A 144,179-nucleotide genomic window follows, 5' to 3' on the forward strand; every position below is an offset into this window, starting at 1 on the left:
TTTTGGCTACATGTTTCCCCCTCATCCTTTGTTGGTCTGAGAGTATGAATTAATGAGAACCACTCCCTAACCTACAATCTCTTCTTCTCTCTAATTTCTCCCTTATGCTGCCTCCAAGACAGTAGTTCTTCCCAGAATGCTTTTCAATGCTACCTACCATCAGAGGGAACCAGACAGTGAGACAGATTGACAGACAGACAGGTAAGTCTGCAGGTCTGGGTTTTTACTTTTACTCTCTCCCTACATATTCACACAAACTCCACACATTCTGTCAGCAAGGACATGAATCCTATGATCTACTAACCTGAAGGACTGCTTAGCTCAGAGCTCTCTCTAACCTATGGGGACCACTCGGAGCTTCGGAAGAGCTACACATAAAGGAGGGAAAAGCCAGGTGACGTCATGCTGTGCTCCATGATACCCGCAGAGGCAGTACAAACCTCTAAGGACTCACTCCACATATAAGGAAGGTTTCAGTGAGCATGGTTATCCTATTTCAGAGTTACATGGATTCTTTATAAGGAAGAACAAGACGTGCTCTTATTTATTATTATTAAGGCAGGAGACAATATATTAGGATAGGAACAAATATTGCAGGATTTATCAGCACATCTGGAGAATGCTTCGTGCAGCTCGCTGGAGCCCAGGCCTTGCTGCTGCTGCTGCTGCTGCTGGGAAGAAGCTGGTGGCTTACAAGATGCCTTTCCCTACATTTCATTTGCTTTGCAATAAAAGCCCCAAAGCTCTGGCTTTAGGCTGCTGTTCCCATCACTAAGCTACTTAATCCACTTGCCTTTGAGGTTGGAGTTCAAATGAGGGTCACCCCAGAGTCAGCCTAGCAGCTTCCCAGGAAATCCATGAGGCCACCGGCCTTGGGGGCTTTCGACCTCAGAGGGACCCTGTCCAGTGCCTAGGAACATTTACTCGCTTTTATCTGAACCGTGAAAGCCTCAGTGAACAGGAGGATGGGACTTTAGTCAGCTTCTTCTAGCGTTTAGTTATGCAGGATTGCTGTACGGGCTTATGGTTGAACAGAACTGGGCTGAAATCATTTGAGCAAATGACCCAGATACATTCTCCAACATGACCTACATTGCTTCCTCAGACCCAGGTTTTCCATCTCAGCCTTAGGCACAAGAATGCTGTAACACAATTAAAAGAGAAGAAATATACTGGAGCTTTCACCAAAGATTCCTATTTTGGAGTTGACAGGCTTCTGGTCCAATAGATAGCTAACACGAAGTACTCAGCATATGCCATATACTTTAGAGTACCTGCATACGGTACCACATTAGCTAGTGATACATCTCATCCCACGGGCTCTTCTTACACGGGGATGTGGACACTTCCCTTACTGAATGGTAGGATTTGCGATTTGTTTTCCCTGCAGTGATAATAAATCTTTGTGCCTGCTTGAATCAATCTCATGTGACAGAAGTGATGCCTCAGGCTAGTTCATAAAAAGGAAACACCTCCTACATCATTATATTAGAATAGTTATCAGAACCCAGTCGAATGTCGTGAAGAAGGCCAGGTCATACCCAGTGGTCAAACTGAGGGTCTAGACACCATTCTTTTAAGAACATGGCATCCAACAACACAAAAATCAGCTTACACTCTCCTCCAGTCCCTTCCTTATATGTGAGACTGGGCAAGTACATATATCTCTAGAAACAAGCACCAGTTCCTTCCCACGCCTGCAATGCTAGAAGCTGGGGTTGGAGACAGCCCAACCTTTATTCATTTTGTGTCCGTTGTGACTCCCCTTATCCCATCACTCATCCGGGCTGAGCACTGACCACATCTCTAGAGAACACAGATTTCTCTTGACTGCTGGCACAAACGATGCTGTAAAATCAGAAGCCAGAAGGCAAAAACTGTGTGATTATGTAGCATCAGTGTCAGAGCAGCCATCTGGGGAAAGCTGGAGAGAGCTGAAGTGAACATCCACACTTGAGGTGGGAGGCGGGAAAGGGTGATGGGCTATGATCTCCAGAGTGGCATCAAATCACGCGGTGACACCGTGCAACGTGGAAAGTGCAGGGTTTTAGGAATCTAACAGAAAACATCATACCTGATGGCCTTCGCCCGGGTGTGCGAAGACTGCTAATGTTACAACCTTGTAATGCAGAAAGACTGCCACTTTTGCAACAAGCCTCTTGGGGGTAGGAAAGACCAGGAACACCAACAAGTTCCATAAGAACCAAGTATAAGTATTTGTGAGGAAAACCTGCAGCCTGCCTTTGTGCGTTGCAGGGAGAGCTAGCTGAGAGGACAAATGGGGGCGGGGCGGGGGGGGGGGGGGGAGACAAGCAGTCCAGCTTTCCAAAGAACAATAAATTATTTCTGACCTCGAAAGTTAAAGAAATGACTCTCCGATGTGTGTTTAGTGCCTGTCTGATCCCCCTCGGCTTCACAATGAGTTTCACAGCACTGGACGGAAAATCTATCAGGACTCAAATAAATAAAAGACAGAATTACCGCGTCTCAGGCGGTCGGCCACAGCCTCAGATGACTGCTGTGAAAATTGAAATTCAGACGAGTGTCCCTGTTCCTTCTGGTTCTGTCTAGTCTCTTCTAGTGGTTGAGAGTCTTTTTTTCCTACTTCACCTTAAGAGTTTCATGTAAACCCTCACCCCAAATCAAGCCTCCCTATCTTCTGGCCCCCAAGCATTCTGCAGTTGATGCTATAGGAATGCCACTTCAAGGCAAGGAGTATGCCTCAAAGGCTGCCCGTCAGGCTATGTGGTGTATCCTTATACCTCCTTTAATTAGGTTTATTTTTTCATCTTCCTAACTAATAGCCTTTTATATAAGTTGCTTTACCCCCTCCCCACCATCTGCTAAGCTATTTTTTTCTTTCTCCTCTACACAGTCTTCAAATAGTCTTCAGAGTTAGAACACACAAGTACACTGGGGGAGCAGGCCTCGGAGTATCCCATCATCTAACTGACAGTTGTGAATACCTGCCAGTCTTATAGCACTAAGTAGGCACACAGGTGGCCACAGAGCACTGACCTGTGCCAAACTGTGATAGGAACCAAAACTGAACTCAAAAATTCAAGCACGTCTCTTGTGAGACTAGGCCGGGGCCTAGCAAACACAGAAGTGGATGCTCACAGTCAGCTATTGGATGGATCACAGGGCCCCCAATGGAGGAGCTAGAGAAAGTACCCAAGGAGCTAAAGGGATCTGCAACCCTATCGGTGGAACAACATTATGAACTAATCAGGACCCGGAGCTCTTGTCTCTAGCTGCATATGTATCAAAAGATGGCCTAGTCGGCCATCACTGCAAAGAGAGGCCCACTGGACACGCAAACTTTATATGCCCCAGTACAGGGGAACGCCAGAGCCAAAAGTGGGAGTGGGTGGGTAGGGGAGTGGGGGGCGGGGAGGGTATGGGGGACTTTTGGGATAGCATGGGAAATGTAAACGAGGAAAATATCTAATAAAAATATTTTTAAAAATTCAAGCACATGCTTTATCTATTATCAGTCTGCCTTCTTTTTTGTCTTGTTGTTGTTGTTGTTGTTGTTGGTGGTGGTGGTGGTGGTGGTGGTTTTGTTTGTTTTGAAACAGGGTTTCTCTGTGTAGCATTTGGCTATCCTAGAACTTGCTCTGTAGACCAGGTTAGCTTCAAACTCACAGAAATCCACCTGCCTCTGCCTCCTGAGGGCTGAGATTAAAAGCAGTCTGCCTTCTTAATGAGTAAATATTTAGGGTTTAATATAAGGGCCAAATCTCTACTACCCCAGGCCATCCAAAACCTGAGGCACATTGGTAGTGGACAGGTGTTAACTTGCATCTCGCTGCCACATTGCTTCAGTAAAGACAATCAGCAGCTGTGAATCCCCTTTGTGACACAGGGACGAGGTCTGCAGTTGTCTTGTCCTGCCCAACAGCCAGCAAATCAGCTCCCTGGAGAGCTTCCCTCACAGATTCAAGGGCCTGATGCTCCTCCGCTTACAATAAAACTTTTGGAAAAACTGAAATATCACAGAGTAAAAAAAAAAATGCATAAAATATGCCTAGCCTACAGAGCATCATAGCTTAGCACTCTTCAGGTAATAACACTGGTCTGAGAGTATGACAGAAGATAGTACTACTGTCATGACCAGGTGAAAAATAACAAAATACACATTTGGAGCCTGATGTCTACTGAATGTGTACTGCTTTTACACTGGTATAAAAATGTCATGAATGCCACCATGGTAAAACCAGAACTTTCTATGTCTGTCAGAATGCTCTAATCATTATACCCCGCAGGAAACACTCAACCACATGTAGAGGAACTTCCTCCCTGAAGTCCACCTCTCTCTTCTCATAAACAAAACAGAAACAGCCCTGCCAAGCCGTTTGTCATACTCTCTGGATCTCTAAGTCTATTCAAATATAAAATGGAGATTGCCAAAGTCAAAATTTCTCTTCATAACCGTGCTCCTTAACTCAAAATGTGGAAATAATGAATATTTACCAGATTAGCGTGGAAACGCTCCGTGAAGGAAAGCCTTGATGTGATGTCGTCGACTACTCAGAGACAGAAAGGGATAATGTGGTGGCATGCATGACAAGCTAGAGAAATCCAGATAAACCTTTACAGCAGAGGTGTCCTCAACCTTCCTAACACTGGGTCCCTTTAATAAAGTTCCTCATGTTGTGGTGACCACAACCATAAAATTGTTTTCATTGCTACTTCATAACTGTAATTTTACTACTGTTGTGCATTGTAATATAAATATATGTGTTTTCTGGTGGCCTCAGGTGTCCCTGTGAAAGGATCGCTTGACCCCCCCCAAAGGGGTCACTACCCACAGGTTGAGAACCACTGCTTTAGAGCCTCGCACTGAGGGAGAAAGCCATCACCAAGGTTATATGCACCGTTATTACACCTATTTAACATGAACCAACACAACTGAAGAGATAGACAGTAAATAATGTGGTTAGCAATAGTTAGAGTGGCATGTGTGAGAGGGACTTGGCGCTTGCTGTCAATGAGCACGGTAAGATGTTTAGTTGATGAAAATGTGTGGTTCATGGCACCAAAATCAATACCTTAGTGAAGATGTTGCCATTTGTGGAAAACAGTAAAGGCCACAAGTCGAATTCTTCATGAGTTCTTCCAACTGGTTAGAACACAATCTCAAAATCAGAAATGCAGTTGAAAACAATAAAACCCAAAGCAAAAGCGCTGTCTTAAAACTAACAAGGGTAGGCCCTGTTTGGGCTTGCTACCTGAGTCACTCGACCTCTTTCATTCTCACCTTCTTCCACTGGGAAGAAGTTGAGCAAGATCACCCACCAGGTCCCAACAAGTGGTATAGCTGGGTGATCTGAGAACCGCTCTCCATCCACAGCAGCCTTGGGAATGGAAGGGAGCTGTTAGAAATGAGTAATTTATGTAAGTATGACTGCCAAGAGCACTTTAAACCTGGCTTCCAGTAAACACAATATGCAATGGCAAGAGCAAAAACAACAAAACTGAAAGAACAAAAACGTGGTCACAACAGAGTCATGACCAATAAAGCCAGAAACTCTCTGTACAATAAAGAGATTAAACATAGATTTTGTTTACTGCAAGCAACAAAGCCATCACTCACCTTCTTGGCCCAGTACACAATATGGGCCCACCCCATATTCTTCTTACATTATTAACCTCTTCTTGTCCTCGACGCTCTATCCCCTGGGGAATCACAACACAAACAGGAAGTCCTTGAATATCACCTACATTTTTAGCAGGGAAAAACCCGAGCAACTGAGTAAGACACGGAAAGCTCAAATTACCATGTGCTTTTCATGTCACCAAACACCAGCGTGCTTTCACCCAGCAGATAAACTGAGTTTAGTATTTGACATCAAATATAAAAGCAATGTCAAAATATCAACAGACTGAGTCGTCTGTCACATCAAATTAGGAGCCTTCACTCCTTTCTGAAAAGGACTTATGTCTCATATACATTTAAAGCAATGAAGACTTTTCTTAAAGCCACATAGAATGAACAATAACAAGATAGCACTAGGTCACTATTACCTGCAGTATTTGAGATATGGGAGAGGGTATGAATTATGACAAATCACCCTACCATGTCTACAATGCTGTTATGAAGTTATCCATATATATTACCTCCACTAAAACTGTACACAATATCACTCATCCTTTTTAATTACTTAGTAGCACCATAAAACATGACCATGTCTCAGAGGATGGGCAAGACCTCATCAGGTACTGTAAAGAACTGTAATGCAGGGCTTTGATAAATCCAAAGAGCCTTAGGAAAAGCAAGGTGCCAATTCAAAATGATTTTTCTTTTCTATGTATCTATTAGCTTTCTAGTTATATTTAATTCTTCCATATAAACACCCAGGCCAAGAAATGCCCATCTTTATTATTTTTCCATCTATGGATGGGTCAATGTTTTCTATACTAAAATCCCCCCTTCTCTGCCTTTGTTAATTTCTCAAGATTCCTAAGCTCTCCTATTATTGTGTTTAGAAGCTTCACACGCCAGCCGCATAAAAGCATGCCCATGGGCCTATCCAACTTTTTAAAAAATCATATTTAAGGCTTCCGTCATTTGTACTGTAAAAGTCACAAAGCATGTCAACAAGCATATGTATTGTCCCCACAGTGGGTAAGGCACATTATCTCTGATGCCTTTGTTATATAAATACGATGGCCTAGACTTAAGTATTTCAAGAATTGATGTTTATCTACTACTTTAAGATTGATTCTGAAAAAGCATTCCAACGCTTTCTTGTCATGAGAAATTTTACAAACTGGTGCTTGATAAATGATTTTTTTCTAAGATGTCTTTGAAGTGTCATTCTTGACATAATTTCAAGTGCAAACAATAACAGAACTCCAAGCCCAGCATTTTAATGGCATCCATGCTTCCCACGAGATAAATCTAGCTCCTAGACATCATTCTTACAGAGAGCAAAGTCATTTTTCTTATAAAGCATATGACTCACTTGATGGTGTTTGCTGGCAAAAAGACCATGAGTTCAGAAAGATCGCTGGATCAAAGATGGAGGCTTTTAGCAATGGTTTGATGGGAAATGTTCACAAAAAGCTCAGTTTAACCAGGGGCCTTTAGGCATACACTGAGGATCACAGAAATGTACTTTTTTTTAATTATAGAAAAAGATTTTATAAAATCTCTTTTTAAATTGATTGCATCAAGATTATAAAAGACTTACTCCTTTTCATCTTTTAAGAATATCCAGATTCTCCTTAGGTCCTTGAAATCTTCCCAATTGTCCATCAGCTTTGCACCTGAGCAGGAAAGGAGAAGAACACTCGTGTGTCTCTAATCACCATTGTCTAGGGTGTGTCTTGCAATCCAAAGTCCTGATCCAAAGCAACCTGATTATGCAGTTTCCATGGGGGCTTGGGAAAAGTCAGACATCCCTGTCAGTTGGTTGTAGGTCATTTCATAGCTGCTCTGACAACGAATCTCAGACTGAATCTTGATATGTACTTTCTTTCTTCTTCTTCTTCTTCTTCTTCTTCTTCTTCTTCTTCTTCTTCTTCTTCTTCTTCTTCTTCTTCTTCTTCTTCTTCTTCTTCTTCTCCTTCTCCTTCTCCTTCTCCTTCTCCTTCTCCTTCTCCTTCTCCTTCTCCTTCTCCTTCTCCTTCTCCTTCTCCTTCTCCTTCTCCTTCTCCTCCTCCTCCTCCTCCTCCTCCTCCTCCTCCTCCTCCTCTTTCTCCTTCTTTCTCCTTCTCCTTCTCCTTCTTCTTCTTCTCTCCTTTCTCTCCTCTCTCCCTCTGTTTTTCTCTCCCTCCCTTTCTCTCCCTCTCCTCTCTCCCTCCCTCCACCCATCTCTCTCTCTTCTCCCTTGCTCCCCCTCTCCCTCTCCTCCTCCCCATCTCCATCTCCATCTCCTCTCTCCCTCCCTCTATCTCTCTCTCCCTCCTTCCCCATCCCTCCTTCTCCCTTTCTTCCTCTCTCCCTCCCCCTTTTCCCTCACCTTGCCTCTCTCCCCCTCTCCCTCCCTCCCTGTTTTATGTTCACAATGAAATGGAGAAATGTCTTCCATATGCTCCCACAGCCATGATACTGCCCAAGTCCATGGAGCTAAAAAACTATAGGCCAACTTCAAAATGATAGCTGTGAAGAAAGCCTGGTCCTCCCTTAAGTTTTTGCTGCTAAGCATGTGGTCGCAGCATTAAGAAACTGACATATATAGCTGTTAATGTCACAAAGAAATGTCTTATCTAGCATCCATTACTCAAATTATAGAAACTTCTGGTGTTGTTGTGGTAAGTATAATTGAATGTCTCTGATTTCAGCATATTGAATATAAGTTAACTAGCTTGGATTGTATTGCTTGCTAAGACAGTTAGTCACAGTAGAGACATAGAATAAATCTAACATAAACATTCACACTCATAATAACACCTTATATGAGAGATGTTCTTAAGAAATTTTCCTATGACTTTCGGTCTCTGACCATCTGGACCTAAAAAAAAAAATCTACTTTTTAAAATATGTTTGTAAATTAGAATTTTACAAACCACTTTCATAGGTATTAAGAGTAAGGGCTTTATTGCTAGCCACTGGCTTTACAGTTTGGTGGATGTGGTGGTTTGAATATGCTTGGCCCAGGGAGTGGAACTATTTAGAGGTGTGGCCTTGCTGGAGGAAGTGTGTCACTGTTGGTGTGGGCTTTAAGACAATTGTCCTAGCTTCCTGGGAGCCAGTCTTTTCCTGTTGGTCTTCAGAACAAGATGGAGAACTCTTAGCACCCTGACTACCTGGATGCAACCACGTTTGCCACCTTGATGATAGTGGATGCTGCCATTCTCCCCATGATGATGATAAAGGACTGAACCTCTGAACCTGTAAGTCAGCCTCAGTTAAATGTTGTCCCTTATAAGAGTTGCCTTCGTCATGGTGTCTCCTCACAATGGTAAACTCTAAGACAGTGGTGGTGTTGACAACCTTCATCCCTCAGCAGCTTGCACAGCACCTTCTAATACTGTGCATGAGAGAGCTGGTCCTCAGGGCATGGGCTTTCATAGCAGTTCCTGCTGGATCCCTCCAAGTCCTGTGTCCAAATGATGTGCTGTTTTAAACAATGGGGTCTTACTATCAATTTTGGGGCGCAACCAAGGGTAATGGCAAGAACACATATTGTTTTGGAGGTCTCTTAAACCCCCTGACCAACAATTCAAAGGAAGCTGTCTCTTGTATGACACTGGGTTTTTTATTAGATAGACTATGGCTCCTAGGTAAGAATTCATTCACCCTGTGTGAGTTAAATTCAACTAAATTACATATATAACTTATAAAAGTGTAACCTAAAATGCAATTTGCTTATACAGAACATGTTGTGTGTTTTAGTAAATGTCAGATACTTCTATCAACTGGTTGTATGTCAAGAATATAGGTTGTCACTTTATACCTTCTCTAAATACAAAGACTGAGTCTTTTTACAAACTTTGTATCATATATCTCTCAAGATATCCCCAATGGTGCAATAATGACACTTATATATTGGAGGTAATCAGTAGTTGTCTAAATGAACTTAAGGACCACTTAGTAAGAGATAATTCATGGTTGATACTGTAAACCTAGCCAACAACCCATGGCTGGAGAGGCCATAGACTCTAGAAGAAAATGATTACTGCCATTTTCATAAGTTAATACAGTTTCCAACTGTATTCAAATGGCTATCCTATAGATAAGCATAGTTTCCATCCCTTCATCAAAGAAGCTTGCTTTACAGCAAACAAAGGCTATGGCAGAGATCTACCACTGATCAAAATGCAGAAAGTGACTTGGGGTACCCAGCCCCAACTGAGACATTCACAGCATTACGCCTCCATGTAAGGCTCCAGGAACATTGCAGAAGAGGAGGCAACAAGGTAAGCGTTAGACAACCAAGACAAGCTCTGTGAGATAGCAGCATCTTCTGAATGGGACAAGGAAACTGTGCTGCCTATGAATGCTCAATAATATGGTTTCATGAGCAAGACTATATCAGTAAACATGAAAACATAGATGGGGAAAATGTCACAATAAGCCACCCCTAGGAAAAGAGCTACAGCCATCACTGGCTTCCAATGAAGAGAGAAATCATTTTGTTCCACGGGGGAGCACTCTAATAGGTTTTCCAATTCTGGGTGATCCCCCCTAAACACATATAGGCAATACTAACTGGACATAGTAGATTCTGTGTGTGTGTGTGTGTGTGTGTGTAACAACGATAAAGAGAATTGCATAGATGAACACAGGAGAAGTTGGAGAGAGAAGATGGAGAGATGAAGATTATGGAAATATAGTATACTCATCTTTGTAATTCTTTAAAAAAAAACTAAATTAAAATGAGAACAAGAGCTTTAGTGGAGGGAGAGAGGGCTCAATTGGTAAAGTTTCTGCCATGCAAGCACAAGAATCTGAGGTTGTTTGAGTCCCAAAACCCACATAAAAATTGGATGTAGCGGATCATGCTTATAATCTCAACACTGGGAAAGAAGGCAAGAGCAGATATCTGGGCCTCACTGGCCATCCAGCTTAGTCTACTCTACATGCCTCAAGCCCATGAAAGACCTTGTCTCAAAAAAATGAGGTAGACAACTCTTAAGGAACTACACCTGAAACTGGCCACTGGACTCCAATATGCACATGCATACATGCAGACATGCACTCCCGCACACACACACACACATACATACACTCGCATCCCCCAACACACACACACACACACACACACACGCATGCACATACACACGCACACACATACACATGAGTAAGGGCTTTGCACCACATGCAAACATGGAGGTAGGAGAGGGAAAGTAAACTCTGAGACAAATTGAATTATGTTAAAATCCTGGCTCTTCTACATATTCTACATATTCTGGATATATTTACAGCAATATATCCTTGTAAAAAAAGAAAAAGTAAAGAAAACAAACAAAAAAAACCCTCTACTATGTGATTCAGTATCCTCACATATAAATGGTCATAAAAACACATAACTTACAGTGTTAGTGTAGGAATTAATTTGTTATGCAAGTTAAGTTCTTAACATAATGCTTTGTACAAATTATGACTTATGACATATTCTTATGAAGTACTGCTTTCCCTTCCCAAGGGAATGCAAATCTTGGACAATGCTCTAATTTTTTATTATTCTCTTAAACTATAGTGCTTACCACTGCATGAAGTATCTCACTTGTGGTCTGAGCAAAAAATATAGTGGAATAGAACTAACATCCTCTTTATTCTAAAAAGAATAATGCATTTACAACTTCCTCTTTCTTTCTTTTTGTAGATCACATCAAGTGGTTGGTGCAATCTTAATATTCATTAAAATTCAGGAATCTTATTTACATATACTGTTGCAAAGTCAGGTCCATATGTTCTGTGCTACTTTTCTGAAAGAAGAACTACAGTACTGAATTCCATCTTGCTGAATATAATATATGACGATATTTTTGGATGGCTTGTCATGGCAACCTGTCTGCTCTCTTCTGATTCCATGTCATGTGTAGATATGATTGGTACCCTTGGTATTTTCAGAGTTTGATCATATGAAATGTTTAAAATACCAGGATGTCTCAACCAAGTTGAAGTCATTAGGGGTTGTCACAGCAGAGGCTGATCTCTTCCCCTGTTATTCGACCATTCATCTCACACCTTTCCGAAGCTCAGAATCAACAATGTGACAAATTCCTTAGTTACATGCCAAATTTTATTTATACATGCATAACAGAGTATCTTGCTATGTCAACTTTTACAGAAATAATGATAAGCTTACTGTGACACCGTTTGGTTATTATATAAATTATTCTGAGGCTAGGAAAGTTTATTTTTGTTATAAATAAGGAACAGGTCTTGCTCATGTCAACAATAAGGAAATAATTGGTGGTAAATTTTTAAAGCCCAGCTTTAACAAGGATTCCAAGTAGTGGCCAGACACAGCTACTCAAACTGCCAAAGCCTGATTACTTAGTATGTTCTGCCACAGATACACAAGAAAAGGAGGTGGCAGGCGCAATTGCAACACAGTAATGTACCATTTTTAGCTTCAGTTTTTAAAATCAAGGCCTTCCTTAATTTACTGGACTTTGGAATCTTATTTGGCTTTCCTCTTATAAAGGAAATCTTTTATACTAATTGTTTAAGTTATAATATCTTTATAGCATTTCCTCTTCACTGTACTCCCTCAACTCCCTCATGTTGTCAACCCTCTATTCTGTCAAATTTATGGCCATTTTTTCAATGGTATATACATTGAATATGTGTATACATTCATATACACATGTATATATTCCTAAATATGTAAACACAGCCTACTCAATCTGCAATGTTATCTGAATGTATATTGACTATTTTAGGGCTGGCCATTTGGCATTAGATAACCAACCTTGGGTGCTCTTACCTGGGGAAGACTATTTCTTACCACTCCTTAGTTTCCTGTAGTTCCTTGTCTAAGACTGAGGCCTCCTGACCTCTCTCTCTTCCATGTTAGCGAGTTTATTGGTATTGTGCTCATTCCATCTTTTAGACTTTTAGACAGGCCTGATGATGAAACTTCACAGCTGCACCTTCTCTGTGTATAGGAGACACAGCCTCACAACAAACTTCCTGTTCCTCTGGCTCCTACAGTCTTTCTGCTTCCTTGTCCACAGGTCCACAGTGATTCTTCAGCCATAGGTACGTTTTGATGTATCAGTTGAGACTGGACCATATGATCTTGTCTTAGTTAGGGTTTTACTGCTGTAAACAGGCACCATGACCAAAGCAACACTTAAAAGAATTTAATTGGGCTGGCTTACAGGTTCAGAGATTCAGTCCATTATCAAGGCAGGAGCATGACAGCATCCAGGTAGGCATGGTACAGGAGGAGCTGAGAATTCTACATCTTCATCTAATGGCTGCTAGCAGAATACTGTTTTCCAGGCAGCTAGGGTGAGGGTCTTAAAGCCCACACACACAGTGACACACCTACTTTAACAGGGCCACACCTTCTAATAGTGCCACTCCCTGGGCCAAGCATATACAAACCATCACAGATCCCTTATTCTCTGCAGTTTAACCAATTGTGGTTTTCTGTAATACTCTCTATCTATTGCAAAATTTCTTTGAAGAGGGATGAGGACCACACTTATCTGTGGTTATAAAGGTGAATATTGAGAATATTGTTGGGAATGACTATGGTTTAGTAAGGTGGCAGCTGCAGATTTTCCTCTGTCTTAGTTAGGGTTTTACTGGTATGAAGAGTCACCATGACCAAGGCAACTCTTATAAAGGAAAACATTTATCTGGGGTTGGCCTACAGTTTTAGAGGCTTAGTCCATTATCGTCATGCTGAGAAGAATGGCAGCATACAAGTAGACATGGTGCTGGAGAAGAAGCTGACAGCTCTACATCTGGATCTGCAAGAGACTGTTTCTCATACACTGGGCATAATTTGAGTGTATATGAGACCTGAAAGCTCACCTCCATAGTGACACACTTCCTGCAACAGGGCCACACCTACTCCAACAAGGACGCACCTATTCCAGCAAGCCCACACCTTCTAACAGTGCCAGTCCATATTGCTAAGCAATTAAACATGAGAAACCACCACATCCTCTAAGATCCATGACTTCTCTAACCCTGGGTGGTTGGCTATGTTTCTGGTAACAGGCTTGATTTCCCTCTTGTTAAGCAGGTTTGCCTCCCAAGGGAGGGAATCTATATAAACTATGGTAACCAGCATGGCACAATAAGCCTAAGGGCACAATTATGGCATGCATACCTTTATGATAATCTAAAGCACTCTAATTTATCTTTTTTTTTGTCCTTTAGACACAATGATACGACAATCTCTCAGTTGTCATTGTCACCTATTGTCATATCCAAGATGGATGAGGCACCTCAGGGATGGGATTTGTGAGTTTTATTAGTGCCATGAGGCATAATTCATCTGGGTATAGAAAGTTAAGCATTTTGTTTTAGTGAGAAAAAAAATGCACTGCTGCTAGACTTTTAAGCATTTACGACTTTTAATTAAGTCTTTAATTTTTTCTTAGCAGTATTCAATTAAGTTATTGGTTTCTGTGGTGGTTTGAATGAGAAATGTCACCCGTAGGCTCATGTATTTGAACAATTGGTCCCCAGTTGATGGTGTGGCTTGGGAAGGTTAAGAAACTTCTAGGATGTGGAGTCTTTCTAGAAGCTGTCACTGGGGCAGGCTTTAATAGTTTGTAGCCTCACCCCACTTCAGTTTGCTCCTTATTTATGCAATTGGAATGTGATCTCTCGGCTTCCTGCTCTGGCCACCTGCTGCCGTGCCTCTACTCTACAACATGATTTTCTTAAATACCCTTGACTGTCCATAACCTTTATAATGACCTTGACTGATGCAGTATGCAAAGGTGATGTCATGTAGCCTCCATGCTATGTAACAGAAAGGGCACACACTTCCACTTTGACTTCATGGACTCAATCTTAGAATTCAGCTTCTGTGCTTGTAGAAAGTCCAAGCTACCCCATAGGAAGAGGCATATGAAGAGATCACTTCACACAGACATAATAGTCTAATGCCCAGTTGAAGACCTAGCCATAGCCTTTAACAACTACCAGGCACATGAATGAAGAAATTCAGATGATTCTATCCCAAAGCAGCTTCAGCTTTTGACATCATGGAGAGAAAAATTGTCTCTGCTGCGCTCTGCTTGAATTAATGACTCAAAATCCACCAGCATAATAAAGTAGCTATTTTATACTGCTACCTATTCTGTCACACAGCAATCAAGAATAAAACAATCTCCATTTTAAAATAAGCAAATGTCAAATAGGGGGCTTAAGATGTGACTCTTAATGTGCTTGCTACACAAGACTGGAGACCTGAGTTCAGACTCGTAGCACCAACAACAACCAAAAAAAAACCTATTTGGAGATGTATGTATGTACTTAAAATCTCAATGCCAGGGAGACAAAAGGATTTGAGACTTGTTACCTAGTTAATCTGGTTGAACTGGTGAGCTTCAGGGGTAAGGGGTCGAGGGGACTTAGAGATGATGCTTGAAGATGCTTAGAGGGGGCTTGGTACTGGCTGTGTGAGTATGGGGATCTGAGTTTGAAAACCAAGCACCTAGAGAAAGATCTAGATGTTAGAGAACCAGTAATACTAGAACTGGGAGTCAGGGACAGGAAGATTCCTTGAGTTTGCTGACCAGTCAGTCCAACTAAATCAGTGAGCACTGGGTTCAATGAAACATCCTACCTAGAAATGTTAGGTACAGAACGATTGGGAACAATGCTCAACATTGATCTCCGGCCCCCATATACATGCATACACATGTATGAACATACCTACAGTGTGCATGTATACACGTACACATACACACACACACCACACCACACCAGCAACTATACCTTGTACCAAGATGAATCCTAAGAAAAACCTGTGTGTCTTGTGATGAGTGTGTTAAATTCTATGTTAGTATGACCCGAGCATAGATTTAGGAAGTTTGTTTCCAGTTTACTCCAGAAATTGTTGATATTGTTTCAAAAGTTCCTAATTCAAATGTTTTATAATCGAACCACATTTCCAAAACATACCAGGATTGGCTGAACATTTTCAAAATACCATTTTCAATCTGAAATGGATGAAGAATGAAAGAAGAAATTTGACCAAGATCACAGTGCCATGATCCTTACTATTCTGCTGACCCTGGACATCTTGGGCATGTTCTTGATTCCTCAGTACTCTTGGCGGGAAGGGGGGGAGGGGGAGGGAACTGTCCAGCACTTCTGCTTTCTGAATGGAAGGTACTCCTAGTTCATCCTACAGCATGTGTTAAGGGCTGCACTTCTCCCTTGTATAGAAATCAAGGCCCTCCATAATGAAAATGGTCTCACCCATCAACCATACATGAATGCCTACAAAGAGTACAATTAAACCATGAGGTGGAATGCAGTCAACCGAGTCAATGGATCCATCACTGATTAAAATTTCTATAATCCTTGAAGCCTACAGAACTTCTCATTTATCCTTTTAGCATCTCTTCCTGTTGTTGAGATTTTTTTAGAAAAGAAAAGAAAAGAAAACTGGACCTTAAGATATGCGACACTGTGCAGATTCATCATGAAAGCAGAGTGTACTCCCTAACAAGAAATGGTCTACATGAAAGACAAAAAAATGTCTTCCACATCCAGAGTCCCTCCATTATGGGATTGATTTGAACGCTTCTTTGCAAATAATTCACAGTTGAATTTTTATGCTAAAATATTTTCCTGAAATTTAGTTACTAAGCATATTAAGGAAATGGGATGCCAATGTAGATAACTACTCAGTAACAAAGGAATGCTGGGTGCTAGAGAGCACATTTTGAGTGCAGTGAAGGTACAGGTATAATGTGTTCTGCACGGTCTGCTTCTTGATTGACACCTTGGGAGTGCTGCAGTTTTCATCGTATTTTTATCTCTACTGAGCAGTTCTTCAGACTACATTCCTACAATAACAAACTTTAAAGACCAGAGTAAGTTTCTATTTTCTGCCAAAATACATCTTTGTCCTATAAGCATTTTTGCCCTCTAGTCCATACATGGTTCATATAAAAAAAACACCACAGTTTGATGTTGATGCCTGCCCAGTAGAGATGCTATGCCGATTCCCCTCATCCCTTTGGATTCCAAGTATGCACTTTGGGATGGATGATCAAGTAGTTACCATGGTGATATAAAGTAGGGTTCACATCTTACTAAGGTCATGTCATTCTTTCCCACAGTGCAGGCCTCACATTCTAAGACTAATCCAGTAACTAAAAATACACCCGAGACAGCTCATGTTGCCATTTATGGCAAAATATGACTGAGTCGGTTAACTAATTTCCCTATGGCATAAAAAGAGTCCCTGGTTGGCAAACCAGGAGATCTCAGCTTTAGGGGAACAAAAATGAGAAAGAGAAACACTTCCTGTTTAGTAGATTGATTTCTGAATCTCAGAAAATAACGCGTGGAGAACAAGGTCCAACAAAATGACGTCCTATAAAACTCAAAAGAGAAGCTGGTGACATGACTGGACCTGTTCCTGCACTGCATACACACATGCGCTCACAAGCAGGCACAGAAGCAGTCCTCCACCTGGAACTTCCCTGAAACAGGTTAGCTCCTGCTTAACTGTAGCTTTGCAACTGCATGAGACATAGGACTGCCAGTGACCTCAAACAGAATGTGTCTGGCTTATCTGTTGCTTGTGCTCACGGCTCTCTCTACACCTGGTCACCCTCGTTCAATGGGAGAGACCAGTATTTCTCCCTCAGGCCCACTTTGAAGTTTACAACAAGAGTCTTTGATTTGATCTTCAGACTTTAGGCAAATTCAGACAAATTCTAAATACCAAAAACGCAACTAGAGAGACAGAATGTTAAAATCAAAAAACAAACAAACAAAAAAAAAAAACTTAACTTCCTTTGCTTGGAGTGGGCTTGCTACTGTGTATGTGGTCTGGTTACATAAACTAGCTTGGCAGAGAGAAACTTTACAGTAGGGCCTCACTACTTTACCACGGTATGTCTCAACCTTGACTACAACATTTACTGCATTTTTTAGCTAAACCCCTTAAACATCCCACCACCAGGTATTCTAACATTCGCATTCTGGGAGTGAACAAAACTTACTTGTCTCTCAGCTTCACTGCACATGGGGAGGATGTCTATTTAGTTCTACAGCCTTCCTTTCAAGCTTTGGTCATTCATTTCCAGGCAATGACATTTACCCAGATTCTCACTACCTAAGATCTCTCTCCTCCTCTTCTGATATATAACTTTATTCTAATCTCTCTGACTCCTTAAAATGTTTAAAAAAATTTTTTTTCAAGAGGTTCTGTAGACATGGGCTAAGACTGACTCAAAAGAAATCCTGGATAATAGGTTAACATATTGTGCACGCACACACACACACACACACACACACACACACACACACACACGGGCATAGGGGACAGGATTTGTATATGGACACATTTGACAAGTCAGAGCTTTTCTCCTGTGCATAAGCCTGACTTGATGCTCTAGGAATAAATAAGAAGATTCCTTTAGCCAATTCTAGAAGAAGGGATGGGGGAGGGTGGCTATTATGAAGCAACTAAAAATGATGATTTAACAGCCTTGAAATAAAGATAGCAAGCTCATTTAAGTACATAGCAATGCACATATAATCTATCTTCCTTAAAATAGTATGTACCCTGAGATGTTTCACAGAACGGAAAGTTGAGTTGGGATCTATCCAGCTTACCAAATGAGAACAATCCTAAGAAACATGGATGACAAGGAAATGTATTCTCAAAATCACCATCTCCAGGAGAGAAGCTTTTGGATGCAAGAACTGAGGCAGGAAAGCTAGATGTCAGGAGACTGGGGACCTCTGTGTGGGAGACCAGGACAGAGCCCAAGGTTGTACTGTAAATCTCTTGGAAGAACACCAGTATTTAAAGTTGCTGAGCTTGGCCTCAAAGCTGTGTGTACACCCATGGACAAAGCTGGGAGGTATAGCTGTCTTCATTTAGCATAGCCTCCTCCTACCAAGGCACAGGTCAAACAGAGAGCAGGGGATGCCACAGAGAGCCAGGGCAGCACTCTCAGGAACCTGATCCTGAAAGCAGTCCTGTGTAAGCACAGCTGCTCTCTTTCCCAAGCTACTATCCACAAAGGCTGAGCAGATATGCCTGGGAATTTCTACTACCCTTCATTTTTCCAGGAATGATAGTCAACTTCTTTATCTTTGTCTGGACCTGACTCAAGGCGGTTGATAAGAGGGTTAAAACTGGAGGAGATAAATTATTTAGAGCACCATTTTATACCACCAATTTATAAGTACTTAATTCACTATGCAAAACAATACTAAATAATAATTTAATGTTACTAGTTCTAGCTTTTTGCACTAGAGTGATGGAATTTCTTTCCTCAAATTATTTCTAAAGGCTGAATCATGAAAACCCACTCCATCATAACAGAAATGTTAGATTAGGAAAGATTCCTCCTTCAGCAAGCTCTGTGGGTTTAACCAGATTCCTTCTGTCTTCCAGGTCAGAGTACTACATATAAGTGGAAACAATCACAGTCTTAATCACAACTGTTGTTCCCTTGTGTAGACCCCTGAGAGGGAGGAGGTAGACATTGTGTTCTCTGTTGTTTAGAAAGAGTAAGTAGTAGCAAGTGGTATGCTATGAAGCAAGATATCGAGTGTGAAGATGAACCAGGCATGGTGGAACTTGCCTTTAATCCCTGAACTGGGGAGACAGAGTAAGGCAGAACTCTGTGAGTTCGAGGCCAGCCAGGGCTACACAGTGAGAATCTGCTTTTAATAAAGGAAAGGGGTGTGACTATGTCATGGCTTCTTGTCTCTTCCTGTATTGTTAATGATCTAAATTACCATGCAAGAGTGCAGAAGCCTAAACTTTAGTGTACCAGGCTGACCTACAGGAGTTTATTAATTCCATACAGTTTCAGGCAGAAGGATCTCTAAGAACCAGTAAGAGATTTAGATTTTTTGGGGTGAGAATGCTGGGCTCCTAGCTTTCAATTATGGATGTAGTAATGAATGAGTGAACTAATTCACTCAAGTGCTCTGGGTTTTCTCCAGCTATAACACAGAGATTGGCAGCGTTACCAAGTCCAGCACGGGCTTCCTTCCCTCCCCCACCCAGCCACCTCAGGAGAGCTTGGGAGCTTTGATCAAACAGTCTGCACCAACTTCATATGTGAGAGAAACCAAGTTCATAATGAATCTATTTCTGATTTGACTTCAGCTAATTCACAGGGAAAAAGTTTAGGATTATAGTTATTATACAAGATGATATTTTTGAATGTTTGTATATGACAAATTCACTTAAACTTCAAATGGAAGTATTTCCAACTGATTCTTATGAATCTGACTGAGTCAGAATGTGTCCTCTGGATGACTTTGGATAGGTAACTTAATCTTACACCTTCAATTTCTAGATAGGTAAAGTGTAGTTAAAATATAGATTTTATAAAGTTGTTGGGAGATAAAATGAATTCATGTATATCTAAATTTTATATATTTATATGTATGTACATAATATAAGATATATAGGTGTATATGTACATAATAATTTAATAAATATTACTTTAATTTTGTCATGAAATTTTGGTCATAGCACTCTGGAAAATAAGCACGTGAGGACATTAGGGTGGTAAAAGGGCAAGGGTGACACCTTGTTATTGATTAATTACCCTGAAGTGGAGATCTGGTGATGATGCTGATGACTGTGGTGGCGATGGTGGTCCAACGTGGATCTATGCAGAAGTCAGTCATAGAATGAGACCTGGCAGTGTAATCTCACCAAAACCTGATTCTTAGTGTGAGGCCAGTTGCATCTTGTTTCAGTTTCCTGCTTCCATTTGAGTGGCAGGTGTTCTCTGAAGGACCAGAAGAAGCATCCCTTAACACAGTCAGCAAAGCTTTCATCCTGCAAAACAAGATGGGCCATGCCGGTTTCACAGCTGTTGAGATGCAACGTTATGTTTTAAATTTTAATTACCGTGCCTAAGGGATCTATAAAACAAAAATGCCTGTAGCCAGTAAACCCCCTTACCCAAGAACAGATGCTCCCTGAAATGGGGGAGTCTACTGTTTACGGAAGATAACAAGGCGCGTGATTCTACTCCCCTAAACAAGTTTGTTTGACCCAACTGCACCAAATGCGCTTCATCACATAAAGGCAGGCGGTATGTGAAGAGGAAAACATCACGATGTATTCTTGCTCCTGATTGGACGTACTCAGGCAGGAAGTACATCAAGATACATATTTGCCCCTGATTGGACCTGGTAGGAAGTACATGCCTTATGGGTTTGTCTTATAAGCCTCCGCAATATGCGGCCATTTTCTAGGAATCCCGAGATGGTCTTGTTCAGTGTCCATCATCCTGGTGAGTATTTCATTAAAGCTTGCTTCATTTTTGACTTAACAGTTGTGCTAGTGGTCTTCTCAACTAGCAACATTAACACTGTGAACAGCATCAGTCCATGGCAGAAAATGCAGCCCAGGTCATCCCTCCCTGAAGCCCCAGACTGGGATATATAAAATGGGGAAATCCAAAAAAGCAGCCCAGCCTTTGCCTAACAAACACTGGGCCATTATCTCCTGTGGTGATCCACATTGACTAAAGGAACCTGCTGGCCTCTGTTGTCCTTTCAAAGCAGATTTCCACTGAGAGAGTAACAAAGGTTCTTGGGACTTAAAAACAAGGCAGTCACACTCTCCCTGAACAAACTATTAGTGCTAGGACAAATCGATACCATCTACTAGTATTTTTTTTAAACCTTATTAGAAAATTTTAAAGGCCACGTGTGCCGGAAACATGCTGTATGTGGGAGGAAGGAAGGTAAAGATTGCTTATGGAAAGGCGCCTCAAACCTTAAAGAAGACACCATCTGGAAACTCCTTGTGAGTGGGGCAGACAAGGGAGCTGGAAACGAGAATGGAGACTCGGATTGAACCAGGAAGGACTGAGTAAAGATTTGTCCGACAAAAAAATCAGAACGAGTGGAGCAGCAGAGGGCTCCATCTTAGATTTGAGGCTAGCCCTGGGACACGCTGAAGCTGTCTGTCATGACCATGGCGGGAATTCTAGGAATGTAAAAGATCCAGCTGTTCTCTAGTACCTGTGAAAGCTCCCATCTAAAAAGTACACTGTGACCTTCGCCCTTCAAAGCCCTCCTCCTCTTTAAGCTGGGCCTCAGTCCCAGATCAGAACTTGGGAACCGAAGACAGCTGCAGCCTAAATAAAAGATTGGTTAATTGCAAATGGCTAGAGTCCAGCGGTCTCTAGGTGTTTTCAAATTCCATGACACGAGGACATTCCTCTCTCCTTTAAGAAACAAATTGTGGATTACAATTTCTGCTTGTCTGGCCCTCTCAGCTTTTCAATATCAACAGCAAACAGTGCAAGCGTGGGAATCACACTTTCTAATGCAGGTGATTTGAAAGCCCACAAGGTGAGCAGTACAAACAGTCACACTGGCCGCTGTGTGTTCCAGATGTCCCTTGTTTAGAGAAGACTGGAAATTGTTATGAAGGGGAATTTTAAAAGCTTGCCCCTTGTTCGTTAAAGATCATAGAGTCATTTGATAATTCGATGAAGACAGTGTAGGGAGTTGACTGTGGTCTCATTTTACAAAGGAGGAAAAGACGGTCCCTGGAGCATAAGCAATCACAGGGTTTTGCTGACAGAGTCTGGACTGAATTCCTGCTTTCCTCACTTGTATTAATTGCTCGTTTTTGTCTTGGGGCATAGCAGAGAGTAAACAATTTACTTTTGTCACCTCTGACTGCATATGCATATGAAATTCATATTTCTAAATCTAAATGTAAGCATCCCAGTTTTTGTTGGTGAATGCAGCTGTAACATCAGCTTGCAAAAGACAAGTGGGCGTGAATGATGCACACACGCAAAAGGTGCACTTACACAAATGTCAGTGTCTGTGTTAGCATGGCAATGCCTGGATCCATTCCCTGTGCTTGGTTTAGTCAGCAGGCATTTACTGAACTCTTATTACATTCTAGATGCTACTGTGCTGGAAACTTGGAAAGAGTTCATAAACACACACACATAAGAAAAAAGAAATGCTCCAAGCTTTACCCCCATAAGATGACTCCCTTCCTGCAAGAGAGACAGATCCTAAAAGGAGACATGAGAGAGAGGAAGAAGCAGCAGGGCAGAAGAGAGACAGCAACTTGGGACAAAGCAGGGGGAAGGAAAGAGAAATTCCCAACTCATATGAGAACTGGCCTGTGCACAATTCCCAAACCAATAAAGATACTGCAAATGGTAGAAGGGCCACATGACATTGTCTTGCATCCAAGACTAGCTGAGACTCAAGACTGCAAACTAGACAGTCACCATTTACATAGTCTGAGGAGGACTAGCTGGAAGCGATAGCATTGCTCTGGCCAAAGAAGAATAATTTCATCATCATCATCTTATATATGATGTCTCCTTATCAGGCTTGTAAAGCACCAAGTAAGCAAATCCTAAATGTTGTATCACCCATCATCTATTAATGATCCTAAAAAAACAACCATGGGGCCAGGGTATGGCTCAGCAGTAGACGGTTTGCCCGTTTGCCTACGAGATCAGCCCTAAGGTGTGGAGAGCCGTGCCGTGAGCAATCGCCATTATAAGATGGCGCTGGCTTCCACTGCGCCTAACTAGTAAACAAGCTTTATGCGAAAATGCAAGAGTAAATTCACGCCCAGTCACTGCCCATCTTCGGGCGTAGTAATGGGGTGATGGGCGAGCAACTAATCAGTTGCTGTCATGCCACATCAGGTGCTGAAACGTCACGCTGCAGGCTATATAAGCAGCGCCATTTTCCGGGTTCGGGGTCTTCCTTATGTTGAAGCAATAAAAGCTTTGCCATAGAAGGATCCTGTTGTCCAAGTGAATTCTTGCCGGCGAGATACTAGCTCGGGCAAGACTAAGGGAATCTTCATCCTCCTCAGCTGGGATGCTCTGCATCCGAAAGAGCAGTTGGGTAAGTTACCATCCTTTCCTCCTTGTGGTCTCATCTCTGTAATGACAAAAGAAATGGATTTGAAAGGCAGTGGGCGAACGCCTGTCTTAGATGAGTGTCTAATCAGATTTCTATAATTACAGTTGGCAGGAAACAGTGATGGGGAAAAGCAAATTACATGGTTCTGGAAGAAGGCAGCCCCGGCTCCCTGTGGAGAACACCAGAACCATCAGGCCACAGACAAGATTGCCCAAGACACCTGGAATCACCTCTGTCCCTGGGCTTCATCGATCCTAACTCTCAGTTTCAACCTGATGCAGGAGTCAGGATGGAATCACATAGACAAGAAGAGAGATTCCACCACAGCCCTGGAGTCAAGGTGAGATGAATGACCAGCTATGGAGGTTGCAGTCAGGAATAAAAAATTAATACTTGAAGCTCTTGGTTCAAAAATAAAAAATGTCTCAGAAAGAACTGCAAGAAGAATCCTGAACTGTAGAAATAAAACTCCACTATTATACAAAATGCTACTGGGATCAATTCTCAGAAAAGGCTATTAGGATGTTCTTTGTGCTACAGTGTCAGTTTGATAAGTAGCTCCCTTGTAAGTAAACATATCTCTGGTGTCATACTAAGAGTAGGTACTGTGGAGGGGAGCCTGGGATATCCTCAGGATGACAAAGTATGTAAGAAGCAAACTCATCGCAAAACAGAGCTGACTATCAGTCAGGGCCTCAGAGCTAAGTACACGAGGCACACGGGGCTTGCTTACTTAGATAAACCACACATGCAGCAAGAAAGTAGGACCCAGACAAAGTGTATTATTAAGCAGGCCACCAATGTAAGGAATGGAGACATAATCTTACTGGGCACCCTCTGAGAAACACTACAGATATGCATGAAGACTGTTCTAATCCAAAGTGACTGGGCAGTGCCATCTCATTGCATACCAATAATACAAATGAGATCAGCGGCCTATTGTCAGTGAGAGAGGCAGTGATGGGCTTTTTTTGTTGTTTTGTTTTAATTATAACTTTACCTCAAGCAGCTAAATTCGGCTGTTTTCAAAGGAAACAGTAAGATGATAAAGGAGAGCAAACTGCTGCCCAGTGGACAAGAGGGGAATCACAAAACGTCCCTTGATTTCCTGGGAGGGTTAAAACTCAGCAATTATCCACCGGTCATGAGCAGTGTTAAAAGATGCTTTCCAGGAGAAAGGGATGGAGGAGGCTCCTTCAGATTTCTTTCTGATTTCACTGTGACTGAGTAAGCTGTTTCAGACCTTACAGATATCTTGTGATTTATAATCAAGTGCGTACAGTTGTACAGGTTTTGTGAAAAAGAGACCCATTGAGAGAGTAAATGGAAGAGATGTGCCCTTTTTCCTTTGCCTACCAGCTGAAGCACCTTTTTCCAATTCCAGAAAAGAAAATAAATGTGTTGAGTGAAGCCCTGTTTGGAATTAATGCAGAAAGGAAAACTATATACCCAAGAAGAAGAGTGTGGCTAAGGAGATAGTGGTGAGATAGGGAGAGTCTGCACCAAGACTCTGTTCAGAGACATACTGTTCTCTGAACAACAACAGAGAACAATATGTGTGTGCAAGGAGACACACATATTGGCATTACCAACACCTAGCCCATGGTGATATGGGGAAAAAGTAAGTTTGAATGTAAAAAAAATGGATTGGCATGGCTATTATACATGTATTAATGAGTCCCACTTCATTTTTTTTAAGTACTATAATGGATTCATATGTTTTACAATGGTCTTATTATATATATATATATATATATATATAATATATAATATATATATTATAACTTTGTATGTAAGAGCTTGTTTGTGGCTATAAGAAAAACACAAATGACCAAAAAGCCAAGTAGAGAAAGACTCAATCCCCCCTTGGCTAATTGGTAGACCTGTCACAGAACAACTGGACAGTATTAGGGGAAAGTTCTCTGTTGTCCTTGTTCTCATCTTTTCATTTACCATTTCTCTTACACTTGAAGAAATATGCACATACACACACATATGCACACACATGAGCACACGCACATGTACACACACATGTACAAGCACACCTGCAGATACTCCCCCTTAGCACTCTTCCTGATCCTGTTTTCAGTTGTGACCTTTTCCAAACAGCTTACTCAGCCACAATGAAATCAGAAAGAAATCTGAAGGAGCCTCCTCCACCCCTTTCTCCTTTAAATTGGCCAGCAGCTAACTCTTCAATATTTATGACCGCTCTCTGAAAATGCATGATTGTTCTGCTGGAAAATAAGATTGCCTTGAGCAGAGTTGCAGGAAATGTGATTTGAAAATCCAAGTCAATGATGTCCACAACTCGAATAGGTAATGTTGTAAATGAAACCTGAGTTAGTAAGACCAGCAAAGGAATGATAGAGCGAGACTAAGGAGCCAAGGAGAGGAGCCAGGGGCTCTGGCGAGAGTTACGGCTGCAGCCTGTGCCATGACCAAGAAACAAATTCAAAGCTAAATAAGAACAAAGACTTCATTTCTGGATTGTTTCTTAAGATCTGAAATATTCAGTATCCCTGAATAATTACTAAAGAAATACAACGTGTTGACAGTGGCTAGAAAGTCAGCTTAAATATCTATGGCCCCAGTTGTCAGCTTTGTCAATGAACAGAGCATGTGGCTGGTGTTTCTGCGACACTAAACCTCTGTCCTAAAAACTGGCTCTGATGCGATCTAGCTGGCATGATCTCAGAGTACCTAGCACAGACCCACTTAAACAGTGCAGTTAACCCTTCATGTTCTCCAACTCCTTCTCTTTATCCCTAGGCATATGATGACTGATGCAGAGAGAAGAGTCGGTGCTGATCGATGGGCTGCTTCATTCAGGAAAGGTGCAAATACAAAATTACCCTTCAGAATGAAGCTTTATCAGGAGACAGGGGATCTTGACCATGGGAGGCCTTAGTTCTTAGTAGGCCTCAAAGTGGAAGAACATTGGAAAGGAGTAGCATGCTTGGAGCCTTAATGAAAGAGCTTCCCCTTTAACACCTGGATGCCCAGATGTGGTGGTGCATGCCTTTAAGTTCAGCAAGTGGGAGGCAGGGGCAGGCCAACCTCTGTGAGTTCCCAGCCAGCCTGGGCTACTGGGCTGTCACAGACAGGATGATGGGCAGGAAATCCTTCAAAAGAAAAACCAAAACAAAAGGGAATATCTGACTTCTATATTCTTTTGGGGTTATTGTATTAGAAAGGATCATGTCATAATTTAGTCTAGGATAGCCTATAGGAAAAGAGCATGGAGAAGCCAGATATTGGTTATAGGTTATAAAACTCCAGCACAGATGGATTCTTAACCCTCCATCAGAGTGTGTGTGTGTGTGTGTGTGTGTGTGTGTGTGTGTGTGTGTGAGAGAGAGAGAGAGAGAGAGAGAGAGAGAGAGAGAGAGAGAGATCTTAAAGTGAGAATCCCAAGAGGTAACAACAGTCTTCGTACCTTACAGGGCACCTGAAATGTAAACACACTGAACATTCCTAGGAAGGAATGTGTGCTGGTATTTATCTGCTCCTGAGACAAAACACCAAGATAAAAACCACTTACAGAAGAAAGGATTTACTTGGGTTTAAGGTTCCAGAGGGATAAGAGCTCTTGATGCAGAGTAGAGGCAGCAGGCAGCAGACATGGTGGCTGGGGCAGGAAGCTGAGAGCCATAAAGCCCACCCCCAATGATGTACTTCCTCCAACAAGGCCATACCTCATAAACTTAAACCAAAGACGGACCAAGTATTCAGACACCTGAGTCAGTGGGAGATGTTCTCATTGAAGTCACCACATAACTGATAGGTTTTGGCAGTACTGTTGTAACACCCGCTCGCTCTGCTCACAGCTGATTTGTGTTAGCACACAGGGTCCCATGTGTCAGTCTTGCACACACAGTTTTGCAGTGTTGTGTACACAGATTCTAAGGCTGGGCTTGAGTCTGCCATTTCACTTGGCAAGCTCTGTTTGACTGCTCTGTTTCAGCTTTCCTAGATACAAAACGACAAACAATAAAAACATACATGTTTGCAGTTACAGGAGCTAAATAATTCAATCTGTGGAAGGAAATAGTGTTCTATCCATGACTTTCACTGACAGTCAGTCGGAACATTACATCAACATTTCAACCCTGGCCTGAGTATAGAGACACACACACCTGGGAGGCAGGTATATCTCTGTGAGTTCAGGGCCAGCTTAGACTACACGATGAGTTTCAGGACAGTCTGGGCTATAGTAAGGAGACCTTGTCTCAAAGAAACAGAAAAATAAAAAAAAATAAAATAAAATAAAATCAACCATGAGGGAAAGAGGAGAATGTTGCCATTGTCAAGTAATCTTGTTCAAATTGGCCCAGCAGTGGTGGCGGTGCATTTCTGGCTACCTGCCCCAATGTTCTGAGTTCCTGAATGAAAGACACACACACACACACACACACACACACACACACCCTTATATTTTAATACGTCTTAAATAGCTCAATGGTTGGGCCTCTCCCAAACCTCCACATAGCTAACACCTCCCCTCCGATAATCCCTGAGTTATTATTTACTAAAGTCTATATTCTATCATTATTGTCCTAGACCCAGTTTGGGGGGGGGGGGGTCTGGAGCTGTTCTTCACCATCTCTTACATGTGGACTATCTCTCTGTCCTGTCTTCTCAGCATGGTTGTTACTCCTTTCCCAGCATATCAGTTCTCTCTCTCTCTCTCTCTCTCTCTCTCTCTCTCTCTCTCTCTCTCTTTCTCTCTCTCTCTCTCCCTGTCGCTTGTCTGGGCATCCTAAAAGTCCCACCTCTGTCTCCCTAGGCATTGGCCACCTGCCAACTTTACTTACCAATCAGAACCAACTGGGGACAGGGTCTCTCAGTGTTTTACCTGTAGATGCGCAGATTCCTGTATAATTTGGGGGACCGAATTAACATAAGTTGCATTAGACCAATTCCACAGCAGGAGAAAGTCAGGCTGAATTTTCACAGTAGAAAATGGGCACTACATAGGCCTTCATTGTAATTTCTCCAAGAAGAGAACTAGCCTACAGCTTGAGGATGCAGAGGGTGCCTGGAGGTCGGCACTGTGTTCTGTGTAAATGGAATCATCTGTGAGCATAAGAGTCCATTAATATCTGTCTACTCACTGTGAGTTACCACCCAGAAACACCCAATATGCTCAATCTCACTTAAATATTCACAAAATGTGCATTTTGAGGGTTGAGATTTTTATTTTATTGTCAACTTATGTTAACAGAGAATGAGTTCCTTCTGGGGTCTATATGAAGTAGATGAGTCAGTAGAAAGAAACAATCACATACATCCATGAGTGGCTTTCCCTGCTGGATTCAGCCATTAGGGGTGTCAACAGGGCCTTAGTTTTAGGGAAGGAGAGCATTTGATTTAACCACTCACAGCGCTTTCAAGTTATCATAACATTCAAGATGGTTTGCCTTTGCACCTACATCTACAAACATTGGAAACCAGAGAACAAGGACCATGTGCACGATACAACTGATGGAAGCCCCATCGATCAACTATGGGATTCTACCTTCAGAACATAAAAAGGTCTAAGGCTTTTGCCCAGGCTGGACCTCAGCAAAACTCATGTAACTTCCGCCTTCTGAGTTCTGGCCAACACTAAGGAGCTATGTGTCCCCTACCTGTGTCTCTTTGGATTTGTTTCCATCATCATCACCCTCCTTCCCTGTCATGAAGTAGGAAGGCAATATTCCCTATTGCGGTCCGCCCAAATCCACTTTGCTTTGCTTTACTTTGTCAGGATAGGCGGTTCCCAATTATACCCTTCCCCCGTGAGGGCTACAAGACGCTGGAAGGCTTGCCCTCTCAGTGTTACCTGAAGTTTTAGGATAAAGGCCTGAGCTCTGGGATTCCCAGCAACGTCGACTCAGCCACACACTTTCAATATACCAGTGAGAGGTATGAGTGAAAAGTAGGAAAGGAAATTGGCCATGTTAAAGGAGAGACCACCAAAGGGGCCTACTGACCCCTAGTCTATCTGGGGCTCTAAGATAAGGCTTAGGTTTGAAAGAGGATCATGAAGTCAAACAGAACCAGCCACGGGAGACTGCTCATTGTTGAATCATCTTTCGTCTAGTCTTTCTTGCTAAGTGGTCAGATATGCTGTGAAATTCCTTTGGGGGGGGGGGACAAATGCAATTCTTTGACAAGCACAAAGGCTCCCTCCTTTCCTGTCTCCCAACATGGTGTTCCTAGGAAAGTGTCAATTTGGGGGTGTCCATTGTTTCCATGGTCCAGTGGCATAAAGGACAGGAACAAGTGTCTCTTTGGAATGTCTCCAGCCCTGACTGCGCAGATACCACACCAGCACCCATAATACCAGCACTGCCTTTCCCTGGACATCTACGTGCAGCTCCACATGCCTTCTTCTCCACATTTACATTTTCATTGACCCGCCTCCCTCAGTTCATCTGGTGGCAGAGGTGTGGCTACTTTCTGCAGTTTCTATCTCTGTGGTAGAGGTGTGGCTACTTTCTGCAGTTTCTATCTCTGTGGTAGAGGTGTGGCTACTTTCTGCAGTTTCTATCTCTGTGGTAGAGGTGTGGCTACTTTCTGCAGTTTCTATCTCTGTGGCAGAGGTGTGGCTACTTCCTGCAGTTTCTATCTCTGTGGCAGAGGTGTGGCTACTTCCTGCAGTTACTATCTCTGTGATACTTGCCCACTCTCCTGCTGCTTTCTCCTCTTCCAATTCCAAATGGCAGACTCTCTCCTTTGAAATATCTCATGATTTTCTGCCTTTTTCTCCGCTACCTTATATCTCATCTAAAGGACTTCGTGAATGGAACCAACCACGTGAAATGAAATTCATTCGCTATCATTCTCCCTAACCTTATCTATGCCATCCTTTTCTACACGAATGCACAAGCAAGCCTGCAAAAGTGTTGATTTCTTAATCATGTTGTTCACTGAGAATGGCTTACATACAGACTGGCCGTTTTGAAAGGCTTTGGCAGTGTCTTGTTTTCTTTTGTTTTGTTTTATGAAAGAAGTGTTTACTGTCTGTAGATGTTTGGGACCAGATTAAATGCTGGCAAGAGAAATGGCTGTAAGGATGACATGAGATGATGTCCTTGCCCTCATAGATCTGTAGAGGAATGAGGGCAAACCAGTGTGTACAAATTAATAAGGAAAATACATGAAAGCATAGTATGAATGGAGTTAGTGATACAATCGTAAATACATTTAGAGATGAGAAACAGAAAAGGCTCCAAGGGTCAAAGTATCTAGGGAGGATTTCACATGAAAACGTAAGCAGCTTTTAGAATACTTGAATGTGGGAAAAAGGAAGAGACTGAGAGCTTCTAGACTCAAGAAAAACCACTCAAGAAAACAGCCTGAGCAAACCGACAAAAATGGCATATTAGACTTCGGTATGCACACCCACTGATTCCAGCTAATGTGAGCTCACCACTGTGCAGATGCCCCTGGGTCTGCTACTACTGAGAATCCATATCACAGTGAATTTATCAACAGACAAAGCAACTGGAATCCCATATGCCACTTACAGAGACGCTCTGACTATCAAGTTAAGGGTCCCTGAACTGTGGTAAGTTAGAAGCACAGCAGATAACGCTCTTGCTAACAGCTGGGGATTTGATATTTGAGATCAATATCAGGGAAATTCTTTTGATTGGCTTAGAGGTTTACCCATCTCTCTGAAATGACCCACATGTCAATTCCAATCCAAACACAATTGCTCGGTAGAGAAACCTCCTAGAATTAACCATAGAGTCAAAGCTGTGTAAAGCATGGCAGACACTCATAAGGACGAAAACAGACACTAAGCAGTTTTCTGCCTCTGGAAGCCTGTTACAGCTCAGTACTGTTCATGGATTGGACTTTTGGAAAATTACCCAAGGAACCAAGTAGATTATGGGACAGCTTTCACTAAGAACTTCTGTAAATCAGTAAATTCAAGTGGGGACAGAACTCCTTCCAATTACAAATGAGACAATAATCAATCATAGAATTAAGTCCTGGCCTTCTCATAAAAGCAACTACCCTCTTCCCTACCCCCAATTTACAATAATGTAGTCCACATGGAACAAGTCAGCGTGTGTCTGAGAACCAAATCCTATACTGTCTTTCCCAGCACAGAAAGCCAATTGTTCCCCTCCAGGGTCTGTCAGGATCGCATTACTGCTGTGAAGTATTAAAAAGGGCCCTGAGCTCAGGCCTCCTGCTGAAAAGTTAAGTTGTCAGTTGTTAGGCAGAAAATCAATCAGAAACGCATTTGAAACAAACGTGTGCCTGGACTGACACCAGGCTTGGGGAAAAAAAAAATCGACCAAGAGACAGAAAAATACTAATGAGTGCAGATACCCACACCAATTTAGACAAGGTGGATCAATTTATTTAGACACATCTACTAAATGAAAATATGCTGGTGTCACATCTCAGATTTACATCCAATTACAGACAAAGCACTTATAAATGTTTTCCAAAGTGTTCTGGTGCCCTGTCCTGTGATACAATCCAGGATCTCCAAAACTGTTCAGGATTAGTTTATGTGTCTCACATTCCTACCCCGAGGCCTTGCCATAGGTACACAGACACACAGGCCCCACAGTCTGGATTGTTCATCATGCATTTATAACAGGTACTTAGGGACAGGGTTTTTTTTATGTTTTTGTTTGTTTGTTTGTTTGTTTGTTTGTTTAGCTAAATGGCACTCACTCCTCACTTGAGACCAGAAGGAAATAGAAGCCAGAGTAACAGCCTGGCATCTCTTCCTGCATTTTGTACCTGCCTTAGGTCAGATTCTCCTTGTAGGCATGTTGATCGCTCAGTTTCATGCCATTTAAGGCTACATTTAAACCTGCAGTTACCTTGGATTTGAGGAACATCTAGTCCCCTTCCCCCTTATAGGAAATTATCCCTGAGAGTGAGGCTGTAGCACTGGATAGGAGAACTTCTCAAGCATAAAGGATTTCACTGAACCTCCTCGTAGAACAGGAGCTGAGCCAATGATAGAACAGCGGATACCCTGACCAGGACAGCTTAGTCCTATGTACTTCTTGTTCTCCTGCCCCAGGTCTTCCTCTACTGAAACCTAAAATGTTGTGTCAGTACCCCAAAATGGACTTGGGTCACTAGAGCCACAGTCTCTTCTTTCTTATGTAACCACTTTGATTAATCTCTTTTTTCTGCTTTTAACCGTTGCCTGCTCTTTCACTGGCTTTTGCCCTAAAGCTGCAGTTGCAAATTCAACAAGAGAACCCAGGATGAAGGCTTCATTGGAGACCTCTGTCACCCCAGCGAGTTGGCCCTAGGAGGACAGGGAAAATGGAAGAGTCTCAAGCATCTTTTGTAATCACCCAAGGGAATTTTTTTTTTTACTTAAAAAATATTTATGTATCTAATGTATAGAAGAGATCTGTCTACATGTATGTCTTAGCACTAAAGCATACAGTGCTCATGGAGGAACTGGGGTTACAGATGGTCTGTGAGCTGCCGTGTGGGGGCTGGGAATCAAACTCAGGGCATCTCACGAACAGCCAATGCTCTTAGCAGCTGAACCATCTCTCCAGTCTCTGAGTTTACTTTTTTTTTTTTTAATTGAAATTAGCTTTTTTTTAATACAAATTGTTCTGATCATGGTATCCCCTCCCCTAACTCTTCCAGTATCCTCCCCATTTCCCTACTCTTTCAAATCCACACTTTCTTTCTCTTTTGTTGTGAACGTTTGTGAACCCCAAAAGACCACCAAGGAACCGATTCTTATGCAATCGCATTAGGGTCTCTTTATTAGAAGCCCAAACTTGGGCCCCCCTGTCAACCGTGACACAGCAGGATGGGAAGGTGGAGCCCCCAGCCCAGCTTCAGACAAGCATTAATAGAGACAAGAAGTGGTATCTAGCCTGATACACACCTGATTGGGGGGCCATTATGACCTTTAACATTATTGGCTGGTGCTGGGGCCCAAAACATAAACTTAACTTCTGCTTTCCTCCTGATTGGTGATTGCTAGGAAGTGAAGTGTCAGGGGCGGGCTTGTAACCTGGGGGTTCAGACTTATAGGGGAACAACCTGCAAACTGGTGCTAGGTTCTGGCCTGTTAGTTAATGTGAGTTTAACCTAAGGTCAGGTTCTCTAAGATGGAGTCTGAACCCAAAAGATCTGGTCTCTGACTTACTCATTAGAAAACACTCAAGAATATAAAATTAAATTAAGTTAATAAAATAAAAAAACCAGACTCAGACAAAACAAGCAGAAAAGAGTCAAAGAAAAAGCACAAGAAATGCAAACAGAGGTACGTAAACACACAGACTTGCACACAGAAATTCCATTGAAGACATATAATCAGAAGTCATAACATGAAAACAAAAGACTGGAAAAGAATAAAAGGTCCAGAAAAAGCATTATGAGACCTGAGCCTGTACCCCCCCACCCCAGAAAAAAAAAATCCTCCAAAATTGTCATTGAGTTTGCTTTGTGTTAGCCATCTATTGCTGGGCATAGGGCCTGCCCTAAAGTGGGGTTTATATACAGTGAGACTCCACTGGAAAAAAACCTAATTTTCACTTTGTGGGTGGTTATCAGTTAGAGATAGCTTCTGGGTTAGGGATGGGGCTCACTCTTGTTCCAAGGATTTTTTTTTCTTACGCTTTCATGTTGGCCTGTTAGCTGCTTTCTACCACTATTTAGTAGAGTAGAGAAACAAATGTTCAGACAAAGTGGGCCCTGAGTTCTGACCTTCGTTAAGTTTTCTGTGACCGGTACAATCTGAACCTCACCGTCTATTTCCAGGTCAGTTTGGAGTCTATTTGAGCTGTTCAGGTTCTTTTTGCACTAATTTGAGTTTCTGGTATTTGCCTGACAGGAAGTCTGAGTTCCTTGTCTTTGGGGCCCTTCTGAGTCACTAACCATTCTGTAGAACTATTTGTTTATCTGCTGGTGTGCAGGGAAGTCTGAGTTCTGTAAATTTGTGTTAGTGATTAGCAGGGAATGGGTGTAAAGTACCTAGAGGAGAAAGAGTGTTGGTGGGAAAAAGCCCATTGTACTTTCTGTAATCACTGGAAATTGTAAACATTCTCTCTGGGTGCACATTGCAGAGATTCTGTCTGACTGTTGCGTCGATAATTAGAAGCCTGTGACTAAAGCGAGACGAAGGGCTGACTGCTCTAACAGCACACTTTGGATTCATATGTTAACCATTGCCGTATCTGTCATTCCATGCATTATCCATTGGCCTGTGTCTGTGATGATCCGCAGGATGGCAACTGAATGTCTATTGGCTGTGGTTAACAGTCCTGTTAGAGGGTTGAACTCTGGACTCTGAAGAGACAAATCTTTCCCCTGACTTATTCTGGGTGACTTTATGTGACTAAGGTCTTAGCAGGGATATCATGGGGAATCTGCCTTCCAATGTAAAGTGGTCTCATAGGGAAACACTAGGAAAATGTACCCCCTTCAATTGGAAGGAACTCTCGTAATTCGTTGTGTTAATGACCTGTATCATCGTGAACCTTCATCTACCTCACACTCTTCAGTGTTGGGTCATCCTGAGACATGTAAGGGGATATCTGGACCGCTGGTGACACTCCAGGAAGAAATTTCTGTTAAGTAACACCCATTAATAGCTCAAACGGCTTTCCTGGCACTGACTCTGGCTTCAGCAACCAAGATGAACCTCATGTAGAATGTGTTTGTAAATGCTCGTGTAAGATACATAGGTGGTAGCAATTTTACCCATACACTGTGGCTCGCTAGCTCAGTGGTTCTCAACCTGTGGGTCTCGACCCCTTCTCAAGAGGGTGTGGATCAGCCTTCACCAGGGTCACCTACGACCATCAGAAAACACCAGCCTCAGCATAACAATTCACACCACTAGCCAAATTATGATCATGAAGTAGCAAATGAAAATAATGTTATGGTTGGGAGTCAGTCACCACAACATGAGGAACTACAATTAAGGGTTAGCAGCATTAGGAAGGTTGAGAACCGTTTTTCTAGCTGATGGGGTGGGAAGCGGGCAAGATTCCCTAAGCCACACTCTTCAGGCTTCAATCCTTATATCCTGTGCTATTTTCTCCAAGTTGTTTCTGAAGGGATGACACAGTCAGTTAGACTCTAGTGTCAACGAAACCCACCCTTGATCACCTAGAAGTGATAATCTTGAAGACAATGCCTAGTGTTTTGAGCACTTTTATGTGTTCATTGCTTTATATGTCCCTGTAGCCCTCTGAGCAAGAGGGAGAGGCTCTTATTCTCATTTTATAGACAGGGAAACTGGGGCCTAAGGAGTATGCCATTATTCAAGGTCACATGGCTGTTAGGAGTATGAACTGAAGTCCTCTGATGAAGCCAAATTTACATCACAGATCTTACAACCTTAGTAGCTAAATACTCTTGGCCTATTTTAGGCCCAGTAATAGAGATTTACCTTAACTTTTGTATCCAATCTTATAGTCTCATGACTACTATGTAAATGAATTGCTAAGCTTAGTAGACTCTGAGCCTCCACAAACCCAAAGCTAAGACATAATATTTGAAGCCATTCACAATGTTTCCCCAATTTGCTGTAGCGCACCTACCACACACCTGCTCCTATGTTTAGTCTTGATTTATGACTTCCTTTGTCTGTGACTATGTTAGGCATTTAGATGGTTGAAGGATCAAAGGGCATTGGTGCTGAACTCCTTCCTCGTGCTCCACAGCCTGTAAAACAAAGGACTAAAACAGCAAAGCTGTTTACTGGTCAGAAGAAAGGGACCTCAGTCATATCTCTCTGGTCTAGAAGGTGTGAAATCCTGAAGTGCCTGCACAATCTCTAGTGGATAACTATCTAAATGTGGTTCCGGAAGCCTTGGGAGACAACTGTGTAACCAGGGACTTTCTAATGAAGAACAAGGACATAGCATTCTTTCCTCCTAGAGTGCCAATCCAATCAGGCCTGCCGATAACCTAGACAGCACAGAGTTCCTCAGGAAAAGCTACGTGTTTTAGAGAAAACTCACAACATAGTATAAAACCTACCCAGAATGTAGATCTGGACAGTGGTCTCCGGGGCCACCGTCCACTCTCGTGTCCCAAGCTTATGTTCTATTTTATTCTGCAAATAACTTGTCTTATCTTCTATATCAAACGTTTGTCTGAAATTTTTTAGATCTGAACTTTTTCAGGTTGTTTTATTTTATTTTGTATGTATGGGTGTTTTACCTGCATGCACATATGTGCCCCACCTAAACACCATGCCTGCAGAGGCCAGTAAAAGGCTTCAGATCCACTGGAAGTGTGTTATATATAGATGGTTGTGAGCTACCATGTAGATGCTGGGAATAGAATATAGGTTCTCAAAAGAGCAACAAGTGCTCTTAACTGCTGAGCCACCTCTCCAGCCCCTCAAAATTATTTTGACGGAGTTCACAAGCACCAGCAAGAGATGTGTCACAAGCACCATGTGACAATACAAGTTAGTATTACTTCCTCCATGATGGAATGTGTCATTCATGGTAACATGAATCTATGTTTTGCAGGTCACAATCTCTCACAGTTAGCTCAAAAGAAACTATTTTCTTATTTACTTTAAAGCAGAGTGTGTTAGTCAGGGTTTCTATTCCTGCACAAACATCATGACCAAGAAGCAGTTGGGGAGGAAAGGGTTTATTCAGCTTACACTTCCATACTGCTGTTCATCACCAAAGGAAGTCAGGACTGGAACTCAAGCAGGTCAGGGAGCAGGAGCTGATGCAGAGGCCATGGAGGGATGTTCCTTACTGGTTTGCTTCCCCTGGCTTGCTCAGCCTGCTCTCTTATAGAACCCAAGACTGCCAGCCCAGAGATGGTCCCACCCACAAGGGGCCTTTCCCCCTTGATCACTAATTGAGAAAATGCCTTACAGTTGGATCTCATGGAGGCATTTCCTCACCTGAAGCTCCTTTCTCTGTGATAACTCCAGCTGTGTCAGGTTGACACAAAACTAGCCAATACACAGAGTCATTGCATATGTCAATGAAGTGAATAAGAAGTCAAAATCAAACTGAACAAAGTATGAGCCCCCATCTTTACTGATTCTCCTATGTAACTATATCTCTAAACACAGGTCCCCAGGCAGACCATTCTAACCATGAACTTCTGCCCTAAACCCAGTTCTCAGAATGTCTATGCCGGTGGTCTCAAGGAAATCAAAGAGTCACACACAGGAACTCGGTGAGTGGGAACGATGACATCTCACATGTATTGTTTAAGTGTCTGGATCAGCTGGTTGGCTCAACAGTCTCAGAAAGTCTGAACCCAAGGCTGGACCTCATGAGACAGTCACTGAACCAATACCAACTTGCTCTCCGGAGCGAGTCTGTCATTTCCTCACTGCCTTCCTATCATGGTGCCGCGCTTTGGTCTGGTCCTCTGGGGCTTATGAAACACCAGAGTGTTTCTTTGAGCAATTATTTCCTTCCCACTAAGCTAATATAACTGCCTGGACTAATGGTTTAAATGCTACAATTAGATTTTTCCAAAGACTGTAGTCATATTCATATTCAATTATAGCCATGGAGCCAATCACAGATCAAGGGATCCACATGGGGTCCTAATCCTCCCAGCAGAACGCTTGCTTACAAATGGATTCTGGGGGAGGGGATAATCACTGCCTTTCCTCCAGTACCTGACAGCGAGCCTACTGGAGAGTTCCAAACTTGTCACCACACAGAAACTCCTGGCTAAGATCAGTGGGTTGTAAACCAAAATAAAAAGAAATGAATGTGGGACAGAGATGGGGATAACAGGATAGGAGGGAGATGGGGGGGAGGGGGGAGGGGGAGAGGGGGAGGGGGAGGGAGAAAGGAGAATGTGCTATTTACATGTGTGAAATTGCTAAAGAACAAATTTAATCAGGAAAAAACCCTTAAAGGATATGTACCTGGCTGCGGAGAGAAGAGGATAGCAGTTTAACAGATACAACAAGAAGGCATAGAAGATTGCATAAGTAAAGGTTCCTAGCACCTTGCCAAGAGCCCACACAGACTGAGCATGTAGGGAAAGGGGAAGCATCTGGTTAGACCGGTTAGTCCCAACCCTGTGGACTCTGGTGTGATGTACTTTGTTGCAGGTCACTCAGTTCATGAAGCTGTTATTTCTTCCCCTGTCCCCTTCCCCCTCCCACCTCCCCACTCTTTTTTTTTTTTAATTTTTTTATTAGGTATTTTTCCTCGTTTACATTTTCAATGCTATCCCAAAGGTCCCCCATACCCACCCCCCCCAATCCCCTACCCACCCACTCCCCCTTTTTGGCCCTGGCGTTCCCCTGTACTGGGGCATATAAAGTTTGCAAGTCCAATGGGTCTCTCTTTGCAGTGATGGCCGACTAGGCCATCTTTTGATACATATGCAGCTAAAGACAAGAGCTCCGGGGTACTGCTTAGTTCATATTGTTGTTCCACCTATAGGGTTGCAGTTCCCTTTAGCTCCTTGGGTAATTTCTCTAGCTCCTCCATTGGGGGCCGTGTGACCCATCCAATAGCTGACTGTGATCATCCACTTCTGTGTTTGCTAGGCCCTGGCATAGTCTCACAAGAGACAGCTATATCAGGGTCCTTTCAGCAAAATCTTGCTAGTGTATGCAATGGTGTCAGCATTTGGAAGCTGATTATGGGATGGATCCCTGCATATGGCAATCACTAGATGGTCCATCCTTTCGTCACAGCTCCAAATTTTGTCTCTGTAACTCCTTCCATGGGTGTTTTGTTCCCATTTCTAAGAAAGGGTAACACTCTCAGCTAACTCATGTTTCAGTTCTTATTGTAGCCTGGGCTTTGCATGTGACAAGCATGTAGCCTACCTTTGAACTCCTATGCGCATGTGCGAGTGCACACGCGCATACACAGAGAGAGAGAGAGAGCCATACATATACACATAATTAGATGTAAGACATCTTTATGGGATTAATACAAGGCAGTGTCCCTTCTTTATACAATGTCATGAAGATAACACAGCAAACACACCCAAAAGCATCTGCCCAAATGCCTAGCTTCAAATCCCAGATTAACTGTGTACTGTGTGTGTGACCCTGAGCAAATTAATAACCCTCTGCCTTGCTGCCTGTCTAGTGGAAATACTACATTTAATTCATAGTTGGAAAGAGAATTGAGCTCATGGAAAGCTACAACACAATTTCTAAAGTATGTTAAATCTTTGTTGTTTATACTATTCCAAGGTGGTTGTCCTTAATTTCACAGACTGTCTCACCTGTGCTAGGACAGCCTTATATTCTGCAGTCAAACTAAACTTGCCATCTGCTATTCCCATCCCCAACTGCTCCTCTGAACCACGCCCAGCACTTACACCACGCCTCACCGCAGCCTCACAAGTACCCTGCCTAGCAATTTCTCTCAGAAACTGCAGCTTTCCTCGAGACAGGGATGCTTGCGAATTTCTAGAAATTGCTTTCACAATGGATACCACTTCTCAGATAAACCTCAAGTCAATTCTGTCTCTAAGAGCTTTTGACATATGTGGCCTGTACAATTATCATGGGACCCTCTTCTCTCTCCCATCTCAATAGCACAGGCCTCACTGACCACGTGGAGCAGCGTTCAGCAGTCTTGAGAAGTCACGAGGACCTGCTCTGGTGTGTTTCATCTTTTTCTGTGACATTTCAAATCCGGATTCTCCCAGCATCCCTCAGTCTCTATCTGTTACGGGGTATGGTTGTCATATGCCACCCTCTACCCTTAACTCTCCAGCCTAGGACTTGGCTGCCCTTCCCCCACCCCCAGAGGCTCTTCCCTATATACCCCAGACATTTTGGCTACCTGCTTTTTTATCCTTTTGTACCTCCTGGCTGCAGTACTTGGTTGCCCTCTCTCCCTCCCCAACCCCTCATGGTTTGGGGTCAGGACCACTCTGGACTCCCCCAGATGTGTCTACCTCTGCCTATGCTTTCCCACATATTTATAATAAACTTTCTCCTCCACCCTACCTAGGAGCGGTCATGTCCTTTCCTTTCGTTTTTATTTATTTGTTTTTCATTCATTTTCCATCTCTGAGTCCTCATAGTAACAGACGTTGCCTGTTTCTTGGGACCATTCTTCCTTTCTTCCATTGAACTGGAATTTTACAGGGGCACATTCCCACTAAACAAAGATTCTACTTCCCAGTCTGTCTGCCAGTAGCCACGTGACTAAGTTCTAGCCAATGAGATGTGAGCACAGGATCTGTGTCCTACTTTATCTAGGATGTGTCCCTAAAGCAAGGACCTGATCTCTTCTGAACTGTTGTTTAAATGTGGAGGTGAGACAGTTTGGGCCATGAGGTTGGGAGCAGTACGCAAAGACAGATGTAGCAAAAGAGCCTGGGTCTTTGGAAAGCCACAGTGCCAACCCAGGCTCCTCCCGCGCTATTGCAGTACTGTCTCGTTAACTCTCCACTGAAACTACCTTCTCTTTGATATGTTTAAGCAGTTTCAGGGTATTTTTAAAGAAATTGAGTTCTGTCCTCAACATTGTTTTAGTTTCATGTAAGTGTTCTTGCAAATCCTTTATTCTAATCTCCTGTTTCTTTCCGTTTTAAAAAGGCATGTAAGTTTTACCTAAAGGCTAGGTTTTTGTTACTTCTAGACATTGTGTGTGTGTGCAAGTGCTTGCACACCATGCATACCTGTGCATGTGTACCAGTGTGTAATTGCATGCATGTGTGTGAATATGTGTATGTGCCAGTATATGTGTGTGCAAGTGCCTGCATGTGTGTATGTGTGTCTGTCTGTCCATCATTATGACAAAATGCCTGGCAGAAGTGTTCCTAGTTCCCATCAAGGGCTCATCAGTCATCGTGGTGAAGAATGCATGGCAGGGCAGGGTCATTTGCAGAAGAGGCATCATGCAAATGGAAAGCAGAGAGAGGCAGATGGGAGCCAGAAGTGGGGGTGTGTAACCCTCGAGGTCTACTTCTACCGACCTACTTCTACTATATAGTCCCTAACCTCCAAAGATTTCTCAACCCTGCAAAACAGCTCCATCAGCCAGAGGCCAAGTGCTCGGATACATGAGCCTGCAAAGGACATTTTACATTCAAGCCACAACATTGTAAAAAATTAATTTTTCTTCAGATACTGTATATTAATTTTTGTACTTACCTGGTATCCATTTTATTGATTTCCATATGGCTTATCTGTTCTGGAATTCCATATTTCCATGTGATAATGATCTATCCTATTTCTATTTTATACTCTCATTTTTCTTTATTCTAAATGGTATGAATACTTGCAGACAAAACCTAAACTCAGAAAAGCAAAGATATATTCACATAGATTTGCTAGGTATTAATAACTTGTTCTAGCAAAAGCAATTTTTATTTTAGCATTTAGTATGCAATATATGCCATTAAATACATATTATCTGATATGTAGTTTATTATTAGTAGTTCATTATTATTGTTTTTTGTCTATAATTTTACTTTCCTTTTCAAAAATGAAGTTCTTTAAACACAGCTGATATTTGTTGTTAGATGCTAATATGTTTTTTCTTATTACTGTGTTTTGAATTGCTGCTTTGTTTCAGGGGCTTGCTCTTAATTAATTCTCAATTCATTGAAAGTTGCTGAGTCAATTTTTCCTTAGCTTTTAATTTCAATTTGTAACTATTATTGCATGTATAAACACTATCAAATTTTAACAATTACATTCAAGAACTCAGACCAAGTATTTCATGACTCTTTTCATTTGTTTATTTTGGTTGGGTTTTGGTTTTTGAGACAGAGTCTCATGAAACTCAAGCTAGCCTCAAACTTGCTAAGTAGCTAAGGCTCATCTTAGACTCCCCATTCCCCTGCTTCTCAAGTGCTGGGATCACAGACTTTATGCCTACACACACAGACTGATTAATGTTTTAAATATAATATTTTCTTAATCCCTTGAGAATTTCATACATACATATAATGTACTTTGATGATAGCCCTCCACTCCACCCCAACTCCTGCAAGATTCCATACTCATGCACTCCTAACTTCAGATCCCCTCCTTTTAAATAGAAGCCACTGAGTCCAGTTTGCTGCCCAAGTACCCATGAGCATAGGGCCATCCAGTGGAGTTTGGCTTACCTGCCAGAAACCACACCCCTAGTGAAGATTGACCCCTCACTCCCAGAAACCATCACCTGTCAATGTCACCTCAGCTAGAGGTGAAAACTCATGAGCCTACCCTTCCATGTTAGACTGTTACCTGACTGGATCTTGTGCGTGTCCTGTGCAGGCAACCACAGCAGCTATTGAGTTCATGAGCGAGTAGCCCTGTCACATCTAAAAGATACTCTTTCATCTCTGTCCTCCCCACCTGCTGGTTCTTGCAACCTTTCTCCACCCTCTTCTGAGATGTTCCCTGAAGCTTGAGGTGAAAAGGTATGACACAAATGTCCCATTTGTAGCTGTGCATTCCACAAACATTTACTTTCAACATCTTGACTAGTTATAAGCTTCGGTATTAACTATCATCCACTGCACAGAGACACTTCTCTGATGGAGTCTGGGAACTACACTAACCTCGAGATAAAAAGGTGTGAATTTAGAAGGCAGTCTGATGCTATCTCCAGTTAGCAAAATAGCAGTAGGAAGTTCATACCTGGAGCATATAAGATCCCAGCCATGTGTTCTTGGCTAGATTTACAATACCAGACATAGGCTTCTTGTTGTAGAGCAAGCCTTAAATCTAATCAGAATATGATTCATTTCTCAACCCCCAAATATCCATGTACCCATGAGCCTATCTTATCACACTGGACATTATTGTAGCAGAATTCACAGTTGGGTAAGCAGCCTGCATGGTATCTTCCAAAGCTAGTCAACAAGGAAGAAGATTTCTGGACAGTATCACCTTGATTTCTCTGTCTTTATACAACAGTCTATCCTGTCTTCAATAATCGGGTCAGACCATCAAGTTCTGGTGGGAAACCAGGAGCAATGAAGACAGCTTCTGTTGTTGTGGGGAGCTTCAGGACACTCTGAAGCAATTAATTACTCAAGGAACGGTAGCCCACTCCTGGCACTGGACCTTTATTTAGCAACCGATTGCTTCTGGGAGAAGCATCATCCCCTGTGTAGGGTGACTTTAATTAAACTCCTTTATATGGTGTGTGGGAGTAGAGGTGGGAGTGTGGGTATGGGTGTTAGGGTGTGGGTGTGAGGGGGGTGTAGCTTATAAAATAGTAAGTTTCCATAAAACACATATTTATTCATTTTTGATCTGTTCAATTTATTAGGTTTCCTTCAGAAATTTAAGATCCTTTAATTTTTTTACTATGTATACATAGTTGATGTAATTGCTTTTTAAGGGCACTCTTTGCTACTATAAGGAAATTTTCTAAGTTAACTAAGTTCAACATATTTAAATATAACACATACTAGGGCTGGAGAGGTTGCTCAGGGGTTAAGAATGCATTACTGCTCTTACAGAAGACCTGAGTTCAGTTCCCGGCACCCACGTTAGGCAGCTCACAACCATCTGTAATTCCAGCTCCGGGGGATCCAATACTTCCAGCCTTTAAGGCAGTTACACTCACTTGTGTCCACTTACCAACACCTCCATACACATAATTTAATTTTTTAATGTAAATAACTTTTAAAAATAAAGTAAATGCTAGGCCCTCTTTAAAATCAATGATATTTATAAATATAGTAAAATATGCATTTCAGCTTAAAATCATAATTCAGACTGTTGCTGATTTACGTTTCAAATTCAGACCCCAAGGCGAGTGGGTCTTTAAATCCAAATGTGTACCTGTTACATTAAACAGAAAAATGTTACTATTTTAGATTAAGTCATTATCACTAAGATGTATCGGTGTTTCCCCTTTGTGGAAGATGTTTTGTGCTCCTCAATAAAGAAGCTGGAGCTTGTCATCCCTAGTTAGTTCCGCAGTGACAAGCTTGGAATAGTAAGGCAGCTTATTAAGCAGTGACTGTGGCTAGGCCTGGTCTCAGATCTCAGCAGACAAGATGAACCACACGGAGGCACTCTGCATTGGGACCTCCAAGTCCATGGTACCAGATAAGTTGGTATTAAGACTCCCTGAATTTTAGACTCGTGTTTTCTGCTTCTTCAATGTGATTTGGGTCTCCAGTATCCACAGCAAGCCTGAGGCAGCACTTGATTGGATTTAACTAATGCAGTTACTGCCTGGTCCTATTCTGAACACTCTTTATGCTCTTGCTGTAGGCTCCCACTACAAATGTTATAGATATTTTAATGACATCTGATTGAATTTTCCATATTTCTCATCTTTGGCTCTCCAGGCCCCAGACAGCATCTTAGTAATAACAACAAAGATTCACACACATCTGCTCATTATTATTGGACTCTCTTGGAATACATATTTGCCTTCCAACTCTCTTCATCCTTCAAAATAATTTTCACCCCCATTCATATTGCTAAACCTAATATTGTTGTTGGTAAACTTTATCCTATTCCTAAAACACTTGATTTTTTTTTCATTATAAAGACAGTATGAGCTTTCCTAGGTTCGAAAATTTGACCTCTATCCCCAAACTTTCCTGCAAACCTCAGTCAATTGTGACATTACCAGAGAGCTGACACACTATTAAAATTGTCTTCCTTGAGTCTTTATAGGATAACTTTTAAAATTTAGAATTTCAGATTTCAAGACAGTCAGAAAATGTGCCAATAATTCCCAAGCCCAGCACCAAGGTTCCTTAAGCCTTATCATTTATCATATTGCCTTTATCATACACAGATGTGTAAACTGCTTCTGCAACCTTTGACAGCAGGTTTCAGACTATGCCTTTAGCTTTGCATTCTTCAGTTATCATGTCTAAAATCCAAAACATATCATAAGCAGGAATTTAACAAGATCAATGAGATTTCATTACAACCACCAGTGCCCGTGTGACCTTTTTTGTCTCGACCCAGAGTGAAAACTAACCAAATATTTCTCTAGCCAAGAAGCAAAGACCTAGACAAGTTATTGGAACATTTATAAGGGAATTGATTAATGGTCTCGAAACCATAATCTCTGAGCTGTGTGATAACAGCTAGATCTCCTCACTCCAGGCTGCTCACTTAGACACTCACTCCATGGCTGTGCTCAGTTTCCTGAGACTAGACTTACTGGGAATGTCATGATCTCCATCCCAGTGTCAAGGCACACAGGAGTGGCTTCCCATCTTCTCATCTGTCACCTTCCCCAGTGTAAAACATACAGCTAGCTCCCTCAATGCCTTGGAAATTTCAATCCCTCCTCTTGGCCATCTCTTCCCTTGTGAAGATTCCCTTTGCTTTCTAGCCTAGCAGTCTTCAAAGTGAGTTATTTTCACAGCATTTTCTTCTTGAACTCTTTTAAAGACTCGCCAGTTTGAGGAAACAAAGAAAAAGAATGAACCTAATATCAACGCTCCCATTTCTCCTCATCTCTGAACCTAAAACTCAATCACATCTATTCCAGACAACCAGGAAAGTAGAAGCCTATCAGACAGTGAAGACTTTATTATTATTATTATTATTATTATTATTTTGGTTTTGAACCTTTAATGAGAAAAAAATACTATGGAGCTCAAGTACACGGTGGTCGGCGAGTCACTGGGGGGACTTTGGGGGTCACACATGACACGTCTATTTAACAGACCGTACAACAGAAACACACAGTCAACAAAATACCAAAGTGGCGGCTAGCAAGGTTACGTCTCAGTCTCCTCATCATTCAACAGCATATTGGGGATCCCGCGGCTGATGGGGAAAAGACGACCAGATTCTGGGCATTGCAGGGTGCCCTCCAGTACATCAACCTCAAGCAACACGTGGTGCATCTTCCTCAAAAATGTCTCGTCGTGCTCATAGCCTTCAGTCGGCTCTTTGGGTACCTCAGCCAAGTTTAAGGTGTCCGCTGCCTGCACAAGCGCCGCCCACTCCACTTTGGGGATCATCCGCGCCATGAACTCCGGGTTGAACTCCACGGGGTTGATGCGGACCTCAGTGGCCTGCAGGCGTAGCGGGAAGCCACGCGTGCCCACGCCCCGCACATGGGAGCTTAGGAGATTGTGGATGAGCAGTTTCATGTTGTCACAGCAGAGCGCGTGAGGCCGGAACCGGCTATTATTATTATTATTATTATTATTACTATTGTTTTATGTATATGAGTACACTATAGCTGTCTTCAGACACACCAGAAGAGGGCATCGTATCCTGTTACAGATGGTTGTGAGCCACCATGTGGTTACTGGGAATTGAACTCAGGACCTCTGGAAGAGCAGTCAATTCACTTAACCTCTGAGCCATCTCTCCTTAAAATGTATGCCTTGACACCATTTGAATTAGATCATTCAAGACAATGAGTAATTGCCAAAAGGGGGGGAGGGCACATTCATTTAAAGTAAAATAAAATTATAGAAAAGAGACTATTAGAGATGTAGTAGAGTAAGAAGAAATGCAACTGAGTTGCCACACAGAATATTTAGGGGCTATGACTATCTACCACATGGGGATCATATCAAGGAAATCAGCTTTCAGCTCGGTGCTCAGTGCTCAGTACTCAGTGCTCAGGCTTCATACAAACATGGGGAAGTCCTAGATGATCCTGCTGGGGGTAGGAAGGCAGGACCCATGCACAAAAGGATTTCTGTGTCACTGTGATGTGTCACACGCATCTGGACATAGCAAAGGTTATAGAAAACAGGACGTGGAGGTCTTTGTGCTCATGGATAAGCACTAGGGGAACCAGGAAGGTTAAACACACGGGGTTGTCCATTCAAAGAATAGGATGCATAAACTGTAATGTGCCAGAAGATGCATGTGGACATGGCAATGTCCTTTGTGCTATCTGTGTGGCTGAGACCACACCACATCCTCCCCCAGCCTCTTACCATGAGCTTGTCAATGCATAAAACCCATCTTTATGGAAGGTGTCATAGTTACTTTACCAAGAGTTTTGATGCAGTCATGTCTTAGGCTTTATTGTGCACATGGAATTGAGTTAATTATTACCAGGAATATTTTTACCAAATTGTGCTGTGCTTAAATATGCCTAAAATAAACTATTCAAAGTCAGTCTCCTGAGGTTTGAACTAACACTAGCTACTTAGACATATTGAACAAAAATGTTTCCTCTTCTCTTGAGGATCATTAATCTGCTTCCATAGCAGTTGCAGACACACATAGTTAATCTGAACATTATTTACCATCTAATTCATGAAACATTTCTCTTTGATAAATATCAATGTATCTCCTCTACTGAAAAACAATCTACTTTAAGAAAATAATAGAGCTCAATAGAAAGATAATTAAAGAGATGCTAGAAACATATATATATACACACACACGTGTGTGTGTAGATATACTACCAGTTAAAAACAATTTTTACTTATCTCATTTTTACATGGACTAATTTAAGAAATCACTTTATTTCCTCCATGAGATTTGTGACTCTTAGTATATACCTAAGCTCAGCTCAGCTCAGTGTTCTGTGTGAATATCATCACAGAAGAGTGCTGTGCGGCTGGCTCAGTGCCCGGGCTGAAACGTCTACCATCCAGTCAAGATGGAAGGGAAGTGAGAATTAGAAAGTATTCCCTCCTCTTCCCTTGAACCATCCATCTTTCTAGTCCAAGGAGGCGCACGCCTACATCCTCTGTTCAAAGACAAGAAACCCCCTTGCCCTAGCCTTGCATCGCTGAGAGCTGAGAGCAGAATCCCTCCCTCCCACACCACATCTGCCTCCTAACAGCACTGCCCTTGCAGGAATCAGTACAACAGGCCTGCTAATTCCAAAGTGCAAATGTCTCCCCAACGTTAGAACAGTCAGAGCCTTGTATCTATGCCCATCGGATTTTCTTTTCAGTTTTATATTGTTGTTGAGCGCATGTTGCTTGTTTAACTTTGCATGCACGACTGCACCTAGTCACACACCTGATTCTGACCTTGATTTAGTGTCCCTCTGTACAGACACGGCAGGTCTAAGAGTAAACCTCACCCAAATGGGAATCTCGCCAAGGCCTGAGGAATCTCACTGTTTGCATTCCACCGGTGTGTTGAAAGGAGGACGTTAAAAAGTTGAAACTTTGCAGAAGAAATATACTGGCGTAAGTATTGACTGGTTGTTTCTGTTTGATGGTATCATAGCTCCCACCCCTGATCCGAAAGGCAAAGCCCCTACTCTTCAAGATAAGGCAACACTCATTTCACGAGTCTAAGGAGGAAGGGTTTGGGCTAGGCTACTATGAATTTGATTTTCTTGTTCACTGTTCTTGTACATACATCAGCCCTCTCCCTCTTCTATAAGCAAAGTCTATTCAAAGTCCATTCCTCCTGCCAAGGGTCAGGGTCAGGTTACGACACAGATGGCATTTACCCAGAGAACAGAAGCTCTTGTCAGTCATTGATTCTCTCTCCCTTGTCATGACGTCCCTGAGGGAGGATTCTCTTCCAGGGCTTAAAAATAATAATAATTAATTAAAAGGCTCAAGCCAAGCTCCTTACCCTGGATATCTGGAAATGAGGTAAACGGAATAAGGAAAGTGACCTTAGACTTTTTATTATAGAGTACTTGAAATAAGTTTTGTCCAGTGAAAGGCGGGGGGAATGCACCCATCTTCGCTTCTTCACAGCCTTAGCCTGCAGAACCATCAAGGAGGAAGGACACAGAGTTAGAGCTTTATGTCAAAGGTAGCCCAGTTTCTTTCCTTTTAGGAGCTGCCATCAGCAGCACAGAGTAGCGTTCCCTCTTAACCCTTTCTTCCCCAGCTACCCTCAAAACCAGGAAGAGAAGATTTATGCCGTAAACTGTGAAATCCAGAATGTGAACATGGCCCATGAGCACGCCACTTCTTCAGGCCCCTTCTCAGCCCAGGTAGCAAACAAGGAGATGGGACCCTCCTAGGCAGAGACAGGGAATTTACCTTCCGGTGTTACCATGAACTGTGTTCACCAAAATGTAACCCCAATTTCCCATCATACATTCTTCAGGATCTCAACCACCTGGCCTCCAGGAAGGGTCGCTTCAAGGACAGAGACCTGAAGGTGGAAAGTCCCTCCTTTTGCTGACATGGAGTTCTACCAACCACAGAATACGCTGTAACAGGCCCTACTGTGTAGCAGGTGGAGGTCCTCAGGTATACATCATGGCACACACGACATGCCTCATCTCCAAGTACGAAGCTTTTCCATGGAATGCCAAGCACCTTTACAATGTAAACAGATGCAAGGGAACGTATATTAGTCTCGATCAACACTAGGAAGAGTAGAAAGTGTGCGTAAAACTATGATTGTCTTTAAATGGAGACGTACATCTCAAAAATAAACATTTTAGTCTGCCTTTGAAAGGCCCTGCCAGGTCGTGGTGGCACGCGCCTTTAATCCCAGCACTTGGGAGGCAGAGGCAGGTGGATTTCTGAGTTCGAGGCCAGTCTGGTCTACAAAGTGAGTTCTGGGACAGCCAGGGCTATACAGAGAAACCGTGTCTCAGAAAAAAAAAGAAAGAAAGAAAGAAAGAAAGAAAGAAAGAAAGAAAGAAAGAAAGAAAGGAGGGAGGGAGGGAGGGAGGGAGGGAGGGAGGGAGGGAGGGAGGGAGGGAGGGAGGGAGGGAGGGAGGGAAGGAAGGAAGGAAGGAAGGAAGGAAGGAAGGAAGGAAGGAAGGCAGGCAGGCAGGCAGGCAGGCAGGCAGGCAGGCAGGCAGGCAGGCCCTATTATTCTGTTCCTTGTCACAATTATTGGAAGATTTACTCTATGCTGTGCCCCAGTGCAGGTGAAGGAGATGAGATAGTGTGTGAACCCTCAGAGCTGGAGTTCACAGGCATTTACGGGACATCTTGCTTATTATACGAGTGCTAGGATCCAAGTTCTGGTCCTTATGATTGTTTTGGGTACAGAAACACTTCTCTGATCCTGACTTTTTTTAATATACATTGGTCATTGATTATTTTCCCAATGCAGGGCCTATTACAACATATTCGGTGGTTGGTAGAACTCCATGTCAGCAAAAGGAGGGACTTTCCACCTTCAGGTCTCTGTCCTTGAAGCGTCCCCTCCTGGAGGCCAGGTGGTTAAGATCCTGCAGGTTCGTTAGTGTTTCTAACCCTTTACCTAAGTCTGACCCCTGCTAAAAAGAGAGAATGCATGCAGTCTTCTGGTTCCACAAGTCTGCTCTCCTCAAAAATTCTCTCTTGCCCCTTCTCATTCTTGTCACAATCCCTACTGCCTGCTGTCCCCAGTGTCACCGAGGGTCCAGAAGGCCCACAATATTCTACCTTCTGTGTGAAATCTTGGGAGGGAGCTGTGCAAATATGATGCCTATCTTGGCATGGGTCTTTATTTTAGGAGCAAGCGCTTCCCCTCTCCTTCCTGTACCACAGGTCTGGACTGCTCCCCAACACTTTCTCCTCCAGAGTAGTGTCAACCTTTACATTTGTAATGAGAATGTCCATGAGCAAGGACTGGGCAAGATAACCTAGGAAACATTTCCACAAGTGTGTATAGAGAGAGGAAGAGCCATGTTACATGTTTAATGAGAGCACATTTAATCCTAAAAACATGAGTTAATTTCATTATTATGTTCTATTTTACTAACTTTAAAGAAAACCAAAATTGTACACCTTTATTCAACTTATATTTGGAATACACCATTAAAGAAAAATCAACATGCCATTCTTTCCAAAATAGATAATGCCATGCAGCAATTTCTTCCTAGTTAAAACATTCTCTCTTATAGTAGGATTGTTCATTAAGACTCAGCAAGTCATAAAGAGAAGCTTATTAAGACTCGGGGAATAAACTACTCACAAGTCTCAGGAATTCCCTGAAACTTAACAAAGTCATAGGCCTCTCCATCTGCAACATTATGTAAGCAAATAAAATGGCAGAGGAGAGAAGACTCTCGGATCCTGCGGAGCTGCCTACAAATCCTGCAGGGTGATCCTGACTACCAGCTGTCATGAGTTGCCACCCATGCTGGTATGAAGTTTCAGAATGCAGCTCTATTTCAACTGTCTATGTCCCTGGGTAAACGTAACACCAACAAACTTATTGGTTCACTGAGTTTGACTGTGGTGGTATCATTGCTTTGATCTATCGTGATTTCTCTATTTGGGGTGAGTGGACATTTGTTCATAACACCCCTTCCCTTCAATGTGTCATATAAAAGATATATCTCCCTCTTTGTGGAATTCTAGGAAAGAAAATTTGTCCAACCTCAGATTCCAGAATTTCTCATAAAATTCTTTAATGAAATGGAAGGTTTTTAAAAAAACGTGCTAGACCACCATTTTGACTAAACAGAAAAATCACCAGATGTTGGCTCTTTGCTGGCAGGTCCAGGAGAGAGGAGAGAACCTGGTCCAGCTGGGTCTGTCCAAGGCTGAGCTGTATGTCGAGTGTTGACAGCCCAAAAGAAACTCGCTAGGGCCAAGAAGTGGGAGTGGGTGGGTAGGGGAGCAGGGATGGGGGAGGGTATAGGGAACTTTCAGGATAGCATTTGAAATGTAAATAAAGAAAATATCTAAGAAAGAAAGAAAGAAAGAAAGAAAGAAAGAAAGAAAGAAAGAAAGGAAGGAAGGAAGGAAGGAAGGAAGGAAGGAAGGAAGGAAGGAAGAAAGAAAGAAAGAAAGAAAGAAAGAAAGAAAGAAAGAAAGAAAGAAAGAAAGAAAGAAAGAGAGACTAACTCACCAGGCCGGAAGTCTTGTCAAAGCAGGAACTTGCTTTAATGTGGCAGCAATTTGCTTATATAGACAGGGCAAGGAGGTGGGGATAGAAGTATGGGGTGAGATGACGTGTGGGGTGGTGTGAGGTGACGAGGGGGCGGGGTGGAGTGATCTTATGGGACCTATAAGAAATTGATACTTCAGTGGTAGTTAGGAAGAGGCAGTATCATTCAGGTCAGTAGGTCATGATGAGCCATTCTCAAGCGAATGACAGGTCTTGAAAATCAAGCCAGGCTCAGGTTTGTCCTCAAAGACCAAACCAAGGCCAAGTAGGCCCCAACAACCAGATAATTTTTTAAAGATAAATTAGTACGAAATGTACCCTGGGGAAATTTATCTTTCCATAGATCCAGAGGAACCAATGATTTTAAGTCATTAAAATAGTCAATTTTTCTCACTTGTAAAATATAAAAAAAAAAAAAAACATTTTGTTCCCCAATATTGTGTGAATTTTAAGAAGAGTAAAGAAATCAATTTTTCTTGAAGAAGAGATAGAACCTGTAGAGACCACCTCCAGTAGATAGGCATGGTCCCTGGTCAAGGGGTAAGACCATCCATACATCTCAAAATTTTTAACCCAGAAATGGTCCTGTCCAAAGGAAAGATAGGGACAAAAAAATGGAACAGAGACTGAAGGAAGGGCCATTCGGGACCGCCCCATCTGGGGATCCATCCTGTCTGCAGAAACCAAACCCAACACTGTTGCTGTTGCCAAAAGGCACTTGCTGACAGGAAGCTGGTGTGGCTGTTCCTTGGCAGGTTCAGCCAGCAACCAACCAATGCAGATGTGGATGCTTGGAGCCAACCATCAGGCTGAGCTAGGGAACCCTGGTGGGGGAGCTGGTGGAAGGATTAGAGGAGTGAAGGGGGATTGCAACCCCATAGGAAGAACAAAATTGGCTGGCCAGGCCACCCAGTGCTCCCAGAGACTAAACCACCAACCAAGGGGTATACTGAGAGGGATCCATGGCTCCAGATACATATGTAGCAGAGGATGGCCTTGTCTGACATCAATGGAAGGAGAGGTCCTTGGTCTTCTGGAGGTTTGATGCCCCAGAGTAGGGGGATGCTGGAGAAGTGGGGCAGGAGAGGATGGGTGGTTTGGGAAGCACCTAAGAGGCAAAGAGGCAAAGGGGAAGAGGGAGAGGGCAGATGTTGGATGAAGAGTTTGTGGAGGGGTAACCCTATGACAAAACATTGAAACACATGAATCTATGGGGGGTCAAACCTATTCAAACTATCATACTCACTGAGTCTATCTTTGGGATACTGACATGAGCTTCAGAAAAGACGAGGGGTATGCATAGTTAATCAGTGCTGCTCATCACTGTCTGATCTTCCAGGCTCTATTCAAGTAGCCAGAGCTGTCTGAAACTTCTTGGGACGTTCCTGCTCTAAGTCAACCTCTCACTTGGCCAAGTATGAAATTCCTGGAGAAAGTTCAATTCTGTGGACTTCATTGCTCCAATTATCAAGTAGCCCAGTACTCTCTTTAAAGCATCATCTCTCCCTATAGAATGATTGCACTATTGCAAAATAAGTTGCATTTTTCCAAAAATTAATTATTAAAGACCTAACATGAGAATTTCAAAATGTGCTGGGACTTGGGACCTTCCAAGGAGCTGTTGACATCCAGTGAAGTCAGATGGGTGGATCCTAGTCCAGTGAATATACTAGCATCCTTATAAAAAAGAATATGTTAGGAAGCAGAATTATTGATGAAAGATGGAGGCAGAAAAGAACCATCTAGAAACTAAGGAGAGAAACCTCAGAAGAGACCACCCTAACAAGGCCTTGATCTTGGACATCTAGCCTAGGAAGTAGGAGGAGAGATTTCTCTTCTTTAGGATATTCAGTCGGTAACATTTCATTAAACAATCCCAGCAAACTAATGCAGCCCCCTTAGGAAAATAACCTTCCCTATCTTCTCCTGCCATAGTCCACTACCTAACTGGCCCTGGTTCCACAGAGAATTGTCTGAATAGGGCTCAGGAGAAAATTAACAATATCTGTAGCAAGCAAAACAGGCCACTTCTTCCCCAGCCACGGGCTTCTCTTCCCGCCCTCTGCACTAGTAGAGGGCAACAGGACTTTAGTAAAACAGAATATCAGAACCATTCCATTGATATGAAACACATGAGGATCCTGGGGTAAGAAGGACGGAAATGCCCCCAGGCAGCGGGGATACATGCAGGGAAACTCAAAGCATTGGGTCCAGCAAGTTACACTAACGGTGACAGTTGAAATCACTATGCTTATTGTTTCTTCCTTTCCCCTCTGTGACCTACTGGCTACATACAAGCTAAATATCCTCCCCGACCTGAGAAATAGTGCCATACTTCACTAACAAGACCAGAGCCATTAAACACTGCACTTACAACGAGTTCTTGGATTAGACGTACAAAGAATCTGTATTTAACTTTATTGGGTATGTATTCATATGAGGTCTTTGAGCTCTTAACTGAGCACTGAAGCTCTCGATTAAGGAGCCTGGTTGTCTGACCAGAGGCTAGAGGTCAGGGGTGGATGTGTCCCTAGGTCATGAAATCTGATCACCCCATGTGCAGGAGTCTCCAAGGGAAAGTGACCTTCACTAGCCATGAAGACAGTCTGGGTCAGATTAAACAGCTCAGGGTGAGTTACGAGTTTATAACTGTCAAACTGCTAAATCTCCTCAAACATAGGCCAAAAAGCCCCAAAATGTGTCTTCATCAAATGCCTAAATTTTTAAACATACATCAACTTGACTCGTAATACAGAAAATACTACTTTTTTTGCAGCCTGACTTCAAGTAGGATCACACTGACCCCTTCCTTTGCCTAAGAGGCAGTGATTGCAAGCTTCACACAGCCAGGTCCCACACTGGTGCTCTCAGCTCTAGCTGAGTTCTCAGAACGACCTCCTCCTACTGCTGTTTTCTGATAGCACTGGGGCCAAGAGTCACCTCCCCCAGGACAAATCAAAGACTGGCAATTCTTTCTTTCACATCACTGCTGTCCATTTGGCTCAAACCTAGAGCGACACTGTCCCCTCTCCTCCCCTGGGTCTGTCATGTGACCCCAGTTGTCTTCAGTCTTCAGTTCCCACCAGGGGAGGGGGAGGAACACAATCGGGGTGCACGGAGTGCATGCATGATCTTCCCCACTTCTCTCCTGTGCTGTGTCCTGCGTCTAGCATAGTTTTACTCTTGAAAGATTCTGCCTGGAAGAGGCCCAGTGAGTCCTACTGTCCAATAAGATAATGCCAGGCTTTGGTACAGTTAGTAAAGTCCCTGGTCCCAAGCATGGGGACCTGAGCTTGACCCTTAGAACCCCTTGTGTCAGCCATGATGACACAAACTTATAACCCAAGCGCCAAGAAGACAGAACAAACAGGTCCCTGGGGCTCAACAGGCAGCCTTTACTGGAAGATCCAGGCCAGTAAGAGATGCTGTCTCAAACACACAAGCTTGGGAGGGGGGGGGACCACAACATCTGGGGTGGACCTCTAGCAGCCTTCATACATGCATATAAATATATATACATATGCATACATGTGCATACATATATACATACACACACATTCATACACACACACAGGTGGAAGAACAGGGAGATTGAACAAAAGTCTAAATAGTTAACAGTAGGACATTCATCTATGTTCCATCTTTAGCTACCACGATCTGTATTGCCAAACTTCACCCAGAAAGCACATCTAAAGATGACCCTAAAATGATCAATCCTAAAGTAAAGCTATTCGGAAGCTGGGTCATCCTCACCCATGAAATATCCACTCCCCTAATGTCTACGCAGCTACCCTAGACTTCCAGTGTGTGGCAGGTCCCATCTCTCTCCTTGATATAAATATTCAGCTTTTAGCTCTTCAATGATCAGTCTTCAGTATACATAGACAGTCAAGGATTATCATACAACTGAGGAAATGTTTAATATTAAAGAAACAGCTGCATAGATAGAAATAAGAATTCAAAATAAGCTTTAAACACACACACACATACATATAAACGTTCTAATTCTAGGAAAATCCGAAGAGACCCAATTTTGCCGATTCTCCCTGCTGATAGCAATATGACACTTTTTACCCATCTGTTCTTGCCGTTTGGCCACCTTTTCGTTTGGAATCCTAACATTTCAGCCATATTTAAGCTCATCCTGGGCTTTTCCAAAGTCTCAGCCACAGCTGTCCTATTCTGACGCTTGCTCTGCCTCTTCAAGTTGTATGGAACTAGAGGGTGGATATTTGTAACTGTGGGAGAATTGTTTATTGATTATTTTTCATTTGTTTTTACCTTTTCGTATGAAATACTAAATTCATTTAATGAAATGCTAAATTTACTTTCACCTTTAGTATGGAATTTTTGGTTGGAAGCCAGACATGTATTGGGCTAATGGAACTACACAGAGTACGCAGAGCTTTAGTGTGATATTTTGCTTGCCCGTCTAGGGGCTAAGTTATGTTTACTGTTTGCTGTTGCTGTAGGTGTCAGAGGCTAAAGTTTCCTCTGGTCTTTTAGTACTCCTATTGCCTTTGGGTTTTCCTAGGCTAGTGATATGGTAATAAGATACACGGGCAGGGGAATGACTCTCTAGTCCTGTGGTTAGTCTGGATGTGCTGAGCTCCCCATGCTCTGGGATCTTTACAAGTGCCAACACACACACACACACACACACACACGCACACGCACATGCACGCACACGCACACGCACACGCACACGCACACACACCATTCCTGTGACACACCAAGCTAGAGAGAGCAAGAATTCTCTTTCCCTTCCAGATGTTTCACTCCTGTGAAACCTTGTTTCATTAGACCTGTGTAAAATAGCTCCATCAAAACACATTTTGTTACAAAGAATGCTATCCTCCAGACAAGTTTCAAAATGGCCTAGACAAAAATTTGATGGTTATGTCATGCACAGCCCTCCTTTCACTCCAGTACAACAGAGGAAAAGGGGGGCGGGAGTTAGGACATCTGAACCCACACACTGTGCCTTTAAAAATCCCGGAGATGAGTGACAAAGGCCTCTTAGAAAACACTGTAAACCAAATTACCCTTTTCTTAGAATCTCTAAGAAAAAAAGGAGGCAGTAAGACACCCAAGAGTGGGGAGTGAAGACATCTCCCACAAACTGATACTGGGGTTAAAAGAGCACTTCAAACATCTAGTCAAAAAGCAAGCATCAAACTGAAGTTCTGTGGGTTTTTTTTAAAACATCTCTTCCTGTTTCAGCCCTTACTTAATTTGTACCTGGGCTGTGAATGACCAGAAGAGGCACTTTCAGCCCCCTTAAAGAATTCTTATGGATTATCCCAAAATAGGGGTCATTTTGAGCTTCAGGGACATTAGGGACAGTTATGGTAAAAGATGGAGACTCTCAAAAATAAAAGGACTATCGAGGCAATCTGGAAACCATTTCCACAGTGATCATCTAGGGGAGGGAAGTGGCTATTTCTAATTTTAAATGAAATAACTGGGTAATTTTCTTTTACTTGTGTTTTTAAACTTCTTCACTTACACTGAAAGAAAAGAACTAAACAGACACATGGACAACGGCTGGAAGGACGTGGGCCTTCCATTGAAAACATGGCTGTACTTTCAAAATCACACTGTGTGCATATGAACAACCTCAACCATGCATCGGTTGCTTATAAAGTGAACATATTTTATGTGAGGGTTATCACTGTCAATATTTTATAACCTAATCATTTTTAGGTGGCGAATTATTTCTTTGCAAATTAGAGGGAAAGCTGGACAGCACCCCATTGGAGAAAGAACCACTTAGAATTAATTTGAGGACTCGGGAAAATCATGCTGACCAGAAGCCACCAATTCACTCGTTTCTTTTTGTCATCTGTCTGTCTTTCCTTTATTCTTCTAAGCTTCTTTGATTTCATTCTGTTCAAGATGAATACTGTGCCCCCAAAGAGCTGGACAATCAAAAGCAACAGGGAATGCTAACAATATTAAGTTGTAACTTTGTTTTTAGGTTAAAATGTTTCAAAAAGTCAAACTCAATTTGTCCACGTGACTCCACCTTGCTGTTGTCCCCTCTGCTGAAATCAAACAGGCTCTCAGTTGGACCTTTGTGGTTGACACATACAGACTGTACACGTGAGGAGTTCTGTAAGATACTTCCATGCAGGAATACAGTACATACAACAGGGATCAACGTCAGCCTCGTCTGCCATAGCCACCTCTCTGGTAATAATGCAAACCCTTTCTCCCAGCTTGTGTGGATAGTACAGTATCTTTCCCTCTAGCCAACTTCCTGCACAATAGAATAACATGCTTATTTCTCTTGGCACTTAGTCCCCATTCTCCAAACTTTCCCCCTCTCTCCTCTCTCCGCTGCTTGCTCCCACCCCTCCCCCAACCAGTGTCAGGATTTAAACTTTGAAAAATGCACTACAGGTATTTGTTGTTTGTTTGCTTTTTTAAGGCTCAGAGTATAATATATACACACACACATGCTTAGCAAATCAACCCTGTCCTTTTAAGCAACTTATCCTATAGCTGTAGACATGGGAATGCCCAAGATAGTGAGACAGGTAACCAGGAGATGGGGGAAGGGAGATGTGGGGAGTGGAGTGGGGGGAGAGATGCAAAACCTTTTGGCTGACAATGTCAATTTGAAGAAAAACAGAGACTAAAGATGGGAGATGGGTAATGACTTCACACAGCTGAATTCCAGTTTTAATAACAGCCCTGATCGGACAAGGGAAGACTGCCCAGACCAGGATATAAAGATAAGAAAAGCGCATTGCCTCTTACCCAGCAGCTACTCACTGAAAAGAGGCAAACAGCTAGTGTTTTCTCCAAACAGGACCAGGTGGGACCTGGAACAGAGTCTATGCCACCTGCCCTGCAGATAGACGCTTTCTTTCCACTTTGTTTTTATCTTTGCAAGCCTTCTTAACCCCAATGGAGACGATCTTCATTTTATACACACACTTCACCATATTCTAAACATTACTTCTAATATATCAAACATTATAGGCTCTCTAATTTTTCTTCTTCATAGCTTCATCTCTGGCTCTCTGCCCGGGACAGCTATGGATTCTGTCCACACAGGATGTTCCAGACTCTGTCCTCTAAGAGAATTCTCAACCACAGGTTTTTAAACCCCAAAGTACCAAAAGAGAAAAAAATGGACCCACAATGTGTGTAGCAAGTCATACTGTGCTCAAGAAAGCATGGGGTACCCTTCCTGGTGCCCAGGGTTTTTTCATCTGATTCTCTAACTGGTAGAGCCAGAAAACCTTGGGTTCTAAAAAGAATACAATGGTTTGGAACATGGGACACCTATTCATAGAAAATTGTAGTTAAAACAGGAGTTTTCTAGAATTCTTTCCAGAGCAAAACTTCTGGGAGACAAACTAGTAGACATGTTTAACCAGCCACAAGCCCTCACTCCAGTTCACTGCTCATGAGTAAATATTTGTGAGGAGAAAAGTCTAAGGACAGTAGGTTTAAGGCTGAAAAGAAAAACAGGAAAGGTTGGGGCTTTATGGCGGAGGAGAAAAAGACATGACTTTTCTCCTGTCAATAACAGTGGTTTCCAAATTCCTGAGGAACCTGTGAGTTTCACAGCCTGGCGAGCTCAGCAGACTTCCTCCCTCAGCCTCCTGACAGGTTCTGTGATATCAGCAGGGGTGGGAGCCACAGAGCCTGGCCTTCAGCAGGGCAGGGAGTGGGGGCAATGGCTGCCCTTTCCTGGGGGGCGGGTGGGAGTTAAAAGCCACACCCCCTTTCCCTCCTCAGTTCGGAAACCTAGAGGAAGTAATTCTGGCCTGTACTAATAACAGGTCAGTAGCTTCTTCCCTACGATGAGAAAGGCTGCATTATAGGCGTGGTTCAGTAGTCCGGGAGCCTCCTGAGCTCAGGACGAAGAACCTCATTAAAGCAACAAATATTCCAGCAGTGGTGGCGCACACCTTTAATCCCAGAACAGGCAGAGGCAGGCGGATTTCTGAGTTTGAGGCCAGCCTGGTCTACAGAGTGAGTTCTAGGACAGCCAAGGCTATACAGAGAAACCCTGTCCAAAATAATAATAATAATAATATATATATATATATATATATATATATATATATATTTCATTAGAAAAGAGAAAGAAACTCGTGAAAATGGGGGCTGGGGTTGGTGACCAAGGGAAAGGAATAAGCTCCAAAGGATGGCGCTGACTCTCAAGACCTCTTGGAGGTCGCTTACACAGTACCCATCCCATTCACTGCGCGGGCTTTCCTGGAACATTCTTACATGTATTATATATGCAACTCACATGGGGAAAGGCTCCAAGCCGTTTACTGTCAACTGGCCTTATTCATGTGCTAAATCTTTTTCCTTTGGTTGGTTTTTGAATCGGGGTTTCTCTGTGTGTCCCTGTTCTGGAACCTACGCTGTAGACCAGGATGGCCTTGAACTCAGAGATCTGCCTGCCTCTGCTGCATCCCAAGTCCTGGGATGCTGTATCACTCATGTGTTAATATTGATACCTCTCTCTGCATCTCTGCTCTCTGCTCACAGTAGCAATTTAACCCATGAAAGCTTCAAAAATTTTTTTGAATGTTAAGAAGCCAAGTTTTGTCATCTTTGGCAAAGGAAGACACTATGTCCCTGACTATAAAGTCAATTACTCTGTCAAATGTCAAATATTAATTGTTTGCTTTCTACAATGAAAACCAATTAATAAAGAAACCATTATAAAGCAGACATGGCAACATGTATGTTTAATCCCAGCACTTGGGAGGCAGAGGAGGTGAATCTCTATGAGTTCAAGGCCAGCCTGATCTACATAGTAAGTTCCAGGCCAAGCCAGCCAGGGCTACATAGTGAAAACAGAAAAAAAAGAAAGAAAGAAAGAAAGAAAGAAAGAAAGAAAGAAAGAAAGAAAGAAAGAAAGAAAGAAAGAAAGAGAGAGAGAGAGAGAGAGAGGGGGGGAGGAAAGAAGGAAGGAAAGAAGGAAGGAAGGAAGGAAGGAAGGAAGGAAGGAAGGAAGAAAGAAAGAAAGAAAGAAAGAAAGAAAGAAAGAAAGAAAGAAAGAAAGAAAGAAGAAAAAAGAAAAAAATTCACATTGAATACCAGTTCCCACCTTGGTAGCAACAAGTTAAGAACCAAAGTTGATTTGGTACAAAATAGTTGAAAAGGGTACCTGTTAGAGTATAAATGGGACAGGAAAACTGGGAATCCATCCTTCCAAGTAGGTAAGGAAAATGTCAGGGGCATGCAGTCCAGGAGGACACATAAGGCTTCTGGGTGCTGTGGAGAGCCGTGCCGTGAGCAATCACGTGCGTGCCACAAGCAATCGCTGAGGAGAGCCATGCATGCCTCGAGCAATCGCCATTATAAGATGGCGCTGGCCTCCGCTGTGCCTAACCAGTAAACAAGCCTTGTATGCACACGCGAGAATGAACTCACTCCTAGTCACTGCCCATTCTCGGGGTGTAATAGTGGGGTGATGGGTGAGCAACGAATCAGGAGCTGTCACGCCACATCAGGTGCTGAAACGTCACGCTGCGGGCTATATAAGCAGCACCATTTTCCCTGTTCGGGGTCTTCTTGAGAAGTAAGCAATAAAGCTTGGCCGCAGAAGATTCCGGTGGGGTGGACGCAACGCAATAGGGTGCCTGTCCTTGAAGGTAGAGACGAGGCTGAAGCCCACTGAGGAAATAGGAGGAGCTCTGAGAAGACATTGAAAAACAAAGTAGGGTTTTCACAAATCCCTGCAGCTCAGTTTAGATGCAGCCAGCTGCCCAGGTCGTGGTTTCTAAAGGGCAGTGACTCACCTCTAAGTACCAGAATGGAAAAGTCTCTACCTGCCAGACACTCACAGGACAGGTTACGCATGACCAAAAGATTCCAGTTTGAAGACCTGCAAAGGGCATGCTTGACTGACAGGCCCTGATCTAGGAGTGGGTGTAACTGCCAAGCTTTGTGAATTGCTTATTATGTATACATTTAGACCCAGACCTTTAAGATGGCTCAGCTATGAAAGCAATCACCGTCCGAGACTGACTGATAACTTGAGCTTGGAACCCACGTGGTGGAAGGAAAGACGAGACTCCAGAAAGCTGTCCATTGACCCACACAACATACGCTGTGCTGACCACATGTGTGCATATACACAGAGAGAGAGAGAAAAAAATATTATTTTAAAAGTTTTGAAGCAGAAATGAATTTCCTATGATAAGGTAGTTTAAGCTCCACTCCTGTTTTTGTCTGATTCTTTTCTTTTTGTTTTTGCTTTTATTTTGTTGTTGGTGGTGGTGGTTTGTTTTGTTTTTTGTTTTCTTTTCTTGTTTTTTTTTTTTGTTTGTTTGTTTTTTGTCCTTCTCTTTATATCAGCACTATGGAACTCAGTCTTCCTTCTAAACACACATGTGCTATTTATTTTTAATAGTTATTTGAAGGGCCACCTAAAGCTGTCCATGTGTCTCCCTGTCATAATTAAAGGTGCTGGGTAATGCCAACTGCTCACTATTCAGAGGGGATTAACTGAGTGCTATTGTGTATGCCAAAAACTGTTCCCAGTGCCAGGAAGACATTGGCGAAGAGAGAAATGACGTCTGCTGAAATGGAAAGCATAACAGGTAAGGTGTCCGTTTTTATATACTTTGAAAATCTCACACATGTGTAGAGTGAATATCTATGCACCCCCTGCAACTTCCACCCTGCAGCTCTACCCATCCAGGCCCTTCCCAATACAACTCTACATCCCCACCACTGAATCCAGTTAGAGCTGTTCATATGCACATGTGTGTGGGCTCATCCACTGAGACTTAGGCAACCTACCAGTGGTCATTTCCTGAAAGAAATGTGATCAGCCCCTATTCCCTACCCCCACGCCCACAACCATAAACAATCAATACCTAGCCAGCTATAGACTGTACCTCGAAATCCCCTTCCCTGTCTGCACTGGAATTTTTAACTGTCTCACTCTATGGATGTCTTGCTTGGGTATCTGAAGCTGCTGTGAGTTCAACAGCCATGTTAGGTCCAGAGAACAGCATCCTCTGCTCTTAAATTCTTTCTACCTCCTTTTTATCTATGTCCCAAGCCTTAGGGGCCATAGATTTTCACTGTTCTCATGGCAAAGCTTAGTGGTTAGTGCTCAGAACTGTCCAAAGTGCTAAGAAGAAGCCACGTGAGTGCTTAGCTGAACATGAGAACAGTGAAAAATCTATGGATACAAATATAAACATTTAGAAATCAGCTCAACGACATATCCATTTAGCAAAAGGCCATCAACTGCTCCTCTCCTAGTCCTTATGATGTCTCTAGCCACTGTGCCAGGCATAAATCCCTTGCTGAGGATCAGGGGGCTCCCCCAATAAAACAGTCTTCCCACTACTGTACCAGGGTGGGGTGAGGGGGCATGCTTGCCTGGCACATCAGTACTGTAGCATGCAGAGATCCAGTGCTTGGTAAAACCAGTAATGTCTTGTGTCTCCCAGAAGCCTACATAGCACCATCTGGACCTATGAAATCTAGCCAGCAGGGAGAGCATTTCCTGGTGCTCAAGATGATAAACAAGATGATGCTCAAGACTCATCTCTCCATGGCCTGTAACCATAGAGAACTATAGGCATCATTAAGCAATAAGGTCTTACCATCTAGTTACGGTGAGCAACCAAGAGCAATTGCCTATATTAGTCGGGGTGCCTCTGGAACCCTCACCGAAAACTCATAGGATGCCTGGCTCTGAGGTTTTCATTTAACAGACCATGTCCTTTGGAAGCAACATCATTCACACATACAAAGCAATTCTGTTCAAACTCCTTTCTAAAAAATTATATTCAGAAAAAAAAACTTGTATGTGGTGGCTGTACAGATGGCTCAGATGTTAAGAGCACTTGTTGCTCTTTCTGAGGACCCAGGTTGAGTTTTGAGCACATTCACAACTATCAATAACCATCCAGTTCCAGAGTCCAGTGCCCTCTTCTGACTTCTATAGGTACCAGGTATACATGTAGTATATACACATACATGCAGGCAAACACTCATACACACAAAGTAAAAATAAATAAAAATGTTTTTAAATATATACATAATAAGCATTTGAGGAGATTTTTCTCGTTATTATTCCCTAAGTACATAAGAGATATATTCATAGATATTCAAGTAACCCACGCTTGAGGGATGGGGGGGGCAGTGACTACATAATATCAAAACTTTCTTTTGTTCAGATGGCCTTTGAAACATGTGTGAGCACTTTGGGTCAGCCCTTGATAGGACATTTCAAGAATGACTTGTAGGACACAAATTTGTCATTGTTCAAAGAGGAATGTTGATAGTAGCCAGCACCCCGCTCCTCCAGCTGCATGATTCTGCTATGGTTGTCTGTGCAATCAGTATGCAGGACTGACAGATGTGAGAGAGTCATTGCAAGCCGTCGCCATATCTATTCTGTTCTCGGTGCCAGTCACAAAAGCGGTTCTTTTACAGTTGCCTAGTTCACGAATATTCCTTTACTCAGATTCACTGTGCCGTTCGTTGGCTGTGAGAAACCCAAGCTAGTGAGCAGGAATGGAGTTGAATTTATCATTAACCCACAAAGGCTGCCAACGTTTTAAAAAGACATCTGGTTGTCTCTGCAGGCTCAAATCCTTGATGTATGTATTGCAAAAGGCTTGCGTTTAATGATGTTACAGCCTCTGTTCAAAGCAGAATATAATTGAGAATGAGAAAAAAAGTTTTGTATGTGTTTTCTAGGAGGAACCTTTATCTAAGATTCATGTGTGAACTTCAAAAATCTTTCATCTTTAAATGTTGGAAATTACAGACAGGCTATAGCAAATGTCTTCATTCTTGTTTTATTTAAACGTTCAGCCTGATAGCCTCATAACTATAACATATTATCTTTTGAAAGGATTCCTACAGAGTCTGTATGTTTAAATGACTTATGTAAACAGAATGTGTTTAAGATGCCTTCTCTTTCTCTAAGAATAGACCTTCTTTGGATTGTTTGTTATGACTTCATGGAGGAGTGTTCATGAATGTTGCTTAAGGTGATTGTGGGATCTGTCACCCCTACTCAATTCAGAGAGACCCGAGTTAAGAGTCTGCTTTTAACTTATTCTCCTAAGACGTGAGGAAATCTCAAATGAAACACTCATGATCTCAACAGAATTATACGCAACTTAAATACAATTTTAAAAATTTTTTTTGCTTAAATGCAAGTGTTTCAGCAGGTAATTTATAAACAAAAGAACGATGGTGAGTCTTAAGTATCATGAGTTGACTCATCTTACTGCATTAGCATCATCATAATAAAGTTATTGTAGGGATTTATGTTCTGAACAATCGACTAGTACGAAATACATAATTACTCTTCCTAAACGAATGGATTTAAGACTGTCTTTCTTGTCATTTGTTTTTGTGGTACTGAGGGTGGCGATTAGGGCCTCAGACAAACGACACAAGCTTTGCATCACTGAGCTGCGTCCCAGGCCTCCTTCCTGCTCCTGGGGTGAACCGTTATCTAGCTCACTGTCATAGCATTGAAAACACTCAGTGTTGCCTCCCATAATTATAACAACTCAGACCACTGTCACTGATTGCTGCACTGCCCTCCTCATGGTGACACATACACATTGACATTTTACTCAACTGCTAGAATTTCAGCATAGACAGCACATAATAGGAACATCTCTTCCAAAACACTTTGCCACTATCTGATGATAGTTCTTAGATATAAATAATAAATCTGGTATTTGTAATTTCTTCAGTTACTCACTTAATTGGTCTGGTAAGGCGTTATGGCGCAAGCTATGGTCACATCATATTGACCACACAGAATTCATTTGTTAGGAATAATAATGATGCAGACCTACCTCAGCTATTTGTCTGGAAGGCACAATCTGTGGGAAAGAGTGGACCTTGGATTGCATATTGTAGGATAAACTCTGTATACTCATTTTTCAACATTATTAGATATCTATCCCCAGAAGCAGATATGATGTTAACTCCATGAATTCACAGAGTGTATGTTTGTGTGCCACAGTATCTTGAGGCATAGCAAAGCCAATCTGGCAGAAGACAATATTTGCGGAATGAAACAGTGAATAGCATAGAGCTTCTATAAAGAATATAATCTGCCCCTCACAGTGCTACACATTTGTAAATCTCAGTACTTGGAAGGCCAAAGAAGGAAAATGTTGAGTTTGAGATCAGCCTGAGCTACAGAATAAATTTGAGGCCAGCTTGGTTCAAATATATAGCATGAACTGTCTGAAGAGAAAGAAAATTAATAATAAGATTCACATATTCATAGTTACATGGCTAGGTGTCTGCAGACATACATAAGGATGTGCTCCCTTTTATACAGGGAGCTAACTTGCTCCCCATATTAACTCAGATGTTTGGTTTATATAAGAATTCAAATAGGGCTCCAGCTGCATATGAATCAGAGGATGGCCTTGCCTGTCATCAATGGGAAAAGAGGCCCTTGGTCCTGTGAAGGCTCAATGCCCCAGTGTAGGGGAATGCCAGGGCCAGGAAGCAGGAGTGGGTGGGTTGATGAGCAGGGGTGGGGGTAGGGGTTTTTCAGAGAGGAAACCAGGAAAGGGGATAACATTTGAAATGAAAATAAAGAAAATATCAAAAAAAGACCAAAAAAAAGTTCAATAAATGTTACCTTGTATTTAAGAAGGAGGAGGAGGAGGAGGAGGAGAAAGAAGAAGAAAGAAGAAAGAAGAAAAAGGAGAAGAAGGAGGAGGAGGAAGAGGAGGAGGAGAAAGAAGAAAGAAGACTAAGAAGAAGAAAGAGGAAAAAGGAGAAGAAGAGGAAGGGGAGGAGAAGAAGAAAAAGAAGAAGAGGAGGAGGAGTGAGTTCTGGGGTACTCTGTGCCTACATGATCATCTAGGTGAGTATTTCACTGGGTTTAGTCATTCAGGTAGCATGTCAGAGCTTGGCATGGTGTGCATGAAGCTCACCTCACAGGTGACAGACTCATCGAAGCTCCACACAGATTTCAAAAGAAAGCCTCTGAGTCTGGGCAGTGTGTGTGTGACAGGGCAAGGACCAGTGCAGGCATCTCTAAGAGGAAACGCATGGAGCTGTGGGCTGACATCACAGGATGCTGGAGATGCTGAGGACATGGAATATCTTTTAAGGAAAGCTTCAAGGAACGAGTACAAACCACGAGTAGAGCTGTGTGAGTTACAAATAGCAAGACTGTGGGCATAGGAGCATTAGTGAGTCTGCTGGAGCTCATGTCTCAAGACTCCGTGCCCTAGACATTAGAGATGGAACTATAGGAGTTAGCACTTACTGCTGATGGGTTCTGGTCTTGCTTTGATCCATTCTATTCTTGTTTCCCCTGTTCCTTTCTTTCAGTATTGGAATACTTAATTTGTGCAACTGTGTGTGTTATTCTGGATTCACAGGTAAAACTTGACTCGAGTTTTCAGGACAGACTTTCAACTTTGTCTTTTGAATAATGTTGGAAATATTTTAGATGATGAAGACTTAAGAAAAAAAGTGAAACACATTTTGCTTTATGAAGCAGCCATGAGCCATGGGATCAAGGCCAGGATGTCACAGTGTGGATGTGAAATGCCTCCCATGTGCAGTCAGTAATGGTTTGTTCCACAACTGCTGGTCTTGCTTTGGAGTTCATGGAGACTTGAGGAGATGGGATCTGACTAGAGGAAGTGGGTCAGTAGGTCACAAGGAGCACTCTGTTGAAGACTGTAGTTTGTTCCCAGCTCCTTCTTAGTTCTTTGCTTTCTGCTAACTCATCCGCTCCTTCCACAAGCCCTTATTGCTGTAGTATTCACCATGAATCATAATTAACAGAGCTGAGGTCTGCAGATTAAGGCTCTGAAACCGTCAGCCAAAACAAATCTTCCTTCCTTTGTCATTTATGTCATTTTATCAGCCTTTGCCTGTCCACTTAAATCCCTTCATGCCTTAAGTGCTTATGACATTGATAACTTAGGATTCCTTAGGAATCTCATACAAGTTCCCTCACTAGCGCTCTCACACACACACACACACACACACACACACACACACAGAGTGCACAGTGTCTATCTACTGCCACTCTCCGGGACACATTGGTTCTTCTGTATGTCCTGTGTCCTTTTGGAGGTAGCATTGAGGATTTACCATTTACCATTGGTTTCAAGCACTTTGATTGCGGTGTGCCTTGACGACACTCCCTTCATGTGTCCTGTGCTTAGATTTTATTTACAACTTCATTACATTGGGATGATTTCAGCCATGATTGCTTCTAGTGTATTTCCCTCCCCTGTTAACCCATCATGCCCTCTTCTCTGAGATGCCAGCATCATCCATATCAGTCAGTTGCACTTCCCTGCAGCTCTTCAATGTTCTTCTCACTTAAAATACTTTTCTAATTTCATTAGGATCATTTCTACTGCTGTATCGTCCAACTTAAATATCTTTTTCTCTAATATATAATCCACCATTAGCTCTATATGTTACATACTTTCATCCCTAAAAGTTCAATATAAGATTTTTTTAATATCTTGCTTTGTTCTTTAACTTTTTTATGTACACTTGTTTTATTCATAATTTGTCATGTTTGGGGTTACCAAAGTAATTCTAATGATTGGTGAATATAACAAAAAAAAATCTTTTACCTTATCTTAAAACAGCCACTGATCCATCTCATTCAGTACAATAGTCAGAGTTAAAAGGAACATAAAACAAACATGCACACCATGGCACGGTTTTCATAAATGTCTATTTCATCATTGGTGGGTAGCACGGTTAACAGTTAAGTACATTTAAATAATGTATAGGAGGCCACACCACGGCAGCACTGATAACTAGATAATCATCCAACTAGGAACCAGCCAACAATGACTGTCTAAATATTTAAAATACAACTCTTGCTTAATCATCCTTTCATGATCACCTTCTGGGAGGGGTGGGGAGGGGGAGCCTGCTGGTCTCATGGAAATATATTAAGGCCAAATCTTCTGGTATTCGTTCCCAGAGGTTTCTTTTAACTGGATTAAGCCTCCAATTCCAAGGCAAGCCCAAGTTTGTGGCCTCCAGCATTAAAGCTCTTCCCGTCTACCAGAGCAGATAGTGTAAGCTTCACACCAGGCCTCAGAGTCTGAGTATAGCCCACTCCAATTAAACTAGAGTTGTTGACCTTTGCAGAGATAGAGGCAGTAGGATCCAACCGGTATTTAGCTGCAATGCCAAAACGAGTGCAGTTGGTACCTGATGTCCAAACAAGGTTTACTGAAGTGTCAAAATCTTCACATACTATCTGATAAATTGATCCTCCAAATTCTGTCCCATTATTTACATTTGTGTGTAGCTGGAAGTCCCCAGTCCTGTAGCCGACTGCAAAGTTACTCCTTGTCAGCTTTGACTTGGCACTGACAAAGTCATTTGGTACCCAGCAAGCCAGCCCTCGTAACCAAAGACAGCTGATCCATGGATGGCAGGTCCAGCAAAATCAAAGTCAACATCACAGCCAAGGTTTATACACTCCCTCTTGTAAGCAGACTTGATTTTACCACTTTTCTTTCCTGTGTTCGGTGAAAAGGTGGTGTCAGAAGTCAGTTTCAAACCTTGACAAATCTGGTCTTGAATTGCAATCTCTGTCCTCAGACTGTTATCCGTGTTCCATTTCTCTGTGAAAGTCAGACCATACTCACACCATTTGTACTTGGTCTCCAAGGTCCCGCTAACTTTACCAGTGTCTGTATTAGATGAGCCAGACGTTGAAAATTCCACACTGCTGCATGACCTCGTCTTCACATCCAGCTTCACCAACCCAAAGCCAAATCCTTTGTTGAAGAATGTCTCTGGCAACATTGCCGAGGTCAGCATACAGTGGAGGGATACACATCAGCCGTGGGCATACCGGTACACAGCACTCAGCCCTGATGAAGTCGCGGGGAAAAGGTGATCTGCGGGTGTCCTGAGGGGCACTGCCGCCACCGCTCGGCTCGCAGCTGAGGCCACTCCGCTATCTGGAAGTTGTGCTGCCTGTTCTTTAACTTTTAAAAAAATATGGAATAAAATTGTGAAATTTTATTTGCCTTCTAATAAAATATCTACTCTGGTTCTGAGTTAGCTTTGGTTATTTTCCTCATTATGGCTCGTGTTTCCCAATTCCTTCTATACCTAGTAAGCTTTGTTTTAATGATAAGGATTGCCAGCATTTGCTTGCTGGGTGGTGGGAAACTCTTTCTCCTCTTATTTCTGATCTATGCTTTGGGGTGAAGTTTTGTCACTTGGAAGGAGTTATATCTTACTAGGAATCACATTTATTATTTGCTGGGCAGGTCTCTATTAGTAACTGGCCAAATTATTATCCACCCCTTGGGAAAACTTTCTAAGTATTTACTTTATGCTTTGCAAAGTAAGAATCTTTTAGTCTGGATTTTAGAAATTAATAGCATTCCTGGACCCACATGAGAGCCTAGGACTGTGCTTTTAAATCATTTTAGTTATGTTTCACTTTAAGGTAGTTCCTTGCACAAATACAATGACCATCAGAAGTCTAAGTTCTCAGGCGAGATGCTCCCACTGGTCGCCATGGCTGTCCCCCAGGGAGCTCTTACTCTTTGTCACTTAGCCCTACAAACTCCAACATGGTCCCCCGAGCTCTTGGTACCAGTTCCTTGACTTAGCGAGCCCATCAAATTCTGTCCAGGTCCCTCCGTTACACTATTGATGTTCTGTCATTATTAGCTTTGCCCTTAATGCTCTCAGAAATATTTGGATCAGACAGATTCTTATACTTGCAGCATGATCAACAGTCAGAATAGCATCGTGACAACATTCCCCAATGTCCCCAGAGTGACATGATGAGAAGCAGATGTGAAAAACTGTTTTCTGTGAGCAACAGGCTCACCAGTAGGTAAAGGACACAAAAAGCCATTCTCTGCTTGTGTGCAAAAGACAAAGGCGGTTCCTTCTTTTTCCTATTTCTGAGAGAACCCCCTTGGAAATGCCTTAGCGTAACCTCCTGGAATGTAAATAAATCTCCCCAGAGAAAAGATAATCCCAGTGTCTCGAATTTTACAACTCCGAGATGCCTTCAAGATCCAGGACTCCTCCCCTCTGAAGATATAAACACATATCTCTGGAGTTAGGTAAATCCCTCTGGAGTTTCCGTCATCCATTGAGTTATAAATTAGTGTCTAAGATTTTCCCCCCCAGGTTGGATCCAAGGTTCAGTCATATTTATTCAGGATGCCCTAGTGTAAAGAAATACAAATGCTTTCTCTGTAGTCTCACAATTCTCCCTGGGCTCTGGCCTGGAAACCCTCAAAAGAAGCTACGGTGCTTGGGTCTCGGCTGCTGAGTTCCCTATTATTCAGGGTCGTTGTCCTTGGTTGTCTCGTGTCCAGGGTCTTACACACTGTTTTCCTTTTCTGTGGTGTGACTGGTTATCCGAGGTAAAGAGGAAATCTACTTCACGTTACTCCATCGTTGGTGGAAGCCAAAGTCCTCCATTGCTTCGCATCTGTTTGCCCTTGATTTTCCCTTCATTTGGCTCAGCCTTCATCTAGGTCCTTCGGCGTCTACCCATGCAGGTTCACATCTGCCACAGTTCAGATGGCTAACATGTCTGTTTTTTGTGACTTTCCCATACACACTGCTGAGTGTAGGGGCTCTGCCTAATAAACACTCAGAAGCCTATTTCTCATACAACCTTGTTCTGGCTCAGTACTCCTCTCTGCTCCAGGTTTTCTTGATTGCTCCTGAAGAGACATAAGCCACACAGACAGACCATGAGGTGAAGAAAGCTGGGTACCAGATCTCTAGCAAAAAATGTTTTCACTCCTATGAAGGAAAATAGTGGGGGGAAATCGCATAATCCCCCAATTATGGCTTCAGTTACACTTATTTGACAGTCAAAATGTTAACCTTGGGAAAATAGAGTAGCTTGTCCAAGATTGCTTGGTCAGACAGTAGATGGAGCTTGAAGATTCTTATGGGACAATAGAAGGAAGGTTTGTGGGTCCTGAAGGGCATAAGAACTCCACAGGAAGACCAGCAGAGTCAACTAACCTGGACCCTTGGGGCTCTCCAGCAGCCAACCAACCAACCAAAAAACATACACGGGCTGGACCTAGGCCTCCCCACTCATGTGTAACAGATGTACAGCTTGGTCTTCAGGTGGGTCCCAAGCAACTGAAATGGGGGCTAGCCCAAAAGCTCTTGCCTGTGTGTGGGATGTTCTACCACCTGGGCTGCCTTGTCTGGCCTCAGTGGGAGAGAAAGTGCCTAGCCTCAAGGTGACTTGAAGTACCAGGGTGTGGCGGGTGTGTGTGTGTGTGTGTGTGTGTGTGTGTGTGTGTGTGTGTGTAATACCCGAGGGAGTGGGCATCAGCTCAGAGGAGAGGGGGACAGGGAGGGGGAAGGATTGTGGGAGGGAATGACCAGGAGCGGGGCAGTGAGCAGGATGTAAAGTGAATGAGAAAAAAAATAAATTAAATTAAAAAAAAAGATTGCTTGAGATTGCAGAAGTAAAAGTAAGAACCATGATATCTTAGCTAGTATGTATTTTTTAAAACAAAATCATCTTATTTAACTAATTTATAACTCCTCCACAAAAGCCTAGCTCTGTGTTTTTTTTTAATCTGTATGTAATAAAGTTGATTCAAAACAATTCACATTGAATAGAGTTGAATTGAATTGAATTCAGTTATAGAAAGTGAAGAGAAAGGTTATCGCTGACATTCCAGTGATGAGGGGGTTGATGTGACCTTAGCTACAATTTCTTCATGGAGAAGTAAATTGTCTGCATAGAGATTCTCAGGACAGCGTCAGTAATCCATATCCATGTATTCCCTCCTCTGACTTGCCACTGAACTCACAAGTATTTCACCGATGATCACGTAATTCCAGATTTGTTTCCTCTTGGAAAGCAAAGCAAGATATTGAGGCTCCCAATAAATATCAATTAGTGACTGTGATGGAGGTTGCTGGATGGTTTTCTTCCTCCTAATTGCTGTGGGAGACCCTTGGCAACCGTGAGTGCCCGGATTGAAAGCCTTGAGAAAACCTACTTCAAATCTTGACGTGGTTAATTAGCACTGCCAGGTGTTGCCATTGTGTCCCAGTTCCAGACGCTTTGTGATCATTAGCACATATTCAGGGGCACGGGGACAGATACAGTTTCCTCTGTGAGTCTTTGATGCATTATGCCAGGCTGAAATGAGACGTGTCAGGACAGCACGTCTCTGGGTCACCCTCCTGGCCTCCCCTTCCATCAGATGGAAAAAGAGAGCAGGCTCATTCAAGCGGACTTCCAATATCCGTGTTAGAGAATGTTCCTTCCGCTTGCAGAACAACAATTATGGCAACATGAAGGAAGACCCGCACATTAGTGTCTGGTTTCACATTCTCCACACATGAGCACACACTCCTGAGGACAGAAATCCTAGATGATACTAAACAAACTTGTGGATAAGTCTTTATACATGGATTTTTAAATGTCCTGCCTCTGTAGAAGCTAAGTACTTTGGGGTACGTGTTACCTTTCCTGAACTTAATCCTTGACCAGACTTCTGTCACCCTTCCCAATTACCATAGGGGAATGTGCACATGAGCCTGGGGTCCAGACTCCTACTTGCATGTAAGCACATGTATGCAGGTGTATAAACACACATATACACACACGTATACACACATGTGCCCTACATGATCTTTAAGACTCTAAGAAGCCAGATTGTCCAGTGAGTGAAGATGACACCTGACGAATGTGTCTAGTGTTCTCTTAGCCTTCCCAAATCACCAGGGCAAAACGTCTTACAAACAAAACTACCAAGAAATCAGGCTCCTTGCTATAGCTTATTCACCCTGATCTTAGACGTTTTTACAGAGGCTCATCCTAGCCATGGCTTCTAAACTCCACCAGTGTTTTTTAAAGCTCCAAGCCCAGTAAGTTTTTTACCCAGCAATCTGGCCTCCCACTAATGACATAATCCCCACCCTTTCTGCCTTTCCTCTTTAAACCAAGAGCCAGACCCTCTTCCAACACATTGTCCTTCAAGGTGTTATAAATCACAGCTTTGTCACCTCATAATCACACAAATGACCCTCAGATGTGACCTTTTAACATATCTGCCAGGCAAGAGGGATATTCTGAGCTATGAGGAAAGGAGCTTGGAAGTTGGAGGGAACGGTGCCCTTCAGTCCATAGTGGGGACCTGGCTAGATGTTTTTTTTCAGGAGCAGGGTTCTATAAGCTGATTGACAAACATAAATCACAAATTTCAAAAGGATCTGAGCAAAGAAAATATAGAAAATCAGAGGTGGACCACTACATTCAATTTGGGCAGATGAACTGCTCCTAAATAGAATTCACTCCTTTGCTAGAGAAACGAAGTCCAGGCTATCTTCCCCTACTCTTCTGTCCCCAGACAGGAGTTTACGGATAACCTTAGAATCTGGAGACCATCCCTTCCTCTTCCCAAAAATGAATGGAAGAGACGTCAAAAAGCTGAGTTCTGAGTCATAACCATCGTGCATCTGGCAATGTAAATAGTCGACTAACCTTTCTGAGCCGTGGGCTCTCATTTACAAAATGGAGATAATGATGCCTTTATTCATGAGGTGCTGTGTGTAGCCCTCTGTGAACTCTGAAAGGTTACATAAATAAGAGGAGCCTTCAGTATAATGATCCAGGCACATTTCCAAACCGCCAAAGTTAATGTCAAAACCTTAGGAACCATGTGCTAGTGAGTTACGGTGGGGGAAGATAATCCTGCTAGCCTGAGGAAGAATACTTCTCGCCATCCTAAGAAGACAAGAAGAGTCTTCGTGCGCAGAGACACATCCTGATCATGCCCCATCACTGCTTTGAAGAGTACAGTCCCTGGCGTGGTTTACTGGCTGAACTGAAGAAAATAATTATGGCCAGAAATGAAATAGAAATAGACTTTTTTTTTTCAATATAGCATCCAACCTTGCAGAAATGCCTGAGGTGGGAGGGTGGAAACTGGGATAAGGAAGAGGAAAGAGGGAGGGAGGGAGGGAGGGAGGGGGGGAGGGAGGGAAAGAAAGAGGAAAGGGAGAGGGGGTTAGACAAGAAAATGCAGAGAGAGAGAGAGACAGGGACAGAGACAGACAGACAGACAGACAGACAGACAGACAGACAGACAGACAGAGATGCTTTACTCTCCTCTAACCTAACCCTGCACCTCGGGTAAAGTAGCTGTTATTATGATTGCTTTCATTTTCCCGCCAGGCTTATGGTCTGTGGAATTTGCCCAAGGTGGTGTTAATAACATGGACAGTAACCCAGATTTGAACTCACACTCCTAGCATGCCTTTTCGATTCCTTCTTTTACTATCTAGATTAAAACTAATCTTTCCAGATGTGCGACAAATCTCCAGTCTTTCGTAGGTTTCTGAGACGTGGGGTGTCGGAGGCTTCTACACTCTCTACTGAGGCTCCAGCTGGCTCTGACCTGCTGATTAAGGAAACCCAGGGCTGATTAGTTGGGGAGAGGTAAAGCCAAATTGTATTCAAAGACAATATCAGCAGGCGCAAGTAAACAGTATAGGCAAGCGGCAGGGTACTGGGGTCAGCGCACAAACGCTTGTGAGAACAATACTTACACATAGTAGGTCTGGTTAAACTGAGTGGTGGACTGTCTTCAATCGGATACGGAGGACCGCAGCAGTTAAATCAGACTCCCAGGCACTAAAATCCCACAGACAGAGCCTAATTGAAAATCCCAGAGGAGCCCAATCGAGTTTGGTCAAGGAAAGCCTGTCACACTCATAACATTCCTCTTGGGACTTCAACCTCAGAGCAGCCCCAGCCTGCCCAGAAATTCCAGTCAGAGATTTCTTTTTTAGATTTCAGAGATACTTAGAAGCGACTTAAGTTTAAATTTAAGCAGTTTTGTTTCCCAAGGACCGTGAACGGTTTCTCCAACGTTGGGTCCTGCCTCTACCTCCCACCGTGTAACCCCGTGCGTCCTCACCCATCCTGTCTCCTCTTTCTCCGATTGCCACTTCCTCTTCTCACCGGAAATGCTCCTGAAATGTTCCACATCCTTTATCTCTGCAGTCCCTGTCGTCCTTGTCTTTCAGGCGCTCACCTTACCCCAGGTGATTCATCTAACAGATTTTCCTGATCAAAGACGGTTCCCTCCCTAAGTGAAGTTCAAGTACAAGCTCTTAAGCTATGAACTTTTTCACATCGCTAGCCGTGCCTTTAATACGTGTTTATTCCCCAGAGGTAAAATGACAAAGTGGCAAACCATGAAACTGCAGAGGTGTCTGTGATCACGTGAACTCTGGCACGGCTAAACCACTCAAGACTAATTAGCACTGGAAATCGCAAACCCGGAGCTCTGTGATTATTATCAGATTTGCATAACTCATCATAATCTATTATAAATTCATTATAACAGGAGGTCTGTTCTCTTCCTCTCCCACCCCCGCCAAAACATTAAAATATTCTGCTTTGGAGAAGAGAAAACAAGCCAGTGACATGACAGTATGTGATGTTTATGGAAAACTACCTTCTTCACCCAGATACTCTGACAGCTACTCAGGCCAGAGATATCCAGCACAAAGCAAATTCACTCCAAATGCCAAGACCAGCTGCTTTACCGGAGCCTTGATGGTTTGTAGATATTTGTTTTATATTCCCCATCAATCCCTTGTTCCCAGTGTGTTCCCCACTCTCTTGACACATTTTTAGAATCGTGATCTATATTTGTACATTAACTTTTTTCATTTTCCCACCGCTACCAATTTTATGCATGAAGCCCACTCATCAAGCATTTATGGGGAGATTAACTGTGGAGAAGTTCACAGACATGTAAGCAGAAAGCATGACCTCTGCCCTCAAGTCAACCTTCTAAGTATCCATAACAGAAAGCAGTCCTTGACGTTACTTCTTCCGTGAACCAGTGCTCTGAGAATCACCTGCTATTCTGAGCATCTATGTTACATAATCATATATGCTCTTCACCGTCACCTCCAGGGTATCATTATTTAGCTCTACTTTACAACCAGTCTAACTGGTAGTCAAGAGAGATTAAATAACTTACCCACAGCCAGTATTAAATAACTAGTTAGTGGTAGAACTGAGATAGCAACCCAGGTCTATCCTATTCTAAATGCTGGTAGTGGGTCTAGGCATGGGCTTGGTTAATATGTGTACTTTTCCAAGCATACACAAAGCCCTGCGTTTAATCCCCAGCGCTGCATAGAACTGGGTGGGTATCATTGTCTCTTCTAAAATAGCTGCTCCTCCTTAGTTCCATCCCAAATGCTGGTGACAAGAATGATGTAGGCAGAGGTAAGATGACATGTCATGCCCTGGCCCTGATTCAGCCTTAGTAACTCACCACAGTGAAACAAGTGATGTACTAGAGCCAGCATCTCTACCTCTACCATGCTGCCCAGAGCACACAGGATGCTCAAACACAGGCACCATGTTCTACTCATGGGTGCTTCCACCAGAACCCAGAACAATGACTTTGAGAGATAGTGATCAGCTTCTATTTAGAGGAAAGAGACTGTAAAATGAGACTGGGCAGGTGAAGGAAGGGAGTTGGGGGAAAATGTAACTTCTGTTATTAAGTTCCCCACACAGAGTATCCGACACTGTTTACTTTCTAAAAACGTTTAAGGCCACCTTAGAGTACTAAGTTGACTCCCATGACTGCTTGTGTGTAATCTTAGCAAGAGAACCACCCTTTGACATGACCTAGAATCCACAAGGCATGGCTTGTTCTGCTCTGGTTGTGATATAAATCGCTTTGTGTTGTAGTCCTGGCTAGGATGGCGAATGGAGGGTGACATCATCTGTCTTTGTTAATTATTAATTGGTGAGATAATAGTAACGATACCTTGCTCATTTAGCAAGGTTACTTTCAAGGTGGTTGTTCCTATAGCCCTATAACGACTCACTTAGGATTTATATATATATATATATATATATATATATATATATATAGTGTATGGAACCAATGCTGAGGTATATAAGAGAATCCAAACGAGGCCCAAAGAGATACTGGTCCAAAGCTCTTTTTGTTTATTCAGCTTCTTGTTGCAGGAGTGAAAAACTGTTGACTTGAGGAGATACATTGTGTTTTCTTTGGTTCTCTCTATATTTTTGTTAATTTATTATTCTTATTCTCTTTCCTGTCCTCCATTTCCCTCCTCCTCCTTCCTTCCTCCTACTCCTTCCTCCTGCCTCCTGTTTCTTCTCCTCTATCCCTCCCCCACCTCTTCCTCCCTCCTCCCCTTTCTTCTCCTCCATCTCTCCCCCACCTCTTTCTCCCCCCTCCCTTTTTCCTACTCCATCCCTCCCCCAACCCCCTTCTCTCTCTCTCTCTCTCTCTTCTCTCTCTGTAGTAGAGGAATCTGAATTTGTTCCAAGACACCTCTCTCTCTCTCTCTCTCTCTCTCTCTCTCTCTCTCTCTCTCTCTCTCTCCCTCCCTCCCTCCCTCCCTCCCCCTCCCTCTCTCTCTCTCTCTTTAGTGCAGGAATCTGAATTTGTTCCAGGACACAGTTTGAGCCCTGCTCCCATGCTCAGCAGCAGCCTCAAGACTGGGGAACAGATGAAGTCCTGAGTAAGCGTGTGTTGCTGACATGAGCATAGCCAGTCAAGACTTCAAGGCCTCTGACCCTGGGAATGGCAAAGTTTCCACATCAGCACAGAGGGATACCCAAGCCTTTCCCTGATCGAAGTAGAAATGCTGGCGAACCACTGACCTTTGGCTGAAACCAGTGTGAGCAGAGCATAGATAACGTCCTCCTCCAGGATAACAGCAGCTGCTCCCCTACAGGACCTCCTACCCACAGTAGCAAGTGCATCCTCCCCGTTCAGCTGTGTGTAATGAGTCCTCCTCCTTGCTCAAAGGCACGTAATAAATGCTCTGAGTTTCCAGGCCGGTTCGTCTCCATCAGAGTGCACAACCCACTTGATTCTAGCTTTTCTCTAATTGTTAATTGTGTTGTGTGTCTGTACTTACTTCATGCTTCCATTACTCCCAATTGGGTCAGGTAACACCCCCCCCAAAAGCCTTGCTTGTCACAGCACAGTATCAATTTGACTTTGGCCTTTTATTCTGTTAAATAAAATAGCTGACTATTTTATTTTCACATCTCACAATACAGGAGAAAGAAGAAAACTGCACTTTTTAATTCTACTTCCCCCTCCAAAACTATTCTCTCTGCTAAGAGAAGTCTATCTTCTCAGTGAGCTTCATTTAGATGTGCTCAAGTTCGGCACCATGATCTCCCGGTGACATGGGACAAGAAATACACACTGATGAGGAGCCCTTCTGCTCTTACCTGTCTGGCTGAGTTGTGCTAGGCCAAGCGGGCACCATCCGAGGGCAGCAGGGGTTGCAATCATTGGGGACTCAGGCACCATGGGCATGTGGCCTTCCACGATGGCCTCATTTCCTTGTTGAAATGAAGCTGTTGCTTTGCCCGTCTGGCTCTGGACTGGCTTCATTTCAGGAGCAGGTCCCATGGGCATCATCCCAGGAGGAGGAGAGCCCCATCATCAGCACCATGGGGATGCCAGCATCATGCCAGGGCACAGAGGACCTGGGAGATCAGGGAGAGGTGGGATCGTGGCCCCTGAACAAAGAGTTGAAGTGCTTTTTCCTTGTTGAAATGAAGCTGTTGCTTTGCCCATCTGGCCCTGGGCCTGCTCTTCCATCCATTTCTGGAAGGAGTCTCACATTCTCCTGTGTTTTCTACCACTACAGTGACTTTCTCCAAGTTGGAGAATCATGGGTAAGACACATATGGCAGTAGTATCTTCGGCACATTGCTCTGCAGGCTGTTGGCTACCAGGTCAACTTTGGGCTTTTAAAGTACATCTGTGGTGTAGAATTGTTCTTTGAGAGTTCACTTGGCCATCCATATTCTTCAGGCTCCGAGTGGTGAGTTTTATGAAGAGTGTCCAAGTGGCTGAGCTTTGTTCCTGGCATGGCTTGACTTTTGCTGTTCCTGAACTGTTCATGCGGCTTTGCTCTTGTCATTTTTGCCCTGATTTGAGTTTAGGTCCTACCATTCACCCACTCCCCATCTCCACCCACCCCCCGTTGAAAACTGCACATGGGATTGTTCAACTTCCTGAACTGTTGCAATGTTTTATTCCAATCTCCTCCTTGCTTGGAAGATGTTAGGTTCCAATGCCTCAACCTCTAAGATGGCAGCGCTATTGACAATGTCCAAAATGACAGTCTAGGGTTAGCCTGGGCTAGCCTCTACAGGGCAAACAGAAGAATTGCTGGCAGACAGATAAAACCTTCCACTCAGTGCTCCTCAGAAACCTGTGAAATGGGTTTCTGTTGACAGGGAGAGGCACTTCTTTCCTGTTTCCGTGGAGCATCTAGTTCTATTAACACATACCTGTAACACATATCAAAGCCCCCATGCTGGCTCTCCCAGCCCACAAAACTCCTGCCCCACTACCCACCCTAAACTTGCAGGTTGTTCCAGTCTACAGTCAGAATCCCCTCCATCCCAACTTGTTTCCTTTCTACCTGGCAAGGCTTTGTCTTCCTTCTTGCTCTCCTTTCTCCCTCCCAAGAAGTAACCATGGAGACTTTGAATTTCTCTAAATAAACCTTTCCATCCATGGCATCTTAGTTTCTATTGCTGAGAAGAGATAGTATGACCGACCACAGCAACTCTTATAAAGGAACATTTCATTGAGGGCTTCCTTACAGTTCAGAGATTTAGTTCGTTGTCATCAAGTTGGGTTGGGAAGCGTGGCAGCACACAGGCAGACATAATGCTGGAGAAGGGGCTGAGAGTTCTACATCTGGATCTGAAAGCAGCAGGAAGAGGTGGGGGGGGGGGAGCCTGGCTTGAGCATCTGAGACCTCAAAGGCCACTTCCAGTGACACATTTCTCCCAACAAGGCCAAACCTCCTAATAGTGCCACACTACAGAGGTCCATTTTCATTCAAAATACCACACATGGAGCTCTGTAGTTTGTCAATTTTTCTGCAATCTCGATTCCAGAAACCTCTATAGATGGTCCATACAGGGTTGGCGATGGTGGGAAATCACTGTTTATCATATTTAAGGCAACTGGACAAAAGGGTGAGCCCCTCATCCTGCTACAAAATGAATTGCAAATATTTTACAATGAATTGATTAAGTCCTTACTCAAAGAGTCAAACCCAGAGCAATGTTAAGTAAAGATAAGTATCACATAAAACAAAGATAATGATCATGTTTCTTAAGGAGGCTCATGGAGTGAAGGTCAGACATAAGTGGTCATCAGGTAGATCTTGTCTTTGGTACCTCTAAAGGTGGGCAGTGAATACATAGAGCCTTGTTTAACACTGAAGGACCTATTGGAAATGTTCAAACAGACCTGTCCTTTAGAAACTCCTTTGAAATCATGAAAATGGTCCCCTGTCTTTGCCATCCACAGTCCCTCCCAGGGAAATGGCCTTTTGGAATGGAAAAGGTTTCCCCTGCTGCCTGATGTAGACCCACAATCCTGTCATTTTCTCCTAGGAAATTATCTCCTACAGCTCCGTACCCCAGAGTGGAGAAAATGCTGTAAGGTCAGCCAGGAGGGCTGTGGCTTCACCTTGCAGCAAAGTAGCAGAAGAGAAAAAAAAATACAGTATTGCAGAAGAATTTCCAAAAACTCTTCTCAGACTCATAAAGAAATAAAGCAAACAAGTAAATAAAAGGAGAAATGTCGCCAGCAATGCTGATATTTCATGGTGACTTCCTGAGAGCCCTGTGTTCCCAGTCCTAGGAAATTCATACATGTAGACAGACTGTGTCCCCAACCGATTATGTCCTGTTCAGAGATTTCTACTTGATAATAATATAAAATAAGTCCCAATACCTGGCTTGAGACCATCCAGCAGACAAACATGCTGCTTTGAAGACAACATTAACTAATTAATTAATTAACGAATTTAGACCCAGACATCTTCCTACTATATCCATAGTCTCAGCTTCACAGGTCCAGAAATGTGTTCATTCGGTCAACAAACACATATTAGGATTCTACCATGTCCCTGATGTTGCCTTGGGCTCCAGTAAGAGGTAAGAAAGGAGAGCTGGGCCAACGATCCTGCTGCTATGGAGTTCCCATGAATTAGGGCAGAAGCCACAACAGCTGGATGGGTGAGTGGATGCATGAACAAGCACCTTCAGATATTGATAACCACTGTAAGAGAAAGAAGGAGAGGGGCTGGAGAGATGGCTCCATGGTCAAGAGTGGCTACTGCTCTTACAAAGAACCAAAGTTCAGTCCCCAGCACCCAGTGCCTCACAACTCTCTGTGTAATTCCAGCCTCTCGGATCCCCAGCACCTCTGACTCCACAGGCACGTGCACCTATGTGCACAGACACATACACATGCACACATTTTAAATGATAAACTAAACCTTTTATAAAAAGGACAGGAGGGAATGAAGGAAAAAGGGAGGGAAGGAAGGAGGGAGAAAGGGGAGGGAAAAAATAGAAATTATGTAGGGCAAGCTGACCCTTACCCAAGATCCTCAAGACTCATTAGACCTTTACACACCATAAACCACTCACAACAAAACCTCTTCTTTAACAGTCCGTGAAACTATGACACGCCTGCTTTATTTTCTGTCCCCAGGTAGCTCTGGTGGAACTAGTAGAACCCCTGACAGGCTGGCTCTCACAGAATATGCTCAGGTCACTGGGCTATGAAGAGAATCTGCAAAGGGAAATGGTACGGTCATAGGTAAGTCCCTCCCTCTCCCCTCTCCCCTCTCCCCTCTCCCCTCTCCCCTCTCCCCTCTCCCCTCTCCCCTCTCCCCTCTCCCCTCTCCCCTCTCCCCTCTCCTCCCCTCTCCCCTCTCCCCTCTCCCCTCTCCCCTCTCCCCTCTCCCCTCTCCCCTCTCCCCTCTCCCCTCTCCCCTCTCCCCTCTCCCCTCTCCCCTCTCCCTCTATGTTCATCCTTCAGATTATATCTTCTCCTGCCATAGTCTCCTCACCAAAGACACAAAAGCAATGAGGCCTCCTTTTCTCAGACTGGATCCTCCAGAACTGAGAGCCAAGACAATCTTTTTCTCTCCCTGAGTTAATTGCTTCAGATATTCAATTATAATAACCTAAAGTTGTGAGGGGAGAGGAGGGGAGGGGAGGGGAGGGGAAGGGAGGGGAGAGGAGGGGAGGGGAGGGGAACAAGAAAGTTCAAGGAAGATAGGGAATGCAGTGAGCAAGTCTGGAGTGGCTCATTTTGCTATAGATGACTTGTTAAAACATTGAGAGGCTGGTGAGATGGCTCAGCAGTTAAGAGCACTGAGTGCTCTTCCAAAGGTCGTGAGCTCAATTCCCAGCAACTACATGGTGGTTCACAGCCACCCATAATGATATCTGACACCCTCTTCTGGTGTGTCTGAAGATAGCAACAGTATACTTGTTTATAATAATAAATAAATCTTTGGGCCAGAGAGAGTGGGCCTGACCAGAGTGAGCAGAGTTCCTAAATTCAATTCCCAACAACCACATGAAGGCTCACAACCATCTGTACAAACTAAAAAATAAATACACTAATTAATTAATTAAAATTTTGTGAACTCTGAAAGCGTCCCATGCTATAGATGACAGTCGTGGATCAGTGTGCACTGCCTGGCTTTGGTAGCTGCAATAAGCTTATATAGGCTAATCCCTTAGTTTGTAGTGAATGTACAAAGGTGGGCTGGAGTGGCTGGCAAGTTTGACCTCTGCCTCTGTGATAAGCGCCACAACCAGAGCAACTGAATAGGAAAATAAAACAGTTTATTCCATCTTACACATCCCTCAAAAGGTTTCTCATGCTGCTCCTTAGCTGTCGTGTGCTTGGGCAACTGCTAGTTGGATGGATGCTTTGCGGTTCCTAAAAATCCTATTTAGACAGAACCAAGCAAATCATGCCCTTTTGTGTCTTATCCCATTCATACAGTATAATTATCTTGTAATTCATTCATACTGTGCATACTGATAATTATTCTTAATTGATCAGTAATTTGCCATGATATGATATACATCATGACACATTTATCTTTTCATCTATTAATAATCACTTGGGTGCTCTGAAGTTTAGGGTCATTAAAAGAAAGTTGCCATGGACCTGCATGATCAAGTGAAGAACCTGTCTTCTCCTAGATAAGTTTCTAGGAACTGACTTGCGAGGTGACAGTGTACGTGTTTAACATTTTAAGGGAATGGAAACTTTCCCAAGGTGACTACTATTTCATCTGCTCACAGTCAGTAGGTGGGATTTCACACTCTTACCAGTGTGAGAGGGACAGTCTTCACACTTCTGGCCATTGTAATGATGACATTGTAACCACAATGGCACAGAGTAGTTTCATTCCGTAGTTCTGTGAAGGAAGTTGAGCATCCATGCACTGCTCCTGGTCATCTAGGTATTTAGTTAGTGAAGCATCTAGTTAAAGATTTTTTCTACTTTAGTTGGTTTATCTGTCCTCTTGCTCTACCTTTCTAAAAGCTTGGAATGTTCCTAGGTGCAAGCAGTGTTTCCGATTAATGTTTGTAAATGGGTTTGCCCAGTCTGTGCCTCACACCTTCGTTTCATTTTCTCTGTAGCATATTCCAAGGACAGACGTTTCCAATGTCAGCGCTGCATGTTTATCTGTAAGTGCACCTTTCACTGTCTCTAACAAACTCTACTGTGTCATGTTGTCATTGATGTCTTTTCCAAGGAGACCTACATGCCCCTTTTCATCCCCTGTTGAGGGGTTCAGGACCTCTGCACCTCACTACAGTCTCATAACTCAGCTGGAAATGAAATCTGTTCAGAATCCAACATTAAATATACTCAGAGAAATGCTAGATTTTAGGCTCAGGATTCTGTGGGCATCTAGTCACAGTGTGTGTGTGTGTGTGTGTGTGTGTGTGTGTGTGTGTGTGTGTAGAATATATATACATATAATATATACATATACACATATACACATATACGAATATACACATATACACATATACACATATACATATATACGTGCTTGATATATTTACTATTTCCAATTTCCAATAATATTTTAATCATGTCTGTGTCATCTCCCAGCAGCTGGTACAAAAGCTTATGGATTCAAGTCACATTGAGGTTGTGTCCTGATTAAGTCAATTATATTTTGAACCCACATGTTTTCCTGTGATTTTATTATTTTTCCAAGCAACATCAACTACACTCCAGAAATGTGATAATAATGTTGTTTGCATCCACTTAAAGGAAGAAAGATGCCAGGGGAATAGAGAGATGGTACCCTACCAGTAAGGCTTCAATAAGATGGGCGTAGGGGGAGACAAGCAGAAGGTGCAGGAGGAGTGCTGACATTCCCAAATAAGGGGAAGGGGGATCCTGAAGACAGAGGAAATAGTTTTCAACCCTGACCTCACAGTAAAATCACCAGGAGTCTTTAGAAGCTCCACTAAGACCAATTAGCACAGCCCAGCTTTGCAAAACCTCTGCAGCTACTATTAATGCTTAATTAATGCTTAGCATTGGGAACCCTGAGACAGGAGCCTTAAGAGGCCTAGGGTGGGAGGTGCAGCATCCAAGGCTTCACTCTCTGACATCTCTGGCTCAAGGACTGACACAAAGCCCCTGCCTCTTCCCTACAACAAAATGTCTACTTGAACTTTTAAAAAACTTGATAAGTGAAAAGGCAAAGCTGGTTTTTTTTGTTGTTGTTGTTGTTAATTTTGTCCCTCAGAAATAAAAATAGCTGTGTTACTTATCCCACCTTTTAAGAACAAATTTCAGAGAAGGGTGTTTTTAAATGGAAACAGCTTTCCTGCCCTGCTTTTTCTCACCCTTTACATATGCATATGTATGTATGTGTGTGTATATATATATATCTTACATAGAAATTTTATTTATATATAAGTTAAATTAAATTTATATAGAAATTTCAATTTCTATATAAAATAAAACACACATTTATGGATTTTGCCCAACTGAAAGTTGGAAAAAGAAGAAAAATGACTCAATTCAACAATTTTCCTAGGCTTATTACATTGATTTAGATGGGGCAGGGAACACATGCTACAGTGGGTGTATGGTGGTCAGAGGACGTTATGGAGTCTATTCATCCACCATGTGGACCCCAGGGATCAAACACACATTCTCATGCCTGGGAGCCAATGCCGTGGCTCACAGAGTCAACACAATTCAACGTTGACACATACCTGAACTCGCTGTTGGAGCTGCAAAGTCTTCATGGGCAATAGTAAAATAAGGTAATACTTAACATGTAAATAACTGCTTGTGGAATAAGTTTTTCTCTCCTTCATTTCAGTGAAATCAATAGATGCTTTTATTTTTATTTATTTATTCACTTTACATTCCAATTGCAGCCCCCTCCCTTTCCCTCTTCCCAGTCCCACCTTCACAAATCCCTGCCCCACATTGCTCCTTTCCTTTCTCCTCTGAGAATAGGAAGGGCCCCACGGTTCCTAACAAGCTCTGGGACCTCAAGTTGCTGCAGGATTAAGCACATCCTCTCCCACTGAGGCCTGACCAGGCAGTCCAGCTAGGGGACGAAGATCCAATGGCAGGCAACAGAATCAGAGACAGCCCCTGCTCCGATTGTTAGGGAACCCACATGAAGATCGGGCTGCACATCTGCTACTAATGTCTAGGGGCCTAGATCCAGTCCATGCAAGCTCTTTGGTTAGTGGTTCAGTCTCTGTGAGCCCCCATGGGCCCAGGTTAGTTGACGGTGTAGGTCTTCTGTGGTGTCCTTGACCCATTCAGCTCCATCCTAACCCCCACTCTTCCACACGATGCTCTGAGCTCTGCCAAATGTTGGCTGTGGGTCTCTGCATCTGTTTCCATTCAATGCTGGATGAAGCCTCTCAGGAGACAGTTATGCTAGGCTTCTGTCTGCAAGCATAGCAAAGTGCCATTAATAGTGTCACGTATTGGCTTTTGCCCATGGTCTGGGTCTCAAGTTGAACCAGTCATTGGTTGGCCATTCTCTCAAGCTCTGCTCCATCTTTTTCCCTTATAGGAATTAACATCTTGTAGGCAGGACAAATTTTGGGTTTAAGATTTTGTGGATGAGTTGATGTCCTTCTCCCTCCACTAGAAGTCCCTCCTAGCTACAGGAGGTGTCTACTTCAATCTCCATATTCCCCACTACTAGGAATCTCAGTTAGGGTCATCCCCACAGAGTCCCAGGACCTTTCCCCATTCTAGGACTCCATCTAGTCCCAGAGATGCACCACCACCACCCCACTGCACTACAGAACAATAGTAATAAAAACTACATTGTACTTAAATAAAAACAGACAGGTTGATCAATGGAATAGAATCAAAACCCCAGAAATAAATGCACACACCTATGGACACTTGATTTTTGACAAAGAAGCCAAAACTACATAATGGAAAAAAGAAAGCATCTTCAGAAAATGGTGCTGGTCTAACTGCATGTCTGTATGTAGAAGAATGCAAATAGATCCATAATTGTCACTGTACACAAACTTAAGTCCAAGTGGATCAAAGACCTCAGCATAAAATGGGATACACTAAATCTGATAGAGAAATTGGGGAACTTTCTTGAACATGTCAGCACAGGAGAAAAATTCCTGTACAGAATACCAACAGAATATCAGAGACTAAGATCAACAATTAATAAATAGCACCTCAGGAAATTAAAAAGCTTCTGCTAGGCTAAGGATACTGTCAATTGGACAAAATGGCAGCCTACAGATTGGGAAAAGATCTTTACCAACCCTACATCTAACAGAGGAATAATATCCAAAATATATTTAAAAAAAAAAACAAAAAACAAAAAAAAAACTCGGGAGGCATAGGCAGGTGGATTTCTGAGTTCAAGGCCATCCTGGTCTACAGAGTGAGTTCCAGGACAGCCAGGGCTATACAGAGAAACCCTGTCTTGAAAAACCAAAGAAGAAGAAGAAGAAGAAGAAGAAGAAGAAGAAGAAGAAGAAGAAGAAGAAGAGGAGGAGGAGGAGGAGGAGGAGGAGGAGGAGGAGGAGGAGGAGGAGGAGGAGGAGGAGGAGGAGGAGGAAGAAAGTTAGACACCAGCAAACCAAATGACCCAATTAAAAAAAAAAAAACAAAAAACAAAAACAAAAAACCAAAAACTAGGGTATAGAGCTAAAGAGAGAATTCTTAACAGAGGACTCTCTAATGGCTGAGAAGCACTTAAAGAAATGTTCTGACTCTAGCTGCATATATATCAAAAGATGGCCTAGTCGGCCATCACTGGAAAGAGAGGCCCATTGGACTTGCAAACTTTATATGCCCCAGTACAGGGGAACACCAGGGCCAAAAAGGGGGAGTGGGTGGGCAGGGGAGTGGGGGTGGGTGGATATGGGGGACTTTTGGTATAGCATTGGAAATGTAAATGAGTTAAATACCTAATAAAAAATGGAAAAAAAAAAAAGAAATGTTCAAGGTCCTTAGTCATCACAGAAATGAAAATCAAAACAATTCTGAGGTTCCATCTTATACCTATCAGAATGGCTAAGATCAAAAACTCAAGGGACAGCATCATCTCCTTGATTTTCCCTGACCACCCAACTTAAAATCTCTTCTCTCCAGCAGACCCCTCTGTTGTTTTGGCAAGGTATCATCACCATGTAGAATTGTCTTCACTTTTATGCTTGTTTCATAATTATTTATTGTCTTTTTTTCTTCTAGATTTCAATTTCATATGAGAACTCACTTATGCTTGGTACATAGCCCCAATAATAATTATCAACTAAATTACTATTAATAAACTATGAGTTTTAAGCCAAACCAGAAATTACATATTTTAAAAGTTTAGATTTCCTGTCCCATTCTCAACTAACTAAGTTGTCACATTGTGATAGTTTCCTTTCATGTGTGTCTTCCCCTGAGACAACAGGAGTCCTGGAAACAGACACTTAGCTTCAGCTCCCATTGCAATTACTCCCTAGCATAGAAACTAATAAAAAATAAAGTGTGTCAATGCTTAGAAACCATGTTTGTTGAAAGAATAAAACACGTTGTGTCTGCCTAGGTGAGTGGGTGGATGGGTGGATGGATGGGTGTACTGATGGAGAAATGAGTCAAAGTCAGAAAGGACCTGTCAAGAATATGGAAATTAGTTTGGAGTCAGGTCACAAACTCTGAACTCCACTCTTTTCCTCTCCTTCGACATTATATGGGAGAGAGAAGAGAAAATAAAAGTCAAAATTATCAAATGGATGCATGTGTTATTGTTAGCACATCTCACTCAAGGACCAGACACAACTCACACTAACACAGGTCATGCTGGAGAGTTTCGCTTTTAATCTCCAGATCAGATATCCACCCATCTGCATTTCACCTGTACCAAAGAAACTGACCTGTATCAACTGCATCAGAGGTCTCGAGGAACTGGAGCGGGCCACTCTGGGTTACTTACATCGGCATTTCTCCTCCCACACCAGCTAAACGTTTCCTGCATGCTCTCTTAAGAGAAGTAGACATCAGCCTTTGCCAAGGATCCCCTTGGGTCACCCAGTGAGCCCTCAGCTTAGTACTCGCTGACATGGAAAGGCTTTGGCAGAGCTCTTCTACTTTAAAACATCCACAGCAGTAAATCTAAGCACCTCAGAACAAATGAACGCCTTTAAGTTAACAAATCTGAATGTTTTAATTATGGTTGTGTCTTTATCCTCACCAGGAGCAAACTGGGGCTCCTTCCTTCCTTTCTTCCCTCCTTCATTTCAGCTTTATTCCTTAGTTTGATGCTTCCCAAACTTTTTCAAAAGCAAGCCCACTTGGAAAATGAATACTATTTGTGATACACAGTTCAGCTAATAGGTGATGATTCCTGGCAGTACAAACAGCCAATCTGGGAACTACAGCCCATGTCATTTGCAGCCCTAGCAGCCGTGGGGACTGGTGCGTTGGGCTAATACATGGATTACATGACAGGGCAAAGACACCAGAATTGGCCATGGTTGCTATACCCAGTGACACTGGATATAAACAACACCGTTGAAAAGATGGCATCTTTGCCTCTGCCAATCGGTTGTCACTGTGACTACCACTGTCGTCCATCTCAGAGGGTTGCTGGTTCATTGACAAAAGCTCACTAGGGACCTAGTCTACTGCTCCCCAGTGACAGGCTCCAAGGCTGTCTTTTGGGTTCTCTAAGAAATTGTAACAACTCTTTAATTAAGGTTCTACATATATTCATGGTGTTCGAAACAACACAGCAATGTATACAAGCAGACATTGCTCTACCTCTACTCCATGGTCCTTTGCAGCTTTTAGATAATCGCTCTTAATGGCTATGTATCCCAAACCAGAAGAGATGGCTCAATAGTAAAGAGCACTGGCTACCTTCCGTAAGGACCTTGGTTCAATTCCAGCACCCTCATGGTAGCCCACAATCATCTATGGGAACTCCAGTTCCCATGCATCTGATGCCCTCTTCTACCATCCTAAGCATGAATCACACATATGGGGCACAGTTGTACACACAGGTAAAACACCCATACATAGACTATAGAATGTATGCACAGGTGTATATATAGGTAAAACTCCCATATATAGAGTATAAGATGTTTAATTTTTGACAAGTCTATGTATCCCTCTAGCGTTTCCTTTTATAAAATATGGGGGGGGGGGAATCAATGTTTTATTGTAAATAATTACATAATTTTATAAATTTATGGCTACAAGGTAGTGGTTGATTCATTAATACAATGTAGAATAACTCGATTAAGCTACTTAATATATCCAGCAACTCAAATACTTAAAACCTCAATATTTTGTGGTAAAATACTTCAAATTATACTCCTAACAATTATCAAATTTACAATATTGTTATTAACAGCATTCACCATGACATACAATAAGTCTCAGGAAAAAAATTACAACTGATTTCAGATTTTGAAAAACTCCTAGTTCTGGGATGGCTGGATTAGAAATCAATATTTTTATTATTCCTAGTTTTTAAACAAACTATATATAGATATATGCATATATCTATATATATATATATAGTGTGTGTGTGTGTGTGTGTGTGTGTGCGTGTATGTGTATGCTATTTTGCCCCTTGGATTTTTACACTTAAATACACAAAATATCCACCTGGGCACCCAGAGTTTTCCAGCAGCAAAGATCTCTACAATTGGGCTGCACCATGATTTATTCTAGAAAGTGTTTATTGATATCTATTTGTTTTATTTTCAATTTCTGTACTATAAAATGCAACATACACATCATTTTTTAAAATGTATGTTTTCAGAAGAAACTTCCAGAATCAGCATTATGAGGCCAGAGGCCAATTCACTCATGGTTTTGCTAAGTCTTCCTAAATGACCCTCTGAGAGGCTGACCATTCTGCATATCTCCAGAAACGTCTGACGTTCCTATTTCTCTCCCAGCTTTGCCAGCAGAGCATGTGGTCCAGCCTTTGGGTTTTTGCCAATCTGATGTATTTTAGTGTCATTTTAAATCGCATTTGTCTTTTGTGGAAGGTTCATCTTCTTTTCATTTGCTAGGGGCCGCCTGTATTTCTTGGTAATAAATCCGCATTCTGCTGGAATTACCTAGCTTTTTCTACTGCTAAACACCGTGCTGTTTAAAAACCATCTCTCCTGGGAGTCACGGTGTTTCTCCGTGTGTTTATTTCTTACTTATCTGGAGAAGATCTCACGAAGCCCAGGCTGCCTCTGCAGCTAACAGGGAACTTTAACCTTTGTCCTCCCTGCCTCTGTAGGACCTCCGATGGGAGACCCTCACTCAAGTCTCAGGGATCATGAGCCCAGAAAGCCACAACAGTCAAGCCTGCTGCAAACACATCCTCATGTGTTTTAATCATGTTTTAATGGCACACAAACCAGCATGCTGAGGTCGAGACCCATACACCACAGAGGTAGAGGAGTCTGACCCCAACCCTATTTTCCAGCAGGCTTATAAAGGCAAAAACCAGAACCTAGGGGGAGGATCGGAGAGGAAATAGGGGAAGTCTAGGGGCGGATATTTACTTCAAGGCACCTGGGACATTGAAACATTTTGTGGTTGTTTTTCCCAAGAGTTCCGGGGAATTAGGCCATCTGGCCGGGGGCCGGGGCCCATGTTCTCAGGGCAGTCAGTATTTTATTTTTTTACTCTTCACCTCTACCTCCCTGGTGGTAGGACCACAAATGTGTACCACCACAGCCAGCTTATGGGTGCTGGGGACCAAGCCCAGGGCTTGGCCTGTGCACTTACTTTAATAATAGCATTTGAAATACTAGGGCGAAGTTGGTGGGTTTTGCGTCAAGTGTCTGCTTTTAGAGATACATGGGGGAGGGGGATAGCAATGGGGGTTGTGGGCTATCTTTATCTCCAGCTTCGGCCCTGGAATCTTAGACTATACCATATTTTGCTGTCCAGTCCTCTAGGTAGGGATAAGTAATAGTGTCTGTTGATACACCAGTTTCTGAAGTTGTAACTGCTTCCAAGGCCTGCGGATCCTGAGCTCTAAACTCCACCTCTTTGCATTCTCCTCTCCTCCCCTTCCCTGCGCTCCTTCTTTTGTTATTGGTGAGAGCGAGCGTCAGTCATTTCAAATGGCGATCACGTGTGAATGTGAATTCCATCTTACCACCGCAGCTTTTCCTTCTTTTCCTAGAGCTCACTTTTCTCCCAGCAAATTTCAAACACTCATGTAAACCTGGGCATGTGGATCCCTCCCTGCTACACTGGGTTTCACTTTGATTTTTTTCCTTAAATCTGTATTAGGGGAAATCAGTACAGAAGAGAGGGCTCTGGGGAGTTCTTCTAGCCAACTGTAGCCAAGCAAACAGGCAAAACCTATCTGTGTTCCAACCAAACAATGAGTACCATGAAGAGATTTAACCAACAGACTCAGCAGACGACAGACAAGACTCAACACCAGGAAACCCAACTACATCCAGTGCTGGACACCTTCAGGAAACTCTGGGGTGTGGCTTCTTACGACACTCTTTCCATTTATACTTAGTTTTGCCCGTGAAATTATTATGCAAACTCAGGAATTTGTTAGCGTCTTTTTAGTAAGTATGTTACAGTTTTTCTCTTACCCAGCTAGCTCCCAAATGATTTGGACCATAGATTTATTTAACATGTTTCAAAGGCACAATACCCGAGTGGTATTACTCTATTTTAATCCTCTAAACTAATCTGGATGCCTCCCAGACAAAATCCCCAAAGATACTGTCATTTTAAGACTCTTTCTGCTCCAGGTGTTTTCCTAATAGTGTCTCTTGGACTCTCTCCCCATGGCTAATCCCCACTTCTTCCCTCTCCTGCCCCTTCCCCTGACTGGAAGGAAGTCCTGCCCAATTCTCTCCCCTGTTCAGTCACTGGCTGATCAGCTTTTATTGACAACTCAGAAAATAAGTGGGGAGCAATGGTTATAGAGCATCGATGCAGGGACACTTAGAAAAGTATTGCCACATGGGGGCACAGAAATCAGCATTTAAATTACACAGTGCACAATAACATTATGCCTACAGAATATAGGTTACAAAATATGTAGACAAGTCAAACATTTACTTACAACAAATCAGGAAGACATTCATTTTTAAATAAAATAAATGTCACACCATTTATTAAAGAATGAAAGTACTCATGTGATGTATGTACTATTTGATTTCATATTAATTAAACTGAGGTTGCATATTTGATATTGCAGGACACAGAGAATCTTCAGTGTTTCTCGGAGTTGCCATTTTGATCTTCTAATTAATTGTCCATGCTAATTACACTGCTTCTCATGAATACACAGGACAAAATGACACGAACATGTTTAGAGTCCTTTTAGAAATTGTTGGAAATTCTGTCGGATTTCCAAGCCAAAATTCAGTTTATGTTTATATATGTTTTATGGATTGGAGAGGAGGCTCAGCAGCTGAGAGCTCTTATGTTTTTGTAGAGGACCTGTGTTCAGGTCCCAGCCCCTATGACACCAGGCTCACAGTCACCTATAAATTCAGTTACAAAGGCTCTGATGTTCTCTTCTGACCTCTGTGACCATGACATCCAGACACACATGCATACACATAATTAAAACTAAAAATAAATATTTAAAATATTTATTTATTCTTTAACAATTTCATACAGGTATATAATATATCTTGATCATACACACTCCCCACTCCTTCCTTCCTCTCCACTCAATGTTCTCTCTTCCACTTTCATAGTCACTTTACTTTTATAACTCAGTAAATCCAGTTACTGCTGTCCACGTGCACACGAATATAGAGTTGTCCACTGGAGCATGAGCAACCTACCAGAAACCACACCCTGTAGGACATATGCTCCCTCTTTCTCAGAAGCCATCAACTGCCAGTCATTCCTCAACTGGGACAGGACCTTATGCACCCATCCCTGAACCAGGCCAAAATTTATTTGATAACTTTAAAAAATTAATCACAGCCAATTTTATTCAAATTCTCAATTTTATTCAAATTCTACAAAACTTATACCAAACATACAGCTTCTTAAAATGTATGGCTCCCTTTATGTAACAACTACTGTGTATTTATTTCAATCCTTTTTCTTCTTTTTTAAATATTTTTTAGTAGAATCTTGGGTTGCCTAGTTGGAAACCTCTGACTTGCTGTTCTGATTAAGTTTCTTTTCAATATTTATGGCCAACTTTTAACTTCCATGAGGAAGACTGCTTTGTCTTCTCTGTCTACTCTACCATGTGACCCAGTTTAGTATCAATCTTTGTGTCAAGACTTGTATTTCTTATCAAACTCACAATCCATCTTTCATATTTTTCTGGGGCCATATTCAGCTTATCTGCTACCACATTAATGCAGATAGGCTAGGGGATCAAAAATCTCAAGTATAAAGAGATAGGCATTTTCAATGAAGTCCCCAAGACAAACCACCAAAAACTAAGTCATTCATAATCGCCAATTCGCAGCACCTTGGCTTTTCCTGAGCCCCAACAAAATCAAGGTTACCATATACACACTCAAGAAATTCTGTAACTGGGTCTTTACATGTGTGAGACTCCTGCTGGGTAACTTTTATTAGCTCTTTCAGCATCCACACTGATCCCAGACATCTTTGTTATGACAGCAGAGGTCAAATAGCAGAAAATATCTGGACACAATGTCTGAGTTGCATTAAGATACTGTGGCTGGTAAAAAGAGATCAACAAGATTATCTTGGCCTTTGGGATGGTCAAAAGAACACAGGACCAGCAGGCATATTCACTGCTGGAGAAACTGGAGAAGAGAACTCACAGAATTACCATCCAGGCTCTCATAAGCTATGTAACATCTTCCATGGATTCATCCAGTTCTGCGTGAAATTTTCAGAGGTCATTTCTTTCTGAATAAACTTAAAGCAGTTCTATCTGTTGCTGGAACCAAATGTAAAGATATTCTGCTCCTTCTACTCACATTGAAACTTTGAACATTGATAGAACACATTCAAATATTTCTGCCTAAACCCATACTTGTCTGCCAGTTAGGCAAACAGCTTCCAACTGCCCTTGGTTGGCTGCATCTGTCTTCTGGTTTCTGGATCTTCAACAGTCTTCACAATCCTGTTTCTGCCTGAGGCTGTTTCAGTTGCATGACAGCCATTTTTTTTTTCCTCAAGAAGCATGAGGATGTCACTGGAATGAAGGTTTTTGTACATCCACAGCAAAGTCTATGATGCAGGTATCACAAAGATCTGATTTCTCTCATAATAATTACTCTTCGTTATATATCTCCTTCACAGAGAGGCACTCAAGGAGCAGAAAGACCTGAAGAAGCCAATCCAGAAAGTAAGACGTGAGAATAGTCAAGTTGTGCTCCGCCATCTTGCTGGAGGGTTGTGTGGTTAATGACTTCATTAATGAAACTCAAGCCAACAATTCAAACCGCAAGTTTTTAGATCAAATAACCTAACAAAATACAATCTAAAGATGTACTGATTTACTAGTTACATGGTAAGAAATGGTGCTAGGGAAATTGCAATGTTTCATTTTTGTAGTTAAACCATTATAGTTCTATAAGAGCAGGAAACTTTGTGTGTATAGTAAAGACACTGAAGTTCACGATATACAGTAATCTGGAATCTGAGTTAAGGTTCTTTCAGGTCAAGGTCATTAGTGTCACATGGTGGATGGCACATACAGTGAGAAGTGATCATGTTGTGTACTCTGAACAAAGGCTGTAGTAAAGTCCCATGGTGCAACACACACGTGTCAGCAGAAGCCACTTGAATTCAATACAGCTTTATTTTTTAATTAATCACTGATTACTGTGTAATCAAGCTTCTACCAACTTTTTTTTCTTTGCAACCCCAACAAGTACCAGGCTAGGACCCACAGTCTGAAGCTCTGTTCTAGAATATTTGCCTAAGAACAGCAGTAAGTAACAAGTACTCACACTCCCTTAATTAAAGCAAGATATCCCTCCAGAACATGACAAATAAAGCGATGAAGGACTCACCCTGAAAGTGGCTTCATGGCACAAACAGCATAGTTACTAACAAACAATTGTTTATTGTCGGGTTAATGGAACCACTTTGAAGCCAGCCATGTCAAACATTATTCTGCATCAAACACTGGCCAGATATACCAGAGCCAAGTCTAGCAGGCCTTGAAGAGAGCTTCCATGGCAGTGGGTATAGCAGTCAGGAACCCAAGATGCAGAGAAAACCTCTGAGTGATGGACTATCTAAACAAGATTGTGACAAACCTTTCCAAAGACAGTACACTGTCTGGATCCTAAGAAAACAGGACACTCCAAGACCTACAATGAGATAGCCATGAGAAAGCTTATACCCAAGGACAAACTCAAGAGATCACAAGACGATGATACCACTTGAGAAGCACGTGAACCAACTCTTTTCCCACTGATCAAAGCTGGTATCTAACGGTAATGTATAGTTGTCCACATTTCCTGTGAGTCTTAAAAGCAATTCATACAGTTCTTTTTCTTACCACATCCTGGGAAGTCAGCTGGTCAAGATGAAGTTGAATATCTCCTTCCCAAACATCAGCTGTTAGAAACTCACTGCAGTGGATGGTGAATGCAAGTCTCATCCTTTCTATGAGAAGTGCATAGCCAACAAAGTAACTGCTGCTGCTGCTCTGGGTGAAGAGTGAAAGGGACTATAATTCGAATCAGTGGTAGAAACAACATCAAGGTTTTCCCCTGGAGCAAGGTGTTTTGACCCACAACAGAGTAAGCCAGCTGTTGAGTAAGGGGAATTCTTGATATAGACGAAAGAGAAGTGGAGAGAGGAAGAACAAGTCAGAGGACTTGTTATGGATGACAGTCTGAGTGTTCTCAACTTGATTATTTTAGAAAAGGAAGGAGGAGGGGGGAAGAGGAGAGGGAGAGGAAGGGGTGGGAGGAAGAAAGAACAAAGGATATTCCTAGACTGACAGATGCCTCAGGAGCTGGGACCCAAAGGAACTACAGAATCTGAAAGCATTGCAATCTCTCTGAAGAAGGTGATGTCTACCAAGAATTTGTCAGAAAGTCCTTAAGTAAAGAAAGACAGAAGCCCAGGACCAAAGCACTGAAAATTCAGTCCTGTTACCCCATGTGTCCTACAACCCAAGCATGATCTAGTGCTCTAAAGAAACAACATGCTAAGGAAAACAAGGAGGAGGCTGCAGAATATGCTAAATTATTTGGAATATTTTTTTAAAAAAAAGAAAGAATTTTATACCAAGAAAGAAAGGAAGGAAGGAAGGAAGGAAGGAAGGAAGGAAGGAAGGAAGGAAGGAAGGAAGGAAGGAAGGGAGAGAGAGAGAAAGAGAGAGAGAAAGAGAGAGAGAAAATGAAGAAAACTAAAAAAGCAATGCCAGGAACAGATTGCCAAGAGACTGCAGCTGTCCTCCCTGGGAGTGCTCCCTAGGAGTCCTCCATGGGCTCTTCTACCTCTGAGTCCAGTCAAACATGAGTCTTTAAGAGTCACAAAGAAATGATCAGACCTTGAAACTAAAATCACACAAACTTGGTGCAGCTTACTTTTTTAAACAAGAATTTTAGCAATCCAAATAAGAAGGCATGATGATTATTAGAAAAATGTTTTCCACCATTATAATTTTGAAACTTCTGAGACATTCTGGGAATGGAAATCCTGACTCAAATCTGAATCTTAAAGAGTCCAGGAGTTTGGAAACACTGAAAAACTTGCTTGTTTTCCCCTCTGCTGTATGTTGTAATCCTAAAATATATCATTGCCATTGAATTAATGTTCTTTGTTGTTTCATTTTTTCTTTAATCACAGTGATCTTTCTGTGGATGATTCCACAGAATCATGGGATTTGTGTAGGAGAGTGCACTGCAGGAAACCAACAAAACAGAATGGACTCTCTTAATTTGCATTTCTTCAACATCTTCTCAGCTGACTCTCCTGGTACATGTAACCTTGTAATTCTGATAGTCTTTTCCAGTGCAAAGGAAAATCAAGAACTAAGTATTTAAACCTTTATTACTTTGAACCTCTACCACAGGGAAAATATAGATTTTTTTTTTAGCCAGACACATGGTAATAATGCATTTCTGTAAGTAGGATTATTCAGCTAGATTCATTTTCTATCTGGTCCTCACTTGTCATCTCTCTCTCTCTCTCTCTCTCTCTCTCTCTCTCTCTCTCTCTCTCTCTCTCTTCCTCCCTCCCCCTCCCCTTTCCTTCTCCCTCTCCTTTTCTCTCTCCCCCTTTCCTCTCTCTCTCCTTCTCCCTCTCTCCTTCTGTCTCTCTGTCTCTGTCTCATCTGTCTGTCTCTCTCTCTCTCTCTCTCTCATACACACACACACACACATCTGGTTGGTCCCTTCAAAGCATGAAGCTGGTCTTTTTTTTTTTAACATAAATTTGGACTTGTGTGCAGGCTCTTATTTCTAACCTTGCCTCTCGAAGGTCTCATGCAGGAGAGGCTTGCAGCAGCTGGGGCTGTCAGTAACAGTACTAAATTAAGAACACAGTTGTGTTTATTTATTTATTTTTTGTCTATGGCCTCTAATCCAGGCATTTGAAAACCAGCCATAACAGCAAGTGTCTGCAGACATTCACTAATTCATCTGCTATGCTTTCCCCTTTCAGATGCTCACATGTAATAGATACTGCCAGGATCCTTCCTTCTAAAGGATAGGAATAACAGGAACTTCTTTGGACACTAGTGTTGTGCCTCGAGAACTTATTAAAACCACCTGGCTTCAGACATCCTACTCTGGGCGATCTCTAACTGTCATCCTGAGATTTTTTTTTTCAAACCTAACAGAAAATTTGAAGGTATGAAGGTCACACACACACAGCTTTCTTCTTCTCCCTAACTTTAAACATTTCTACCTCATTAGCTTTCTCTTTCTCTTGCTGTGTGTGTGATGATGTAAGAATAAATTAGTAGTAGCGAGACACTAGCCCTACACATTTGAGCACTCATTTCTAAATAACATGAGCATCCCCACAAAAGCACATCACCATTATTAAACTCCAAATATTTCATGTTGGTGCAATCAACAGCCCACACTCAGATTTGCTTGGTTGACCCAATGAAGTTCTTCAGGTCGTTTTCACTTTTACATCTACCAGAGGAAAACATGTTGCATCTGTTGCCACATTGCCATAGCTTTATTCTAAATAGTTCTCCTGCCAGGCAGTGGTGGCACATGCCTTTAATCCCAGCACTTGGGAGGCAGAGGCAGGCAGATTTCTGAGTTCGAGGCCAGCCTGGTCTACAGAGTGAGTTCCAGGACAGCCAGGACTACACAGAGAAACCCTGTCTCAAAAAACAAAATAAATAGTTCTCCTGTGAACCTGCCTTCCTCCACTCCCTTGCTTGCTCTTTAATCATGAGTGCATTTGCAAAGAGTCTCTGTCTGAAAAAGTTCAGTTCGTGGATTGTCCCAATCACTTCCCTGTACTTTGATTTGGGTTTATGTGTTTTGAAAAGATTCGGGTGACACCAGTTGAATGATGTTTCTTTCTCTTTACAGTTCAGTACGTAGCATATGTGATATGCGTCATTTTTAATGATACCAATTTTGTTCACTTAAGAAAGAAGAAATACGGCAAATATTTTCACTGGAAAGGTACTTTTTCCTTTTGTAATTTGCAAAATAATAGATGATACTATTGAAATGACATGGATATTCTTTCCCTGGGAATTTTTCACCATTCACTGATGCTCACTGGATGACATTTGCCTATATTGACCATTACCGTGTTGGTGGCAAAATAAAATTTTTCAAGTGTTTTCTATGTATTCCTTGTAATTCATTGGAAAAGAGAATGTTTTTCTTCATCCCAACCAATACCATCTCTAAAAGCAGATCATTATAAACCGATTCTTTTAAAATTCATTCTGTTCTAATTCATGGCTCTTATCATTTGACACTATTTTTAAAACATGATCAAAGGAAACCAGTTTAAATCACAGTAAAGTTTGTGATTTCACTACATTATTAAATATTATAATCACAAGGAAAAAGTTATGATATATAAAAATAATAGGTTTTAACAAACAGCCTTTATTGAAGAATTAATTATACAGTCCAAATGCCACTGTGTCCTCCTCATTATTCAAGTAAAATTTATTCCAATAAATTATAGAAAACCCACCTGCAGATTTGATATTTTCAAGGACTTGAGGCTGTGAGAAAATAACTGTTTCTTCTGATTACCTACCTCCTTTCAGGGACAACCCAAATCTCCATCATTTCAGATCAAACCGGGGCTGAAGCTAACTCACTGCGGGCAGTTAAAGGAAAGGGGCAGTGGAGAAAACTGTGGGCTACTCATAAATATTATGATGGATGCAGGCTCTAGTTAAAAGAAAGGTTATGGGAATAAGAAGCCCAGAACACTACTGAAGTTAAGCTTGCAAGTGGGTATAAGATAGCCAAGCTGGCCTGTTTAAGAGGCAAACATGGGCCCAAAATGACAAGGCCAGTGTCAGCAGGCCTGCTGGATGGCTCCCCTGAGAACACCCCTGGGGAACACGTGTAAGGCATTGCTGCCTTTTCATGTAGTCTTGCTTCTAATACACCTGATTGTAATAGACTGAGTTCTAAGAATGGCTTCTCAAAAGCCCTCACCTGCTTCAAGAAAGAGACCCCCAAGACTGCCCTTTGAGGAAGGAGTTAAATACAAGATAACCAAGCACAATTGCATCTACATCTTGGGCAGATGCTAGCTTCCTGATAAAGCTCTGAGCTGGACACATAAGCATGAACAAAGAAAGCCCAGTATAAGAAACAGCTGCCAAAACACCCGTGAGGTCAAGAACTCTGGAGCCAGTAAGTAAACCGAGGTAAAGAATAAAGCAAGCCAGACACAGACAGGAGCAGGCTTCCAAGCATGACCAACCACTCCCCTAATCGTGTAAGCAACTCGTGAACTGCGTGTGACCTTCCCCCTGGATGGGCCAGAAGAATACGCACTGAGTGTGGGGCCTCAGATTGGTCAACACATTGAATTACATCTTTCCCTAATATCTGCCATAAGTCCCATAAAAGTCCCTAGATAAACAAGCTTTTGTCTCCTGGGAACACCTCCCACTTTCTCACTTTTCCTTAATTTCTAAAGAAGTGTGCCCTACTCTGCTTATTCCCATGTACTCCTCATGGGTGCGAGACAGGGAACCCAAGAGCCACTGCCATTTCAGTTGACTTTGAATGGTCATTGCATTTTCATTACCGTAAGTCCTTGGCTCAAGAGCCACTGGATCAAGAAGGGTCTTATTGCTCTCAAAAGTAGCTTCAAAACCAAGGCCACTCGTTTTGCCATCCCTTGTAGGCACGGAGTCGGTGCCTTCTTTAGTCCTCAAGCCTCCACTGTGTCTGATCTCTTTGCTCCATAGAGAGAGCATTCACCCTCCCACTTGGTCTAACAGAGTAATCCAGACCTCTGAGACAGGCATGAGGCACCACACAAGTGGGGTGACCCCCGACAGCTATTCACACATAGATAAGCCTAGAATCACCCAATAATCAGGTCGACACCATCCCCTGCCTTGCCTTGATCTTTCTCCTCATGTGTGTCCCTTTGGCCATCTTCCTGTCTCCTCGCCTTCAACCTACCTTTGCATCCCCTTCAGTAGTGGCCCTTCTGTCCCTGCCAGCTAACCCCAGGTGTGACCAGATGTCCCATTTCTCCTGGCTTACCCTAACCTCGGGATAAACCTTAGTAGCTCTTCCCTTTTGGCCATTTGCTCCTTAGGGGCACCTCCTCCTCAGAGCTTTCTGTAAAAAAAGAAAGCTGTGACTCTGCTTCTTTGCCCCACTGCTAACTTCACTGCTGGAACTTTCTCCTGTCACAACTTAAATCACCTGACCTTTTATGATGGGAAAGTCTGTGGAGTCAGAACTGCACATGTGAGGCAGAGCATCCTGAATCCCAGAGCAAGGGCGTGAGAAATACTAACCATCTCAGGAAAGCAGCAGAGTGGGTACACAGGGTCAATTCTTACTTTCTCTCTCTCTCTCTCTCTCTCTCTCTCTCTCTCTCTCTCTCTCTCTCTCTCACACACACACACACACACACACACACACACACACACACAATCATTGTCTATTCATGTTTTTTTCCTGCCCAACAGAACTTTGAAGGATTGAGTAACATCTGCCATTAAGAAAACAGGGAAGTTGACAGTCATCTAACCTGCAGCACAGACAGATGACAGTCTAACCTGCAGCACAGACAGGTGACAGTCTAACCTGCAGCACAGACAGGTGACAATCTAACTTTCAGCAGAGACAGGTGACAGTCTAACCTGCAGCACAGACAGGTGACAGTCTAACCTGCAGCACAGATAGGTGACAGTCTAACCTGCAGCACAGTGAACAGTCTAACCTGCAGCACAGACAGGTGACAGTCTAACCTGCAACACAGACAGGTGACAGTCTAACCTGCAGCACAGACAGGTGACAGTCTAACCTGCAGCAGAGACAGTGAACAGTCTAACCTGCAGCACAGACAGATGACAGTCTAACCTGCAGCACAGACAGGTGACAGTCTAACCTGCAGCAGAGACAGTGAACAGTCTAACCTGCAGCACAGACAGATGACAGTCTAACCTGCAGCACAGACAGGTGACAGTCTAACCTGCAGCACAGACAGGTGACAGTCTAACCTGCAGCACAGACAGGTGACAGTCTAACCTGCAGCACAGACAGGTGACAGTCTAACCTGCAGCACAGACAGGTGACAGTCTAACCTGCAGCACAGACAGGTGACAATCTAACCTGCAGCACAGTGAACAGTCTAACCTGCAGCACAGGCAGTGGACAGTCTAACTTTCAGCACAGACAGGTGACAGTCTAACCTGCAGCACAGTGGACAGTCTCACTTTCAGCACAGACAGGTGACAGTCTAACCTGCAGCACAGTGGACAGTCTAAGCTGCAGCACAGAGTGGCAACAACTTTTCCTGAGCCATCGAATCCTCTCTCTTAGTGCACAGAAGCTGACCTGATGCCATGATACTGAGAATCGGTTACTGAACAATTAACAAAAGTCTGTTGATGAGGATGTAAAGGTCACATCTCAGCCTCTACCCTAAGCTATATTGGGCTACATCTAAATTTTTTTAAGCATACATACCTGTACATCATTACACTATACATTAGTCCTCTGTGGGGCCTTTTATTGGTGAATTACATTTTTAATTACAGTTACTAGTAAAGTACAATGAGTGAGTTGAAGAAATACTATGGTTTGAAGGTGTCCCCTTCCCCAAATTCCTATGTACCAACATAGATACAAAACAGTGTTGAATACAGGACATTTAAGGGATGATTAAGACACTGTCCTCAGGAATGGATTCCTGTTATTATTGTGAATGTGAGTTTATTATCACAAGAGCAGGTTGGTTATAAAGCGAGTTCGGGTCCTATAGACCTGCTTTCTCAAATTCTTTTGTCCTTCTGCCCTTGCTAGACATGAGTCCCTGGATCATAGACATTCATGCTCAAAGGAGAATTGGATTTCTGTTCTTTGTAAATTACCCCGCCTCTAGCGTTCTGATGCAGCTGCACACACCCTCTTTGTGTCTTAATGAGAAGAGGGTGAAATTGAAAAGGAAAAGACAAAACGAGGTTCACTGGATTTTTAACATTTTGTTGTTGTTGTTGCTGCTGCTGCTGCTGTTGTTGTTGTTGTTTTTGAGACAGTATATCTCTACATAGCACTGGTTGTCTTGGTTCTATGTACATCGGGCTGGTTTCAAACTCACAGAGTTTGTGCCTCTGCTTCCCGGATGCTGGGATTAAAGGCCACCATGCCCATCTAGACATATTTCCTAAGGAAGCAAACTCAGTCCCATTTGCCTGCTCACATCAAGTGATACTGCAGTTCATTCCTCCACTCTAATGTTGCTGTCCTTCCTCGGTAGGCCCTGAACCAAACTCTTCATCACACCAACCTTACAATCCCATGCTGTGTAGAGAGACCTCAGAGGTATACTCACAGTAAATCTTGTCCAAACGCAGAACCTACAGTTTCTCTCTAGGTTTCCAATACATGGAAATCCTGCTGTGACTAACCTAATAAAATTAGCATCAGTATCACCGTATTATACTAACACTGTACTCCTCAACTGATCGGTACAAACATTCACATAAGCTTTGGCATGGGTATGTTCTTAGACATATAATGCTGGAGGAAATTAGGAAAGTTTAAAATATGCTACATATAATTAAATGCTGGTGTTTCTTAAGTTCCATTATGGTCTTGGACTGTGTCACACCGAGACCCTCCAAACACCAAACACATTGGATCTTGCCACAGAAAAGCACTGGGTGCAGTAGGTTCTGTGTAACATAAATGGAGGAATCCCATCCCTTTGTGTCCACCTTCTGGTCGTTCCCCTCCACGTGGGATAAGGATCTGTGTGTCTCAGCCCACAGTCAGCTGGGGTCCAAGCAGACAAAGGGACTGAGGAACCAGTGATGTCAGCCTACTTCCTGGACACAGTACTGTATGCTTGGACACCCAAAGAGACACTTGTTTTATTAACTGAGGAGAAGGGAATGGTTATATATGAGACTATACAATTTAAAAGTGGCTTAGAGACCTTATTTGGTTGAGGAGATATCTCTGGCAGAAACTGCTTGCCGCATAAGCACAAAGACTTGGGTTCAATGCCCGGAATTTGCCTTTGAAAGGCTGGGTATATGGACCATTGATAGGGCTCAGCAGGTAAAGGTGATTGCAGCCAAGCCTGATGATGACCTGTGCTCAGTCACCAGAACCTACATGGTAAAAGGAGAGAACTGACTCCCATGAGTCCTCTGACCCCACATGTGTACCGTGACAAGTACATGTCCACACACCATAAATAAAGTCTGTTTGTAAGCCAGCCATGGCGAAGCACACTTGTAACTGGAGAAGAGGAGATAAGCAGATCTCTAGGTCTCACTGACCAGCCAACCAGCAAGCTTCAAGAGAAATCCTGCCCCCATCCCCAGCAAATAACAAAGGGGTGGTATATAAGGAGCTACACCCAAGGTTGACCTCTAGTCTCCATATGTACATACACACATGCACACATATACCCACATGGACATATGCATTCATACATGCACACACAAAAAGAATAGAGTGTATTAATTCAAGTTATAAGAAATCTAGAGGCAAAGAAAATTGAGAGCATTTGGCACACATTATCAAGGTCATCTGTGTTTTTTATCTTACTGGACTATCAGCTATAGTAAGTTAGCTTTGGCTGTCAAGTTTGTCCTCTTGTGGATCAAGAAGACTACAATATCTCAGTTGCACGAGAAGGCAAAGAAAAAAAAAGAGGAAAAAAAAAAAAAGATTTGGGGCCTTTTTTTGTTTTGTTCTTGCATATCTCTTTTTAGAAGGAAGAAAATCTTTCCCAGAAGTCCTTCCCTGGGAAAATCCCCAGCAAGTCCCCTCAGGGACCACTGACAGAGTTCACACTGTCAACTCCAACTCTGGGGAGTCAAGAAAAATGCACGATAGGATTTTCTAAGCTGAGAAGCTGACATCTCCAGCAAAGGGTTAGGTCTGGTTCTAAAATGACAGAGTAAGGGACAAGGTGTGAGGTATTCCTCACCAAAGCCAGGAGATGAGGCTGGACCCTTTAGAGAAGGGATGTGCGTCTGGGCTGAGGCTGCTCTCGTTAGACTTTAGAATCAAAGTATAATGTATTTGCTTTAGACCTGAGCTAGCTCCAATTTGTCCCCTTCTTCCCTCTTCCTGGTTGCTCCCAAATGTTAAAAGCTTTCTTATGCTTTCTTTTGCTTTGGATTTAGGTGCCTTGTTTTGCTTTGCTTGGACAGAAATCATGAAATAGCCCTAGCCGGCCTAGATCTCACAAGAACAGACTGGCCACAAACTGGAGTGGTCCCTCTGTGTCTGCCGAGTTCTGGGCTTACAAACATGTGCTACCACGCCCTGCCTTCTTTGTTTTTGAGGCAATGGAAACTCACTATAGAAAAGTCAATCATAGAAAGGAGAGGTTGGGGATGGTTTGGTGGGGAAAACGCCTTCACTGAAAACTTGGAGATCTCCATCTGCATCTATGGAAAAAAAAGCCAGGCATGACTGCACTAGCCTGTAACCCCTGCAGCGGGTGGCAAAAACAGGCAGATCCCAAGAGCTCCCTGGCCAGCCAGGCTAAGCCAAAATGCTGAATTCAGGGAGATGCCCTGTCTGTAATAAGGCAGAGAGCTGTAAAAGACACCAAATACTCTGCTGTATGAAAGTATCACATACAGAGATACACAGAGACACACACAAACACACACAGAGGTAACAGAACTCTACCATCCTGAGATACTACTTCAGCTCACAGCTAGGCACATACTTCTTTAGCTACTGCTGTGTCCATGTGTATATGTACATTTTATAGAGTCTCTTTCTTCTAATGCTTACCGCTATTGCCGCATGCAGAAGAATGCAAGGCAAATATATGGACCTCACTTTAAAAGCTGGACTGTTTTGGAAAACAGACTGAACTATTTAGAGAGAAGCCAACGCTACCGCCAGAAGAAGAATGGGGAAACAGACATCGTCGTAGAGGAGTTTGGAATGCAGGCACTTGGCCATTAGGTCATCAAGTTTAGGTATCAGAAAATGTGAGGTTGTAAAGCCCTTGGCTGAAGCAGAGCCTTGAGTGAAATTAATTTCCATACCAGCGTTTGAAGCAGGAGCACCATAGCACCCACAGGCAGGCTCATGGTTCCAGGCATAAATGGCTCCTTCCATGCTCTGTTCTGAACAACATGGTGGCCTTGGAAGGACTCAGAACATTAAATGTTTGTTAAAAGTTTGCAAAGCCCTCATATATGCAGCAACTGCATCCCTCAGAGAATTCTTTGAGATTTCTTGTGATGTTATCAAGACCGTTGTAAAAAGCGTATGTTCTTAGTAGCAAATGCACTTGATTTAAATTTACCAGCATCTCGTGAACTTTAGCGGTGGATCTGTTGGACAGGACACTGCCGTCCGCATTTTTGAATCTCGTGTGTAGCGTGACCGCCTGATGGAGGGATCTGGGCCAGCCTCCTTGACCTCAACCCTTGGACGAGGCTGCTTTGCCATGGGGATGTTTTTTGATGTAGTTCAAATTCCGCTCCAGTGTTCACTGGACCCTTTCTGGTGACATTTGGCTTACCAGTTATTAAAGACTCCACTTTCTCACCTGGAGAAGTGGGAATAATAATATGTACCTCAGGTATTTGTGATAAGGATTAAGTACCATTTTTTTCCAGCTTTTTCTGCAATGTCTCTGACATTTCAGTTGTTCAATAAATCACAGTAATTGCAGTGCGGATGCTCCTGATGGGGGCTGTGGAGGAAAATACACAAAATACATCTGTACAAAGTGGGCTGAAGACATGCTCTCTGCTCCTGAGGCTCTGGGGCAGCCACTCCTACACGCAAGCGTATTTGATGAACTTAGGCACAGACTTCTGGAATTGGGAAATCTAAAATTACAGGAGTTGTAACATCAGAAGATGTGAGAGGCAGGTGAGCACCCTATTGTTCCCAGCTAACACCTTCCTCAGACAGTTTTTGATGTGTTGATGGCTCATGCCTTTGCTGAGTGTTTTCTAGGTGCTTTTGGTTTTACTCCGGTATATCAAAAAGATCTAGTTGCTACCAAAACTGAATTGGAGTATACCCAGGCATTAACGTTGGTGGCATAAGATAGGCACTCAGAAAGAAAATGCTAACAGTGAATGCAAACCTGTGGCTTAGAAAATACTACAAATGGATTGGAAGCAGAATACAAACTCAGCGAAAGTTGGGAGAAATGAGAAAGGGAGAGGAGGCTCCTTGCCCAGGAATCTGGTTAAACACCACCCTAGCAGCCAGGCAATTCAATCTCTTTTTGGCTACAAATATACAGTTTTCTAGGAGTCTCACTGGAAACCGTATTGACAGGAAAATGGCATGTATTAAACCTTGGTGCAGCCGTGGTGGCTTCTGGTTTACCTTGATGGATTATTATCCCACCCACGTACCTTTGGAGCCACCCTTTACTCTCACTTAGGAGAGAGACAAGAGGGAAGTAACTAGAGGGACACTGAAATAGTATACAAGGCTAATGCCTTGTATAAGACACTGATCTATCTCTCTCTCTCTCTCTCTCTCTCTCTCTCTCTCTCTCTCTCTCTCTCTCTCTCTCTCTTTCTCCCCTCTCCCCACACTTAGCTATATCTCACTTCCTGCTGCCCAGCCTTGGAAGGCCCATGACCACTCTGGTCATGTCTTTGTTTCTGACCATATCTCCTTTTCTTAGCCTTCATGTTTAAGCTGTCTATACTGGCTGGTTTTGTGTGTTAACTTGACACAAGCTAGAGTTATCACAGAGAAAAGTGCCTCTCTAAGGAAATGCCTCCATGAGATCCATCTGTGAGGCATTTTCTCAGTTAGAGATCAAGGGGAGAGGGCCCACTGTGGATGGTGCCATCCCTGGGCTGGTAGTCTTGGGTTCTACAAGAAAGCAAGCTGAGCAAGCCAGGGGAAGCAAGCCAGTAAGTAACATCCCTCCATGGCCTCTGCATCAGCTCCTGCTTCCTGACCTGCTTGAGTTCCAGTCCTGACTTCTTTTGGTGATGAGCAGAATGTGGAAGTGTAAGCTGAATAAATCCTTTCCTCCCAAACTTGCTTCTTGGTCATGATGTTTGTGCAGGAATAGAAACCCTGACTAAGACACTGCCTTTCATAAAGTTTCCAATGTTGCTTTAGACTGGCTTGTCTTGAAATTTCTTTTCTCTGTCACAGTCACAACCCATGGCTGGGTCACGAAATACTAGGGGTAGAGACAACATGGAGTGATCTCTGTCCCCTCACCCATGACCAATGCACTAACACAAATATCAAACAAGGAACTATTGTGCCCCAGTGAACCCCTGTGACAACTGAGGCTACCCACAAGCAGTATACTAAGAACACACAGAGTCTCTCAGCATCTTCAAAGCAGGTCGCGACTGCTAGTAGCCACAGTGAAGTGCTCTTGGTAGCATTGCCCAGTATGGAATGATCTGGATTGGAGACTTTTGATGTTGCTTCTCTTGTCTCTCCCAACTCCATTCATTACTGTCATCACTGAAAAGAACAGAGAGGAAAAGCAGCCACTGTTCTATGAATTAGAGACAGGAAAAGTCAGGTACTGTCTGTGCCAACAGAGTAAGGGAGGATAGCTCTTAAGAATGGTTCCGTTTGTCTCAAATGCAATTGTGTGGTTTAATGGAAGAGTTCTCCAGTCCATGAAAAGGAAGATGGAAGCAGATGATAACTCCAATCTATTGATTGAATTTTAAGCTATTTTGGTACAATATGTCCTCTCTAAGAAATGCTCAGCGATCATCTGCAGTGAGGTTTACTTTGAGTCTAAGACCTGCTAGGTTCAACATTCACATGCACAAACACACACACACACACACACCATACCACCACCACCACTCTCCAATGTGTGTGTATGGGAGATAAAGAGTGTGTGTGTGTGTGTGTGTGTGTGTGTGTGTGTGTGTGTGTTGTATATATAAAATGTGTGGCCAGCAGCTGATGGTAAAACATTTGTCCATGGTGTTTTAAAATTCATAATTCCATCTTGCATGACAACAGGTTGGTAGACATTTGACACTCTTTTCTACAACTGTGGGTCTGGCAGGCTTAGTGATCGGCTAGAAGTGAAAATTTGATTCTGGCTTAGTGTCACCATTGAAGCATATGTCCATGCCTCTCCTGTACTGGTAACATTTTCTGCTCAACAGATGGGACAGGGGCAGGCCTGACGACAGAAGAGTAATCCTGGCTTCCATAGCCTTCCCCACAAATATCTTTAAAAGGGCTTGACTTTTTTTTCAGAGTTCTGTGCTGTTTTGTACTTCACTAAGTTTATTTGAAAGGACTATAAATTCTCCATTCCTTGAATCTAGGCCCATAGAAGGAAGAGAAAGATTGCCCCTGATAATCTCGCTTGAAATCATCAAGCTACCTGATATTAAATTTGAGATAGGATAATTATAACTTTTAGCCTAAAAATTGATACGGCAACTTAGGTTTTTCTCAAATCAAGCTTGAAAAGAGGCACTTTTCAAAGGTGCAGTATAAGGGAATAATGCATGTGTGCACATACGTGTGCGTGTGCGCGTGCGTGTGTGTGTGTGTGTGTGTGTGTGTGTGTGTGTGTGTGTGTGTGTATACACTCCTGTGCACACAAATATAAAAAACATCTCTCATAGGCTGGCCAACCATATCCTGTAAAAGTCACAAACAAGAAACCGAGAGGGAGTGAGGAAGGAACCTGGCATATGAAACCATAAACTCCCCACATAGGTAAAATTCTGTTTTATCCTTTTCCCAGGGACATATATGGTTATTTCATAAGTTTGTTGTCTTGTTTCTTGATTCTCTTTCATTCCCCAACACTCTGGTTGTGTTAACTTTTGATTATCTGTGAGTGAAGCGCATAACTCTACCTGCTGAGTGTTGTGTTCCTCCTAGGTAAGACAATCCTGTGCTGGTGGGTACCAGGACATTGCTTTAACAGGTGGGTGTTTAGGGAGCTGATAAAGCTCACTCTCTTGGGGACACTGCTCCTGTGGAGACCTGAGCAAACATCTACTGACCCCAGACATGGAACTGACAATCAACAAAACTAAGGATGTCACCAAACTCCAGCTGGATGTGGGCAACTTACAGCAATGTTAATGAGGGCTTGCTTACAGGTGCAGAAATGACACAAAGCCCACTCCAGCATTGTGACAGCTCACAAAAGCTGGAAACCTGTAGCACACTGCACATCCTACTGCCAGCTCAGCAGGTTGGAATGCCCTTCCCAGGTAGCTCAAGTTGTTTTGAGTTCCACTGGTCTTTGCTTCTTCTAGCAGCTCAGCATATATGAGAGTGTCTCCGAGCAGTCCTTATGACCTTATGACGTAGCCTAGGGAATCTGGTCAGCTTCAGGAACTTCCTGAAACTACTGAGTTGTTCAGCTCCTGGGCTTGAGGAGTTTCTCTGCGGAATGAAATGGCTCACCTCCTCTTAGAACATCCTGTGTCTTAGTGAGCTGCAATCCAAGATGGTGTGGGGAAAAGCTGAACACTGGTAATTTTGAAAGTATCCAGGTTCTGATATGCACCCTAGCATGAAGCCTGGAGTTAGGCACACAGTTAACACTTCCTGAGTGTGTTTCTGGATACAGCCCTCATACTAGCTCATACTGTACATGAGATTGCTCCATCCATTCTGCTGAAATCAGAATCTCTTGGGGAAAGGCATGACTAGTGACTTTTTAGTGTGTTTATTTCAATAACTCTAATGCACAGTTAGAACCCCTTAGGAATTTGTGAACAAAGATTGAAAATTATTTGTTAACCCATTGTATAGGACCCAGCACTCACTTTCACTGGGAAAGTACTCAATGTGTGTCTTAAATTAATTAGTGATACCTTCCCATAAAATATAATGTAAGGTAAATTAGCAAGTAATGCAACAAATTATAAACCACAGAGGAGGGGAATCCATTGTCTAAAAAAACTGAACACATCAAACTAAAACAACTACTGTATAACTCAGCAATTCCACTAGTGGTGTATTTCTACAGGAGGTGAAATTGATCATGTTGAAGAGATAAACTGGCCACAATAACCAAGATGCATGACCAATCAAGATACCCATCAGCAGATATGTAGATAATGAAAGTGTGATAATATGAGGCACAGATCCACAATGGAATATTATTCAGCAATAAAAATGAAATAAAGCATGGCACTGGAGCAGCATGAGTGGAGGCAGAGTGTACTGCATGGAGTTAAATACAATAACGCCACAGCAAGACAAGCGGCACGTGTTCTCATTTGCCGAAGCTAAACTGTTGATCTCAGAAGTGTAGAGCCCACCAGAGCCCATTACAGCCCACTACAGCCCAGGTTGGGTAGTTCAAAGTAGGAAATAAAGCTTCCAGAATAAGTAGAAGTACTAGCACCTAGTGTTCTATAGCACATAAAGTTATAACAATTGTTATATGTCTCAAAACAAATAGGAGGAACTCAAAGTTTCCCAACACAATATGCTAATTATACTAATATAATATTTCACATTCACGCAAGGAATAAATTAACACGCTGTACCTCATCGACACATATAATTAGTATGTCAACTTATTTTATTGACTAATTAATTCTGTCTAACCAGTGACGCAACTAGCAAATGCCTTTGCAGTAACTTCCAGAAACCTAACGCAAAAGAGGGGTACTCATTCACACTCACACATGTGGCTGTCCTTGTCTGGAAGGAAGGGACTGGAAGCTCCAAGGAAAATGAAGCCTGTCATAAATGATGACAACAGACTCCTGGCGGGAAACAAACAAACAAAAGATCTCATGATTTCTAAGGCTCAGTGACTCTGTGGTTTCCTGAGTCTTTCAGCAGCTCACTGCAGTCATAGAAGGATTCTCTATTGCCTTTAATTTTCTCCTGTTTGACAAAGTCCTCACACATTTGGTAACTAATCAGCCCCGTTTCTGTCTTAGCAATGAAAAGTTTTCCTCATCTCCGGGAGTCCCACAGCCCTGTCAGCCCAAGGTTCTGTCTGACTGGTATCTTTCAAGATGGTAGCCAAAGGGAGCGATATTCATTGACTGCATCAGTCAACTATTTCTGTAAAAAATGCCACGTAACAAAACTGCCCCCATCACAGAGCTTCGAGGCTAGAAGCGTTTTATTCACACACTCGTGGGCTGGCAGGGCAATAGTTTGACTAATGTAACCTGAGTGGCTTTGCTTCCCACCCCAGCTCAGCAGCATACACTGGAAACTGATCCAGTTACTCACAGTGATGCCTTGTAAGACCCAGGTAAAACCAGCATGGCTTTGCAACTCTCAAGGGAGCTCAAAGGAAGAAAAGCCAGTCACACATCTGACTTTATCTTCAGAATCAACTTCAAAAATCAAGATGAAGGTGAGGAAGATATCACCCACTAAGAAGCCAGGACTATGGGTCAGTGAAAAGTTGGGTGTTCAGTTTACCAATATGGAAAAAAAATACAGTGGTGTACAAACTGAGACTCCTTGATAGGAGAGAGAGGATCCAGCCAACACCACTGACACAGCTTTGCCATTGGCCTTCTTAAAACATCAAAGTTATATCCTGACTACTGGTATTCAAATTTTTATGATTAGAAGCTCATATTAGTTCCACTAAACCTGGTTTAGTAGAGAGAATACTAAACCTGGTTTAGTGTCTGTATGACTGTGTCATTTCTCAATAGAAATCCGATGGAAGTGGGACATGTGGGAGGAGAAAGGACTTAGGGATAGAGCAAGGAGAGGAAGATTCGCCCAGGAAGATGTGCTGAGTTCAGACACATGATGCTCGAGCACAGGTAACCAGCCATGTGGCAGAATGCAGATTAAAACAAATGGGTTATTTTAAGTTATGAACCAGTCTGAGAATAGCCTAGCTATATGGCCAAACTATTTGTAATACATTTTTAGTGTAAGTCTTACTCCTGGAACACGGGACTGAGAGGGAAAACCAGGCCTAACATCTCCAATGTGACCTTAAATGAGTTGCAGAATCCCTGGGGGGTTGTTTACTAAGCTGGGTTTGGGATGCAAGAGTTTCATCTCTGTGAGTAAACTGACAGCCACACTAACCTCACGGAGTGGCGGCAAGGGGTAGGCAAATGAGAGAAAAACATCTGATACATGCTCAGTCAATTCATTCCCTCTCAGCTGTCTGTGTAGGATCTGTTCATGTGATTCACTGTTCATTTTCTTAGCAGCAGAAAAGAAAGAAGAGAGACCCAGACATCCTTAATGTCCCGACCATGTGTGCATATTATGCTGACCATGTATGGATATTGTGCTGACTGTGTATGTATATCTGTCTATCTATCTATCTATCTATCTATCTATCTATCTATCTATCTATCTATCTATCTACCTACCTACCTACCTACCTACCTACCTACCTACCTACCTACCTATCTATCTATCTATCTATCTATCTATCTATCTATCTATATATATATATATATATATATATATATATATATTTAGAGACACTGCCATTCTCTCATTAGGGACCTGGCAGTTTCATAGGAGAAAGAAAGATGTTCAACATCCTGTCCATCTCTCTAATCTAATGAAATTCATGCTATGCTTATATGTTCTTGATTCAGTGTAGAGCCTCCTAGCCCTACTCCGCTCTCTGCGGGCTGGGATCCCCTTGTGCTCTGTAGCATGCATGTGCTAGGTCTCCATATTTATGTTCATCCTGCCAACTAGCACTTGCATTCTTTTTTTTCTTATTTAGTTTTTATTCATAATCATAAACTTAACTTTGCAATCCAGCTAGACTTGAAGGGGAAATGAGGAAAATATGGAACCCAAAGAACTTCAGTGAGAGCAGAGATGACAGGACATTGCGAGCAGATGGGGTAGGGACGCTCTCCTGAGCTACAGAAGGAATGGTTTGATGGGTAAAACGCCCGCACGTCAAAAGAAATTAGAGTTGTCCACAGTCAGAAATGGTGATCTTCTTGCTGGTCTTGCCATTCCTGGACCCAAAACGCTCCATGGCGTCCACAATGTTCATGCTTTCTTTCACCTTCCCAAAGACCACATGCTTGCCATCCAGCCATTCAGTCTTGGCAGTGCAGATAAAAAACTGGGAATCGTTTGTGTTTGGTCCAGCTTTTGCCATGGACAAGATGTCAGGACCTGTATGCTTCAGGATGAAGTCCTCATCCTCAAATCTCTCTCCATAGATGGACCTGCCGCCAGTGCCATTATGGCGTGTAAAGTCACCACCCTGGCACATGAATCCTGGAATAATTCTGTGAAAGGAGGAACCCTTATAGCCAAATCCTTTCTCTCCAGTGCTCAGAGCTCGAAAGTTTCCTGCTGTCTTTGGAACTTTGTCTGCAAACAGCTTGAAGGAGACGAGGCCCAAGGGCTCGTCATCATCAGCAGTGATGTCAAAGAACACGGTGGGGTTGACCATGGCTGCAGCAAGCGGCGAAAAGCGACAGTGGCGTCTGCAAAGCCTAGCACTTGTATTCTTATGTGGATCTCTGATGGCGCTGAAAACGATAGTCTGAGCCAGGCATGGTGACACACACTAGTTACCCCAGCACTTGGAAGTTAGATGCAGGAAGATTATGAGTTCCATGCCAGCCTGGGTTACATACTAAAAACTCTGTTCCAAAAGAAAAAGAAAAAAATCAGAGCTGTCGTCACTCAATAAAACATGGGAGACACTGACGGGTTTCTCTTCATTTTTCCTGGCTATCGTCCAGCTCTTATCATCCCTCCTTAGCCAAACTATTTTTACCTCTCGGTTTAGTCTTAACTAAAATTAAAGTTTCCCTGGGATCCTGTGCTAAATTAAACAACACATCCCTGCTTTTTCTTATGACAGTCTGAGTTGGGCTTGGGACTCCCAACCGAAACAACTCTGACATGTATAGATACTGAGCCTGAGCAGTGTTTCCTCACATACCTAGAATATGGAAGCGAGCAAATTATCTCTGCCTCCTGGTTGGAGCTATGACTTAGGTTATTCTTCGGAGAGTGAACCATGCAGGCAGAACATGGCCTGTTGCTCTGAAGAGCCTGAGACCACAGACAGGAGCTTGGGGGAGGGGGGAGGGGCACAAGCAGACACTGAGGCATGCAGAAGCCTCTGAAGCCCACTTCCCCAGGCTCATTCCCCCAGCGTGGGAACTGCCATGCCCTTCCCAGAGGATCAAATGCAGGGCTCCGGCAGTGATGGAAGAAGAGGGTCAAACAGCTCAGCTTCTTCCCAAAGCTGATGAATATTTTTAGGAGTGAGTGGAACTCATTAGTACCGTGACATTCCCAGTGTGGGTCTAGTCACCACTCTGCCTGTGGCCTTTGATGCTGGCACACCACAGCTGTTCTTACATGTCTACTCTGAGAGTGAGATCAGACACCTAGTCCTCCCCCGCAAGCCATCGCATGTTAGCCTGTCTCTTCCTCTGCAGGCTCCCAGAGCCTCCAGACTTGCCTTCCCCCCAACCCCACCCCCACATAACTCAGAGGGGATTTTCTTTTCTCTGTCTTGTATTTCCACAGCTTCATAAAACTCTACAGGATTAAGGGATTTCAGACACCGGTGCCATATTATACAACTTATTAAATAATTAATCATCTAAGCCTCAGCCTACATTCAAAGACGTGGAATGGGCACAAGGACAATGGGTCTTATTGGATAATGGATCCAATAAGACCCATTACGGGGCACCACAGATACTGACACTCTCCAGAGGAAGGAAGCCCCCACAGCCAAGTTGTGGGTATGCTGCTCAGAGTCACACTTGTGACAGAATTTGGTACCTGGATGCTGAGTCTCTGCACATAAGAAAGCAAAATGCCTTCCTTCCTTTGACTTCTGTGCACATCAGAAACATGAACAAACTAAGCAAGACAGAGTGAAGTCTCCGTAGCAGGGACATCTGATTTCCTACCTGGACCAAATCCAGGTGCCCAGGCCTCCCAATCAGTGGGGCCTGGCAGGGCTGTGGTGAACTTTCATGATTAGTTGCTGATTCTTACTGCTGTCAACACTTACTTAAGGATAATAATAATTCTCTCTTGGTTGTTGGTGATCTTTTGCTATTTGGTGGGGTTTTTTTTCCCTCTATTTTATTTATGAACCAAGATTTTGCATAAAACTTTTAGCAAGTTGTGACTGTTTTAAACAAGAATTATCTGTGAAACAGTACCTTGGAGATTTTGTAAGTTTTAAGAAATTTGGTCAGATGCCCCTCAACAGAAGAATGGATACAAAAAATGTGGTACATTTACACAATGGAGTACTACTCAGCTATTAAAAAGAATGAATTTATGAAATTCCTAGGCAAATAGTTGGACCTGGAGGGCATCATCCTGAGTGAGGTAACACAATCACAAAAGAACTCAAATGATATGTACTCACTGATAAGTAGATATTAGCCCAGAAACTTAGTATATCTGAGATATAAGAGACAATTTGTAAAACACATGAAACTGAAGAAGAACAAAGACCAAAGTGTGGACACTTTGCCCCTTCTTAGAATTGGAAACAATCACCCATGGAAGGAGTTACAGAGACAAAGTTTGGAGCTGAGACAAAAGGATGGACCATCTAGAGACTGCCATATCCAGGGATCCATCCCATAATTAGCCTCCAAACGATGACACCATTGCATACACTAGCAAGAGTTTGCTGAAAGGACCCTGATATAGCTGTCTCTTGTGAGACTAGGCCGGGGCCTAGCAAACACAGAAGTGGATGCTCACAGTCCGCTATTGGATGGATCACAGGGCCCCCAATGGAGGAGCTAGAGAAAGTAACCAAGGAGCTAAAGAGATCTGCAACCCTGTAGGTGCAACAACATTATGAACTAACCAGTACCCCGGAGCTCTTGACTCTAGCTGCATATGTATCAAAAGATGGCCTAGTAAGCCATCACTGGAAAGAGAGGCCCATTGGACAGGCAAACTTTATATGCCCCACTACAGGGGAACACCAGGGCCAAAAAGTGGGAATGGGTGGGTAGGGGAGTGGGGGGCGGGGAGAGTATGGGGGACTTTTGGGATAGCATTGGAAACGTAATTGAGGAAAATACGTAATAAAAAATATATATAATTAAAAAAAGAAAAGAAATTTGGTGGTAGTTATCATCCTCTAACTAGTTTTAGGTGATCTCTACAAACTAGTTAACTTGGTCTAACTGGTGCAGTGTCATATATATATAGCATTTCATTACTGCATGTCTAGTATTGCACCTGACCACACTACAACTAAAACCATATATAAGAAGTGTAAAAGTTCACCACAAAGTATACAATCCTCTTTATAAGCTGGATCTAGTGATGGTTAGAAACAGGAACTAACTCCCAGCCACTTACAGGAAAAGGACCTTGGGTCTGAGGGTGTTCAATGCCCCAGTGTAGGGGAATGCCGGGGCAGGAAGATGGGAGTTGGGGGGTGGAGGGAGAAGCAGGGGGAGAGGGGATAGGATAGGAAGTTTCTGAAAGGGAGACCTGGAAAGGGGAAAACATTTGAAATGTAAATAAAGAAAATATCCAATAAAAAGAAGGAAAAAAAGGACCCTGCCTCTGATGTTTCCATGTCTGTAAAGACACCTGTGTGCCATGAAAAAAAAAAAAAACCCATAGTGGGAGTGTCTGGATGAATGACAGAGAGTAGAGGTGAATGCAGTATGCTTGGATGATCCGTGTATTGTCTGGGAAGTATCTTGGGTTAGAAGCAGTGCAAGCAGCAATCTGACTTTGGAATGTCCTGGGAGATGTCACTGTGCGAACTTAATGATCTGCCTTAGTGCTTCATGGGCCATGGCTCGGTAGGGCTGGACTCTCGGGAATGAGGAGTGTCTTTCTTGCCTAGAACCGTGAGGTCCTTTCTTTACATTCATCTTGTCGGGAAGCTTCATCACAAGGAGGATGATACTGACTGCTGTCCGGAGAACTCAGCAGCACTTTGATTTGTCTCTCCAGGAAAGCATAGAATACTAATTTCTCATAAAGCTTTCTTACAATAAGACTGCCTTAAAGTACAATTTAAAAGCAACACACACACCTGAGCCTGCTAACATAGTCTACTCTCGTGTAAGCGTCTGGGAGTTAGTTCCTGTTGCTGACCATCACTAGATCCAACTTATAAACGGAGACTGTATACTTTGTGGTGAACTTTTACATTTCTTATATATGGTTTTCCTGGTTTTAGTTGCAGTGTGGTCAGGTGCAGGACTAGACAGGCAGTAATGAAGTGTGTACAGACACTCCTCCAGTTAGGCCAAGTTAACTAGTAGAGATCATCTAAAACTAGTTAGAGGATGATAACTACCATCAAATGTCTTAAAACCCACACCATCTTCAAGATGCTGTCTCATGACTGATGAATCCTCGTTGTCTCTGCAGAGCAATCCTTTGCTCGCCCAGTTTTATTTCCCCTTCATTGCTTTCACTGTGTGAACGTCTTTCCCACTTACAGGTCTAAGTGCTCTCTAAACACTTTGCCTCTCACCGTAGACTTGAATACCATTCGTCAGCATCATACAGAACTGACCCGCAGAGCTCTTTCCAAGGTGGGATTATGTCTGACATGTCCCCGTTGCTTTGGTTTTCTTCTCTCCCTCCCCTCACTGAGTTCCATGTTGACTACCTGGGATGCTCATCTCTCTGCATTTTGTTTCAAGTTTACATTACACTATACGTTGTGTATATATAAACACTTGTATATATGTAAGCATGTGGCAGGAACTGCATTTTTTTCTTTTATGAAAATGTGATCGTATCTTACAGGCTTTTCTGTGTCTTGTTTTTCTCATCCTGTAACATGTGGAAATTCCCTCTGGTTACCTGTTATGAGCCCTACTCTTTTACACCTAGTGGGTGCATAACATCACGCAGGAAGAATATTCCATAATTCATTCAGTATTTCCTAATGGTGCACACCCATTCCTGTCTCTGCTTTTGCCCAGTTAACATTATCGCAAACACCCTTAACTCATATCCTTAGGCTGCTGCTTCTCTTTCTGACCACCTCTGCCAAGTAATATTTGCTGGACCCAGAAATATATGTATTTTTATTTTAACAACACCTTTCATTTATCTTCAAAAGAGCTATAGTAATTCCTGTTTCTACAGCAAAATGTGAGGTTCTGATCCACATGCCTAGAAGGCGCAGATGGCATCTGAGAGCCTGGGCCACTCTCAGACCTTGGCCACCCAGTTCTTGCTTTGAGATTCCTTGGCCTGTTGTAAATGTGAACACCATCTTTTATCCTCCCTCAATTTCCTGTAAAACTCATTGTCTATTTTTTCACCTAGTGTTTATCTTCTGGTCAGTCTATAGGAACCCTTCACATAGAAAGCCTTACTGTCTCCTCTGCATTATAGAATTCTTTCCAAATTGATTTCTCTCTCTTTTTTTTTAAGATTTATTTATTATTATATCCAAGTACACTGTAGCTGTCTTCAGATGCACCAGAAGAGGGCATCAGATCTCATTACAGATGGTTGTGAGCCACCATGTGGTTGCTGGGATTTGAACTCTGGACCTTTGGAAGAGCAGTCAGTGCTCTTAACCACTGAGCTATCTCTCCAGCCCCCCAAACTGACTTCTTATTTGTTGATTTACTTACTATATTTTATATAAAAACCTTTTTTCAGCTTCATATAGCTTATGGTTTTAATTTTTGTGTATATGTGCATGCATGTGTATGTGCATGTGTGTGATCATGTATGTGAATGGGCGCCCATTCACACATACTAGTGCATGCCTGTGGAAATCTGAGAACGATCTTATGTGTCTGTCTCTGCCTTATACCTTTTGAAGGATGTGGTTTCTTTGTTCCCCACTACATACGTGGGGCTTGCTTGGCTACAAGCTTTCAGAGATTGTCCTGTCTCTGCCTCCCACCTTGTCATGGGACCTCTGGGATGACAGACCCACAATATTGCACCCAATTTTATATGGTTTCTGGGGATTCAAACTCCAGTCCTAACACTTGATTAGCAAGCACTTCCCAAACTGAGCCATCTTCCTAGCCCCAAGTCTGGGAGTCAGTAGGTTCCAAACATAAAATCTTGTTTATAGTCTCCTTTCTCCTGCAAGAGGTATGTAGATAGCTCTTAGATTTTTCTTGAAGGTGTTTTGTTTTTTACATTGTTTTCTTGTCTACACCTAATTTATTGCTCTACTGATATTAATGAAAAATATTCAAAACTTGGAAAAACAAAATGCAATACATATCCTTAATTGTTCCACTAGAGCACTTTGTCATATGTGACATGCTTGTGGCTGTGTATGTCCTCGATGTCCTTCAGCCCTCAGGACAAGAAAAAGAACCACTTACCACTTGCTGTTGACTCTAAATTGGGATCCAGGCTCTGCAGATTTTCATGTTAACTTGTAGGCTTTCTCCAATAAAAATTCAATTTTTTTTCTGTCCCAGCTTTCTTGCCCATTGGTGCCCTCACTTGTGAGTGCTATGAATCTTAATTAAATCTTTGATCCCCATTCAAGTTCTTTTCATAGAAGATCCATGTTTTAACTTTTATCACTTTTATCTGAAACTGGAAGGCATTTGTGTGTCTAATGTGAGGGATGTTTCGTATTATTTCCCTCTGTGTAATTAATAATACAGAGGTAAATAAAATGTTTAATAAATAATATTCCTTTCCCCGCCTTCCCGAATTGCAATGCTTGATTATTTCATCCCTCAGGGAACCCTAGTGTGCATAGTCATCAGAAGGTACATTTTTGTAAATATTGGATATCCAGCCAGGTCTTTGGGAGGCAGAGGGGGGATCTTTTCCATCCGTTTGCTTTGTACTATATCCTGATATTTGAAAACCAGTTACTTTCAGTGACTTTTCTCTCGGTTTTTCTCCTCTATGCATAAGTATTTTCCCTATAAATTTTAAGACCTTTTTCTTCTAATCCTAAAATTACACTCATTTTAGAGTTTTACTGAGTATTACACACTCTCTGGTTTGCATGTCTTGGTGGGCCTGGTATTTACTGGTCTTGAGCCTCCCTTTCTGGGACTGCGATGTGTCTTCCCATTTGTTCAGCTTTTGCTTTATGTCTTTCAATAACAATTTTATGGTTTCTTTACGCAGGCCCCACATTTTGCTATCTTTACTGCTAAGTATTGTGTAGATATTGAACAAGGAATGTTGGTTTTTTTTTTTTTTCTATTTCCATTTGCAGATGATTTTTGCCACAACAGAGAAAAACAATTTATATTTTATATCTCTATCTTGTGTACAAATGCCCTAATAAATTCTCATTATTTTTAAACAGTTCATTTGATTTTATAGTCTGGCCTGGAGTGCTTTTGGAGGGAAAAAAATCTTTTAAAAAAATATAGATAGCCCATATAATTTCCTGTCTATCTCTACATGTTTATTTCAACTAGCAACCTATCCATTAAAACATTGTATACTTTTATCCTAATGTCCCAAAACTGGCCATCGGCATGCATTTTAAAGTCACTGTTTAAGCTCCTTCTGAAAGAGGAAGAGTGAGTCTTGTAGGAATGCAATCTACCAGGAGGCTAAATAATACTTGGGAGACAGTCCAGACAGACCGGAAAAGATGAGATCTTCCACAGAGGCCCAGAGATGAATAAAATACCATCCACATTAGTTAAGGAAAGGGCCACTCAGAGCTGATAAGATAAGTTTTTAGCATCTTAGAAACAAAGAAAGGTGACAGGGAGCATGGGAGCAGATTAGGATAGAGAACAAGAAATACATTCAGTCAAGAAGAGGTTTTAGGGGACGGTGATATTTACACAGAAGCCCCTGAGACTTGAACTTGTTGTAGCCTTGATGAAATCCAAGAATCCAAATGCCTCCGGAGCACCCTGTGCATCTTCTAGAGAGGGCTGTGGCTCAGCGCTTTCAGAAGCTCACTCCTGCAGTAGTACACACCCTCTCTCAGCACCCTCTGCTTCATCCTAAGCACTTCCTTTGTGGTATTCTTAACTGTAAAGTTGGTTTTATCTTTTTTGAGGTGCGGGGATGGGGGTTGCTTCGTTTCCTACCAGTCTTTAAAATAAAGTGAAAGGGGAAATATGGTTATCATCTTTTTTATGTAATAAGAAGCCAGGACTCAGTTTTATGTAATTTAATCAGAGTGTTTTATGGTCCATAAAATCAGCCGCCTTCTGAATTCAAAAATGGTGTTTTCCTTAGGAAAGAAAGATTCACCAAGAACACAGGCTCTTCTGATCCATTTGTTTTTGGTGTCTGCGACGTTGGAGGAGGCTTTTACAGCTAGCCTGTGCTTGATCTAAATGTCGTGAGCGACACTCTTAATGTTAGAGAGAATATCTTCATTTAACATCATCCGAGGCAATATTGTTGCAAAAGATATTTGCTCGGTCTCATAAAACACCAATTCCTTCAGCCTGGAGACACAAAAGAGTGGCGAAACACTCCGGTATCAGTTTTCATGGGCCCAAGAAGAGAAACTCGGCAGAGAGAACAGCTGGATCCTCTTTAGGCTTTGAAAAGAACACTGAGCCTCCAACCAGACAGCATACACCGGCTGATATGAAGCCCCCAACACATACAGCAGAGGACTGCTGGGTCTGGCCCCAGTGAGAGAAGACTGCACCTAACCCTTAAAGCCCCAGGGAATGGGGAGATTTGGTGGGGTGGGGGTGGAAGGTGAGATCATCCTCTTGGAGACTGGTAGGGGTGGGAGCAGGTATGGGATAAGAGAGTCAGAGAGTGGACAGGGAGGGAGATAACAACTGGACAGTAAAAAAAGGTTAAAAAAAATCTTTTAAAGTTGCTAAAAAAGAAATAAATAAACAAATAAATAAATAAAGCAAGAATCTACTTTCCCTCTGCTCAAAAAAAGAAAAAGAAAAGAACATGGTGGTCTGCTGGCTTCCTCTCATCTCCTAACATCTCTCTCTGAAAGACAACCAACGTCGCTCTGTGATCCTGGGTGGGTATACAGTCACTACTCCGGAAGGCCAGGATCCCTGTGGTATGGTATTTATATTTCCCTTCTCACTCCTGTCTCTCACTAAGTGGCTTAGCTAGTGAGAAAGTGTTCTCTGGCCTGTCCATCACAAGCATGGGCTATTCCTCTAGTAAACTTGAAGGGTCACTGCTCACTTTGTAGCCATGACCATGACAGAGCACACAGCATCTACCCCCCCTACTCCCCAGCTCCCACACATTTCTAAAGAGAGTAAGAGATGCCCATCATTTGACAAACCACTAAATAATAGTAATATCTAGCTTAATATGCCTTCCTCTTAAGGTCTAAAGCCCTGCTTAGGAAATAATTTATTCACCCGTTCACCGTGTAGTTATTAAAATACAGAGCCACTGAGCATCTCCTGTGTGTTGGCTAACAGAAGTTAACAGTCCATCATCACGTGGTACACCACATTCCTTCTACTTTATACTGAGGCAGGAGAGAAAGACGGGGAACATTGGTAGGGAACAGGAAGGGAAAGGAGTCCCCAACCCTGTGGTCTGCTTGAAGCATTTCACAATCTGAGAGTCAAAAATCCCAGGACAATGTACAGAATTCACTGTGAAGGCAGCCTGCGGAGCAGCACCGTCTCTTATACGCAGGGGAATTTCAAACAAGAATAAACTATCAGTGACCACATAAGGCCTAAGCACACTTGGCCTTTCTCCCTTTCCTGATATGATCCTGCAATTTTATAGGAATCTCATCACCAGTCACTCCCTCTACCATAAAAGATGTCTCTCCAACCTCTTGTGCAACCTTTATAGATCATTGTTTTATTTGATCAAATTGTAACCCCACCCAACACATCCTCAGGAACTTTCGTTTGACCTCATTTATCAAAGAGAAGAGAAAAAGATCCCTCAGAAACCCTGGGGTTAACTTCAGCACCTACCAAAGCAGTAGGTATCCAGCTGCTGTGAGAAGTCCACAGCTATGTCTCTCTGTTAGCTTCTTCACCAAAATCTATGCCAAAAAAATCTCCTGATAAACTCCAATTCTGCTTCACAATGGCTCATCCTGAAAAATCATTTCTGTGTTGAAGCCAAGAAACCCAGCTTTATCTAAATAGAGAGAAATGTCAGAAAAACTATTCAGGGGGACATCATAGAGCTGTGTGCCCCAGCTTCCCACGGCCACAGACAGCACTAACATCAGTAAGTTGTCACTGACACTGGACCTACCAGCTGGAGATACAGTGTAAGCAGAAACTGCCCTTGCTCCTGCTTTTACAGTAGAACAGCATGCTGACATCTTTCAGCCTGGTAGTTATTGACTAGCATGGTGGTATAGAGTATATCTCTGGCTGACGTGATTGGTTTTGTTGTTAGAGTCTAAGACATAGAAGCAACAGACACTGTAAGCACCTATAGTGTGTAGTAGAGTTCCAACAGTGAGTTGAGTCTTAAAGCTAAGAACTCCTGCTTAGCCTTCTGTCTTATAAGCAGTTCACACACTGTGACCTTCTAAGATCCAGGCAGGTCAGTGTCTATGAATCGCATCTTATTCCTGGGAATGCTAAGGCCTAGCCTTGGTTATAAACATATAAAACTTTTTTTGAAGAGTGAGGGGTCACAGGGAGTAAAGCTGAATTAGCTGACCGGGTCCTGTGGATAAGTGAACTAAGCTATTGTGCAGAACCATGTAGTCTGAGGCTGGGGGGGGGGGGGGGGGGGGGGAACAGAGGGCCATATACATAGCATGGGCAGATATGCCAGACAGGTTTGCCACTCTGACGCTCTAAATCCTGTTTACACTCAAAGCCACAAGCCAGTGAGCCAAAATATTCCCTTAGCAATGAGCACTGGAAAGGGCCACACTCGTGCTTTTCGAGAAGCAAGTAGATTTGTACATACACGCATTAAACTTTAAGAACAAATTGAAGAAAATGAGTTCAAGTCATCTTAAATAACATTCCAAGCTAATAACACGAGGCACGTGTTCAGAGCACCCCGCCCATTTTAGGGACAATCAAACACCATAGCTAGAAACACAGGGTTATGGAAGAGAACATGCTAAGGTCTAAACCCATCCTTGTAGACTGCTAAACTTATCTCTCTTTAACACACACACACACACACACACACACACACCACATTTTATACATACATAAAATCTATATTATTTACTGTCATTGAATTGCCTGCAAAAAAAAAAAAAAAAAAAGGATATCCTGCTCAAAGGTTGAGTTCAGAATCTTTCTAGAAAACAACAAAAACAAAAGCCTTTCCTGATAAATCTTGCAAGAAAACCAGAATTTTCCAATTCTGTCTAAGAAGAAACAGTAAATGACTCGTAGTCTTTAGGAAGAGCGTTTTGTCTCTGTTTTGAAGCCCTTTGGGTCCAGAAGGTGGTTTGTGCTTTTAGAAACAGGGACTGTGAAATGCCTTTCTGGGTGGCCTTATGCGCCCTGCTCCTTTCTGATTCTTATCTTCAGTTCTCATGGAGAATAGTAGGAGGTGCCTGGACTGCGGAGTCCTCAGATAAAGAATGATCAGGAAAGCCTGGGCTACCCCTGCTCTCCTTAGAGTAGGATGTCTCAATGTACTTTAGCTCAGCAACTCTTTTGCCCTCAAGCTATAAAGTCCAGAACCAGCATGAGTAGCTCTTCAGGGTTTCTCACTGGTGCAACTTATTCGCATGCAGTCAGGGCTCCACTTGCCTCGCATCTTGCCTCGACCTTGGGAGAGACACTGACTCCTAGGCTCTCCGCCCCTGCTGGCCTCGTCCCTAATGAATAAAACCGTGTCATACCACTTGCGTGTCTGTTCTGTCTCACCATCGTGGCAAGACTCATACCGCCCACAGTGCTGTCCGTGTGGTAGGTGCCCTGGTTGGGATTAATTTGGGATTAATTTCTGAGAGCAGGAAGCCTGTTTCCTGTGGGCTGAAGCACTGGATGTGAGCTTTCAAAGCTGCTCTCCAAAATGTTCTCTCCGTTCTTGCACCTTATCAATTCTTGAGTAGAAATATCCATTTCTACTAAATTAAAATTTCAGCAGCTCCTTTCTTCTGGGAAACGACTGAAAACTGACCCGATTTTTCAAATGTCCGTGTCTCTGCTAAGTACAAAAGACCCTCCCAGCATTTGGAACGGTGTGCCTTGTATTTAAAGCCTAAATATGTTATTTGGCACCAAAAACACACACTGCAGGATTTTTGAAGATGAGGCCCTGTTTGTGGCGTCGCCTCTCAGAGGACAGGCTGCCCGAGATCGGTTGACAATTACTATTCCTCATCTGGCCTCGAGGTCCCCGACAAAGGAGCACAGAGCAGAAAGCAATTAGAAAAGGCAGGCAGAATGCTGGCAAGGCGGCACAATGTGGCACCTCGCAGAATCACCAAGGAGAAGGATTAAGGAAAATCATCCAAAGTAATTATCCCGAAGACCAGTGGGACCGAGACAAATCCCCCACACGTTCTCAAGATGCATCGTAATGTTCTCAGCCCCGAGGGCTAAATTTTTGCCTGAATGATTTCACAGAATAAGGAATACAGTCAGACAATCCCCAGTTCTCAACATGAACCGGCAAGTATGCCATGCCCATACACTTCAACCTCATTTCCTTCTGTAACTTCTCCTCTCCTCCTAACCCCTGCCTCCTCCCCATCTTCTCCCTTCCCTCCCTCCATATACATGTACGTATGTATGTATGTATGTATGTATGTATGTATGTATGTATATATGTGCATCCATATATATGGCCAAATGTATACATGAATGTACACACAAAAAGCTTTTAAATTTTCCTTTTTTTTTAATTGCACTATTTTGTTCATTCTGAGTGTGTGTTTGTACATTTGTGTGAGCAGACATGCAACAGCACCTATGTGGAGTCTGAAGATGAGACCTGTGAGATTCAGCCCTTTCTACGCTGTATGTGTTCCGGGGATCAAACCCAGGTAGTCAGGTCTTGGAAGCAAGCACCTCAACCCACTGAGCCATCTCTGCAGTCCCAGGGCTTTTAAATTAAAAAAAAAAAAAAAAAAGTTAGACGAGGTAACCAGGTATATCAGAAGGTAGAGATAGGGGGTCAGAAGTTCAAGGGCATCCTCGGCCACATAGTGAGTTCAAGGCCAGCCTGAGCTACATGAGACCCTGTTTTAAAGTAAAATAAGGGTGAGTGAGATAGCCCAATAGGGAAAGGCACCTGCTACCACCTGATGAACCTGAGGTTGATCCCTGGAACCTACATGGAAGGTCAAAGACGAGAACTGACTCCCACAAGTTGTCTTCTGACTTCCAGGCAGTCTGTGGCACATGAATCAACCCCACATACAAAACTAAATAAAACTAAACTAAATAAGCTAAAACAATAACTAAAGAAAAATTTAAAATAATATTTTGAAATTGTCATCTTGGTTGGCCTGGGTTCCTTTTGTTTATAAGACAATTTTGAAATTAATTTGGATAAATTTCCTAGTAACTGTAATGCCTTCTATTCGACTAGTTACACATGCATAGACCTTGGCTAGCTAATTTTAAACATTCCATATAAACAAACTATATAGCAATGGTATTTTATATCTATCAGATTCCCTACATCACTGGGTTGCAGTCATTAAATACTCAGCAAAGAAAACTATTGCTTAAAATTGAGAATGGTTGCCTAACCTGAAATAGGCTATTTTGAGATATGAGACTTGTGATTTGAAACTTTAACAAGTTAGAGAAATCCCTTTGGCTAAGAATTTGCTGTTTTGAACTTCCAAAGCTATCATCATCTCTGACTTCAAGCTGTACTACAGAGCAATAGTAATAAAAACCAAGTGGTATTGACATAAAAACAGACAGGGTGGTCAATGGAATTGAATAGAACACCTAGAAATAAACCCACACACTTACAGTCACTTAATTTTTGACAAAGAAGCCAAAGCCATATGAAGGAAAACAAGAAAGCATCTTCAACAAATGGTGCTGGTCTAACTGCATGTCAGCATGTAGAAGAATGCAATAGATCCATAGTTATCGCCCTGCAAAAAAACTCAAGCCCAAATGAACTAAAGACCTCAACATAAAATCAGATACACTAAATCTAAGAGAAGAGAAAGTGGGGAGTAGCCTTGGATGCATTGGCACAGGAGACAAATTCTAGAACAGAACACTAACAGCTCAGGCACTAAGATCAACAATTGATAAATGGGACCTCATGAAGTTGAAATGCTTCTGTATGGCCAAGAGTGTGGTCAATAGACAAAATGGCAGTCTACAGAATGGGAAAAGAGGGTTAATATCCAAAATATATAAAGAACTCAAGAAATTAAACACTAACAACCCAAATAACCCAATTAAAAATGGGGTACAGATCTAAACAGAGAATTCTCAACATAGAAGCTCTAAAAGAAATGTTCAGGGTCCTTAGTCATCAGGGAAATGCAAGTCAAAACAACTCTGAGGTTCCATCTTACACCCATCAGAATGGCTAAGATCAAAAACTCACGTGACAGCACCTGCTAGGGAGGATGTGGAGTGAGCAGAACACTTCTCCATTGCTGGTGGGAGTGCAAACTTGTACAACCACTTTAGAGATCGATCTGCTGGATTCTCAAAAACTGTCAACAGTTCTACCTGAAGACCTAGCTGTAGCACTCCTGGGCATATGCGCAAAAGATGCCCCACCATCCCACAAGGACACTTGCTCCACTATGTTCATAGCAGCTTTATTCGTAATAGCCAGAAACTGGAAACAACCAGATGTCCCTCAACCAAAGAATGGATAAAGAAAATGGATTCGTTTACACAATTTACTCTGCTATTTACACAAATTATTCAGCTATTAAATACAAGGACATCATGACATTTTCAGGCAAATGGATGGAACTAGAAAACATCATCCTGAGTGGGGTAACTCAGACCCAAAAGGACATGCATGGTATGTACTCACTAATAAGTGGATATTAGTCATAAAATTCAGAATACCCACGCTACAATCCACAGGCTCAAAAAAAGGCAAATAACAAGGGAGGGCCCAAGGGTAAGTGCTTGAATCTCACTCAGTTCTTTCTTACTAACAAGTTGTCCCAGGATCAACTTCAGGCTCAGTGCAGGCCTTTACCCTCTGAGCTATTTTGCTACCAGAATTTGTCTTTAATAAAGAAATTTAGTCTGTTGGTTTCGGGGCTTGCTGTATAACTAGGCTAGCTTCAGACTCCCAACCATCCTGCCTTAGCCTCAGGAACATTGAAATTACAGACATCATCAGCCACACCCAACTTCTAGTATTCCTTTTCAAATTTGAATGAAAACTAATTTGATCACTGAACTTCCATGGAAAACAACAGAATGTTTAGAGCTCAAATGAGCTGTTTAAAAAAATGTAATCATAAAAAATGGAAAAGATTGCATTTTAGAAGGAAACCAAGAGTTTTTCACCAGAGATTCCACAGTCACTCCATATCTTCATTCTGCAGCAATGAAATATACTTTTAGAGACAATCGGGTATCTAGTTTTTGCCATCACAGTTAAGTGTGCTAAGAACAGCGACCTGGAGCCCAGCTGTTCCTACATGCAGTTTCTCAATTGTGGCCAGCAAATTCCTCCATCTCCTTTATGGATTGGATTTAGTGTACTGACTAAATCTGAAGTGAGTTCTGGGCTACATGAAACTACTTGCAGACTAGAGGACTTGGTGGCTCTACCTATGTGAGTGTGTTTGAAGATTTTGAAATGATTTACCCATTGTCTTCATTGGCAAATAAGCCCTGAAAAATGACTGCCCTGGTTGGGACCATGCTCTGGGCACGCATGGGTGCTCTTGCTACCAGCTCAGCTCTTGGTCCTTAAGGACCCTTGTCTACACTCTGCAGCCATACCTGGGTTATCCTGACCACCCCAAGGTACGTCCAGATACTCATCTTTGCAACTGTCATGCTGTGGAATCTCCAGGGCAAAGTTAAGATTTTAGTACAAAGTACTTTTCCTTGATCACCCAAACACCTGTGGCCTCACAATCTAAATAGGTAGGCTTTGGTGAAAAGGGGCTCATTTAAATATTGGGCTGAGATAAACATAATTAGAAAAGCAAAGATTCATGGGAGCAAAAACAAAATAAAGTACCAAAGTCAATTTTTTAAAAGTAGAAATTTTTTGTTCTCTCAGTTCCAGGGGGCAAATATTGTACACACACACACACACACACACACACACACACACACACACACACATTACCCAAGTCAGCATTTTCCATTTGTGCAGACATGACAGAGTCCAAATGATGCTGAGCCCTGAAGCATCGGTCCCTAGAAAAAACAATTAGGCAGAGGCTGTCCTTTCTGAAGACCGATTCCCAATAAAAAGCCAGAAGCATGCCAAGAGTGTTAGGGTCATTTCTCCCGATAGCCCCCACTCTGCATCCTGAACGACTTTCTCCCTTCACAGACCATTTCCATCCCCCATCCTCCTGTCAGTGGGGGAATGCCAACCTCCCAGGAAGGCATTACCACACTGTTCCTCTACTGCACTGTGAACAGCTTGAAACACAAACTCATAAATTTCCTGTAAGTGTTCTCCTGCCTTCTACCTGTCTCGGGATCTGTGTACTGCTGAGCTGTCACAGGCGCTGTCCCTTGAAAGCCCTCTCATTTTTCTTTTAGTGTTAGTTCTTAAGAAGTCACAAAGCAAAACAAATGACTCCCATAAAGTTATAATGGTGAACAGGGAAATTCATGAGAGCCCTCCTTCAGGATGACAGTTGCCACAACTCATGCTTGCTCAGACCCTTTAAGCACCCATCTCCTCTGCCTTTGAGGGGAGTGGACTCCTAGGGGTTTGTTTCAGGGTCTGGGAGGGCAGCAGGAGGGAGAGAGGAGGTCCCAGTTTTCCACATGACCCTATACCTCTTCCGATTATTGTGCTGTGCCACCAGAGCTGCCCTAATCGACGTCACAAGTTTGACCTAACAGCTGGCTAGCCCAATAGGAACGGTTCATTTATTCTTTTTCTGCTCTCTCAAAAGGAATGAGGCTCTTGATTACCTCTTTCTGTGAGAAAAACGTCTTCATCAGTTGGGCACTGAAATATCTCATCCTGAATCTGGCTTTCTTTTCATTCTCCTTCGCTGTCTCTTCTCCTCCAACCTCTGAAGCCGTTAACCTTCTTCTCTCTTTTTAGCTGTGTTCCTCATTCACCCTCCCTTTGCTCTGCAGAGATTTTTTTTTTTATCCTGCTTCAGAAATACAATGACCTTTCTATGTCATCGACCCCACTGTTTCTCACTCTCTGTTCAGATCCTAGGAGGCCAAACGGGCATTGTACATTGTATCTGTGTGCTTCTTTGGTAAGTCAAATTTACAATATTTGAAACTGAATCCCTAATTGTTCCTTAAAATAGTCCCTCCTTCCCCATCTCAGTTGCAGTGGTTGGATATGCTGAACCCAAGGGAAGTAGCACTACTAGGGGGTGTGGCCTTGTTGGAGGAGGTGTGACCTTGTTGGAAGAAGTGTGTCACTGTGAGGGTGGGCTTTGAGGTCCCTAGGCTCAAGCTACGCCCACTGTGGAAGAAACACTCCTCCTGGCAGCCTTTGGATCAAGATGTAGAACTCTCAGCTCTTCCAGCACCATGCCTGCCTGGATGCTGCCATGCATTCAGCCATGATGATAATGAACTGAACCTCTGAAACTGTAAGCCAGCTCCAATGAAGTGTTGTCCCTTATAAGAGTTGCCTTGTTCGGTGGTGTCTCTTCACAGCAATGAAACCCAAACTAGGACATCAGTAAATGATCTAGTTCTACTCAGTTGCTCAAGAGTCAAGATAGACCAGTTTCCTGTGTTCTTTTCTCCAAGACTATACAGAGCCCAGTTCATATCTCGTCTCAGACCCAACAGTCTCCCTCACTTCCCTCTCTGGGCCAAGCCTCTGGCATGCATCTCCTGGGCTGCTCCAACAGCATCTCACCCACTGTGCCTGTTCAATGAATGTGCCACACAGTGGCAGAGCAAATTCGCTGCACTCATCAGACCATGTATTACACTGTCCATAGCCTTCTATGCCTCCTATGGCTACTTAAAGAAAGACACTAGCATCACTCACCAGGCTCACAACCTCCTTCCACTTGTGCACAAACTCCAGCCCCACTACTGTGCCCTATCTCACCTGCTCCTCTCTGCTCTGGGCACTTTCTTTCTGCCCCACAGTCTGCCTGGGTTCCTCTTTGGTCCCAGCTTTCCAATGTGCCTTAATTTCTACCTGTCTTCTCTTTCCCTATTTGACTAATTCCTGCTTTGCTTTAAATCTCACTTGAGGCAGATTTGCTGCCAAGACCTTCTCCCTGGTCCTTGAGGCCAGAGTCATTATCCATGCCATGAACGCCCATGGCCCAATAACGCGCCCTTCTCTGCTGTCCTCTGTGCTTCTATTTGTGGACTTAATGATCTCCTCCACACTGATATCTAGGCTTTATGAGTTCAGGTCTTGGGTCTCTCTCTCTCACTTACCATAAAGAGTCTATGCCTACAACCTCGCCAGGATACAAATGATGTCTAGCAGATGATTCAAAGTCAGATTGGATTTGTTGTTTCAGCCTCATAAAGAGCAGGAGTTGAGTTCTTGTTTCCTTATGTGCCTTTTGTTTTGGTCCACACACATCTAAAGGGTTGTCAAGGAATGTTACTTGTCTCAGCCCTCTTCATCCCCCTCACATGCGCACATGGCCTTGAGTGCTATTAGAATTTGGTGAGTGTTTAAGACTGAGTGACAGGAGCTGGCCTCTGTTCAGAAAAGACACAGAAGACTCACAGAGCACAGGCTTGGTACCAGCACACCCAGGACTGGGCTCCTTACACCATCCTTTAGAATTCTAGGCAGGTTATACCAAACCTCTCAGAGCTTCATGGTCTTCCTAAGTTGTAAAATGGGAATAATAATGAAAATAACTAACTCAGATCCTAGAGAAGTTTTAAATTCACTGTACCCCCTAAAGTTTCAATAGTTTTAGTCTGTGAAACAAATTGACAATAGATAGCAAGAAAAGGAGCATACAAATTTTATTACCTCCCTAATGCATGGAGATACAAGACTCAAAGAGGCACAAAAGGACTGACCCCTGCATAGAATAAGGAAAGAAAAGAGGCTTTAATTGGGGGGGGGGGGTAGGCTGCATGATAGTCAGGGGAACATGCGCACAGTGGGCCAGGAACAAGGGTCTTCCTGCTATATACAGGAAGTCTTGTAAAACTAGCCACCTGGATCAGGTGTCAGATACCCAGTCTGTACTTTCTCTTATTAAGAACCCTCCTAGGCAGAGAGTGGGGGTGAGGTAAGAATATATGGCTCAAAGGCTTCTGCGCATACCCACTGCTTACTGACATAGATGGATGCAAACCTTTTTATAACCAAAGGACAGCTTTCAGAGCCATTCCTGCATCTGCAGAGGTCTGCAGTTTCTCTGAATAACTAACTTGAAATATACCAAAGAAATATATTTAGGGTTAGATATTTTACTCTCCCACAGGATAGGCAAAGATAAATTGCATATAAAACACAGAAATGATTCACCCCCCCCCCAGGGGTGAGCATTTAATAAACAATAGCTGTCACTACTATAGCCAAACTAGGTCAACTATAAAAATCCTAATTACGCGTCTAACAAAGCAGGAATTACTAAATAAATGACCATATATACATGCCAAGCAGCACTGCCCAATCACAGTACATGCCTTTGAATAATATCAGCTAAATGGAATAATGTTCATACTTAAAATATTATAAACAAAAGCAAATCTAGTAACTATGTATTAGACAAGTCACAGGGTTATAACAGACAGTATACTTCAGCAAAAGCAGCCCTGTGGGTCCTGGTACATGGAACTCCAGCATATGTAGAGGGAGAGGTGACATAATATTTAAATTAATGTCAGAAACAGGTCACTGCAGTTTCGCACAGTAGCATCTCAATTTCATGAGTAGTCTGTGAATATACTTACTATAGGCAGAAGCACCAATTAGGAATTGTAGCGCTGTGGTTGATTTTATAACCTGGGGTGGACTCATAGGGCATCCACCAAAAGCACGGACTGATTATTTAATTAAAACCAATTGTACAGTTTGATGAGCCTCTCTAATCATGGAGGCACTTGATAGAGAGCTTCTAACTCCTCTTTATAGCTGGTTCTCCTTTGCATTCTGTCTCCCTTGGCTTTTATAATAAAGTGGTAGGTGAATTAGGCACAAGCTAACTCAGCTTCCTGCATCTCCATCTGTCTCCACACTGCCAGCTGGGAGGTGTCTGATCAGCCAGCCCTTCTCTTCTGTGCTCCACTCTTCACTAGGTCCAGGCCTTTCTTCACCAGCTCTCCAGTCTGCACGTATGATCTCACCCTCCCTCCCTTCCTTCTTCCCTCCCTCCCTCCCTCCTCCTCCTGCTCAGGCCTCTCCCACCTTTAACCCTCCCAGCCATAAGGAGGCTTCTAATCCCTACCTTCTGTCTTTTCACTCAACAGGCAACAAGCCTGAGAAAGGTCTGGACGCTTCCCTCCACCTTATCTTCCGGCCTCTTTGATGGCTTTTGCCCATGCTATCTGGTTGTAGCCTAGAATGTTCTCCCCTGGCCTGGTCCCCAGATGAGCACCATTTTACTTTCTTAACTCCTGTTCTAAAGTCCCAACTCAATGACAATAGGCTGAAGAAGACTCCTGTAGCTCTCCACCCCACACCCAACTAAAGGTAAACTCTGTTCACATTCTAAGTCTCTCTTACATTCCTAACGTGTTTTTTTTTCTTTTGTATTCTTGTCTTTCATTCCCATAGCCTTTCCTGTATTCAGATCTTTAGTTTATTTCAGCAGTGGTTTAGATGTTCTAGTGTAGAAATCTTCTACAGATTTTTAATATATACATATTATATGTATATATATACACATATACATATGCTTTCATGTCAAGTTTACCCCTATTTATGCTATCTTATGCTATTTTAATTTTTTAAAGTATTCCTAGCTGCCAAATATTCATTGCTAGTATATAAAAGGCATTTGATCTTTGCATGTTGATCTTGTATTCTGTAATTTTAAGAGACCCAGATACCTCTTTTATTCATCACAGATTCATTGGGTTTCGTTCAAAGATGATTACTTTATCTACATTTGAACAGTCTTACTTTTTGATTTCAGCCATAGTTTTTTCCTTCCCAGTCTGCATTCATTTTGATGTCCTTGCTGCGTTACATTGCTTAGAACGTCCTTTCTAAAGCAGAGCCCACACAGTGTGAGAAGCTATTGCCTTGCCCTGTTTGAAATAGTAAAAATCTTTGTTTTTAATTTACCATGGAATTCTAGTCTGGTAACAAACACACATGCCCCAATTATTTAAAATATATTCTCACTATCTTGCCTTCATTGCTTTTTATAAGTAATGTGCTATTATTTTTCCCTTTTTTTTTCTGTATATAATCTTTTCTTTTTATTTCTCTCAAGTCCCTATCAGTGACTTAAAAGAATTTGATTCTAATTATCCCTAAAGGTTTGTTTGTTTTACTGTTTTGTGTGTTGAGGCTTGTTGGGGTTCTTAAACACTGTTACATTTTTACTCAAATTTGAAATATTTCCAGGCATTATTGTTTAATTTTTTTTCCTGCTTTGTCATTGTTTGCCCCATCACACACACTCACACTCACACACATTCTCATACACACATACACTCATATACACACAGTCTCACATACATTCACACACTCACACATTCTCATACACGCAGACTCATACACACTCTCATACACACACTCTTACACAAACTCACACACACACACACACCTTCTTTTGGCAGACTACAATCACGTATAGATTACATCACTTGAAGTGTCCCAAGCTTGCTCATCATTTGTTATTTAAAAATAGTTTTCCATATTTCCCTTGTTAGTATTGCTACATCTTTTTAAAATGTATGTGCATGTGCGTGCACATGAGTATGTGTTTGCTTAAGTAGATGTGCATATGTGTGCAGACACAGGCACCTGTGCATGCAAACCGAAGGCAGGAGAGGGCGTCAGATGCCCTCCTCTGTGGATGTCTATTGCTTTGAGGCAGAGTCTCGCCTGGAACTTGAGGCCTGTGTTTCTCAGGCAGATTGCAAACCAGCAAGCCTCTGTAATCCTCCTGCCTCTGCTTCCCTCAGAGGTAGAGTTTCGAGGGTTCTCATGAACACTTGGCTTGTGGGTGTCTTCAGCCACACCCAGCTTGTGAGATCCAGGCTCCAGCTGTCATGATATGGAGTGAGTTCTCTTACCTGCTGAACCTTCTCCTCAGCCCTGCTGTATCTTCGTGCTCACTCCCTTTTTATTTCTGTAATGTTCATTCTCCTGTTGATCTCAGCATGCTTTTCACCTTATACTCGGTAGTTTCCATTTCTAAAGTTCAATGTGCTTTTTAAAATATCTTCCCTGCCTCTCTGCTGCTTTTTAATATATGGAATATAAATATAGTACTTATTTTAATGTCACTGTTTAGGCCTTACTTTTTGAATTGTAGAAATAATTTTATTGTAACGAATGTACAAGTAAGAACATCATTCAGCTGGATTAACATAGTCACTCAAACATACATTTGCCCAGTTCCCAAATCCTATTCCTTAGTAAATGCTACACAGAATAGCCATTCCAATGTCATGAAGGTTCTCTTAGGGTTTTACACTTCACTGACAATTAATTAAGTTTTAATTAACTTATCCACAAAGGAAAGAAAGAAGTATAACACAATTGAAACCAGAAAAACGGTCAGCTTTATATCCTTCTCTGTGACTTTTATGCTTCTTTTTGCCTGCATGCCATTCTTTCTCATTACCTAATTGATCTTGCCCTTTCTTGGTCTCCTTTCTAACTCTTACCCTTGTGATGGCTGGTTTTGTGTCAACCTGACACAGGCTGGAGTTATCACAAAAAAAGGAGCTTCAGTTAAGGAAATGCCTCCACAAGATCCAGCTATACAGCATTTTCTCAATTAGTCATCAAGGGGAGTGGGCCCCTTGTGGGTGGTGCCATTCCTGGGCTGATAGTCTTGGGTTCTATAAGAAAGCAAGCTGAGCAAGCCAGGGGAAGCAAGCCAGTAAGAAACATCCCTCCATGGACTCTGCATCAGCTCCTGCTTCCAGACCTGCTTGAGTTCCAGTCCTGACTTCCTTTAGTGATGAACAGCAGTGTGGAAATGTAAGCTGAATAAACCCTTTCCTTCCCAACTTGCTTCTTGGTCATGATGTTTGTGCAGGAATAGAAACCCTGACTAAGACAACCCTTTACCCAGACTTACAGATATACACGTAGACATTATAGGTTACTGTCCACATATGGGACAGAGCATGTGGTTCCTGTCTTTCTGAGTCTGGGATTAATACTTTCTCAGCCCATCCACTTGGCTCCTGCAAACTTCATTATTTCATTAATATCTTTTTTACAGCTAAATAAAATTGCATTCTGTGTATCTCCCACACTTTCACTAGACCTTCACCTGCTGATGGGTGTCTTGATTACCGCCATTTCCTTACTATAGTAAATAGAGTAGCAATAGGCATGAATGTGCAAGTATCTCTGTGGTAATTTGTAAAGTCCTTAAAACATATGCTGAGAAATGGTCAAGTTGGGTCATATGGTCATCAAAACGTTTCCCACAAACACAGATTCTTTCATCGGGCAGTCTTGTTCTTAGGCATTTATCAAAGATAAATGAAAGCTTGTGCCACATAAACACCTAGTCCCAAATGTTCGTCTCAGCTTTATTTAAAATCACCACTGCCGCCAGAGAAAACAGCCCTGATGAGTAGATAAGTAAACGAGATACACACACTCAGTGGAAGGGTATTCAGTCCAAAAGGAACAAAGGGTTGGCACACGCAACAGTGTATATGTATCTCAAAGGAAATATGCCAAATAAAAGACGCCAATCACAGGAAGGTGAGTGCTTTATGATATAATCTACAGGAACACTTCAGAAAAGACTGCCCTGCAGAGAGAATCAGAAGAGAGGTCACCAGGGCTGAGAATAAAGAGAGTCCCACAGAGGGGCTCCAGAGAACAGTTGAAGGTGGCAGAAGTCTTTTATATGTTGGTTGCAGTAGTGATCGTAGAATTGAATGTATTTATTACAATAGATATCACTTATCGCATTCCTCTAGGGACCACTCAAGGAACAAAAGTAGAATCCAAGACTCAAGAGAGCGAGGGGACTTAAGGCACCACGGCTCAAGGATTCTTCACTGAGCTTCTCTGAAGCTTTTATGCTCCATGGTTTGGAGTTCAGAGCAGGGACAGAAAAACAAGGATAAACATGCAGAGTATTTCTCAACACTATCCAGATGTGTTCAGAATACAGAAGGTTTCATAGGCAAATAGAGGCTATTTGCAAAATGGCCTTGAGCTAAGCTGTGTTGTAGGGCAGAGTTCTTGCTCAAGGGATACTTTGGGCAGGTCAAGGCATTCCTCCCAGGGGAAAAAAAAACAGTTCTTTGGGAACAGAGTTCACACAACAGAATAGTAGTAGAGCAAATTCTATTATATGTAGGCTGCAATCATATATATATATATATATATATATATATATATATATATATATACCTAAAAGAACAAATCTCACAGTATATAAGTTGTTATTCTTAAATACATAGCTTTTAAATACTTCAAACCTCAAGTCAGGCTGGCTTTCTATGACTTTTCTTGACTGGGTTAAATCGTCTTCTTAGTTCTCATAGCACATGGTACCTAGGTCATTTCCCAGTAGACCGTACTCTGTTGAATTTCCCATTTGTTAGTTGAGCTTTGCATTACTATGACAATGAAAGACTGAAAAGATGACCTTTATATGTTTTATTTATCTTACAATTGGGGGTGGTGCTTAAGGGCATGGCAGCAGCTTCAGCTCAGCTCTCAGCTGCATCTCATGTGACGGATAGCAGTGGTGCCAGTGCCTGTAGGATCAAGACAACAGACAATTATTTCCAAGCTGTCTTAGTTATGATTACTACTGCTGTGATGAAACACTGTGGCCAAAAGCAACTTGGGGAGGAAAGGGCTTGTTTGGTTACCCCTCCACACCACTGTTTATGGAAGGAAGTCAGGACAGGAACTCAAACAGGGCACAAATCTGGAGGCTGGAGCTGATATAGGGGTCACGGTGCTGCCTACCAACTTATCATGGCCTGCTCAGTCTGCTTTCTTATGGAATCCAGGACCCCAGCCTAGGGTTGACACCACCCACAGTAGGCTGCCCCCTCCCCTATCAATCACCAATTAAGAAAATACCCTATAGGCTTGCCTACAGCCCTATCTAATGAAGACATTTTCTTAATTGAGGCTCCCTCCTCTGAAGATAACTTGACCTTGTATCAAGTTGACATAAAACTTTAGCTTGTTTCAAGTTGATATAAAGCTTCCTAGATCAATTTACCATCTGTCAGCTTGACACAAACAAAGCACTGTTAAGCCACAACCTTTCCTTTCTTCTTCACCCCCAATATTATACATTGAGATCAACATCATAAAATATTTTCAAACTTAAAAGTGTCCTCAGGCTCAGCCTCAGCAGCAGCAGCGGTCGCCATCTTGGTTCCGGGACTCAGCAGAACTTAGGAAATTAGTCTGAACAGGTTAGAGGGTGCGCCAGAGAACCGGACAGCTTCTGGGACGGGCAGAAGCACAGAGCCGCTGAGGCAGCACTTTTGGCGGGCCGCAGACAGCCGGCCACCGTCCGGACCAGAGGACAGGTGTCCGCCTGGCTCGGGAGACGGCCTCAGCCTCAGGAGCAGCGGTCACCATCTTGGTTCCAGGACTCCCTGGAACTTAGGATTTTAGTCTGCACAGGTGAGAGTCTGCACCACAGAAGCTGACAGCTTCTGGGAACTGCCAAAGCAACACAGCTTCTGAGAGAGGCCCTGTTTTGGGCCTTCTTCTTCGACCAGGAGGAGGTCCAAAAACAAGATATCTGCGCACCTTCCCTGTAAGAGAGCTTGCCAGCAGAGAGTGCTCTGAGCACTGAAACTCAGAGGAGAGAATCTGTCTCCCAGGTCTGCTGAGAGACGGTAACAGAATCACCAGAAGAACAATCTCTAAACAGAGTCAACTATAACTACTAACTCCAGAGATTACCAGATGGCGAAAGGTAAACGTAGGAATCCTACTAACAGGAACCAAGACCACTCACCATCATCAGAACCCAGCACTCCCACTTCGCCCAGTCCAGGGCACCCCAACACACCCGAAAACCTAGACCTAGATTTAAAAGCATATCTCATGATGATGGTAGAGGACATCAAGAAGGACTTTAATAAATCACTTAAAGAAATACAGGAGAACACTGCTAAAGAGTTACAAGTCCTTAAAGAAAAACAGGAAAACACAATCAATCAGGTAGAAGTCCTTACAGAAAAAGAGGAAAAAACATACAAACAGGTGATGGAAATGAACAAAACCATACTAGACCTAAAAAGGGAAGTAGAAACAATAAAGAAAACTCAAAGTGAGGCAACACTGGAGATAGAAACCCTAGGAAAGAAATCTGGAACCATATATTTGAGCATCAGCAACAGAATACAAGAGATGGAAGAGAGAATCTCAGGTGCAGAAGATTTCATAGAGAACATCGGCACAACAATCAAAGAAAATGGAAAATGCAAAAAGATCCTAACTCAAAATATCCAGGAAATCCAGGACACAATGAGAAGACCAAACCTACGGATAATAGGAGTGGATGAGAATGAAGATTTTCAACTCAAAGGACCAGCAAACATCTTCAACAAAATTATTGAAGAAAACTTCCCAAATATAAAGAAAGAGATACCTATGAACATACAAGAAGCCTACAGAACTCCAAATAGACTGGACCAGAAAAGAAATTCCTCCCGACACATAATAATCAGAACAACAAATGCACTAAATAAAGATAGAATACTAAAAGCGGTAAGGGAAAAAGGTCAAGTAACATACAAAGGCAAGCCTATCAGAATTACACCAGATTTTTCACCAGAGACTATGAAAGCCAGAAGAGCCTGGACAGATGTTATACAGACACTAAGAGAACACAATTCCAGCCCAGGCTACTATACCCAGCCAAACTCTCAATTACCATAGATGGAGAAACCAAAGTATTCCACGACAAAACCAAATTCACACATTATCTCTCCACGAATCCAGCCCTTCAAAGGTTAATAACAGAAAAAAACCAATACAAGAACGGGAACAATGCCCTAGAAAAAACAAGAAAGTAATCCTTCAACAAACCTAAAAGAAGACAGCCACAAGAACAGAATGCCAACTTTAACAACAAAAATAACAGGAAGCAACAATTACTTTTCCTTAATATCTCTTAACATCAATGGTCTCAACTCCCCAATAAAAAGACATAGACTAACAAACTGGCTACACAAACAAGACCCAACATTTTGCTGTTTACAGGAGACACATCTCAGAGAAAAAGATAGACACTACCTCAGAATAAAAGGCTGGAAAACAATTTTCCAAGCAAATGGTATGAAGAAACAAGCTGGAGTAGCCATCCTAATATCTGATAAGATTGACTTCCAACCCAAAGTCATCAAAAAAGACAAGGAGGGGCACTTTGTTCTCATCAAAGGTAAAATCCTCCAAGAGGAACTCTCAATTCTGAATATCTATGCGCCAAATACAAGGGCAGCCACATTCATTAAAGAAACTTTAGTAAAGCTCAAAGCACACATTGCACCTCACACAATAATAGTGGGAGACTTCAACACACCACTTTCACCAATGGACAGATCATGGAAACAGAAACTAAACAGGGACACACTGAAACTAACAGAAGTGATGAAACAAATGGATCTGACAGATATCTACAGAACATTTTATCCTAAAACAAAAGGATATACCTTCTTCTCAGCACCTCATGGTACCTTCTCCAAAATTGACCACATAATAGGTCACAAAACAGGCCTCAACAGATTCAAAAATATTGAAATTGTCCCATGTATCCTATCAGATCACCATGCACTAAGGCTGATCTTCAATAACAAAAAAAATAACAGAAAGCCAACACTCACGTGGAAACTGAACAACACTCTTCTCAATGATACCTTGGTCAAGGAAGGAATAAAGAAAGAAATTAAAGACTTTTTAGAGTTTAATGAAAATGAAGCCACAACGTACCCAAACCTTTGGGACACAATGAAAGCATTTCTAAGAGGGAAACTCATAGCTCTGAGTGCCTCCATGAAGAAACGGGAGAGAGCACATACTAGCAGCTTGACAACACATCTAAAAGCTCTAGAAAAAAAGGAAGCAAATTCACCCAAGAGGAGTAGACGGCAGGAAATAATCAAACTCAGGGGTGAAATCAACCAAGTGGAAACAAGAAGAACTATTCAAAGAATTAACCAAACGAGGAGTTGGTTCTTTGAGAAAATCAACAAGATAAACCCTTAGCTAGACTTACTAGAGGGCACAGAGACAAAATCCTAATTAACAAAATCAGAACTGAAAAGGGAGACATAACAACAGATCCTGAAGAAATCCAAAACACCATCAGATCCTTCTACAAAAGGCTATACTCAACAAAACTGGAAAACCTGGACGAAATGGACAAATTTCTGGACAGATACCAGGTACCAAAGTTGAATCAGGATCAAGTTGACCTTCTAAACAGTCCCATATCCCCTAAAGAAATAGAAGCAGTTATAAATAGTCTCCCAGCCAAAAAAAGCCCAGGACCAGACGGGTTTAGTGCAGAGTTCTATCAGACCTTCAAAGAAGATCTAATTCCAGTTCTGCACAAACTTTTTCACAAGATAGAAGTAGAAAGTACTCTACCCAACTCATTTTATGAAGCCACTATTACTCTGATACCTAAACCACAGAAAGATCCAACAAAGATAGAGAACTTCAGACCAATTTCTCTTATGAATATCGATGCAAAAATCCTCAATAAAATTCTCGCTAACCGAATCCAAGAACACATTAAAGCAATCATCCATCCTGACCAAGTAGGTTTTATTCCAGGAATGCAGGGATGGTTTAATATACGAAAATCCATCAATGTAATCCACTATATAAACAAACTCAAAGACAAAAACCACATGATCATCTCGTTGGATGCAGAAAAAGCATTTGACAAGATCCAACACCCATTCATGATAAAAGTTCTGGAAAGATCAGGAATTCAAGGCCCATACCTAAACATG

At 42.6% G+C, this 144,179-nt stretch overlaps 3 long non-coding RNA genes and 5 pseudogenes across 6 annotated transcripts in view; 2 read left to right on the forward strand and 6 right to left on the reverse strand.

The window, feature by feature from the left end:
* Positions 1-16,958: 16,958 nt before the first annotated feature.
* Positions 16,959-41,811, forward strand: Gm36222. The gene is made up of 5 exons (XR_389330.3): positions 16,959-17,103; positions 23,623-23,858; positions 26,291-26,355; positions 37,575-37,681; positions 40,032-41,811. It is a non-coding gene; the product is annotated as a predicted gene, 36222 (long non-coding RNA).
* Trmt112-ps1 (tRNA methyltransferase 11-2, pseudogene 1) lies at positions 45,976-46,559 on the reverse strand (annotated as a pseudogene).
* Positions 68,669-70,130, reverse strand: Gm7832 (predicted gene 7832; annotated as a pseudogene).
* Positions 74,688-75,746, reverse strand: 1700063O14Rik (RIKEN cDNA 1700063O14 gene). Its single transcript, NR_045383.1, has 3 exons — positions 75,723-75,746; positions 75,418-75,574; positions 74,688-74,998 (listed from the first exon to the last, which is right to left on the reverse strand). It is a non-coding gene; the product is annotated as an RIKEN cDNA 1700063O14 gene (long non-coding RNA).
* Gm19649 (predicted gene, 19649) lies at positions 94,646-95,888 on the reverse strand (annotated as a pseudogene).
* Positions 97,044-97,732, forward strand: Gm43596 (annotated as a pseudogene).
* Gm5558 (predicted gene 5558) lies at positions 114,819-115,562 on the reverse strand (annotated as a pseudogene).
* Gm36303 overlaps positions 139,825-144,179 on the reverse strand; it is a 19,572-nt gene continuing 15,217 nt past the window's right edge. For all 4 annotated transcript variants that reach the window (XR_880422.1, XR_880423.1, XR_389332.3 and 1 more), the window contains one exon: positions 139,825-139,940. This is a non-coding gene — a long non-coding RNA (predicted gene, 36303). The remainder of the gene's footprint in view (positions 139,941-144,179) is intronic.

This window comes from Mus musculus, chromosome 5 (assembly GCF_000001635.26).
Source record: "Mus musculus strain C57BL/6J chromosome 5, GRCm38.p6 C57BL/6J".
Classification (NCBI taxonomy): domain Eukaryota; kingdom Metazoa; phylum Chordata; class Mammalia; order Rodentia; family Muridae; genus Mus; species Mus musculus.